At 37.3% G+C, this 144179-nt stretch overlaps 2 protein-coding genes across 4 annotated transcripts; one reads left to right on the forward strand and one right to left on the reverse strand.

Annotated features, from left to right (window-relative positions):
- The first annotated feature begins 21318 nt into the window (after window positions 1-21318).
- On the forward strand, window positions 21319-21946 carry LOC131860420 (UDP-glycosyltransferase 86A1-like). Its single transcript, XM_059214834.1, has 2 exons — window positions 21319-21548; window positions 21709-21946. The coding sequence occupies exons 1-2, from the start codon at window positions 21319-21321 to the stop codon at window positions 21944-21946; spliced, it is 468 nt and encodes a 155-aa protein (XP_059070817.1).
- Window positions 21947-41425: 19479 nt separating this feature from the next.
- Window positions 41426-91861, reverse strand: LOC131061240 (protein MOS2). Of its 3 annotated transcripts, none has more exons than XM_057994785.2 (2): window positions 89523-91861; window positions 41426-42123 (listed from the first exon to the last, which is right to left on the reverse strand). In XM_057994785.2, exon 1 carries the CDS (start codon window positions 91714-91716, stop codon window positions 89602-89604), a length of 2115 nt encoding a protein of 704 aa, XP_057850768.2. In that variant the 5' UTR covers window positions 91717-91861; the 3' UTR covers window positions 41426-42123; window positions 89523-89601. The 3 variants fall into 3 exon arrangements, with proteins under 3 accessions (XP_057850768.2, XP_059070040.1, XP_057850770.2); XM_059214057.1 differs by lacking the exon at window positions 41426-42123 and adding an exon at window positions 47401-47917; XM_057994787.2 differs by lacking the exon at window positions 41426-42123 and adding an exon at window positions 75977-76474.
- Between the last annotated feature and the right edge of the window lie 52318 nt (window positions 91862-144179).

Genomic DNA, 144179 nt, shown 5'->3' on the forward strand with positions numbered 1-144179 from the left:
AGGGATATAGGATGAAGCTGCGGACCTGGAATTAGCAGTAAAATGTCAAGACGGCGCTGTCCTGCAAATTTGAGCGAAAGTTGACGGGACGATGGCGCCCGGCGTGCACACGGTCCTCCGAAAAATCCACGAAACGAAGGGGGATCCGTTCATCTCTACACAAGGATTCCAGATCTTCAATTACAGCCGCGTACCTGCAACCTACACACAGAAAAGCGAAGACGATTGGGGGGTTAGGGATTAGGGGTTTGCCCTTAGGTCAAACCCCGGTTTTGGAATTAACCAAGAAATGAGAAATGTTGTAAATGTAAATGATTGTAATGTAAAACAAGTACTAGTACCTTGTTGTAAGAATGTTTGTATTCTTACATGCAAAGGTGTAGATGTTGTTGTATGTTGTATGTTGTATGTTGTATGTGATCTCCTCTTCAATGGTTGAATCCTTGTCTTGAATGCAACACTTAGCCTTGAATGGAGACTTAGAATGATCAATTGCTTGAAGGAATGCTTGAATGCTTGAACGCTTGAATGTTTGAATATTTGAGTATCGCTTCCCCCTTTTTCCATCTTACCAAAATGGGAGAGGAAATGTAGTTTATATACTTGCCAATTAGGGTTGATAGACTAATTTTTCCAACCTTAGGTCGACCAGGAAACAATATTTTCCAATTTGCAAACTAAAAGACCCGAAGCCCCATAAGAGGCTGGGCCCAAAATAGGGCCAGGGACCAGGGCGCTGGGCGCCATGGTCCCACCTCCAGGGACAGCAGGGTGCAACGAGGATCAGGCCAGGGTGCTGAAAAATGCAATTTTTGATGTCATGACCAAGTTTCAGGGTCTCCATTCAGGTTCGGTGTTGCGTCGTCGTCGTGAAGACCCAAATGCAGTCGAAATTGCAAGTGTCGCAATTTTAGGACGCTACAGCATCATTTTTACAAAGATGGAGGAATCTAGCTAGCAGATGCTCTTGTGAAATTCCACAAAAACAAATGGTAGAGATGTTCACACAAAATGTTAACAAAGACATTGGCTATGATCTAAGGAAATCTTGTTTGTCCACCTTCAAGGACGTTATTGAAAAAGGCTTAGCAACAGAAAAGGTCCTAATTGAGCAAGGAGTCATTAAGATATTTAAGGAGAACAAAGATGACTTTAGAGGAAAAGACAAGCCAAGATTTTGGAATAAAAACAAGAACACGGTCAATGATGGTGTTGTTGATGCCAATACAGTGCGACCCAAATTCATCTTTTCAGGATCAAGTTCTACAAACAATCAAGTGAATACTCAAACAACTTCTAGATCACGAAGGAAGTACACCCCATTGGGAGAACCACTTGAGTCAGTCTTCAAAAAGTTAGTGGCAAACAAGGTAATCATAGTTCCAGATTTTCCTCCATATGAACCAAAGGTTAAACCAAATTGGTGGAATGATGATGAGTATTGTGAATTTCATAAGAGCAAGGGTCACAAGACAGGAAATTGTCACCGACTGAAGAACATCGTACAAGATCTCATTGATAGAGGTGACATTGAGATTGAAGGACACTCATCCAATCAAGAACATGAAATGTTTAAGGAACCATTCCCAAAGCATGACAAGGGAAAAGTTGCAGCCACAGATGACCAAACCAACTATACTAGAGCATCCTACAACTATGATTCAACCATCAATCACATCTCGATGGACAATTACATCTCTACCATTATCATCAAGGACAAAAACCCTGAGAATTCTACCCAGAGACACAAAATTGTCCTAAAAGGTGTTGGATCTTCTTCCGAACCTACTTCTAAATGTCATGTTACAACCCATTGAGGTAAAATTACTTTGCCAGGTGCTTCAACTAAAAACATTGCTTCTTCATCAACCAAACCTGAGTATGACCTTGTAGAATAGTTAGGGAAGACACCTGCGCTCATCTCCATCCTTGAGCTCTTACGCATATCCCCCGCACAGAAAGCTATTCTTGACAAAACTTTGAGAGACACTTCTGTTCCTACTGATCTGAACGTGGACCAGTTTCAAGCCATGGTGGGATACCTGTCCGTTCCACATTCCCTTACATTCACAAAAGCCGATGACGCCTCCGTAAGTCAGCCACATAATACACCACTACATGTTGAAGCCTTCATACACAAACATCAAATAAAGCGAGTCCTGATAGATGGAGGAGTAGGTCTGAACATTTGTACATTGAGCACTATTAAACAATTGGGATATTTTGACAAAGCTGTGAATTCTACAAACAAAATTACTATCAAGGCATATGATGATGAAGAGCGTTCATCCAAAGGCACAATCATTTTACCTCTCAGAGTTGGGCCAGTTACAAAGGATGTGGTTTGTCAAGTCCTGGATCTAGATCTCACTTATAATATATTGCTAGGACGTCCTTGGATTCATGAGATGAGCGCAGTCCCATCTACATATCATCAATGTATCAAGTTTCCACACAATGGAGTTGAAGTGACCATCAAAGCTGACCCAAATCCATTCATATATTGCAACAATCTACGACCTAGATCAGAAATAACAATTCCAGCTAATCGAGAAGCTATTCCATCTTCAGCATATGTGGATCCAAAATCATTGAAAGCTTCTACATCAAAACAAACAGAGCTAAAAGAAAAATATAAGATTAAAGACATGGGATGTGGTGAGTATATCTTTCAAATTGATCAACTCCCATTGTCTCCTGAGGTATTCAGTCGACAAGAAAAATCTACAAACAATTTGAAATGCCAAGAAATTGGGTGTGAACCACCTAGTGTTGTGGCTACTAAGTCTGAATGCAAATCTCCTCTAGTGGTGCAAGCATCTCTTGATATCAATAGTCCTAAGAGTGGTTCCAACAAAGAATCTATTGAGCGTATCGCCAACCCTCTTGAAAACTCACATATCTTTACCATATCATCCGCTCATTCCATTTCCACTCCGCTCTCAGACTTGGATCAACAAGAATTACAAAAGCCCTTACTAATTGGGGATCAAGAATCAAGCTTTGAAAAGAAAAATCTAAAAGTCAATAATAAAGAAAAGTCCTTTAGTCCAAATCAAAATCAAAAGCTACTGGACTCCACAAAAATCAAAGTCAAGGATAAAAATCCTATGAAGCAAAAAGAACAAGAGTTGATCTCCCCTAATACCAAATAACTGGGGGCAAAAGTTCTAAAATTTTAAGTCAAAAATCATACTTGTTGATCCTAAGTCTCCATCATGCTATCCTACTTTCACTTCTTTTCACAATCATAAGCCTTCATCACTCATCGCGTTCGCCGATTCCAGAGGCTAGCAGAGGCAGGAGAGCTGGTAAGTACCACAAAACCTCCTCGTACTTCGATGCATTTATTGTTGTCATTAATGCATGGTAGATAATGTAATAAATGTGCGTTTATGTTAGGAAAACGCGTTTCTGTCCAAAAATGTGAATTTGTGTCTTCTAGGTCAAATCGACAGTTCTGTGATGAACATACGCTATCGATTGGATAAGTTGTTGAGAGGATACACTCAAGCAGGTCCTCTAGGGAAGACTAGGATAGCAAAAAGGGCTATGATTGACAATTCTGTGATAGAACATACGTTGCCAATTAGGAAACTACTCAAGAGGATTCACTCAAGTATAGGCCCTAGGATAAGATAGATCAAGGCACTTTGTGATGAACAGTGAGTACCAAGATATAGTACTTTGTGATGAACAAGGAGTACTAAAATATGAGTAGCACTTTGTGATGAACAGTGAGTGCAAATGTGTGCAGCACTTTGTGATGAACAGGGAGTGCAAAACATGTAGTACTTTGTGATGAACAAGGAGTACAACTAGGACTGAGATGATTGATTTGTGTGACTGCAGGAGTATTTGCCTATGCTGGAGTCATGGGAGAGATTCCCATCGACTCAGAGATTGCGACCTGAGTTGACACTTGAGGACCGAGCATCGATTGAGGCTATGGGATTGAGACATGTTCTGTATGTGCCTAAGTTTCGGGTGAACATGGGTTTGCTGACTGCACTGGCGGAGAGGTGGCACTCTGAGACATGTACGTTTCATTTGTCGATGGGTGAGATGACAGTCACCCTAGAGGATGTATACAAGATTCTGCAGATATCGATCGATGGGGAGCTGATTCCGTATGATTGAGACGGAGACAGGGATGCCCTTAGGTGAGTGTTCTAGGATTCGGGACTGGAGATGAGGGTGGGACATGTGGCATGGGATACCATGACATGGATAGGATTAGCACTACCAACAGTGTTGGCAGGAGTTATCAGTGGGTTCCTCTGTCCGGATAGGGCGACACGAGGGGTGGCTGCAGGGGACACAGGGGCCAGGAGAGATGATCTTGGGGCGAGTCCTTCTAGGGCTCAGACTCCAACGAGGCCAGCCGGCTCTGAGGAAGGGAATTCATCATAGCCGTAGAGGGCTCCCTATGTATCAGTATTGTACCATTTTGTATGATGATGTAGACACCTACGGGTGATTGTAGCCATATGATTTTGATATCATTTTATCATGACGCTTTATATATATATATATATATGAGATGATTCATCTTTGCAGAAGCTATATGCATGCATACCTATGTGATGTATGTTTCTATGTGATGCTTATGATATGGATGCAAATATGTATATGATGCAATGCAATATATGTTTTTGTTTTTTTATGTTTTATATGTGTATGCATGATGCAAATGTGAATGTATGTAATGCAGATGAATATGATAATGCAAATGTAAATTGTGCTAACAGGTGTTGTATGCAGGATGTGATGCAGTTGTGATATCTATATGTATGTATGAAATGCTTATATGTGGTAATGCAGGTGCAAACTACATGAAATGCAAATGTTTTTGGTGTGTCATTATACTTAGTCATGTGATAGCAGGCTACGCAGACTCAAGAAGGACAATGGAAGTCAATCAAGAAAGGGGGATGAAAGATAGAAGATATTAATGTGAAAGAGCTTCTTGTGTGTTATCATCATTGAGCTTTATTATGGCAAGTAGGTTATGACAATTGAGGCATATGTTTGACCCAAAAAGTCATTGTACCTATTTGCATGGAGATAAGACAGTCACAAACAAGGAATGCCCTAGTTCATACTAGACTCACAGTGTCCTCATATCCTTGGACAAGTCATAGCATTACTAAGAGACAATCCACAAACAGCAAATATAAATAGGTGATGATACCCCATCCTCGCCTTTCTAGTCAAAGACATCCTAGAGATAGAATCTCTAGTCAGAGACATCCTGGAAAAGCTAAAAGACATGTCACCAAAAGATAAAATCAAAAGAAAACCAAGACTCGACACCAACATCCACTGCAGTCCTCAAGTTTAGTGTCTCTTGTCACTTGTATAAGTCTTATTTGATTGTGGTCACAATGTTTACTTTCACAAAAAGGATAGATAGCACTAAACCATATGTTGTCTGAGTCTGTTGAAAGATTTGATTTTGTTGAAGCTCATTGTTGCTGCTGTCTCATTTGAAACTGACTGAATCCATGAAACTGATATTTTATTGCGAAGAAGACGAGACCTTATTGCAGACTGGCGATGCAAATGTTGCTTTATTGCGGATTGTGCGCGGATAGACTGAAGGAAGCTGGAAGAAACTGTACTCCTCGAAACATGTGATGTTCTTAGGTCCACACCCATCACTAGACATAGGATTTGTCGTAGCCACAGATAGGATCTTATTTATTATGGATGGAAAGGGAGGTGAAAAGGGAGGTTTATTATGAATGGCTAACCAATCTTGGGTAGATCAATAACAAGCCATGATGGGAATGGGTAAGTTTATAATGGATGAATAGGTTGTGAGTGTGTGCAAAGTGAAAGGATGAAAGTGAATCCTGAAGGAGGGAGGAGCAATGTCTCTACGCATGGTGCTCGTGACCCAGTTTTCACCATGGTACTTGCCCAGGGCGCCACCAAAGTGGTTTTCACCGTTGGACGAAATTATTTCTCTTTACTTTTTTCAATTTTTCAATGTTTTCTGTGTCACAAGGCGCTTGTTTGCCAGGTTTTCACCAAGTAACGATTTTTTATGTTTTATGATTTTTATTTTTTTTTTGAAATTTTTTTTTTTTTTTTGTATTTTTTGAATTAGGATATTCCAAAGAGCTATGTGTAGAGCCTATGAAGGTGCGTGTTGTTGATAGGATCCTCCAAAGGTTTACCTTCTATAGTTGAGAGCTGATATGCCCCAGATCCATATACTGTTGTAATGATGTAAGGACCAAGCCAATTTGGTTCGAACTTGCCCTTCTTCTCTCTATCTTGCTGATTCTTGGGGTTTTCTCTGAGAACCAAGTCACCTACCTCAAATGTACGAGGCTTGACTTTGTGATTGTAGCTGCATTGTTCCTTGATTAAATGTTGTGTAGCTTGAGCGATTGTCTTCCTTGATAAAGGAACTGAGATAGAATTACTAGTGTGTGGACTACACAGGCCCATATGCGTGTCACCTAAAGAAGTTTGGGCATCACTGATAGAAAAGTTCTTCAAGAAAGTTCCATTAAAGGTCCATGATGTATTGCCAGAAGGGAAAGGATGGTGGAACAAGTGGATGAGTTATGAAGGCTTATGATTGTGAAAAGAAGTGAAAGTAGGATAGCATGATGGAGACTTAGGATCAACAAGTATGCTTTTTGACTTGAAATTGTAGAACTTTTGCCCCCAGTTATTTTGATATTAGGGGAGATCAACTCTTGCTCTTTTTCTTTCATAGAATTTTTATCCTTGACTTTGATTTTTGTAGAGTCCAATAGCTTTTGATTTTGATTTGGACTAAAGGACTTTTCTTTATTTTTGACTTTTAGATTTTTCTTTTCAAAGCTTGATTTTTCATCCTCGATGAGTAAGGGCTTTTGTAATTCTTGTTGATCCAAGTCTAGAAGTGGAGTGGAAATGGAATGAGTGGATGATATGGTAAAGCTATGTGAGTTCTCAAGAGGGCTAGCAATATGCTCAATAGATTCTTTGTTGGAACCACTCTTAGGACTATTGATATCAAGAGTTGCTTGCACCACTAGAGGAGATTTGCATTCAGACTTAGTAGCCACAACACTAGGTGGTTCACACCTAATTCCTTGATATTGCAAATTGTTTGTAGATTGTTCATGTTGACTGAATGTGTTAGGAGATAGTGGGAGTTGCTCGACATGAAATATATACTCACCACATCCCATATCTTTAAACTTGAAATTTTCTTTGATCTCTGCTTGTTTTGATGTAAAAGCTTTCAAGGATTCTGGATCCACATATGTTGATGAAGGAATAGCTTCTCGATTGACTGGGATTGTTATTTCTAACTGGGGTTGCAAATTGTTGCAATATATGAATGGATTTGGGTCAGCTTTGATAGTCACTTCAACTCCATTGTGTGGAAACTTGATGCATCGATGATATGTAGATGGGACTGTGCTCATTTCATGAATCCAAGGATGTCCTAGCAATATATTGTATGTGAGATCCAGGTCTAGGACTTCGAAAACCACATCCTTTGTAACTGGCCCAACTCTGAGAGGTAAGTTGACTGTACCCTTGGACGAACGTTCTTCATCATCATATGCCTTGATGGTGATTTTATTTGTAGAATTCACAGCTTTATCAAAATATCCCAATTGTTTAATTGTGCTCAATGTACAAATGTTTAGACATGCTCCTCCATCTATCAGGACTCGCTTTATTCTATGTTTGTGTATGAAGGCTTCAACATGTAGTGGTGCATTATGTGGCTGACTTACGGAGGCGTCATCGGCTTCTGTGAAGGTACGGGAATGTGGAATGGAAAGTTATCCCACCATGGCTTGAAACTGATCCACGTTCAGATCAGTAGGAACGGCGGTGTCTCTCAAGATTTTGTCAAGAATAGCTTTATGAGCGGGGGATATGCGTAAGAGCTCAAGTATGGAGATGAGCGCGGGTGTCTTCCCTAACTGTTCTACAAGGTCATACTCAAGTTTGGTTGATGAAGAAGCAGTGTTTTTAGTTGAAGCACCTGGCAAAGTAATTTTACCTCGACGGGTTGTAACATGACATTCAGAAGTAGGTTCGGAAGAAGATCCAACACCTTTTAGGACAATCTTGGGTCTCTAAGTAGGATTCTCAGGGTTTTTGTCCTTGATGATAATAGTAGAGACATAATTATCCATCGAGATGTGATTGATCGTTGAATCATAGTTATAAGGTGCTCTAGTATAGTTGGTTTGATCATCTGTGGCTTTAGCTTTTCCCTTGTCATGCTTTGGGAATGGTTCCTTAAACATCTCATGTTCTTGATTAGATGAGTGTCCCTCAATCTCAATGTCACCTCTATCAATGAGATCTTGTATGATGTTCTTTAGTCGATGGCAATTTCCTGTCTTATGACCCATGCTCTTATGAAATTCACAATACTCATCATCATTCCACCAATTTGGTTTAACCTTTGGTTCATATGGAGGAAAATTTGGAACTATGATTACCTTGTTTGCCACTAACTTTTTGAAGACTGACTCAAGTGGTTCTCCCAATGGAGTGTACTTCCTTCATGATCTAGAAGTTGTTTGAGTATTCACTTGATTGTTTGTAGAACTTGATCCCGAAAAGATGAATTTGGGTCGCACTGTATTGGCATCAACAACACCATCATTGACTGTGTTCTTGTTTTTATTCCAAAATCTTGGCTTGTCTTTTCCTTTAAAGTCATCTTTGTTCTCCTTAAATATCTTAACGACTCCTTGCTCAATTAGGACCTTTTCTGTTGCTAATCTTTTTTCAATAACGTCCCTGAAGGTGGACAAACAAGCTTTCCTTAGATCATAGCCAATGTCTTTGTTAACATTTTGTGTGAACATCTCTACCATTTGTTTTTGTGGAATTTCACAAGAGCATCTGCTAGCTAGATTCCTCCATCTTTGTAAAAAAGATGCAAAAGACTCTCCCTCTTTTTGCTTGGTATTGCATAAAGTAGAGACTGATATGTCTGTCTCTATATTGTAGGAGAAATGTTGAATAAATGCCTCTGCTAAGTCACCCTATGACTTAATACCAGGTGGTAGTTGGGAGAAGCATTCCATAGCTTGATCACCTAAGCTTTGTGGGAATAATCTCATCAAATATGTCTCTTCTTAAGCTACTTCAATGCAAGCTGTGAAAAATTGTCTTATGTGTGCCTTGGGATCCCCTTTTCCTCTATACTTATCAAATTTAGGTGTCACAAAGTGTGTAGGAAATGGAGGCATTGGAATGCTCTTGTCGAATGGATAAGGATATATGTCTCTCATTGTGTATGTTGGCTTCGGTGTATTTATGTCCTCCATTTTCTTTTGTAAGTCCCTGATTTGTTGCTCCAAATTGCTCTTAGGTGGAGATCGACTTCTTGGACCATACCCCATGCTTGAGGCACCAATTGGAGGAGAAGCATGTTGCATATATGGATGATATTGATCATACACATGTTCATATGGAGGAGGTCTATAGTGATGCTGCATATATGGACCACTTGGTATAGATTCATGTTGAGGAACGAAATATCTATTTTGTCCATGTATACCATACTCTACAGGCATGTCATGTTCTAATGTGTTGCCCCCAAATTTGAAACGGGGTTTCCTTGTGTCCAAATTTTGAGCATGCCTTTGAATATCCAATTGCTTTGGTGGTTGATCCTTAGCATTTGTATGTGATTGTGCATATCTTTCTGCATAAGACTTCCATAATGGTCTACGAAGGTGAGTATCATATGCTTGACCATGTGTATGTGGGACCTCTAGTTTTTGAAACAAAGATGATAGTGATTCAAGCACAAGATGTGGTCCTCTATTTCCTCCACTATTAGGCCTCCTTTGATCCATGTTGAAGTGAGTTTGTTGCAAAGGTCGATTTTCCATTATTTGAGACATGTCAAAATCATGAGGTATCTTGGCTCCACTTTGTGCCATCATTTGTAAGAAGTATTGTCTATCTCTCCTCATTATTTCCTCAATCAGTCGATTGAAGCGAGGGTCCATAATGGATTCTTCCACATCTGCTGAATGTACTGAAAAGTTGTCCATATTGTCATTATGTGTATCATTGTTGTTTGTAGTGTCCATGTTCTCAACATTTGGAATGTTTCTATAGGCATCCATGTCAGGTAATGTGTTATGATCAGTATTGAAAAAGACATCATTGTCATACTCATAAGAACTCATGTTTGCGGACTCTTGAGCCTCTTTAGTTTCTCTCCTAGATTTTTGAAGACGAGTTTCAACCATGAACTAGGTATTGACCAAGATGTGTGAGACTAGATGAAAATGGAAAAAGTATGGAAGACCAAGAGTTGGATGGAGTGTAAATGAATCTGAGGTGTACTTGCAATGTCCAAAGTGTAAGACCAAGTATGTATGTAGTAGAGTAGGTGTGACTTCCAAAGAGGGGATAGTTTCTCTTGATGAGGTAAGTTGACCCTGACTCTAAGTAAGACCAAATGAGACCCAAAGGTGATAGACCTTGATGAGGGACCACTTAGCAAAGTGTTGTTGTATGTAGTGTGTTGACAAAGTATGATGAGGACAAGCAAGTGACCTTTTGACTCAAGTTTAGACAAGTGTGAATGTAAAGCAAAATGTGAAGCAATGATGGACTGTGTGAGACCCAAAGACAAGTTGAATGCTAGATGAAAACCTGGAGAAACAACCTACGAAGCTCAAGAATTCCGAAATTGATTGCTCTTGTTTGCTGGACTGTAAAATTTTTCCAATTTGTGAAGTTGTTTGTTGTGACCAAATCTAAATGTTTGACTGTTTTTCATGACAAGAGGACACAATGTTTGCAAGTGTTTAGACTGACAATGACTCCAAGAAAAGTGTGTTGTTTGATGTAAAATTGTTTTGCATATACTTGAAGACACAAAAGACACAATGTTTTGTTGTTTGGTCTTGAATGTTTGAATGTTTAAAATAAGTCAAGCACAATTCTTATGGCTGGCCAAGACAATAGTTGTTGATCCCACATGGGGTTTTACCCCCGAGGCTACGCTATTTAGAGCGGATACTTAGATGCTTGACCTCACTGGCTCCAACCTCGGCACTCACTTCTCGGGTCAGCCAAGCATTAGTCCCCACGAAAACTCCCTGTGGCAAACTTTGTATCTCTACTAAGAACCGTATGTGTGTGAGCCGCTACCAGAGGTTTGACCTCCTGCCCCAACAACTAGAAGGATTTGGGCTTCTAAAACAAAAAGGTGCTAATAAGGGCATCGGCTCTTGTGGCCATACATGCGGCACTTTTAGCTCTGTAAATATAGAAGGCTCCCAGCTGGTAGGGGTTACGCCCTACAAATGATCAAATAAATTTGATCAAACGGGTTTATGGGGAGACATAGTGTCGGTATGAACTAATCAGCACACGTTATCCATAGTTTTCACCATGAATACATTTGTTTATAGTGGTTCGGAAGAGGTGGGTTTTCCTCGCTACCACTTGGGTCATTCTCTTCTCACTAGTAGTCCTAATGACCACACGGGAAGACAGGCCCTCTAAAGATTAAACAAAAAGAGCCTATTGCTCAAGACACAAAAGACAATGATTCAATTTTAGTGCACCAATGGAAGTGTTTGCTAGTCTATGAAAACAAGGCACACAATAAAAATCCAAAAAACCCTTGCCAAGGACCTGCAACAAATATTTATTAGTAGTTTGGATTGTTTCAAATGATCACCCCTTCCTGTAAGCACACAAGTTAGGTAAATTTTAGATCCAAAAGACTTTGTGAAATAGGGGCCTTCAACAATGCATTTTGTTGACCAATTCAAAGATCTGATTCATCATAAAAAAAGACCTCCTGTAAAATTTTAAGAGATTTCCAGAAATGTAAGAAAATCCAAAAAATTTGATAATTTGCTCCAAAAATTAATTGTTTATGAAAAATCATAAAAAATTCATATAAAATGCAAAATCGATCCAAAAAATCTGAAATTTTTACTCGAGAGTCCTGATGGTCTTCCAAACCTGCATAATAAAATTTCTGCAACAAATCTAAGCAGTTTGTGAGATATGAGTAAAATAATGCAAAACCCTAATTTTCAAATATCTGATTTTTGAGGAATTATTTTGCATCAAATTTAAAATTAAGAAGACCAAATCCTATGTATAATTCTGAGATATTTTCAAAAATGTAATAAAATCCAAAAAATTTGCTAATTTGCTCTCAAAAATAATTTTTTATGAAAAATCATAAACAATTATTATAAATTGAAAAATCAATCCAAAAAATCTAAAATTTGTACTGGATCCTTCTGATACTTTTCCTGACCTGCACAAAAAATTTTATGCCAAAATTCAAATTCTTTTGTGAGATATGATCAAAATAAGGAAAAACCCTAATTTTTAAAGATCCGATTTTTAGGGAAATATTTTGCATCAAAATTAAAATCACAAAGAACAGATCCTGTGTATAATTATGATATATTTCCAAAAATGTAAGAAAATCCAAAAAATTCTCTCATTTGCTCTCAAAATAATTTTTTATGAAAAATCATAAAAAATTCATAGAAAATGAAAATGTGCTCAAAAAAATCTGAATTTTGTCTTGAGAGCTCCTTATACTTTCTTCAATCTACAAAAAACATTTGGTGCAAAATTTCCTAGCCGTTTGTGAGATATGATCAAATCTCTCCAAGATCTTGATTTTTGGTCCAAAACCCTAGCTGCACACGGTTATTCTCCGAAACAACGCGACAAGCCGCATTGTCTCAAAGAGGGGGCAAAATGTAGACACTCAAAATTGTCCAGTCTAATTAAATAAATATTTAATTTATTTAATTATCTAAGCTTAATTCTTCTATTAATTAAATAAATCTTTATTTATTTAATTAATTCATTTATCCTCTTCTAGCCTTATTTCTCATTTGAATAAATACATTTATTTATTTAAATTATTCTTTTCCTAAATTAAATAAATATTTATTTATTTAATTGATCTCATTTCTTCTATTAATTAAATAAATCTTTATTTATTTAATTAATTCATTAGCCTTTTTCTACCCATGACACATGTCATTCATCTCTTAATTCCTACACTACCTACCTCTTTCATTATTTTATTATTTCTTCTACCTACCCTCTAGTCCTAGCCGACCTCCTTTTTACACCTCTCAATCTTATCCCTCCATTTCATATAGTGTCTTTTATTTAAGGAGATGCTTCTTTCATTATCAAACCCTAATGAGCTAATGAACTATTTTTTATCATTTGACTACACTACGATCCTACTTGCAACCACATTCTGTTCTTTGTTGAGCTCTTGTGCATATAAAATCTGAGAGCAAATATATCAAGCAAGATCAATGGAGATAGGAAGAATGGAGATCAAAACCCTATTGGACATGTAATGGTATAATCTTTGTGATTTCATTTGATTTGCATTGTCTTAGGTAATCTTCATATGTTATGGTGGATCTTTGTTGTTGTTAGGCTAGGGTTTTTGTGGTTGAATTCATTTAGCCTTTCAATTTTGTTATTATTGTTATCCATTTTCACCATAAACACATATACATATTGTCATGCCCATATTTTAACGTGGATGTAACACACACTTACACTAATTTATTTTTTTAAAGATATTACTTTTGATAATATAATGCCATAACGAAGAACATAAAATTAGTTTCCTACCGTCAAATCTTTACTATTATTGCAAGGACTTAATAAAAGATAGCTAATTAAATTGGTTTTCTTTAAACAATAACATAATCCATTAATAAATAGTTTAATACTTTTAGTTGCAATAACCCAAGCATTTAGCATAACCTTGCCTTCATTAAAACTAGTATAAATGAAATCCTTAATACTACCCCATATAGGATATTTTACATGCAATGCCCAATTAATATAATGAGATCTAATTTATTTTTTTCTTAAATCTACTACACTTAATAATTAAGTTATGTCAACATTACTCATTTAACATTCCATTATAACTATGGTCTAAGTAATGTGAAAAAATTGAGGTCTTATCCATAACAATAATCATTTAATGACTACTTTATCAAAATAAAAATTATAAGTTGGGCTTAATCGGTAAATCCACTCTCTTTTGGAAGGCCCATAGTAAAGTGGGAAGTGTCGCAACATAGATGGTATAAAGCAAATTTTGATGGTGCCTCAAAGGGAAACTTGGGTGTTTCAGGTGTTGGGTTAGTAATCAGAAATTGAGAGGGGCATATTGTGGTGCTAGGAGCTCAAAGGCTAGAGCATGGAATGAATAATGAGGTAGAGGCTAAAGCGACATTATTGGTAGTTTATGGGGGGATTAAATTGGGTGTGCAAAATTGACATCTTGAGGGGGACTCATTAATTATTACCAGCGCAATCATGAAAAGTGAAACAAATGTATGGTGTTTAAATAGATTTATTTCCAAAATCAAAAATGATTTAAATGTATTCAATAATTATATTATTTTGAATGTGCGAAGAGGTGGCAATGAGGTGGCTGATGTAATGTCCAAATGGGCAACATCATTTGAGGAGGTACACGGCATTCATGTTGAAGATTTTTGTAATCTAAAAAAGGATGATTTGGATGGCGAAATACAAGGATATTACTGATTGATTTTATTACTTGGTGTGGATGGAATGTGGGGGTATGCTAAGACTTTATTTATAGTGACTTGGGCCCATTTTTTGCTCTATTGGGTGCAAGTTGTTGTGAGGTGTTGACAAGTATGGAGGCTACTTTCACTTTGTACAATACAAGGGAGCAACTGGCGTTTGTGGGTGATGTCTCGGCCAAGAGACTTAAATGTATTTTCAAGTTCTGCGATGACGGCTTCATCCAAATATTGGAAATGTTGTTGGGGGAGAGCTTCCTCAAGACAATGCTAAATGCAGAACAAATGTGGACGTGGTGATGATATTTTTGGCTTGGGGTTTGGAACTGGGTGAGCAGAAGGACATTTTGGTCCAAATCATGCGGCAATGTGTGGAGGATGATTGGCTTTGCAGGTTGATGGAGCTTTTGGATATGGCTATGTTGGGGGTTGGTTTTGATGTTGGTGAAGGGCTTGACATAGATGATTTTCATGAGTTGAGAGAATTGGTCCCCTTTCATTTGTTGGCCTTTTGGGTTGAACAAGGATGAACGTAGAGCAAAAGCGACAATTGGATGGGACTCTCTCAAGCTTTACTTGTGGGAGAAAGAGTTGGAATCTCAGGGCCTTACAATTGGTCCTTCGAAAAAAATGAATGGCAGGGGTAAGGGCAAGCGGTTGATGTCGGGTGAGCGATGGGTTAAGTTGGCCAAAAGAGAGAACGCTTTCAATGAAGCTGATGCGAGAGGTGGTGGTTGGAGCAATGTAGGTGAAGGGTTGAGCGGAATTTCTCCAATCATGCCCTAAAACTAGAATGTATGGTGTTATGGAGGACTTGGGTTTCTATTTTTATGAATTTTCATTTACAAAGTGGTGTAACTTTAGTTTTTGTATGCTCTGCACTATGTATATGTCTTTGGTCTTAAAAGGTTCATGTAATGATGCTTGTATCTTCTAGGGTTCTGGTAGTTTGGGTTTATAGTTTTATTGGTGGTTGGGGTTTCAATTTTGATAAATTTTTGTATGAAGCCCGTTTGAATGATGTATTGGTGGCAAATTTTAAAGAATGCCAACCAGTGATGGGTTTACGGTGTAGGCATGGTGGTTGTCAGGGGATGGATTTGTTGTGGGTGTTCGATTAATTCAAGCTTTTTGATCTTTTGAATTGAAACACTGATTTCTAATATTAATAAAAATACAATATTATTACCAACCAAAAAAAATGAAAATTATAAGTTTCACAAAAACTCTAACCTCATTGAATAATAAATAACAATTACGAATAATCAATAGGTGTTATTTATTAATTAAGATCATCTATTAATCTTATTTTTATTAATATTAAAAAAAATGTCTACTAATCATTTATCCCTTTATTATTTAATACACTATCAATCAAATACTTTAAAATCTCCTTCATATCATTACAAATAATAAAAGCCCTCCAATTAAATTGTTTATTCACTTACAAAGAATCCCATTTAAATTTTAAGACAACTTTCTAAATTATTTTAAAAAGGACAATCCAAAAATCAAGTAACTTGCTAAAGCAATCAAAATATTTCCAGTTTATTAACCCAAAACTACCCTTTTAAGCTTTCCCACCTAAATCTTATGGGATGAGAATTAATCTCATCCCCTGGATTTCTTTTATCTCCACTATAGGATTTTAGGACAACTTAGGAAACCCTAATCCTTATGAACACAATAGAAAAGGATTTTCTTTTACTATTTTACTCAGTATGTTGTGCATGTTGAAGAAGAAACCCTAATGCTTATGGACACAATAGAAAAGGGTTTTCTTTTACTATTTTACTCATTACAGAGAAAACTTGCAATAACCAGATATGGATATCCTCTTATTTAGTTTTCTCATTTGGATATTACTTCTTTGTTATGTACTATAGAGTAAACAAAAAGACCACAAATATAAAGCCTTAGCCTCTGCTACTAGCAACAAAGAAGGCAAAAAACCTACCCCCAACTAAAAAACTCATAATTCAAGATGTTAGTGAGGATGAGAAAGAGGAGGGGGAAGACTTGAGTAAATGTGAAAATACCCCTATAAAGTCCTTTAGGTTGGTCATCCGCTCTACTAAAAAGGAAAATCCGAAAAACATTGTGGATTATGAAATAGATGAGGAGGTTGAATTGGGTAGCGAAGAGGGGAAGGAAAGAAAGAGTGTTGAAATTGACAAGGATGGGGATAAAGATGAGGAGAGGGAAATCTCTACGAATGAAGATAGCTCCACCCACATTTCAGAGAGCCCAATTGACCTCATGGAGGATATGATGCCCAATATTATAGAGATAAACAAACCGAAAGTGGAAGGGATCTATAACTCTCAACAAGAAGAGACTTGTTCCGGATGCCAGTCGAATGCCATGGAGCTAGAGAAGGTTAAAGATAAGGTCGCTAATCTTGAAAATAAAGTGGGGAGTGTTTCTTAGTTCAATCTAAGGGTCATGCATACCTCAACCACATCCCTATGTTTAATTTAGAAGAAGATCTTGAGAGTAGACAAAGATGACGAGGGAAACTATAAGGAGCTTTTTAAGTTCCTTACTGAGGATTGGTCCAATGTCCTCCACTAGGCTAGCTACAAGTTTTAAGGATGTTAGTTACGAGTGTTTTAATTTTTGTTGTTAATGCTAGTTTTGGCCGTTGCAGGCCCTCTATTAAGGTTGTTTCATATTTTGTTACTATTTGTGTTTATGGCCATAGGTGGCCTGGTATTAAGACTCTTATTAGGTTGCTAAAGATTTTAGCTTTGATATATGGTGTTGATATTTAGTTTTTTATATTGGTTAGTTGTTAATGTGCCACTAATGCTCTGCTAATCTTACGTCTGTTGGTTGTTGGGATTGGGATAGCACCCTTGTTTTGTTGTTTTTTAATGTCAAAAACATTCCTAGTTTTATTATTGTTATATTATTTTTTAAAACCCTAGATTTTCTTATATTTTGTCATTTTGTTTTTGTTTTGTTTTTAGATTAAATGAGAGATTTTGGCTATCTTCAACCAAATTTACAATAAGTGCACCCAATAAAAATAGAGATTAAATTTGATATAAAGTAATATTATTTTTTTTAATGTTGAATGATATTGCATTTTTAATGTAAACCCTATAATATAATCTGTGCAACTATCTCCACTTATTTTATTTCCAAACTTATGCATTATTTTTAACAGTTTATACTTTTTAACTTTATTTATTTAAATTGGTTTTCTATGCATTTACTATTGGAAGGGCTCCCATTTGGAGATGACACCTCTGTATAGAGGTCACACCCCCCATATGGGAGGCACACCTCTTCACGTGGGGGGTGTGATGCCCATATGGGGTCACACCTTCCCATATGCAAGGGGTTAGCGCCCACTGCAACAAAGTTAGTTTATTTAATATTTTTTTAATATTTTCATTTTATTTAATTTTTCAACAAAATTTATTGTTATTATTATTTTGTGTTCAATATATAAATACTTTTAGAAATAATAGATATAACTTTAAAAAGGTTTAATAATAATATATATTATTTTCATATGTATTTTCAAGAAATACTTAAGAATATACGTTGTGCATTTAAAAGCGTTTTTAACAATAATTTATGTTATTTTTTTATATATTAACTTTTTTTCTTCTTTAAAAGAAATTCTATCATTTTTAATTAACTCGTTGAATAAATAATGAATCCATCATTGTGTCATGAAATGCAAACCCACCAAAAAGTTGTCAAATCCATTGTTTTATATATGAGACCATTGATTTGAATCAAGTCTTTTGAATTAATTATATGAGAAAGTCCATTGTATTGACCTATAATCCCACCTAATCACAAAGAAAAATTGCTAAATTAGTGAAAACCTGAAAGTCAAGTCTTTCTAGCAACTTTGTCGAAATAGAATAAACCCACCATTGAGTAAGACCCACCAATTTATAGATGTAAAACAACTAAAAACAACTAAAATGGTTAGTTTGAACTTGTGACATGGGTCACATCAGATGTACAATGTGATTTTAAAAGGAATTGAATCAACACTAAAAACAACTCAAAATTACAAAACACAAAAAGAATTAAGATTAGGTAAAAGAGGTCAAGCAAGCATATAATTTAACCAAATTAAACTATGTTAAACCTCTTGTTACAATGATTTGCCAAGGATAATTGATTGGATGTGTGGTCACAATTTTGGTAGATAACAACGCTCAAGTGAGAAAAAAAAAAAAAAAGAGATGTAGAAATGGTTAAGGGTTGGATAAATAAGGATTTTGAATGAAAAGATATAGATGGTTGAGATTAAAAGATGAAGATCTATGGTTGAGGGTGAATTGGTCCTCTCACCTCATGGGATGGTGCCAAGTGGCATCATGAGATGATTTGAGAAGGAGATGGAAGATTGAAGGGGAATAAAAGCAATTAAAAATTCTTTTTGGGTGTTTGAGGAGACGAGATCCATTTGCTTGTGTAAGGGGTCACGTGCTTGATGTGATGGGGAGAACCTAGCCACACTTAATTAAGCGTGTGCACGTGCTTAGTGGAGTGGATTAGAAGCAGATTGGAAGAAAAGTAAAAGTGTTGGAGGACGTGACATGTGAGAGGATAAATTAAATAAATAAGTGAGAGGATATAAATTAAATAAATAAAATTATTTATTTAATTGTTTGGAAGAAGCAACTTAGGATGGATAAATAATTAAACATAATTATTTACCTTGGGCTAGGACTAAGGAAGATTAGAGGAAAATGGATAATATTAATTATTAGGATATTATGTAATTAATATAAATGATGGGGAATTAGATGACATGGAGATATTAATATAGTAGATGGAGTTAATACATGTAGATGTGAGAAGAAGTATGGGAAAATATGTAATTGATAGCCCATAAATTTGTAGGGGCTTGTCATTACTCAAGCACCATTAACTATGCATATGTATATGTAAATACAATATTTTCTGAGTTTTGGGCCACTTGCATGTGTTGGTAATCATGAACATAAAAATTTAATTTATTTTTTGTAAAAGTAGGTATTTTGGTGCAACTTGTCTTGTATTAGAAATGAAAATGTATGTGTAGTTATTTGGTATAATAAATTGTGGAGTATAATAAATATCATGAATACTCTTTATACCTTCTTTTGTTTGGACCTCCATAGCTCCTTTGGCAGCAACCTTCAACGATTTATCATCACCAAGTTGGATCTTGGATTTGAAACTTCCATCCTTTGTTGAAAACAACTTCTCATTCCTTGTCATATGGTTAGAGCATCCAGAATCTAGGTACCAAACATCTTTACTAGTATTTTCACCCTTGGCATAAGATAAAAATAAGTGATCAGGAGGATTCTCACTACTTTCTTGAGCATAGTTAGCACTTTTACCTTCTTTCAATTTATATTCTCTTTCAAAGTGGTCATACCTGTTACAATGGTAACATTGAACATTTCTCTTATCAAATCTGCCTCTACCTCTTCCTCAGAAACCACTTCTACCTCTACCTCTTGAAGAATTTTGGCTTTGCCCTTTACCTTGGCCTTGATTGATTTTGGCACTACTGTTGCTTGCATCTTCATTTTTTGTGATTAGCAATTTAGAGGAAAACGCTTTCTCTACACCTTCAAAAGAATCTTTCAATTTTTCTTCATGAGACATCAGGGATCCAACCAGTTGATCAAACTGTAATTTTGTCAAATCCTTGTTTTCTTCTATGATTATGGCAACATGATTCCATCTGGGTGTCAAAGATCTCAACACTTTTTTTATCAAAACTTCATTGCTTACAATTTCCCCAAGTGTAGCCATTTTATTGACCACATCTTTGACTCTAACACAATAATCACTTATACTTCCAGCTTCTTGCATCTTCAAATTCTCAAACTCTCACTTCAATGTTTGAAGCTTGACCACCTTAACTTGATCACTACCCTGGTAAGCTTCTTGTAGAGTCTTCCAGGCATCTTTGGCAGTTGTTTCTCCTGATATTCTTGGAAATAAGCTCTTATCGAGAGCTATTTGAATGTGAAACAAAGCTTGAGCAGTCTTTTTCCTTGCTTCATTTCTTCTTGTTCTTTAATTGGTTGTAATGGCATTCCAATCAACTGGCTCCTCATAACCTGATTCAATAATCTCTCACAAATCGTTTCCAATCAAAAAGGTTGGCATCTTAATGCACCAATAATCATAATCATTCCCATTAAATTTTGGAATGGGCATATGGTTAGAATTCGACATGATTAACTTTGACGAAATTCCAACAATAAAACTTTAACCCAAAACAATTTTACGTGCTCTGATACCACTTGTACAATCTAAAACTGCCCATGTTCTTATAGCCATTTAATCAAGAAAATATAATAACAGAGAAAACAACTAACATCAATAAAAATTGCAGAGATAAAATAAAACACAACTTAGAACGGCACACACATTCTATATTACTGCTTAATAAAAAGAATACAAAGCTTCCCTATAAATAGAGTTTTCCAGCTTCACTAACAAAAAGAATTCAAAGTATATAAAATAGAACATGAATAGCATGCAATATTTGGTGAAAAAGAAACCAAACAGTTCTAAAGAAAGCTCTAATCTAAGAATAGTCTAACTGCATGCATAGCATGATTTATTTGCATGAGAAATAAAAAACTATTAACTAAATTAATCTAGTTGCATGCTAGTGTATGGTGGTGGGGGCTAAAAACAGTTATGAGCTGCATGGAGTTGCATGCTCGAGCAACATCAGTTATCAACAACAAGCATGTGGGCTGAGTCGGATTGCAAGAGCTGGCTCGACAGCAAGCCTAAACACTATGTTTTGTACGTCTCCTTTGGAAGCTACGCCCATGTTTCCAAAGCTCAAATTCATGAAATGGCCATGGGTTTGTTGCACAGCAAGCGGCCCTTCCTCTGGGTTCTCCGTCCTGATATAGTTGCCTCTGACGTGCAAGACATACTGCCGGAAAGGTTTATGGTACAACAAAGAGCAAGGTTTGGTTGTTGAGTGGGTGTCTCAATTAGATGTTTTGTCCCATTCTTCAGTGGGTGGGTTTCTCACACACTGTAGGTGGAATTCCATCATGGAGAGTCTCTGGTTGGGAGTTCCCATGCTCGCATATCCTCTGGTTACAGACTAGTATACCAATTGCAGGCTCATTGTCCATGTATGGGAGGTGGCCATGAGTTTGGGTCAAATTTTTAGGAGTTCTAATAACATGAGATCCACTCTAGTGACCCGCCAGGAGATTGCAGTCATCGTAGCAGAATTTATGGAAATAGATGGACAAAAGGGGAAAAAACTTAGGAGTAATGTTGGGAGTGTTAGAGAAGTTATGAAGAAAGCAGCGATGAATGGAGGTTCGTCTCAAAACAATTTGGAAGGATTATAGATTATCTGAAAGGGAGAGAACAGAGTTGCTCTCCTTCATAGATTGAGTCTCACATATGAAGCCAATGATGGTGGATGGGGAATTAGATGGCATAGAGATATTAATATAGTAGATGGAGTTAATAATGTAGATTTGAGAAGAAGTATGGGAAAATATGTAATTGATAGCCCATAAAGTTGTAGGGGCTTGTCATTACTCAAGCATCATTAACTATGCATATGTATATGTAAATACTATATTTTCTAAGTTTTGGGCCACTTGCATGTGTTGGTAATCATGAACATAAAAATTTATTTTATTTTTTGTAAAAGTAGGTATTTTGGTGCAACTTGTCTTGTATTAGAAATGCAAATGTATGTGTGGTTGTTTATATTCATTAATCAAATACACCTTCACGTATAAAAGGACGCGACTAATCTGGCTCCAAAACCGTGCTATCGTACGACCTATAACTTTCATGTTATGCGGACAGAAAAACTGCAAAATAGGCATAGAATGGCTGTGGAGCTCAAGAGAAGTGATGTGGCCACTATCCCCCACTATAGTATAACATGAAAGTTATAGGTCGTACGATAGCCAGAATAGGTATAGCCATAAATATTGGTGCATAATTTACAAATTTATTTTAATAATGTTTAAAAGATCAAGTGATCTAAGAGATCAAGCCATTGAATGTTAACACAATTTTAAGTTTCTTTTGATGTCAATTTTTTATTATGTGTTTTGATTGAGAAATTTGTCATTTTTTGAAGTCTTATCTCTTCAAAAATATCATTCAAACTATCCACTTGCAAAATGATTGCAAAGTGAATACAAATATCTTCATACATTGCATATTCTAGGATGAAGTGTCATTCAATTTCAACTATCCTTTTACTACAGAAAATGCAGGTTCCTTCTTTCCAAACTTCATTACAAATCATCCATTTGCATGCCTCATATCTAAGATGGAGATCCAGTCCTCAACTATACAATTAAATTTGAGTCTTTCCCTTGATTGCAATCCTTTAATAAGCTTTTTTGAATCATATTTTCACATAAATTGAACTCTTTTAGCATACTTTCTAATATAATACGAAAAATTTGGATTCACTAAAATTGGTCAGAAAGCAGCATTTGCAAACATTATGTTTAATACTTAGAACTAAGATGAATGGAATTGGTTTGAATGAAATACAACCATATTAGACAGGGTTGTGAAAAGTCCCATCACATAATATGTTGTGATCCTTCAAATTCATTCATTTTTTATACTGGAAAGTTCAGTGGAGAGATTTCAGTGAGTGAATTCCCACCAAACAGTTACGATCAAATCTATTAAAATGTGGTTCCACTGACCAAGTTACCTCCATTATTGTTGTTGCTACTCACCACAATATTTGCACATATTTCATAACACTTCTTGTCACATTATTTCCCCATGTCATCCTCAAATATCCAATGAAAGCGACTAGTTATTATTGTCATCCAATGATTAAGAGATAAAGCGTTAAAAGATGGGATCTAACCTAAGACAATCTACAAAGAAAAAATTTAAAGCATTTGGCTTCACATCTATCGGTGGGTCTTATGGGTTGTTTGGTCTCGTGGATATTATTAAAAACATTCATTCATTCTGATGGCTTACGTCGTCAAGTATCTAATTAATTTATATTTATAAAAGTATGATTTTTTAATATATTTCTACTAAAAAGTAGTTTAGAAATAAGGTTATTTTTATCATAATTAATATTAATTAAAATTGTTAATTTCTAAATAATATTTTTTAAATTTTTTTCGTAATTATTATCTAGGTAGGTCAAGCTTGATATGTTTCAATTATTGGTGAAAAGAAATTATTTGTATCTCTACCTTCTATTTTGTAAATCAAAGTTAATATATTTCAATTATTGGTTGAAATATATTATATATATCTCTACCTTCTAATTAAAGTATATTATATGTAATTTTAATGATATTTTCATTTATAGCTCTTCTTTTTTTCTATGCGTGATTTCACATTATCTACAAGCTCAATTTTTTTCCTATATGAGAGCATGAGCCTATGATGATATATTTTCAACTAAGAGACAAGAGAAAGGATTAAAGAGCATCCATTCCACCAAAGTCATTACAAGAATGATCTTAACCTTGTCCCTTATATATCATACATCTAGAGGTTTAACCCTTGGCGGATGGCATAATCAAAGAACATAGAATCACTCTCACCAACCAATTGGTCTGCATCCCTTCAATTTTAAATGTTTCTTTAATTTTTTTTTAATAGATTAATAACTGTAGAGGGGCAGCACCCTTGTATTAATCAAATTTGAAAAATACAAACCTGGTTTAGAAAGAGTCGTAGGGGGAAAGAACCAGGAAGAAAACCCCCTACCATTGCTCCAAACAACGACCAAAAACCAACCGAGTTGGTGAGGATCCTACATTGCTAGACAAAATCAACCGGAGGAGAACAAAAAGTTGGTTGTTACTATGCCTAATTTGGCCAAAGGCCTACAATCTTCTTAACAGTACAAAGAACTTGAGAAATGGAATTCCAAAGAGAACCGACACATAGAGCCAAGGATGTCAAAACATTTCAAGATTCTTCAGAGCTTGAATATGGGTCCTCGTCACCGGGTGCAGGAGCAGCAGCAACATCCAATATTACCAAGCAATCATTCCCGCAAGCAGCATGAGCCATTGATTCCGCTTTTTCCTAGGGGTGGCGGACATCTTATGGAAACCACTCTTCTCCACGACCAAGACCCCAAGAGTTGCCATCATCTATGTCACCGTTGGCCAAAATACCAATGTCTCCTCTGTCTGAAAGCCCTTCATCCTGAATATAGGTTCTTCTCCAGGGAGCCACGAACCCAGGCAGTAATCCAACAACCTTGAAAAGGAACTCAATATTGATGTTAATGTTAGTTCTGGAGGCCTCCAAGGCATTGAAATCAAGAGAGGTTACTATCACCTCTTTCCTCACCTCCACACCATTTCCCAAACATATAATAATTTTGGGGAAAGGGCATTCTGAGATTATCATCGACATTATCCAGTACAGCGTCAATTTCCCCAAGGAAGCGATTGCTCGAACACCATTTGAGTGAGCAGCTTCGCCCTTTGCTTGATAGTCCCCATGTAGAGCAGCATCGCTAGAAAGAAAGTCGGAATGTCTGCATTGGCTCTATATCTATGGTATGCATTTAAGAATTCCTTCCCCAAAATTCTTTTTACACAGTGCAGAATTAAAGGGTGATTTGAGGAAAGAACCGATTGCAAATGCTTATCAGAAATTTTGCCTAGAAACGCCATCTGACAGCATGTTGCCTCCAACAATATCGACGTATCCATTGTATAAATAGCAGAGCAAGAAAAGGGAAGAGTTTGATATGTTTAAATTAAGTAGGCCTTCCTTTATTTATCTCAACAACTCATAAAGCTTAAGGAGCTCGAGGACCTGGCTAAACCGTGTGAAATTACTTCGCACAAACAAAACACATCTTAAGCATGTCACCTTTATTCACAATTGATTGCCTCTTTGATGTCTGTCGTCGTCCGACTTTATCATATCTAATAGTAATTATGGACATTAGATTAACTTTCTGACAGCATCTACACCAAAACTGGAGTTAATGACCTCGGTAAGATCATATTACCGAAACCATAAAAAATATTGGTAGGAGACAAATGCAAGAGACCTATGCAACTGACAGCATAGCCAACCGTTAGACCTCACATCTGGGGGGGATACCCCTACCGGTAAGAGCCAGAAGGAAACCACAATCGAAGAAAAAGCCCACACCTAGTAAAAATTCATCTCTCAGTAAGTACTACAAACCGGTAGAGGCCAAGACCATCGAGGAAACAAATTCGTTTCATTCTTAGACCAAGATAGGTTGCATCACTTAAACCATATTAACCACCATAATCAATTATAGTTGTGCCCTAACCATATGTCTCGGATCAAGGCCTCCATCCGCATAGGGTGACTTGAGGAGAGAACCAATTGCAGCCGCTTATCAAAAATTTTGCTAGATTATCTTTCTGACAGCATCTACTCCGGCACTAGAGTAAATGACCCCAGTAAGACCATATTACTGAAACGTAATAAATATCGATAAGAGACAAGTGCAAGAGACCTATGCAAATGACAGCATCGCCAACCGATAGAGACCGCGCAGTCGAGTGGGATTCCCCTACCGGTAGGAACTAGAAGGATACCACAATCAAAGAAAAACCCACACCCGGTAAGAGTTCATCTCCCGGTAAGTACTACAAACCGGTAGAAACCAAGACCATCAAGGAAACGAAGTCGGTTCATTCTTCTGCCAAGATAGGTTGCAGCACTTTAACCATATTAATTGCTATAATCAAAATTTATCTATGCCCTAGCCGTCTACCCCAGATCAAGGCCTCCATCTGCAATTGTCATCTTAGATAGTATGTCTGCTTCCATATTACCTTCTCTATAGATATGCCTAATCTAAAATTCTTCAACGGTCTCCAGCAAATCCACCATCAGTCGAAGCCATAGGTTAAGACACCAACTAGGGGTTTGATTACTACGAACAACATTGATAACATTTAATGAATCACCCTCCAAATGGATTCTTTTTATCCCCAATTGCAAACCTTTTAATGTCGCTCGGAATTCAGCCTCATTGTCAGTGGCCATATCGATATCTTCAGAGATTTCCTTAATACAGATGCCTTCGGAATCTCTAATAATACATCCAATTCCACTCCACCCTGGATTCCCTGCAGAGGCACCATCGAAGTTAATCTTATGTCACCCCGGATCTGGTATTCACTTCCAAAAAGCGGGGGGATGATCAAATTTGGGAATGCAAGCTTTAACTTCCAATCCCAGTCAGTGTATAGATTCTTTTTCAGTGATTTGGACTTAGTTGATTCATTCAGAAGCTCAACTAGGTGATTCTCAATTTTCCCATAGAGGGCAATCGGGCCCATATCTTTATCCTGGAAAATTCTTTGATTCCTCTCTTTCCTAATTTCCCAAATCAGCAGTGAGGTCAGGATGACAAATAAGTCCCCAAATAATGCCTTGCATTTTGATTTAGGCCATAGTAGAAACCAATCATCCAAACCTTTCGGAAAAGGGCATGCAAGATTTCATTTACCCATAAAATGCCACCAACTGTTGCTGGAGAATTTGCAGTGAAGCAGAAGGTGATCAATAGTCTCCTCTTGATTTCAACATAATACACATCTACTAGGCCCATTAATACCCAATTTAAGGAGTCTTTCACCGGTTAGAATCTTCCTCTGGAAAGCCATCCAAGCAAAGGAACCTGCTTAAAAAAGTAGGTGTTTGTGCCAGAACAGATTAACCGGCCAATCCTTCTTATCTACAACAGCTTCTTTCAATTTATGGCCAAAACATACCTTGTACTTACCATTAGACGAGCCACACCATCTAATGATGTCCTCATCCGGGGATGGATGAATCATTCGATTCCTTAGAATACCGGCAAAAATGTCTTTCTGATTTTGGACTAAGTCCAAGGGGTCCAAAGAATTCCACACCCATCTGTCAATACCATTCTCCTTAACTAAATGACCATAATCACAAACTTTGTGTCCCCAAAGCCGACATGTTTCTCTCATTATAGATTGAAGAGCGGGGTTATGACCCAAGGCTTCTTTGCCACTCCAAGAATCCATCCAGAAGGATGCATTCCTCCCATTTCTGACATCCCAAGTGACCTAATCGCTTATGATTTCTCTGCATTCCATTATAAAATTCCAAATGGTCGAACCCCTAGGTGGGTTGATAACTATGAGAATCCTTTTAGGCTCAAGTGAGTCCAGATATTTGTGTTTTAGGATTCTTACCCACTTCTGATTACCACCTCTACAAATTTCCCATACCAATTTTGCTCCCATAGCCAAATTTATAATAGAAATCTGTCGAATTCCAGCAACCCCAGCATTTTTTTGTTGACTTATTTTATTCCAAGCAATTAGGAGAAATTTCCCTTTGTCATCCGACCCATTCCAAAGGAAATTCCTCATTATAGTAATTAACTCATCTTCTATGGTAGCTGGTAGTCTCAAGCAAGCCATGGAAAAAACCGATATGGCAGAGAGGACTGATTTTATCATAGTAAGCTTACCGACAGATGATAACCACTTCCCTTTCTAATTTTCAAGCCTAGATTACATTTCTCAATAAGATGCGTCCAATAGAAAATCTTATTATTACCAATGAAAAGAGGAGTCCCAAGGAATTTACCTGGAAAGTTTGCAACTCTTAAATTGAGGATCCTTGATAGAACACCTTGCATATTCGGCAAAGTGTTGATAAAGAAAACTTCTGACTTGTTCCAATTGATTTTTTGTCCTGATGCCTTGCAATAGTCATACAGGCAAGTATTTATAGTCCTTGCCTCTCTTCTACTCGAGACTCCAAATAGAATAGTATCATCAACAAATTGCAAGTGGGTTGAATGTTCAACTCCTGTAGCCACATTGACACCCAGTCAGTGACCATTATGGTGAAGAGATTTAATCAACCGACCTAAGGCTTCAGTCATAATTATAAACAAAAATGGTGACATAGGATCCCCTTGGCGAATACCTCTCATTGAAGGGAAGAACCCATGAGATGAACCATTAACCAAAACTAAGAATTTTGGTGTTGATAGACAATTCTTGACCCATGTGATCCATTCATTGCAGAAGGCAAATTTCCTCAATACTTCTACAAGAAATTCCTTGTCCACCATATCATATGCTTTCATAATATCCAACTTTAAAATCATACAAGAATCTTTAGTTTTCCTTGCAGTGTGGAGTGTTCCATGAGCAATGATGATGCCTTCAACAATAGAGCGTCTAGGGGCAAAGCCACTTTACTCATCTGAAATAATATGTTTTAGAAGAGGTTTCATTATGTTGGCAATGATCTTTATTACTATTTTGTAGACTGAATTGCATAATGAAATTGGTCTAAAATCACCCATTTGCTGAGGGTTCTTCTTTTTCGAGACTAAAGCTAGAAAGGTGTGATTGATAGCTCCCAACATAGTCATTCTTTTTCTAGATTCTTGTACTGCTAGGTGTAGGTCCTGGGCAATAATGTCCCAGAAATGTTGAAAGAAGGTCGCAGAAAAACCATCAGGGCCTGGAGTCTTATCAGGATTCAGCTAGAAGGTAACTTTCCTGACTTCATCTAAGTCAATAGATTTGAAGAGCTCTTTATTATGTCTTTGAGTGATTATAGAAGGGATTGAGTCTAGAATTATGTTTCTTTCTTCCTGAACACTCTGGCATTTACCATTCATCAGAGATTCAAAATGTCTTACTGCTTCTCGGGCAATATCATCATAGTCCTTGGCAATACTACCATCCGGTCTCACAATCTCCGATATTTTGTTCCTGTTTCAGTTGGCAATAGCCGATCTGTGGAAGAACTTGGTATTTATATCCCTATCCTTGAGCCAAAGTTCCCTAGATTTCTACCTCCAGTGAATTTCTTCACGCCGAAGAATTTCATTTAGTTCAGTCTTAAGAGAGCTCTCCCTTTTGAAAAGTTCTTCATTCATGCCTGTCTTTATGACAAAATTGGTTATTTCCTCCAGCGCTGTCGTGACCTTGAGATTCTCCTAATGTTTCTTTAAGTTTTAATTACTTTCATAAATGCATATTTTATTTATTATATTGATTTCTTTCATGCTACCTTCTAATCAATTAAAATATTTTGTAATAATATCAATATTTTTCTTTAAGTTTTAATTACTTTCAGAAATGCATATTCTATTTATTATATTGATTTCTTTCATGCTACCTTCTAATCAATTAAAATATTTTGTAATAATATAAATATTTATTTTCCTAATTTCAACATGTAAACTTAATAATCAAATAATTTTTATATGAGTAAGTGCTTATATTACTTATAAAAAATATTACACATACTCACAAAAAAACTAGACCTAGAAGAAGTTAGTTTCCAAGATCCATAGGGACCAAGCTCAAATCATTAAAATACAATACAACAATACAAAGCCACTGAGCAATGAAAGCTACACTATAGAAGAGTGTCATAGTCATCCAGTTTTTCTCATACATCCATAGTGATGGAACTTTTGATTTTTGACTAAAAAAATCCTTCTGAATTCCTGAAATAAGTATGGTTATGTCCAAAATGACCTAAAACCCTAAACCCATAAGCCTTTGTTTTATAAGTCGGCCTTAAAAACCTATTTCTTATATTTTTGAGTTGACTTGCACTTACCAATCATCAAGCTTTTAAGTCATGTCTTTGAGGGTTGAGGATCGTGTTTTACTAACCCCCTTGTCCTAGCATAATATCTCCCAAGTCTGTGAGTTAATTTTTCCTAAGTCTAAGTTTTGTTATATTAATCTAGATTGATGGCTAGTGCTCTCCCACTGCTCTAAAATTTGTCAGGGTTGTCAGGCCCACGGCACGATGCAAACCATTAGATCTTGGATGGGCCCAATGCAAGGTCTAACAGTGAAAATCGCGCACTTCACTTCTTATGTTAGAGATATCAGAGCCTAATCATCCCAACGATGTAACGTGCTAGTGACATGTGGTAGGGCCCACTTTCCACTAAAGCCTTTGTCATTGTCAAATGTGTTAGGACCCTATCAACACCGCAACGCAACGAAAACATGACATGCATCCAAGTGAAATCTTACCTGTAGGACCTTTATTAACCAAAAAAATTCAAGTGTGTCAAAGGTTATTCTCAAATCAAATCTTTTAATCTTAATTGTTAGATTTCTTGCAATCCTCAAGGATCAAGGTGTATATTCAAAACCAAAAAATGGTTAAGTTGTTGATGCAGTTTAAGCACAAACGCAAAAGGTGTTAGTCCACTCCATAGTTTTTGATTGGCATTCAAAGATGTCAATTGAAATTAGCATACACTCAATTTGAATAGAGTTGAGGATATGACAGTTTATCAATATGCTAAGATTACAATTAATATTTTTGAATTAATAATTAAAACTAAATATCAATTTGTTGGTAAATAGAATTGTCACTGTGATATTGTCTCTAAAATTGACTTTGTTTGTCTGAAGAGCAGTGACAAATGTTCTAATAGTTGGAGAGATTGTAGTGAAACCACAATCTTCCTCTACATTTGAGAGGGGCAACTCCTTCGTATGATGGGGGTATTTATAGTTTTTGTATACTTTTAACCTAAAAGTACATAAAGGAGAAAAGATAAAAGTAAAAGAGGGTGTATACCAAAAACCCTAGTAGAACGAAGTACAATAAACCTCAACATACGAAGAGACATGATGTGCTAGCACATGTAAATCAAGATACCAAGAAATGATGTGTTTCATCAATTACATAGATTATTAGACTAGAAACCAATAGATTCCAGCAATACATAAAAGGATTACTAATTCAACATACGATAAATTAGTAACAATAACTCATGAATACATTCAAGACATATGAACTCAATGTATTCTTCATTATTAAAATATACAAGTTCAAAAACCTTTAAGTAAAAAGGTATGAACATCAAAAATTCTCACATAGTTTCTCTACAAAATTTTGTAGAGTTTCCCCTATACAAAAGTCTCCCTTTACAAATGAAATAGCCTTGTATTTATAGACTCCATAGGATAACTACCTAATAACTAACTTTACATTTTTGGGGTTAGAAACTACCTCATTTTTGTACAAAAAGAGCCTAGTTAGAAACTACTTCACTTTTGCGCAAATAAAGTCCATTTTCTAACCTCTAGTAATAATGAGTAACACTAGCAATTGTACCTTGGTGTGCAATGGGTACGCCGAAAACAAAATTATTGACCAAAACAATAAATATTAGAAATAGAAGAATATTTGTAAAACAAAAAATTGATAAAGTGACATTGTAAATCATTTTTTTTAAATAGGTTGAACAAGTTTAATAATTCATCATATAGAGATAATTCATTTATGACCAATAGAATGTCATTGAAATGAAGGATATGAAGATTCATATATTAGAATTTGTACTATATATAAATCTGAAAAAGGATCAATGGTTAAAGGTGCTTCAAACAAGTATGTAGAATACGTACAATATAATCACAAACACTATGGAAATGACCACATGGTATACATTATCTTTGTTTGAATATAAGAATTTGAAATGTTCTTGGAACCTCTCAACCCAATACAAAATCAACATGTATAGACAAGATACTAATTTTTTTTGCATATCTTTCCCATTAGGTTTTGCTTCAATTGATTTTTGATCCTTGTAAGAGGATACATAATTGTATAGTTGATTTCTAACTATATAGAAGAATAGTTGTCAAAACAATAATTAATAAAGTGACATAATGCAAAATAAACCTCTAAATTAGGAATATAATCAAGATCCATTACGAATAGTCTCATATTATATTACGAGAGAGAGAGAGAGAGAGAGATGGGGATATCAAGATCCATTACCAAGAGTCTCATGTTATATTTGCAATAGGTAGAGAGAGAGAGAGGGGGGGGCAAAGAATGAGAGAGAATGAGGGGTAAGGAGATAGAGATGAAGATGGAGAGAGAGAGAGAGAGAGAGAGAGAGGGGGGGGGGGGGGGAGAAGGAGAAAAATGGATGGATAGAGAGATTGGTCTATTAATTGCATACATGAGGTCAATTGGTACATATTTTAGAAAACAATGTTTGTGCACAAAGGTCTCAATAAAGAAGTATAGGTCCAAATCACATATACATTCACTTACAAGGATCAAATCATAACTAGTAAAACCTTAAAAATAGAAAGATCATGCTATATTACAAATAGGATCATGCTATGTTTGTGATAGGGAAAGATGGAGAAAGATAGGGATACAAAGAGCGAGAGATAGATGGTGGATAAGATAGGGATATAGATGGAGATGGGTATAGAGATATAGATAGAAAATAAGATAGGGATGGAGATGGAGAAGGGGTTGTGTGTGTGTGTGTGTGTGTGTGTGTGTGTGTGTGTGTGTGTGTGTGTGTGTGTGTGTGTGTGTGTGTGTGTGTGTGTGTGTGTGTGAGAGAGAGAGAGAGAGAGAGAGAGAGAGAGAGAGAGAGAGAGAGAGACGAATATGAGGGAGAGAGATGGGTGGATATAGAGGGATACATGCCAAGAGAGAGAGAGAGAAGTAGAGTGATAGGTAGATATATAGATTGTGAGGTTGAGTGATATAGATATAAGAAATTATAGAGAGGGAAAGATGGGTAGAGAGATGAAGAGATAGATAGAGTGATTGATAGTAAGACAGAGGGAGAGAAGGGTAAAGCTAAAAGCCTAGTAGTGTCATTAATTCATTAGGGTTTTGCCAATCCGTCTAAAGAATATCTTAAAATTAGAATGAAGGGACCCTATCAACTCACATGCACATTATAAAGTATATCTCAAAATTTTAAAATTATGATAAAAATGATGTTGTTTATATGAAATGTTAATTGTGGGCACCTCTCATAAGTTTAACTATTGATAAAATGGAATCAATCAAAAAATAATTGTAGTTTTTGTTTTACTATTCATATATTTATAATACTAATCTAGTTCATGAAATTTTAAGTAGGGTTTTTTTGAATGAATCGTCATAATTTTATTTTAAGACTAACTAAACATATAATTAACTTTCAAGCAAGTAAACACACTTTTGATTAGTCCTTTAAAACTCTTTCATTTATAGTCATCATCTCCATTACATATATATTTGCAATCACAATCTACTATGTTGAATATTAAATAAAGAAATGTCTTAAATCTAAGAAATCATCAAACCATGTTTTTTATACAACTAAACACACTTTGTTAGGTGCTCTGAAATTTTGAGTGTGAAATCCTATTTGATTGGGATTTTTCTAATATGAGTAGGTCATGGCTATACCTAATTTTATTTTTTGGTTTCCAAACTTGTTGATTAATGTTCAACTAATTTTTGTTCATTTTCTCCACAAATCTTATCAAAGAACAAATTGCCTATATATAATACAATATATAATTATTAATATATAATCTAAATTAAATTATATATGATTATCATTATATACAAAAAATTATTTTAACAATAAAAACTGCTGAATACAAATATAAATTATTATAATTAATAATATAAATTAAATTATATATGATATAATTATATTATTATTAAATATTATATTCTGCAATAAAAACTATTGAATACAAATATAAATTATTATAATTAATAATGAATATTTTTTTATATTGAACAAATTAAGCAAGCATTCAAATATAATACAATATATAATTAATATATAATCTAAGTGTTAAATTATTATTTACCAAGATGTCCATCTCACTGCCATAAAAATTGAAGGATGCTGGAAAATTTGCTCCTAGTCCACTACCAAGAAAATTAACGGCGCACGCAAGGAATTTTTTTTGTGATAATGCTCTGAATGGTGGATGGCGGACGGTGGGTGGTTGAAAAGAGAACTGAATAGGTACGGGTAATAAAGAAAGAAATACCAAAAACTACGTGTGGACTAATTTCCATGTAAGCCACTAACAAATGTGCATCCATACAAGACAAACCAAACCACATTTACTGCGTGAATAAAAAAAAATCGAAAACATGATACGACAGGGAAGGAAAAGGGCCAAAAACGAGGAAGGGTGATGAGTCCTTTCACGCAGTGACACCGTACGCAAACGACAAAATAGGAAAAAAAACAATCAACAATGAAAACCTTTCCAATGGTCTTGCATTCGTTTTGGCTAACTTTCAGCCATAGATTTTAAAGATTGTGTGGTTCATCTCATATAAGGAACACCTTCGGCGTAACAAGTTGCTTTCACAACAAGGCAAATAGCAACTCTTAACTTTGAAGAATAATAAAGTTATTGATATTGCCAAGGTAGTTTTTGTTGAGTTTCGATCAGATTTGAATAGAAGGTAATTTTAAATTTTATTTGAACTTAGTCTCAATCTGATATTAATTTGAACTGTGAAAGTTACAAATTTAATCTCCAAAATATATGTTGAATTCACTATGAGTGAATATCATGAATTGTTGAGTGCCACGGGTTGTAGGTAATCCAACATATATGTAATTCGATCCACAGTGTATGTGTGTAATTCAATCTTACTGATCACCGATTGTTGTAGGTTATTGACTTCCTTCCAGTTGAAGATAATTACGAATTGTTAACTATTTCTATGCCACGAACTATGTGATCATCGATTGATGTATATTGATTTCTTATTTTTATCGCTATGTGTATATGTCACAAGTTGAATGTGATTCAATCTGTCACAGTATATGTAAATGATGATAGGTTGCAGTATCTTATCGACCTCTCCTTATATCACCGTTATCATCCCTCCAAGGAAAACGCAGACTACTAATATACAACCATCGAGAGTACTACATAAAGTCGTGACTCTACTATCACACCCAATGGCTCTCCATCATCGGTTACAAACCGATTCACACGTATGATTGATTTTATAAACAAACCGATTTACAAAAACAATCGGTTATGTAAAACAATAATAAAACAAATTGATTATATGGTATAACCTGATAATAAACCAAACCGATTCAAATACCATTGGTTATGTGCAACCAATAACAAACACAGCATAACCGATATTAACCAACCTGATAACAATAGAATCGGTTATGTAAAATCAATAGTAATCATTAACTAATTGTATATTTATTAAACGTCACATATGAACATTTAATAGTGTTTTCATTAATAGTCGGTCATACGTAATTGTCTAAGGCCGATAGGCCAATTAGACAATTACATTGTCTCTGTCGGCCCTGATGGAGTCTGACCGTAGCTATTCTATCATCAACACTCCCTCTTAGCTAGAGAGGAATCCTTCTTAATTTCTATGAGTCACATCACCTCATCGTGATGATTGACCACAATGGCTACATCCATATGTGGAAAGGAAAGATATCACCTTGCTGTGATATCAACCATCATGGCTCCTTCATAGATATCACTTCACGTGATATCAATCATTATTATGGCTTATCCATAGATATCACCTCACGTTATATCAACCATTATGGCATATCCATAGACATCACCTCACGTGACATCCACCATTATGGTTTATACTTAGATATCACCTCACGTGATATCAACCATTATGGCATATCCATAGACATCACCTCACGTGACATCCACCATTATGGTTTATACATAGTTATCACCTCACATGATATCAACCCTTATTGTGAGATCATCACCTTACAATAATGGTGAGATGTACAAGTGTTAATCATTGTGAGATCGTCACCTCTCAATGATATTCACCCTGGATCATCCAAAGGGTAAACACACAAGTACAATAAAATCATCACGGACTCTCTCACGTGATTTTTGTCATGGTGTCCCACACATGACATCCACCATGAACCATATCAGAGGGTGTAAATAAGGGCTTTCGCCTTAAGTCTCTCTCAAAGAGAAATGCAATAACAAGAGTTTACACTTTAAGCATCTTATAAAGAGAAGAATACATTAGTACAAAAAATATAAACAAATCAATGATGTTGAGACTCAATCTCAGCGAGGGCTTCATTTTCCACCATACCAAGTTTACCTCGAAAGTACAAAAACTTTATTCTAGAGAGAGGCTTGGTGAGAATTTTTGTCTACTCATTAGTACTAATGTATCTTAACTGAATAACATGCATTTCCACCATGTCTCTAACATAGTGACACTTGATCTCCACATGCTTTGACCTTTCATGAAATACAAGGTTGGAGTCTGCATCACTCTTGGTGTATTTCAAGCTCACCAAGTATCCATTTGTTCAGGAATATCATGACTTAGGAGTCAGCATAAAGGCCTTACAGTCTACATACATGGGGCTCCATCCCATGAATCATAGTCATTTACTAGAGAAACCATCTTGACATGGTCCACTCCCTCTGAACCAATATGACCAAGATCCTCGGATATCAATCGAGGCACATCCTCTTAGTTGCTCCCTCTGTCACAGAAGCATCCCCTGCTTGCATGGTCCCAATCATGGAAGATATCTTGCTTCAGGAGACTCTCATCATCTGGTATGATCCTCATGCGGCTTTAAGTGCTAGATCAAAAACCACCATGGATCTACTATCATAAGATCGAGCCCTAGGCAGGGATATGACCATCCTGAGATTTAGAACAAAATCTCCTTGAATATGCTCCCTCTCATTGGAAGAGCCTTCTTGTCTCAACTTGCTTTATAACCCTAGATGCTATCATCACCTACACAAATACCTCCATGGCTTTCACAAGTGAACTGTTACACTTCTATAGGTAAATATTTGTTTTAAAAAAAATGGAAATGCAAAATCTCAAAATCTTCACTAAAGTCCTCTGTATATTCCTCCTGAATTTCAATCTCTTCATCACAAATGTAACTTCAAAAAACTCTATAACCTGAAAAGCAACAGGTTGTGATTTTAAAGATGTCTTGTATGTAAGAGACAAGTTTCTCATAGTAAATTGAAGAAATTTAAACAAGAAGGTATCCAAATGCAACTTGTCGTAAGCGGACATTTGCTGATAATGGTGTTTCACAAATAAGACACATAATGTAATGAATTAATAACTACATATGAAATTCATGAACATTATTCAACCATAAAAAAATATTCAACCATAAAAAAAACTTATCTTTTTCAAATTAGAATAGGAATCCATCTGAATCCTTTTGTGAAAGAGTCTCACCAACATCTGCAATGGAAGCTTGAGGCAGAGTCCTGGTTGGACATTTCATTGCGTAGTGTCCATATTTGTCACATCTAAAGCATTGGATTTCTGAAATATCCTTCCTTACTTACCTTTCTTCTTTGACTTCTAGACTTAAAAGTGTTAAACACTTAGAATTGACTGACATTCTCTAGACTTAATATGTTGCTTAATGTGTGGGGTTTAAGGCTGACCCTTTGATAGAGGTTTATAACCTATTCTAAAACTACTCTTCTACACGTGGGCAGAAACTGGCAAATGTTGTGGAATTTGGTTTTGCTTCTGCAAATTACATTTGCTTCAAAGTTTGTGAAGCTTGTCAACTAATCGACTTTCTGCAAATGTTGCAATCATTGCATTCCATCAAATGACAAATCTTCGAGGCATTCTGGCAAACAGTTCGCATGCTTTGTCTATCTTGTCAAATTTTGCAATGAATGTCAATGAGATTACTTTCGAAAGCTTTCCCAATAAAACCGTTTTGTGAACAAGATGACATCTTTTGATGCATTCAACAAAGGTCCACGTGCATTGTCTTGCTTCCACATTTTTGCTGCACATGTTATGAGAGCATTTTCAATTTATAATATCTGACCAAAACCTCATTTCCAACATGCGTTGATGGATGTCCATAACTGGTTCTAAAGCTCCCATATTGGCGCAGTAGGTCGCTGCAAAAATTGTAGAAGTTGGCTTTATACTCCCAGTTGCATTTGCTTCAAATTTTCTAAAGCCTTTTCAACAAATCCATTGAGTGTGAATCCATGTATAAGCTTACATTTTGCATGTATATGCACACCGTAGTCGCTGCCGGGAAGTGCATTGCTTTGAAGTTTGTAAAGCTCGTTCTACAAATCTCTTCGGTGCAACTCTCGCAATTAATGCATTCCATGAAATAACATATCTTTGAGACATGTTGTCTTTCCCTTTGTATTCTCTGATCATGGTGAACCATGGGACTACGTTTTTGTTTTAAATAAATTTCACCAAGCATTCGCAAGGGTGCATTTTATTCCACGCTTTGCATACATTTACATAAAACTTGCAACCACAACATTTACAAAATTCCTCATTCCCATTTGCTTTGGTGGACGCTATCTGTTGTCTCAAATCTTCCACTTTAACACAAACACCAAAAATATCGGAAAAGTTTTAGAATCTCATCTTTACATCTGCTTATTGTCTTTATTTGAATGTTTGTAATACCTTTTCAACAACTTCTTTTGGCGCATATCTCGGTCACTATTGCATACCATAAGATGACATTTTTTTGAGACATTTTGTCAAACAGTGGGCATGATGTTTCTCTGTGCTTGGTCTATGATTGCACATTTTCTTGAGATATTTTGCAAAGCAATTCAGCTGCGATACCTCGATCTTCACACTTGTATGCGCATCAACCAAAGTATTTCGAACTACAAAATCTAACCTTCGAACTTGCCTTAAGTTTGCATTACCACACTCATTAAATAACGTAATTGTCAAACAGTTTGGGTGCTCCTTGGACAGGTCTACTACAACAACAAAAACTATGTAATCTAGGAAACTCTTTATCCTTCATACTTTGGTGGAAGGTCCAACGAATCTCTTTTGTGCATTGCATGTAATTATCGATGAGACGACATTTCTTTAATGTATTCATTCAAACTGCTTATGTGCCCTGTTTGTCTTTCCACTTTAATATGCATGTTAATCAGAACCCTTGCAATCAAAACATTACCAAAAATACTCACAACTCTCCACTATGCGCTCAGTCAAATGTTTGTATTGCATGTATATTTTTCCAGAAATTTACAACGTCGACCTTAATAAAATTCTTCAATCCATCACGTCTTATTGGGTGCCTATGCACTGTAGTAGAATCACCATTGCTGCTCGCTCTCCAACCCCTTGAAGATCCTTGAAAAACGGTTTTGAGCTTCTTAAAATAACTTTAAAAGCCCTTAACCAATTAGATTGAAAAGTTAGGAAACCCAAGCAATTGGGAGGTTAGGATTGTTCAATTTTTTAACATTTCTAACCTTTTTAAGTTAGAAATTTGAAGTTTTTGAGCAACAAAACACATTGAGTGTATTGCATCTTTGGGCTCAGGATATGAAGAAAGATAACTTGGATACAAATAAACACTTTTTAATTGTTTTTCCTCTCGAAATGATCACAATGGCAAATATATATAGAAATCAATTAAAATTATTAAAATTATTTTTGAAAAATAATTTAAATGTTTCCCATTAAGATTTAGTACCCAGATTTCAGAAAAAATGATCATAACTTTCAATTGGTAATTACTAATTAATTAAGCTCCAGAATTCGAACTGTATGCTAGTAGTGGGAAATGAGCATAACCCAACATCCAGTCCTCATGACGATAATGTTTTCCAAGTGGGGGGCAATGAAAATTAAAGCATTAAAATCTCAGAAATGGTGGGTGAACTGGGTTTGGATGGAAAATTGCCATGTTGCTCAAAATGATATTTGGTACATGTTCATGAAAGGGTTTCTCCATCGACGCTTTGTGGTTCTCAATATTTAATTGTTTTTGTGCTGTGACCAATAGATGAGAAGACTATACATGATAGGACTCAGAGATGATGGCATTGAATTGGAACCATATAATTGCATATCCTGAAGACTTTTCACAAGTACACATTTCAGATAACCCAGACATTAGATTCAGTGCAAAATTTTAAAATGTGGATGTTTAAAAACTGGAGCAACAGTCTTACCATCTAATACATTTACTTTTTCTCTCCTAAGATGACCCAAATTACATCAACGTACACTTTTAAACTTATTTGCATGAGCCCTAGTCTGCAAGAGTGTGATCCAATGAAGTAATTTAAAACTAGTCCAAGGTTTTCTGGGCAAAATATATTCATAATTTCTAACCAAGAAAACTTATTTTTTATATACATTGTTCATTCTCCAATCAAAGGAAATTACTTAGGAACACAGCGTGCACTTGCATCTTGACAAGTCACATGTTCCTACAGAGACTTTTCATATTAATAATGGGCCTCCAAGAGTGGCTTAAAACCAAACCGTCTGCTGTTTTTAAATTGTGTACTCGTGCTACTCTCAATTGCTTGGTTTCTAAAAACAGGCAATCGAGTCCAGTTTCATCTCATAAAAAGCTAATGAAGGTATCAGTATGGTAGAACATCTGTATTGACTTGTGTGGCATTTTTTTAATTCATAAAACCAATGAAGGTATTCACAGAAGTTTTACTATACTGATATCATGGACTCTGTAAATTTCATGCTTTTTAACTAATGAAGGTTCTCACTGTTCAACCATACAATTGAGTTTTTATCAGAGTTATTTCCAAAGGGATCTAATACACTGGTAAATAAAGCTATTCCATCAAATTCAACATAGAAGGATATGATACAGCCATAAAACAGTAGCAATTCATCTTTGATAGACCACTAATTTAAAACCAAGCTCTACATTTGCTTTGAAAATGCAGAAGCTCTAGGTATGGATGAGGGCCACATAATTACTATTTTTTTGGGAGACAACTGACAATAGCATACAGCTATTTTGAATATAAATGAAGGCTCTGGCATATTATCAATATTCTAAGACGATTATCCCCTGAGAAGTAGCATTTTATGTTTTTGACTTGGTGGTTAAAACATAAAACTAAAATAGTGGTAACGACTAAAATATATTTCTCTCAAGGTGGTCCAAATGGCATGAACCTGCTTGGTTAGAGTTACCCACATAAGAACTATTATTCTGCAATACGTGTTTTTGCATCCTATAATGGGAGATCATGAAATACGTTTCAATACATTGATTAAGTCTTCTCCACAATTGCTTAGAAAAAATTGTTCCATAATCTCCTGGACTTTGGAAACTTAATCCTCAGTAAGTATAATTTGATCTCCAGACAAGAAATTACTTGGTAGCAAAGCATTCAACTGCTGCTTGCCATTTATTAATACATTATAATAAGGACTCTTCAAGAGACTGCCATTTAATCCTTCACATGAGTATGCTTGATTACCAAAGAAACGGATTAAACAAGCAGAATCTTTAAACAGGAGTTTTTTATTCAACTGAAACAAAGAAGGAAGGTCTTTCCTATCCCCAACCTAAAATCAGCAATGGTCTCAACCAGCTGATTTATCTCCAGCAAAATATGAATATGATATGTCATTACCATCTAATTTTTATAGTTTTCATCTCCTGAAATTTCATTTTTTCTTTTTTGGATTACCTCATTTCCTATGTTTGCAGTTTCAACAGCACAAAATTTTATACCCTCAATATAAATGGATAATCTTCAAGCTGACATGTTTGCATCAAGCTTCTCCAGAACCGCACATCACCAAGGAGGTTTTGGAGATCTTTAAACATTTGCATTTATACAAAGATAACTCTTCATTCTCTGAACAGGATAGAATCATAGAACCTTTGTTATCTTCACGGATGCTGAAAACATATAAATGCGTGACAGACCTGTCAATTTTTTATACCACACACATCAGTTCACATCTTTTAGAAGAAAATTATATTTTCATCATCCTATCCATAAATACATCCCCACTGAGTCTGCATAATTTTTCAAAAAGACATTGATAACATAACTAAAGGCCATACTAATATAATAATGAGCAGGTCCTAGAAACCTAGAATGACTTTCTTTAGAACTTAAAGTGAAGCTACACACTTCGACTTATTCACTGCAAGTGAAAGAGTAAGAATGAAACTCGCCACTTGATAACAGATTAGTGTAAATCTCGAAGTATTTGAAAACAAAATATTCAAAATTTTAATAAAGCGTTAGGGATATCTGAGCTTACAAGAATCCAACCTCACAGAAACACTCTTATCAACCTAGATACAAAATAGTCAATTGAATATCAGAATGTATAATAGACAAATTTCAAATTGTTTGTACTTTGTACTAACAAAAACCATCATAAACTACAAGTAGAGAGTTCAAACTTAATGGAAATGCAATGAATTCTTGACTACCTCTGGATTTTATAGAACTAATTTATTAGAATTCTGCAGATCATAGCATGTTATTAACATTTCTCATGGTATCCTTTAATTTAATACAATAGTGCCCCCATCCCAATCACTACCCCTACCGGTCCGTCTTGTGAAGATTTTATTAAAACCTCTTAAGCATAGCATGTTATTTTTATGTTATTTGGCATGACTCTTTTGATCCACTGGATTACCTTATATGATCAATGGATTAAGATTACCATTCTCCTTCTGGCAATCTACAAGCATAGGATTTTCCCTCTGTTAAGGATCTTTTGGATCTTAATATGAAGAACAGTTGCTATGACTTTAATTGTCATATTTCAATTTAGAAAGTACCATATGATTTTGATTTCACATATGTTGTGTCTGTTTGCTTATGTCCTCCAAATGGAAGTGAGTTGCCTATGCATATGTAAAAACCACAGGCCATGATGATACATGTTTGGAGTTATATGCACTAAATAGTTTCATGGATGTTAGCTGAGACAACCCTAGCCACAAATTTCAGTATATTTGTTTTTGATAAGTTAGTTAAATGATGAAGGGCAATTAATCACTAGTTGATTGTAATTGATTTCTGGATTGACTGTAAGAATTTTTGCATCAAAGTTTCAGGTCACACTCCGCAAACCATCATCAGGATGAAATAGAATGGATTAAGGAGAAAAATGATAGTTTGCAGACTAAGACTCTGGTTAAAAGAGAGGAGAGGAGTAGTGGTGTAAAGGGTGCACACAGTTTGAAACCCCTCTCTTCTCTTTTTAACCAGTCTTGGTCTGCAAACTATCATTTTTCTCCTTCATCCGATCTCTTTCATCCTGATGATGGTTCACAGAGTGTGACCCAAAATGTTGATGCAAAAATTCTTACACAATTGAATCCAAAAATCAATTACAATAAACAACATAGACTCTGGAAATCTGATAAATTTTATTACAACTAGTTTTCGGCTAATCACCCCATTTTTTATTTTCTTTCTCTGCAACCCTAGCTCTCCTCCTAACCCTTTGCTCTACAGGCATTAAATTAATTTCTAGTTTAAACAAGAATCAGCATTCTCCAAAGGTTGACTACATTTTTGAAGCCATGTATGCAGGATCCGAAACTGCTTGCCCACCCAAATCAGCATTTCTTTGCCCACAAATAGGTGTGTCATTTTGAGGCAACAACAATTTTCTGGCACACTCATGGGACTTCACTCTTGTAACTCTTATGAATTTTTTGTTTGTTGGGTCTTATTTTTTAAACAAAACCATTTGAACAATTTAGTGATAGCTCGAGATTTGTATGGAAATATTGACAAATCTATTTCTCTAAAGAAAAGTTTCACACATGCTACACCCATAGTATGATTTTTGTTTTAGAAATCATAGATATTTGCTCTGCTACGGCACTTATATTAAGCTGTGACTATGTTGTTGAATCCAGAATCTCATAACAGTTTACTTCTTTTTGATGCTTTTGCAGACGTGTGTTGTAGCAATGATTGGTTTTCATATGAATATTCCTTCTTGTATTCACATACAATGTCCATTTGCACAATACCAGTGCCCCTATGTGTGCTTGCCATGTTTGTCAAATGAAGCATCGGGGTATATCTTGCCCAATGCTTTTGTGAGCAGTGTAACAAATGGAATTTTGAAGCAAAATTCGTTAGATGTATGCACTCAGTTCAAACTTGCGGAAGTTCAAAAAATGGGTAATGCCTGGATGAGATGAAAAGAAATCAAGAATATAAAGCTCTACTTGCAAAAGCATATAAGCTGAGAAATGCTTTGGAATAGAAAAATGAGGCTATGCTTGTAGAGAGATGCCTAGGGGCAGAAAAATGAAAATATGAATGTTAAAATAACATAGTTCAACGGAGTTTCCTAATGGGCGACGCAGGGATGGGGAGACCAAGGGCCTAAATTTAGGGATGGTGGGGACACAATGGGGGTGGGGTGGGTGGTGTTGATATACAAATTGAGGTGAATTGAAATCTTCAGGGCAAAATCTGCAATATAACATCTCTGCAAGCACCCCATGAAAGACAAATTAGTTTTCACAAAGTTAAAGATTGCAATCAGTATATAATGGCATGTGCCATATAGCAAACAACTTGGTGGTATCCCCGACGGAGGTGCAATAGGTGGTGGTGCTATGAGGGGATGTTTCCCCAAGTCCCTAAGTTTTGGAAACATCCTCGTAAGGGAATGTCGGGTATTTTGTGGGAGATGTGTCCCCATGGAACAATGAAAAATACTAAGGTTGAGAGATTCCTTGGAGTGGAAATATAGAGCTCTGTTTGCAGAAATATGAAGGCTAAGAGATGCCTCCAGGTAAACAAAAAAGAAGCAAGCATATGAGGCATACTTCTAGCAATAGAGACATGAAGGGATAATGGAGAAAATGCTACTCTATTATTCAAGAGGTCCATTCTCAGTTATGCACATCTTGTAGTACAAGTATATTTTGCTGCTTATTCTATTCTTTTTCAGCTGTAAATGAATAGGAACCTAAAGGAATCTCTAGCGGACCTATAGCTGCACCAACATTAGTTTGTATGGCCTAACACCTTTGAAAAGCCATTTGCGGATGTCGTTTCTACAGAAGAATGCACCATTGCAAAACCACGTTTGCAACAAGTGGTGATGTCCTCAGATTTTGGCAACACCAAAATAAGATACAACCTCCTACTTGGGAGATTTTCAACAGTTTTAGGGATCCAAGTGCACTTCAAGCCATATTGAGCTGTTCCTCATTTCTTTCATGACTAGACACTGACGGAAAATGCATTCAGTGATCTGCTTCCATCTTCTAAGCTTCTGAATTCACACCCACTCAAATGTGATGAGACCAATGCATGGCATGTGAACAGCAAATCAAATCTAGGCAGTTTACACAAGCAGCACATGGAGTCGCAAAGAATTTCAAATGCCTGTTATGTTTCTTCATGCACTGCCTCTTGTTGTTCATCAAAGCCTCCAAGCTCATTTTGTATCATCTGCTGGTTAGAAAAGATAGTTACTTCTTCCTTCCCCTTAATGGTTTGCTTTGCAATGTTAACTAGTAGTTTTTCCCTTTCTCACAAATAAGATGCTTTGTTGGTCCGATGTTAAGAGTGTCCTCTTGTTATTTAATTAGTTTCATGTAGGAAGTGTTGTTGCATGCACATTTTTTCTTTTGTGCTTTGGTCCTCTAGTATTTTTCTTGACAGATCTTTTGCCAGTTGATGGATCCTTGTTTGGTAACCTATGTATGGGCAGATGATTAGAAATTCCTTGGTCTTCCCTCTTTAGTCTTTCATTGTTGGTATACTTACTTTTGGTGTGTGCAAGTTGATCCTCATGCAACTGAACGCATCTTCTTTAATAATGGGATGTTCTTTCTATGTTTCCAAAGTTGCTTCTTTCTTCTAGAAGATCCCTCATTTTAGTAGATGGATGCATATACATTTATGTTGTCCACTGCAGATCCAGTATATTGGTCAGACACATCAAAATTTCAGTGCAAAATTTTTTGAGTGTTGCATGTGGGCCTTGAATGTTTTGTTCTCATGATAGACAATTCTGAGATTCCTACACTACACTTTTGGTTGCAATTTCAAACTTCCCCTTTTGTTAATATGAGTTGTTTTTCATCATGGTGGAGGAAGATGTGTGGTGGTGGATTCCCCATATGTGTGTTGTGCACATCGCAGTTGGTTTTTGCATCCCCACAAATCTTTTGCGCTAAGTGTGTGGATGTTCAAATGCCTGGATTTTAACACAAATCGATCTAATCTTCTATGCTATTCTTTGTTGGCCACAAGCTTTCCATTTGGATGGAAAGTTCTCTTTGTCAAGAAAGTTCATTGCGAGCTATTTTTGTTTGTATGCAAACACAGTTTGCAAACAGGCCTTCTCCAATGGCAGATTCACATTCTTCATCAATGGAAGTTTCTGCAGTTTTCAAGATCTTTCATCAAATTTTTCCTTTTGGCAGAAGTTGTTACTATTTCACAAGCTTTCTTGCCAATGGAAAATTGCTTCTTTTTTGCGAGTTCTTTTGTTGTTAGAAGTTATTCGCTGGAAGAAGTTTCTTTTTCCACAAATCTTTTGGTGCAATTGTATTGTTTTGTGAGATTGTTCTTCACTAGCAAATTGTTGCAAACAAGTTTTTCATGGCAAAAGTTTCTTTGGGCTACAAGGTTCTCCTTAGGCGAGAGTCACAAATTTCCTTTTGCTTGCTGAAATTTTTAGGAGGTCTCTATCTAGTCTGAATTTCATTTTGCTTGCTAGAACTTCTGTGGGCCATGCATCTCAATGCAACATGTTGATGTGTGTTTTGTGACACTCTCCAACACAAAATAATATACCAAGTATTTTATCCTCTCTTCAATAAAGAAACCCCAAATGCTAAACAATATGATCAAATAAGGTAACCCCAAGGCTCCTATTGTCAAGTCTTGATGATGCAATGGATAGACCCAGTGAAATGATGTGATTTGTTGCTCTCCCAAAGGGGCTTAAGTTTTTCACTTCTGCAAAGCAGCTCGAACTTGAACATCCGGTATAGCAATTTAAGTGATGCTTTCTTCCTAAACTAACTTGAACTTCTACCAAACAAAGATCAAAAGGGTAAGGGTTAAAGAATCTAATCTAAGAACCTAAGGACAATGATGGATAATGCTTTAGATAGATGAATCCCATAAATCAAGCTTTGCTTTGCCATGAGGAAATAACTACACAAAACTCATGCGATCTCCAAAGATAATGAAAAAATTTCATATTGCAAACATCCATCCAAATAGCCAATGTTGGCGCAATTCAAAAGATCATCCACAATCAAAAATCTAGAAATGTTGACTTTGAATAATTTGATTGGTTGAGATGAATAGACGCCAACTCAGCTCTTATATGCCTTGTAAAGCTTCTCCTTCATTCATCTAGCTTCTTTATTTCAACTCCACTTCTATGTCATCATTAAGAAGTTCCATCCTTAATATCTCCATCAGATGAGTTTCTAACTTTGATTAACTCTTCTGAAACTTCAAAATGCTCTCCTTGATCTTTCCTTCCACATCTCATCTTCATCTTTGGAATCCTTCGCCATCTTCCTCTTGGATATCTTTGACCTTGATCTTCTTGTTGTAGTTGTATCCTCCATTTTGTGATGTTCTTCCTTTGTTATCTTCTTCCTTGCATGATTTGGACTTTCACCCTTTCATGTTGTTGAGGTATCTTTTCTCCATCGTTCATCATCATCCCATGCATCACTCCTTGCATTAATCCTGAAAAGAGAACATAGCTTAAATCATGATTGTGAATGAATGTCAATCCGGAGGATTTTTAGTGAAATGCTAGGAAATTATGAAACACATATTGAAATAAAAGCTCAAAATCTGTACTTCAGTCATCTCGATCAGCATTCTTCAAGGGGAAATTATGAAACAAATCTTAAAATGATATCAATAATTCACAAAAATTGCTTTACCAACCCTCCCATAATCAGGAAATAACATTTTAATGTTGGCATTCATCTGGAAGTCAATCACCAGATTTGGGGTGGATCATTCACTATGATTCCTTCAAATTGAATGCAGAACTGTTCAAACTGTGGCCTGCCTTTTTGTCTCAGCTACTTATTCTTAGAGGCACAAATATTCATCCACGGCATCATTCCCCCTCCAAACCAGTCAGCACAAGGAAGAGATAAGTAATACTTTGGGAAAACTCTAAGTTCTGAAGTTCATACAGATTAGAATGCTCCATAAAATGACCTTTCCCTCTCTTACTTTTCAAGATTTGAGCATGTTATGATAAGGGATATCATTACATTCGAGGGCAGCTTTTAATGGCGTTGAAAAAAAAAATTAAGAAAAGCAGAGACAAGTCATATTTTGTTCTTACAGACTTCAGTTTTATATTAAAAATTTAAATATTATATCAGACACTTTGAGTTTCCTGGTTAGGAGATCATTTATTATTTTCCTAAAAAAATCATTGTTATCCTTTTATCAGAATCCTGGTTATTAAAAGTAAAATAAAACATGGCATAAGAAAAGCAAATATATTGCTCAGGCACATCTCCATGACCAATGACAATTTGATTTGGTTCCATTCCTTGCACAAGATCTCCATGACCAATGACAAGAACAGAATGAATTTCATCTCAAACTTATCCAATAGACAACAAGCATATTCCAACAACTCATGAATTAGCGATCCAAAGCTTATTTCAAGACATGCTCAAACCTTACAAAGCTGCAACAAAACATGATACATGTGAAAAATCAAGCCCTTGCCTAGAGGCAAACTCATGCCGAACTTCTGGAAGAAGCCATGCACAAAAAATCTTCAAATAGGATATTAAGAAATGCTTCTACCACCTCAGAAACAGTCAGACATTAGGCAAATCCCTCCAGCGCTGACTCTAGCAAGTTGGAGATGCAGAATTTTTTATGAAACCCTTCAAACCAAGTTCATCTAAGGAGAGGATTAGAGCCTTTCTCCATCTGTTCACTCAAACGAGCACTCACTGCATATTGTACTAATGAATGTAATGCCCTCAAATTATAAGACAACGACCCTTATTGCTAATTAGCAGTCAAATTCTGGAGATCCAAATATTCAAGTATCCAGTCCCAACACTACTGATTACCGTCCTATCAACATTTGGGAAGCTATGTTTGCTTACACAATTGTCAAGTAAGAGACAAACTGATTGAGCTTATAGCTTGACAATAGAGTCAGAAGAACTCAATCTTGCAGAGGTTGTATGAATTTCAGTGACAAACTGCAATGAGTCCATGCCCATACCACTTTGAATGAACCAAACAGGGACAATCAACACTTGTGTATTGTGACAAGTGTTCCATAATGTTTTCCTTAGATCCATTCAAGGACACAATGGAAAGTGATGCGACTCCACAATGACTGTGAAATTACCTCCACAAGAGCTAGCCTTTACACAAGGATGGTGAAGTGGAAAAACTCACGTCTTCTGGTAGTACTTCACTCTATCATAGACCATCCAAGTAACACAAACTTACATCAATTCTTCACTTTGTATCACTCAAGAAACTAAGGAAAATAAAGTTGAACACCTCCCACCATCAACAGTGAAATCTCATGCTTCTGCAGCTAAAAACAAATTCTCCTTTAAGGCCCATTCAATATTGAATTACACTTGCATCAAGACCTCAGTTTCCTGATTGGAAGCTTTATTGCACTACACCCACCCAACATTCTCCTTGTGTGTATTCTGCTATACCAACTTTCCAAGATTGACTACAATTTAAACCATCTTCTGGATACCAGATACTTCACTAAGCCCAATTATACTTTTGATTATCACTGAGTTAGCAATGGAGCACTATGATGTCTTCAAGACAACCTTCAAGATAATGTTTGGTGCCCACAAATGGTTCATCATACCTTTTCACCCTACCAATGCATGTGTGTCATGCCTCTGCCTCGAAGGAGATAACAATAACCACATGATTTTCTGTGAAGGGGATATCAAACAGCATGCGATTAAGAAGTCATCAAACAATAATCGATGGAGGATTATAAATTGTCATCACAAGATGTGATTAAGGAGGATAATGTTTGATTATGAAGAAACTCCAAAAAAGGTTAAATAGAAGAGGCACATCTTTGCTGAGAGGGCAGCCACTTTCCAAAGGGGCGCCTCTCTTCACGAAGTTACCAAGGTATATATGGAGGAAGTTCCATGCAGAAATGGGCATCATGGAATATCACACAATTTATCATCATTGTCTAAGGACAGCAATCAGCACTCAATAAGCAGACTCAGCAACTGTGTAATCAGCAGAAATAGAAGTAGGATCAGATTCTCATTAACCTGATTCAGACTTATTATAATCAGCCTCTAACCATCCGAATAATTGTGCATTGTGTGTATAGTTATTGGTTCATTAATTATCAATATTTAATTCTGATATACAAATATGAATGATTGATATAAATTGTATGTCTGACTAATAAAACTATTTGTAAAACCCCCATCATGTATAGAAGGGAGGATGTGTAAGGAAGGGGGAAATCATGAGGATTGCTATCTAGGTAGAATACCCTAAGTGGATGTCCATGTTGCCTGCCACTGGGGTCAAGAGGGCCAAAGCTCCACTCTTGGGCCTAGATAGGACAATCCAGGAACCTCCATTACGATCTCCTCTCCGACTCTATAATGATGGCTATTAATCCTAGAAGATGAAGCATGAATGGAGTAAGCAGGTACAAGAACCCCACTGGGTAGGATACCCTAAGTGGATGTCCATGTTGCCTGCCATCAGGGCCAAGAGAGCCAAAGTTCTGCTCTTGGGCTTAGTGTGGGATGGCTTCACACGGACCTATCATTCTTCTTCTCCCACAGCCTAATGTATTTAAAATCAAGTTATAAATATAATAATATTATATGAATATATGGATTAACCCTAATGGCTAATAATGGATATATATTATATGTGTATATGTTTCTTATGTTACGATTGCAGGATTCGATCCCAGGATCACATTATTAAAAGAGATATTTTACTTGGTAAAGATGTGACCCTAAACCTAATTTGTTGCAATGGTGATTCTAGGGCAAACTTTAGGGCAAATTAGGAAGGGGGTATTACAATGCGCCACGTAAATACACATCATCAAAAATAAATTAGTGTTTTTCAAACAAATATTTAGGGGTCAATATTTTTAGTCACACTTTATAACCCCTTCTTCAAGGTGAATGATAAGATTTCAGAATTAAGAGCTCATGATATAGAATATAGATAACTCTGGGTACATCATGAAGTCAAGAATCTTTAATACTAAATTAATGCATCAAACTTATTTAATATTTGCAACCATCCATTACTTATTGTTTGAATAACGTCAATTATTATATTATTGGCTTTTAAGCTTGAAGATATGAGGTTTTCATGACTCACTAAACAAAACTTCCGTCTTTGCTTAAAAAATTTATTTGCTAATGAATCTCAATTGCTTCCCTTACATTCCTCTTCATCAAGTGGTCTTCTTTAACCAAAATTCTGTTCTTCTCAAAGTATATATTGTGTGAACCATAATGAGACTGATTTGCTAAACCTGAGTTTTTAATGCAGCCCATTGAATACTAGAATAATGTGTAAAGTCATTTTTCTTGATATTCCTGATTTTTACCCTAAAACAATAATTCCAACATATGATGAGGATTGCATTATTCTTATAAATATAACTTTATCAAAAATGATGAAATTTTATTATGATATTCAACTTATAATTGTATGAATAATTCTGAAAATATAACTTATCTTGATTTTCTGCAATAATTCTCCTTCAAACTAGGATAATAATGGCTTCTCAAAGATCAATATACTCAGATCAATAAATCATAACATGTAATGTCCCCTACTAGGAAGCTGCCAATTTCCCAATAATCAACACCCATTACTTAATATTATCATGCCTTAAATTAATTTATTAAACTAGATAACCATATTTATTTATAGTACAATTGATAGTGGCTATTTTCAAGCCCCAATTCTTACTTCCTTTCTAATCCTCAACCCTAGGTGGGGATTTACTTGTCTAGGGCACAATGATACCACCTCCATAATTGGGCCCAGGTTTCAGGAACATCCATCCAGACCACTCTTGGGGCTCGCCTAATTTGGGATGGATTTACTCCACCTCTCCCTAACAATACCACACCTCAAATAGAAATGATTAAGCAGTTGGGCTATGAGTATACTAACTTCTCATGTATTATGAATATATATGAAATTAAGTATGGCTGTCATACTATTGTGGTCTACATTAATATTACTATTAAATTCTGCATAAGAATACTATCAGGCTTCACATATTAAGCACATCCTCGTGCATACCACCAAGAACAAGGATGTTACTGTCTATAACTTAATAACAGTTCTGATCTGATCTGATAGATGGTGATGTCACTGGATGCTTTGACTCCTTTCCTTTATATCTCTCAATGTGAGGGAGAGGTCACACCTCTTCATCATGTATGCCCTTTTGCAAGAGACACACCCTTTCACCATTAGCGCCCTTTGAAAGAGTGAAACTCTTCATTGTTTATGCACTTTGAAAGGGGCACAACCTTTCACAATCAGATCCGCACTTCTGATTCCCAAATTATCCCTCCTTCAAATGAGTTCTCTTCTCCATTTTATACCCTCATATTTGGTGGGGTCACAACTTATCATTTCATGCCTTTTAACCATTCATTAACTTTATTCAAATTTTAATTATATTCCTTCATACTTTAATTTATTTTTTATTTTTTATTCTTTTGTATTTTAAATTTTATTATTATTATTTATTATTAAATCATATTTCAAAGTGGGGACATTACATAACACAATACTCAATTAATCAAATCATGAGTTCTCCAGAAATACTTTGCAAATCTGCTGAATTAGAGGGTTTCACTGTTTCAGCCCTAACTCAACAGTGACAATACCAAAGATTTTGTCCCTAGCTTGCCAACAACCATGAAAGAATTGCAGTCCTTCCAACTCTTAGCCCACCTTGGAGGGTTTTTCGTCCTCCTTGACCAAGATTTGGGTTTCCAACTTTTCATCCAAACTCAATAAGAGCATGAACGGGTTTTCGTACTTCCCATTCTTGTGAGCCCAGAAGGGATTTCATCCTTCTGATTCGCAAATACTACGTAGAATTCAAAACCGATATCTTGATGTATTTGCTAGATTATTGCTGATTTCTTGACTTCTCTTTATTGACATTTATTAAAGGATTGATGAGTGGATGCTTAAATGATGCTTGAATGAAATTGATTCTTAAATTGTTGATGCTTGAATGATGGATATTTGAACGACTGATGTTTGTATGATTGATTGATAGATTGATTGCTTGCTGGTTTGTTCGCTTAATTCCTTTATTCCCAATTAATGATTGATAGATGATTGAATGATTTCCTCTGATGTATTCGTGGGTGATGATGTAATGATTGACGATTTGATATGTCGGTGAGTGATGATTGAATGAATGCTGATTTGATGTATTGGTGAGTGATGATTTTATAGCTTGATTCTTGAATGGATTTCTGATTTTGTATATAGCTGAATGAATTGATATTTGATGACGAATTTCTGAATTGGGAATTCTCCATTCTACAAATTAAAGGTTCCCCAGTTTATATCTTCCAATGTGAGGGAGTCACACCTTTTTATTAATTTTATTGCCTGTGCAAAGGATAAACCCCTTCATAATTAATAGCTGCCTTAGAATGTTTTTTAGTAATCACTGATGATGAAATTCCCTTTAATCTTAATCGGCCCCCTTCATTCAATTCCTAACCTCTTCTAATTTTATGACCCAAGTTTAACTGCTATAAAGGCCACAATCTGACCTTTAAAGACTGCGATCTCATCTATAAAGGCTGAGAGATCTCATAGATTGGTGAGGGTATGACACAATGCTTCTTGATTTGCTATTAAAAAGTCCCACCTAATATAAGGCCACACAAGTACAACAATCTTGTATGCCCTGCTGCCTAATTGTGAGTTACAAGCATTTTTATAGATTTTTTTCTTTTTTCAAAAGCAAGAAAACAGTACTAAATAATGATCCTAGGCTCCTCACTATCTTATTAGATGTCTGTTGACGTGTATTTTGTACACAATCATACACAGAATAAAATACCGACAGGCATCTTATCCTCTCTTGAGAAAATAGTCTCTAACTGCTGAAGATCTGCAAAAAGGATCAGTTAGGTGGACTCCAAGGTTCTTTTAGTGGGGTCTCCACGTGTGGACAAGCTTTTTAGTGGTATGATGTGATTTGCTGTTTCCTTCAAGGCTTCTTACGGATTCAAAAGTTCGAAGGTTTTACTAATCTAAAAGGAACTTTCAAAAAAAAAAATGGGAAAAAGGACAGGGTTTAAGGAAGTCTAATCTAGCCCTATGAACGACTTAGCATGAATGAGATTTGGCAAGACTCAACCAATTTCAATTTTGCCATAAGATAACAACTCAATTGAAATTAGTGCGATCTTCTAAGGTAATAATGGTATTCAATGCATCAAAGACCAAGGACACTACCACGAAGGTACATATCCTAGATGCGAAAATGCTTGAAGGTTAAGGACTCAAAGTGTTTTCCAGTCGACCACGCAAGGCGTTCCTACAATCAGCAAGAAGCTAGTGGTTTGGATTGCGAATCCTACCAAATATCAAATCTCACACTTAGCCTTTCAAATTAACAAACTACTTTGATTGAGCGAGATTCAAGTACATCCAACAACCATGAAGATAACTTAAGACATTTGCAACAAAACACCATGACTTCAATATTTTATTGATTTCCAAGTCATCATATACAACAATTGCTTGAATTTCTCTCTTCAAGACTCAATCTTGCTACAAAATAAAAATTGCTTACAACTCTAATCTCTCAACTCTATTCTCTATTTTCTATTGACTATTCTATTACAAATGAAATGAAAAATGGGGGTATAAATAGCATCCCCAATTACAATGAAAGGTCCAGATTGAAAGTAAATCAATGGACAAGATCATGACACCTAAACCCTAATTAGGGTTTGTTACAAATGACCTCCTTTTTACTGAACAACATTAAATACATAACCAAATATTAAATTTGGCACAAAAATCAAGGAGGTATCAGCCAATGAGAAATAAGATGTTATGTCATCTGTAACAACCTTTCATCTAGAATCTTATTCCCTTTCCAATTCTCTTTCTTAGCATATGCAATGAATTTTGTCACGATTCCTTCGATTTCTGTGCTTGGAATATCGGGAAGATTCTTGATACTCTCTTCTAAGTGGATAACCTGATCAAATGCATCTAGAAGAGCTGTGTCCCAAGTGGGTTCAAGTTCCTTAGTTCTATCAATTAGGAGCATGGTGGCATACATCTGATCATACTGCTCATCTGTAACATCTGCGTCCTTGCGAAAGATGATCTTGATTCTATCTTCAAATTCTTGTAAATCCACATCTGTCTCGACCTCGATCCTTCTGCCAAGAATGGTACGAAGTACCTCAAATACTCTGTCCTGGATCGGATTGATCACCTCCTCAACTTGACCACATCTAATACTGATGTCCTCAAAGAGAACACTCTTTATATGGAGTAAGGTTGACCACTGAAACAAACTGTGAGAATCGCCTTCCAAGATCTTCTCTTGTGCTAAAATTCTTCTGGATGTATGTCTTATAACTTTCAAGACAGGAATGACAACGTCCTTGGTACGGGCAAATGCAGCTACTGTTGCCATCAATCTGTGGATTATCTCAAGAACTTGGATAGCCTGGTGGGTGATCTTCGACATCCTTGTAATAAACTCAATGGCCACCGTGTGAGATCTATCCATCCAATTACATGTACGCTGGACCATATTCCTGAATCTTTCTGCTTCATTGATTGATTGAAGGGGCAATGCCTGCAATGGTGATCTAACTGGATCCTGACGTCCCAAAGGTTCATTGATGTGACTGAAATATGTTCTCCATGCACCGACCTCTTTCTCAAGCTTTCTATTCTTTTCTACTTCTTCTCTAAATTTATCCTTCAATGCCTCAAATGTGTCGGTGGCATCATCTAAAGTCTGCTCTGCTGTGGATGGTCCTAACTCAATAGTCTGTATATGATAGTCTTCTGCTAGGATCTCACCCTCATATTTGTCTGCTGCCGGTGTAGCTATCTGCAGTTTTCTAGATCCAGTCTCATCTCGAATCATCTTGGACATCTTTATAGCCTTCTTCTTCTCTGTTGTCATATGTGAACGTCCAACAAGGCTCTCTAAATCAATTGCACTGTCCTCGTCCTCAATTACGATCACCTTAGTCAATCTTTCCTTCAACCAATCTGGGATATTTGATCTTGTCTCTTGAACTTGAATTTCTTTGTGTACTACTTCTTCTTGTCTGGGAGGAGATGTTACTTCATTATCATTATCTAAATCATAGTCTTGAAGAGATCCATCGGATGAAACATGCTGTGCCTGTTCTTCTTCCTGTCTGTCATTCTGTACCATCGATTCCATGGATTCTTCCACTCGAACTGTTCTATCTTCTGGCCTGGAAGAAGTACCTGGTGTTTGATCTTTGTTAGCACCTTGCTTTTTCTTGGAAGGCTCTTTCTTTTCTGATCTTTCCTTTCTCTTTGAACCTCTCGAATGGAGATTGCCCTCACTGGCACATCGGAGGTTACCTTCTCCTGAATTCCTAGGATTAGGATTGCCTTCACTAACACTGGCTCCACCTTCGGTTGGCTTTTCTTCCAAAGTAAAAGACATGGCTATGCCTTGTTCTCTCAACTTCTGATGTTGAATGTCTACCCATCTGCGAGTACAAGACAAGACTGGTGCCATCAATTCATCTAAATCCACGGCCTCGGGCTCATTCCAATTCAAACTAATTGTTTTGCTCTCTCTATCATATGAAGATTGGATGTGCCTGCCGTTGTCCTGAGCTTGGTCAGCTACTCTGTAAATCTTACATTTCCTGATGAAATCCAAAGGCAATCTAGAATGTATCTTACGTTTCACTTCGAGATCATCTAGGAGATTCATCATAAAATCTTCAATCTGGTACTCATGTCTAAATCTTCTACCGACCGTCTCCTCTAAATGTCCATGTGGATCAAAACTATTCCTCCAAGCAAAAGATGAAAAAGGATACAAGGCTAACTCCCTCTCTGCGTCATCCATGGCTGAGACATTGGGACATACCTCAACTGAATTACCCAAAATAATAGGTACCTGAACTCCATTCTGATGTCTGTGTCTAAATGCCTTCACATATGCTGCCAACTGCCTTGTTACTTCAAGTAACACAATCCTGTCTGTCGGGTACCTCGGCAACATGTATGGAGGTAAAGGACATCCATACACTCTAATGTAAGTGAACTTGGGAAACTGAATGAACCAAGCACCGTACCTCTTGATTAACTCCTGGGCATCCTGAGATAATCTGTTGTGAATCCCTCCTTGCAGCGTCCTGGTGATGTTCATCGTGAAAGTATCATTGATTAACTTGTAGTTCTTCCCTGGTGGATGATGCAAGTGAGTATAGGATTCACATACTCTGCCCTCGCCGGGTCCTCTTCCAATCACTCCTCTGTGAGGTAGTCCTGCGTACTCAACGCTCCTGATTAAGGCATAGATGACATATGAACTCATGTGGAAGGACTTAGTAGCCCTGAGTCTTCTCAACTGTACGTCTAAGCAATGGCTAATTATTCTAGCCCAATGTATTGAACCCTTTCCTTGAACAATCACCTGGATGAAATAAAACATCCATTTCTCAAAATAGAAGGCATGAGGTGCTCCTGTAACTCTGTTGAGCATGGTAATCAAATCTCTGTACTCCTCTTGGAAATCGATCCGGTGTGGTGTGTTCGGTACTTTGCTCAGACGGGGACGACTCTTGAGTAGCCAGTTCTTGTTGATTATGCTTAAGCAAGCATCTGGATCATCATCGTACACTGATCTGGCTCCTTCAATGCTCTTGTATATCATGTCCCTGTGTTCTGGAAGATGGAAGGCTTCACTTATGGCCTCCTCTGAAAGGTACGCCAAAATGTTTCCCTCATTGGACACAATTGTCCTGGACTGTGGATTGTAATGACGGGCACACTCGATCATCAACTCGTGACACTGAATGGCTGGAGGAAAACCGGCCGCCTTAATGATGCCACTTTCTATTATTCTCCGGGCGACAGGTGATGGCTTGCCGATGTAAGGGACCTCTCGGAACTTCTTCGTGCTAAAGTTCCCCAAGTTTGTATCTCCAATGTTGCTCCACTTGGACACGATCTTGGTCTCCACTTCTTCAGTCTTCTGATCTTCTTTCATGAGAGCCGAGCGACTGGTGGATGCTCCCGCCTTTGGGGTTGCCATACCTACACAACATTTCATTATAAGAAATAGATTTTGCAATAAATAACGTAGATAAGAGAGATAGATTTTAGGAAACCTCATGATAAGTCCCTAGAGTTATCATTTCCTAAAATACAACGATTGAGCTAAGAGATTTAAAATTCAAAATTTGAAATATGACGATGAATGAATAAAACAATAATAATTAAATCGCCATACCTCGATAGAGAGCTAACTCTAGAATGCAAAAACAAAATTTGCCTAGGCAAAATTGAGGTATAAAGATAATCTTCAATATGATCCCCTCAAATTTGATTTCGCCACCTCTGGAGAGAATGTGATCTTCAATTTCGCACAAATAAATCACCAAGTCCTTAGCAAATTCGCCTTAGGCGTGGTCTTTGATGGATCTTCAAATTCGCCCTTGGTGTGGTCTTCGAATTCGCACCACCTTTGATCTTCAATGCAATTCGCACCTCTTTAAACACACCTCGCACGCCTCACACCACCTTGGGAATGTCTACGCCACCTTTGGTTTGAAGTCGCACCACCTTTGGAATGTCTAAGCGCGCCACCCTTGGTCTTCAATGCAATTCGCACCACCTTTGGAGTGTCTTCGCCACCTTGGATAAATGAAACTCGCACTATATTCGCCTCTTGTCAACTCGCATAAAGGAAGGTAAAATAATGATGTAGAAATGATAACTTTTACCCCTTTATATAGCGCTTGCATCCTTTACCCCCTTAGGCCGACTTAATAAAAATAAAACCATTTTTTAAATGATTTGCAATGACATAACAAGGCCGACCTCTATATATGAGCGCTCAAATCGATTTTCTTATTAATTAATTAATTAATTACCAATGCCTTGCGTTTTTTAATTGCAAATTTCGATTTTTAAATAAGGCAAAAATAATTAATAAATGTTAACGCCATATTAAATGCCAATAACAAATGGATTTTCAATTTTTTAAATTGATTTAGCATTTAAAGAAAATTTGAATTGTTTTAATTTGGCGCCAAAATAAGAAAATAAAGGGACGTACCTCATCGCTCTGGTCCCTTGGAGAGGGACAGGAGCGATCCATGATTTTAGTCTAGATTCTTGCGTTTTCGACGTTTAACCCCTTCATTTCTAAGTCCCAAATCGATCATCTGGTGGTCCTTCGAACTTGAATTTCTTCCTTGTGCAAGCAAGTGCATCCTATGACCATTATCGCCCTGGTCCCTTGGAGAGGGACAGGAGCGATTTCCATGTTTTTATGTTCATCTTGTATCTTTGACCTTCGAAATATCATTGCTCGTGTCCTTTGCGCTTATTTCCATTGGCTTTCATTACGTGTTTGGATGCATTAAAGGGGCCATCGCCCTTGTCCCTTGGAGAGGGACAGGAGCGGTCCATTATTTCTCCTTGATCTTGGCAACTTTTAAACTTCGATCTCCTTAGCAATGTCCTTCAAACGTTGTCCTTCGCATTTCCTATCCTCATTTCGCCTTGATCTTTGAAGGAACGTGAGTGTTTTGATAGGATCGCCTTGGTCCTTGTCCAAAGGACAGGAGCGATGGGGGACTTTTACCTCGATTAGCAATGTTTGGACGTTAAAAACTCTTGCAAATTGTCTTCAAACGATGTCCTGGAGCATATATAACCTTGTGTATCTTTGTCTTTACGTAAATCTTGCATGGATTAATCTAATATATCAATATCGCTCTAGTCCCTTCCTGAGGGACAGGAGCGAAGTTCATCATAACATGCTTGTTCTTGTTTGTACCAACTTGCAATCATCTTTATTGCGTGGAATGATGTCCTTTCGACCCTCTTGATAACTTGAAACTTGTTTGCCTTTTGAAATTTACGCCATTATGTAGATATCGCTCTGGTCCCTTGGAGAGGGACAGGAGCGATCTAGGTCTTTAGAGTGCAAATCCTTCCATGTGATGACCTTTGCAACGTTGCGCTTGATGGAAATGCCTTGAAATGTCCTCGCCACCCTTCGTCCTGACTTGGATCGGCCTTGAACCTTGGAGGGACGCATCATCACCATTGTATCGCCCTGGTCCCTTGGAGAGGGGCAGGAGCGATCCTTCCCTTGTGGCTTTCATCTCACTTTGCCATGCGCTAAGTTTATATTCAACGGATTCGTCCTTCTTTACTCTATCCGCCCATGCCTTGACATCATTTGTAATTTTGCAAAAAAAGGCAATTATATCAAAAATCGCTCTGGTCCCTTCCTGAGGGACAGGAGAGAACTAGGCATTTAGCATTGGTATGGACGTCCCAAAAATCTTCAATTTATATTCAATGCATTCATCTCATGTTCTCCTTCGTTTTTGAACGTAAACTTGCCTTGACCCTTGTCTGGATTTTGCAAAATGGAGGAAATCGCTCTGGTCCCTAGGAGAGGGACGAGAGCTACAAGGTACCTCGCCCTGGTCCCTTGGAGAGGGACAGGAGCGATTTAGTCAATATAGGTCATTTTCCTTCGTTTTTTGCATCTAAAATTATATTCACTTGGCAAAGTATCTTCCTTCGGACATCCTCAAATCATTAAGTTTTCAAAATCTTGCAAGGACAAGGCGAAATTTGAATTGTAGCTCCGGTCCTTCACTGAGGGACAGGGGCGATTTTGCTCCTGGAGGCATTTCTGTGCTCATGAAAATCTTCAATTTATATTCAAATGAAAGATCTTGTCGTTCTCTATCACTTCAAACGTAAAATTTGTCTGGACTCTGCAAGGACAATAAGATATTTGAGATTGAGCTCCCGTCCTTCACTGAGGGACAGGAGCGATTTTGCTCCTATAGGCCAAAATAACAAGATTTTTCACATTTTAACACTTCACGAGGCGAAAACAAATCAATTCCAATGCCCAGGATCAAACTTCAAAAAAGTCAAAATTTGGTCAAAATATTCAGTCAGACAAAAATTCATATTGACGGTCATCATTTAGACAAGTTTAAGCTCTACATGAACATTCCAATTGAAAATTAGACCATTTTGGCGAATTCATTGCATTCAAAATTTGCATTCTAGACAAGAAGCTCAAAAAGCTCACAAAAGTGACTGGATTTTGGCTTGAAAAGGCAAGATTTAAAACCCTAAGGCTTGGCCCTAAATCCAGACGACTAACGGACTAACAAAACCCTAAAAACGAAAGCGAAAACAAGCGAAAAAACAAGCAAAAAGAGGGGGTCCCCATTTGCGATGGGGCGATGTGTGAAATGGTCACAACAATGTCCTTGCACAATAAGGTAGAAAACTGATTCAACAATAAATAAAAATTCATCACCATGTCTTTAAATGCCTTTTATATCTGCTTTAAATTGCAACCATGTTTTTTATGACCTTCACCAACTGTTGTTTCTCTTCCTGAGCCACAATGCAATTCTATACGCCTAGTGACAATGGTCTTGAGCAACCCACTTTTTTAAGGATGATAAGAAGATACTAGGAGATAGAGAGCTGTATGTGTAGCTTTTCTGTATACCTGCTTTGATAATAACTATTTGTTTTCCTTGAAACATGAATGTCAAAAAAGAGAAAGGAACCTTTGAACTCCACTTCTTTTGTAAATTTGATATTTTTGACAAGGCTGTTTATATGCTTAAGAAATACTCCAGTCCTCCGTGGGGTCAATTAATTTGATTATCATGAACATATATTTTAAACCATCTAGGCTGTGATTAAAAGATTCAAGAGCAGTTCCTTTCTCCTGTAATATATTACCAAACACTGGAGAAAAGGCATTCCCACCAGAAAGTTGATCTGACATATTTCTGCCAATCTTGAAGTGTCCCCATCTGTTTTATTTTTTATGTTATTTACAGCATGAGTTGAGATCATTTTTTTGAAGAGAAAAACAACATCAAAATTCACCAAGATATCACCCTTGTCAAACCTCTTGTCACTCACAAGTATTGTAAAATGCTTGGAGATTTTGATTAAAAAGACTTTATAACACCACATCAGTTTCTGGCTTCTTTATTTTCAATGAATATGAAGAGGCTGTAAAAAGAAGAGCGGTGGGTATTAACAATCACTCTCAGCAGAGCACCTTCTATATGTATTTTTACTTCACCATAGAGCGTTGGTGCTATTATTTTGCTAAGCACCAGAGAATATCTCACCTCTTTACTTAAACCAGTAGCCAACATGGGTGTCCTCAAGTCACCAGGTTCATATTTGTGTTTGCGCTTGGTGTAGATAAAATTCATAATAAGTTCAACTAATAAAATTTAGAAAAATACTGTGATTAAATTCAAATAAATATAAATCTAAAAAATTTATTTTTTACATAAGAAATAAATCAACAAATTGTCAAAATGAGTATTACATTATTAAATATATTTAAAATCTATTTAAAAAAATGCCCACATTTATAGACCATGATAAAGCTTAAAATGGTTAAACTAGAAGAAACATATGAAACCACAATTGTCATGATGTGTGCATTTTGTGAAGAAGTGACAATCAAAAGTCTCGACTCTAAAGCTTCAAAATCTTTATTATTACTTAAATTATTTACAAAAAAAAATATAAAACATGTAAAATATTATCAACTCAAATTATTTTACAAAGAAAATAATGTATAAAAGCCGTAAGATATCATTATTTACATTATTTTACAAAGAAAATAATGCATGAACCCTGTAAAAACGAAAAAAAATGATTGTAGGATCATAGCAGCAAAAGATCATTTGGGCAAAAGTTCAGCAAACCAAAAAATCAGATTTTTAAAAAACAAAAAAAAATTGTAGAAAAAGAGACAAGAACTTTTTTATAGTTTAGGGTTTTTCCATAGCATAGAGATATAGAGAGCAAATTAAATAGAGTTTAACCCATGAATTGTACAAAGTAAATTTTTGTTGTCTATATTAATATTGCTGATTGCATTGCATTGCACAAGGCATACTTCATAGTGCATAAACAATAAATAAATGGTTACAATTGACAAAATTTCAATTATACTATAGTTTGTATAAAGTCAACCTATAAAGTTCCAAAAAATCAAACGTAAACAATGACTCTTGCTATTACAAATAGAGCTATACTAGAGGATTGCAGGTCCTGATGATAAAAACCTAGTTCAAGGTCTCTCCTAAGTTGTTCAACCTCATGACTGTCCAAGTTAGCCTCCACAATCTCAAACTCCTGGCAGAAGAAAGTCATCATCACCAACAATCCACTTACACTAAAGATCAATCTCATGAAGGTCAATTGGCTCATCATCCACAATAGCACTTGATTTTGTTCATGTACAAATTAGTCCTGGCCTTGCAAGGTTTTTAAAACACAATAAATGCAGTTACAACTATGATTGCTAATATATTAAAAGTCTAACCTTGAGCTTTATTTAGCTTCAAGCGAAGGTTGCAGCAAACAAGCACCAAGTCATTCATATGTTGTGTTAGATGATTATGTTTCTTGGAATGTATGTGTTTAAAGACACTACAAGTATTCTCACAAGCGAATGAACTGCATGGCTGGCTCAAAATTTGTCCCACCATCCATGTAAGATAACTGGTTTTATAACCACTATTCCACTGAAAAAAACACATTATTTGGAGATGATATAATGTAAGAATATCTTAAAATCTTAACACATCTAATGTACATGTCCATAAAATAGAGTGGGTCAAAATCTTATAGTCTACCTAGTTTAAAGGTCTTCCTTTCTTCTATGACAGCCTTAGATGAGAGAAAACTAATTGCTTGCTTATACATTGGCAACTTTGACATAGTTGTCTACAATGTTTTTGAGGTAGGAAACATTTTCTCCATGCATATTATCAAGCCCTATGTGGCTACAATATCATCATGTCTAAATGAAGACTTATAGAGCAATATTAGATTGAAATAGTATATTGCAACGAGGAGAGTGCATCTGTCAATCCCATCTTCTATCAATTATATACCATAATGGCATATACCTATCCCTATATTTTCCATCTTACCCCTCATCATGGCCTCATACAAATTTCCCGTAGGGAATTTCTCTCCATCCACTAGTCTCAAGACTTTTACTAGAGGCTCTAAAAATTCTACAACTTTTTCAACCGCATTCCAAAACTAGTAGAATACATGTACTCTACCACTACTATGTCATCCGTTTGATTTGTGAAGCCAAACTCCATCTACTTGTTTGAAACAAGCATTCGTTTCAAATTCATGTTTTGTTTGCAAAGAATTTATAGTGCAACATGTGTTGCAAATCTTGTCACCCTTGGTCAAACCAGCTTCTTGCCCTCTATGAAAAGAGCACATCATACACAAAACTCTCATGTGATTATAGATGAATTTGGTAATTGTACAAACCTTTTGCTTTACCTTCTTAACCCATTCAAGTTTTCCAATGTCCTCTGGGGTTAGATCAAGGCAATGTGTTGCACATGGGGTAAAAAACATGGAGTATTTGTCCATGAATCTCCCAACAGATACAAGCAATAGTATTGTTTGTAATAAATTGAATCACATTTTTTGGCCCTACATCTTGCACCACTAGGTCAAACATCTCAAAAAAAAGCAACTGTAAATTTCATTGTTTCTAATGCATCTACAAAATTTGAAAATATCGTACCATTGTCAGGAAACAAGGAAGTTGATGAGGGTTCAAAAGCCTTCTATCTATCCATCCGTCTGACATAATGGTGCAACCACTATTTGCTCACTCTAGTCGATGCTCAATAACATCTTGTACTATATTATTGAGCATACCAACCCTCAATGTCTTGAACTATAGAGCTTCAAACCCAATACCTACAATTGCAATAGCCTCCACCATACCATGCCAACATGGAAACCTAGCAAAATGAAATGGCAAGCTGGAGCAGTACCTGATAAACTTATAAGGCACTGGGGGGGGGGGGGGGGGGGGTGAATCAATGCTAGCAAAAACAATATAAATCTGATCACCACTTTAATCAACTTCAAAATCAATAAGCATGCAAGAAAGATAACCACATAAGCTAACAATCAATAAAGCATGCAACTCATAACACAGATTTTCCACGTGGAAACCCAAATGGAAAAAACCACGGTGGGAATTGGTACCCACAAAATTTGCACTCTTTCGCAATGCGCCCTGTTAAAGGCCTAGCCCAGTTAGGAGCTTTACAATAATGCTCGGTTAAGAGCAGACCCTGTTAGGAGTCACTCGGCAAAGGGATTTCAACCTCAGTCCTGTTAGGAGTAACCTTGCTAAAGGATTTAAACCCAAGTTAATGAGTCACCCGATGAAGGGATCTACAAGATCATGCCTGTAAGGGCCTACCCGGTTTAGGGATTTTAATATCATTGCAACTGTTAGGAAACAACAGGTAAGTGATCTGCATTATAGCACCTATGTGCTTGATAGATCCGCTTTAGGTCTGCTTCTAGCACCAACTAAACATTAATACAAAGCTTCACCTTTCACCGCACAATCGAATTCTCATTGTAGATCCTTCATCTCATACATCATCACACAATATTCACCTTTTTATAAACAAGTCTGCTAAGTCAGCAAATATCCTTGGAACAATTTCCAAGGTGCAATGTATCTAGACAATCTTGCACATTACGCTTTACTCATGTCGGCCACAAACATCATAACTCAAAAATAAAACATTAAGTCTATCGGTTTACCAATCTAAGTAACTCTGCTCTATCGGTTAACCGTTTTTCCTGACTAACTGCTCAATACATCATAACTTGCTCCAAAATTCGAATCTGCTGATGTGGTTTCAGTTATAGACTCCGGCCAATGTCATGAACATGCATTCCAAACCGCAACACCTAACTCATCACCGATCTACCGTACCGGTTGCTTGAACATAGCATTGTTCCTATTTACCCGTTTGTTGTCTTGTTTACTAGTTCAATGTTTAACTGCTTCCTCTACCGGTTAGACTTTACCAATTGGACTAAATGACTTAGATGACTGACAAAACATGGTTGCCATCTGTTACCCTCCCCATTTTCGTGGGCATTTTGTTCTCACATCATCAAAATAAGGAGTGTTCATTTAGTCTGGGCTTGTGTAAGTCTCGGTTTTTGTCTTGTTGAAGTTTTTCTTGAACTGGAACCTGTCGATTGAACCTCTTTCAAGTTCAAGGTTCAAGTTCAAGCGGAGTATGTTGTATCGTGGCTTGTTCTTTGAAGAGTTAAAGGTCTTTGTAACAATTGTCATTGAACTTGAACTATTGAACCTTTTCAAAAAGTTCAAGGTTCACGGTTCAAAGTTTCAAAAGTAGAGTCTTGTCTGAGTCCTGTTCTTGTAACATGTGAGTCGTGGCATTTTGGTGTATTTGTCTTGGTTTGTCCTTTTCTATTCATTTGAATTTGAACTTTAGAACCACCTTTCGGAGGGTTCAAAGTTCAAAGTTCAAGGTTCAAGGATCGATGGCTTTGGAGATAAAGAAGCATCACATCAGCAGCAATCATATAAGGAATATTCCATATTAAAAAGGTGAACCTCGAGGGAATGAGTTGCGATGAAAGACCGTACTTGAGAATAATCATTTAAAAAAAAGATATGAAGGGAAAAGACTTGTAATTAATGAATTGTCAGAATTAAGTCTTTTAGGAGTAATTTGGCACGGATAAGTATGCGGTTACAAATCGTGTGACTGATTTTTAAGCCTATTCTCAAGATTTGTTTTTAAAAATAATTACTTGGACTTCTTCATTTGCCCAATTTGGTAAGTAGAGGATTGGAGCAGACGATATTTTCTATTCTCAACCCTTTGAATCCAGAGCTCTGCATGAAAGGTGAGTTAAAAAATTTCCTCTCACTCCTGTGATTTCATAAATTGGAAGCTTTATTTGGTAGTTCAATTGGTTCAATCCATTTCCCCTGCTGTGCTTTTTTTGTTTGTAAATCCAAAATGAGACCCACATTGCCTAAGATGGACCAAAGGTCATGGTTAGTTTGTTCACTGCCTGAACTAGGAGATACTTTTCTACCGTCAGTAGATTTAGATGAATTTCATGAAAGGGCACGAAATTCTACTAGTTCTCCCTTAATGCAGAAAATTCTAGATGGTGGGTTAGTAGAAGCGGCAGCTTTCCCTCCAACGGTGTCATGTCCAGAGCTGGTTTTGAAGTGCATGAATAGAAATGACCCTGCTCAGAGATGTATAAAAGGTGTGAATGGTGAGGTTTCGCTCAGGATTAGTCGGGAGGTCATTGCCGCTATAATGAAAATTCATGAGAAAGAACAATATGAGGATTGGACAGTGTGTAAGTCTCAAGGGCTCTTCTCTGAGAAGAAATCATTCTATAGAAGTGTCATTGCTAGAAACTGGTTGCTAAAATTTCAAAGGGGAGGTTCTCAACTGCGAAGTCCATTAACCTGGGAACACTTAATCAGAGAAGTAAAGGATATAGTCATCATGTTACACAGAGTAAGGGGAAACCAAATTGCCTTCTATTAGGAGGATTGGATGTACTTTTTCATTCAAGTCATCCTTGGTGATAAAAGATACATTGATCGGGCAGAATTGATCGCAGACAGGCTACATGCGGGTTTGAGTTGCTTCAGTAATAAGAACTTCTATGTCTTCATATCTCTTGTATTGCTTGGCATGTGTTAGGCCGTGGTCTGGTTTGTATCATGAAGCATGGATTGATGGTATGAAAATATATGAATATCAACCACATGTACAGCAACATAGGTCTTGTGAAAACTATCGCGAGTTGCATGATATGTTTCTAGGCAAAATGGTGTTTGAACTAAGGGGGAATATTCATAAAAGGTTGTCGAATGAAGCTATGCAGTTGATAAGTACTTATGGCAGCTTCTTCATACAATTTCCCAGGTTCACTTACCTAAGGGTAAGAGGTTTTGAAGGAGAACCTTATAAGCTGCCTAGGTATGCATTCGACACGCAGATTCTGATGGAGATATGAAGGCAGCTAGCCTACATTGATACGAAGTACAGAGCCAAACATCAGTCAGGTGTCTCATTCCCTATTGAATTAACATATTTCATTTGTAATAGTGTCTCTGATGCACTAAATTTGGAATTAGAGTTTAAGAAATTGAATCTCCAATTATATGGACCTCGAGCTAATTTTGATGCCAAGGGATTTGTTACTGCCCATCTAACATTGAGAAAGGATTTCATTCATGTGCCAAATATGGAGGACTTTTGGGCTGACTGTTGTGATGAATTTGAAGTCATGAAGAGAACACATCAAAGGTTCAACTTACAGCAAGTCAAGGCTTATGATCTGAAAATGAATGTTGCTAATGTTGAAAATGATGATAGTGAATTGATTGATCCTAAATTTGTGGATAGTAGACAGAAAGGAGTGATTCCAAAAGTGGACTGGGATAAAGATGAGGAGGACCAGATTCAAACAAGAACATTTCCAGTTATCAAAAGGACTGAGAAATGGTTAAGAGAACGAAGAATGGAAAGAATTTCAAAAAAAAAGCTCAACTTCATCCACTGAAGTCCCAGTAGCTAACTCTCTTGTCACACCTTGTGTTGTAGGTTCCTCCAAAACACAAGTTAAGACTGAACAGGCAGCAAGGCCAGTGAGAGTCAAAAAGGAATCAACTCCTACCAGGACCACTCGATCTAAAACTAGAAACAAAGTAAAGCAATCATCTGTGAATACAGTGGTAGTTGATTTGGACGCCCCTCCTGACATGGACAACACTTCAACCCATCCAGACTCAGAGGTGCAGAACGTTGATAATGCAAGCGATAATCAGCAGGTGGGTGATGTGACAAATACTACTACCACATTGGTGGTAAGGAAGGAAAAAAAAGTTGAATCTGGCCCTGATAAAACTCTTGTGCACACTGGACCCCTGTGGTTAGAGAGCACTCTGAGTAGTAAGAAAAAGAACGTAGTCCCTGTTTCAGTTCCGTTGGAAGATATGGTAAGTTAATACCTGGGAAAGACTCCCAAGGCAAAGAAACTATAGACAATCTCCAAAATTGAATTTGATGACAGCACGGGTGATTGGACAGTAGAAATTGCTCGCCCAAATACGGATGAAGTCGTAGCCAGCCCTACTGCAAAGGATTTTATTGTTGAAAAACTAAATCTTGGCGTCGGAACCCGAGCAGCTAATGTTTTCCATCTTGAAACATCGACCAAGAAAATACTCAATAGAACATGGAAGGATGAGAGAGATAAGCATGAGATGAAGGATATTCTAAGGAGAATGGCAGAGTATATTGAAGCGATTAATAATCCAAACCCTCAACCTCTATCCCAAATTCCAACGTCCTTTGACCCTAAATCTCTTGCTAATCAAAAGACCCTGGAGCAAATACAAAAATGCAGGCTGGTTAGAGAAACTGTGATGGAGTGGTTAGAAGGAATTCGGAAATCAAGTGCAGAGTATATTATTAATTTGAGCAGAGTTTACGATGGGGCGATAATGGTGATGAAGGAGTTGGAAGCCAAAATCATGAATTGGAAAAATGAAGAAGCTAAATGGGCAGCGAAAGCAGCGCAAATGCGAGAAGTGCAAATCTATGGGGTAATGAAGTTTCTCTCTGAGAAACCTGTAGTTGGCTTAGATGATAGTGTTCTGTATGTTTGCCAAAGAAATATTGAATGGAGGAATTCCTTAATAAAGCAAGCTTATGAAGAATCTGCAAAACTAGTGGACCAGCTCGCAGAATTAGTTGCATCCATGCGAAATGAACTTGTGTGCATCGGAATCAAGTGCCTGAAAGATGACGGGAAGACCCTCGAAGCTACAGAGGTTATAACAGAATCATTTGAAGGCAAAATTAATTATGTCAAAGAGGCTAAGGACCAGTTCCGGATGATCTGTCCACCATCGCAAAGATTGAATCTCTTCTGTTTTTATGCATTGGACACCTGGACAATCATTTCGATAAAGTTGCACAGGTTCGTAGGGAAAAAGAGGTCTAGAAGCAGAGGATGATACACGTGGGACTCCCTCATGGTGCTTTAATTCGAGACTTCTCCGTTGCTTACGCTGAATGGAGGAATGCAGCAACTGTCAAAACTACTGAGCCCAATCAAAATGCTCCATAAATGCTTTCTTATCATGTGTCATGTTAAGGTCCCCTGTTAGTACCTTATCATTGGTTTTGGCAGATTTAGTTTTTTAGTTTTAAGTGAACTTCTCTTAAACTTCGGGGCGGAAATCTTGAATTCCCGTGTTTCCCTCTTTAAACCGTTAGCCAGGTTGTGGCTATAAAAACTATTTTCTAATACTTTGGAAGGGTCCGAGAAATTTTGTTAGTGTGCTGAAGTAAACTCTAGACGCTTTATCTGTTTTTGAATATATGAGGAAAGTTATTCATCTGTGATTGAATATATGAAATCGATTTTGACAGTTTGAATCTATGTGTTTAAATCTGGAGAATTTATTTCTGTGTGAATGAATTCTTTTTCAAATTGATCTCATTCCTCATATTGAAAATATTTACAAAGTTAAGAGTTGAAAATTCTTCTTTCATTTATGTGCATTAAGTTGGATCAGTTAAGATAGTCAATGAGCTATTTTCTTAAATTGATATATGAGTTTTCTGCATCTTCATAGCATGTTGATGTATGAAGATGAATGCCTTTAATGCTTTCGGGTTAAAAGTGTACATAAACTCATAGATTAAGTTAATTCATTGAAGATCTTTGATGGGAGTTGTACCTTAATTCAGAGAAGAACGAATTAGTTTCGTTTATCCAACTGTGCGGTTGTAAATTTGTCTTTAAAGGGTAACAGAGGTTAAGTAAAGAATATAGATTTTAAAGAAGCCAAATCTATTAACCAACACCATCAATGACAACACAATTCAAATCATCAGTCAACCTATTACAACTCTATCATCATCATCAAGTCAACAGTACCAAATATTTACAATTGTTCTTTGCTTGTTCATGGACATTCTTCCTCCACCATGTAATCTCCAAAGTGGTTTGTGATTTTGGTGTAGTATGAGGTGCGAAAAAAGAATTCATGTTTCATCCACCTGTGTTTGGGCCACATGTTGTAGAAGGTGTTGACCCAAATTTCCTAAAAATATCATGTGCACCATCTTCCTCATCCAAGTGATTTTTCCTAGTATCTATAGAACTAGAACCTATTTCAATAACAATTCTTGCCTTCTTTGCTTTACCCTCAAAAATTGCTAGAAGAGCTTGTTTTCCCTAATTTGTGACATCTATAGGGCATCTTGGACAAGCACTAATGATATTTTCAACCTCCTTTTCCAAATGCCATTTAAAGCAATAATTACCACAAGTGATATCATTTTAAAACCAGTTGCATTAAACCTTTGTTGTACCCAAGACTAATGTGCAATGTGTCCATGTAAAATTCCTCACTAGGAACTGACTGCAAATAATTATATATGTCCAGTTTATACAGAGATGTAGTATTTACTTAGCCGGTTGATCATTGAAATACCTGTGAATTTCATTTAATAGTATAACCCGTGCAGACCCAAATTAACTTTCATGTTTATTGACAAACATACATTTACTGAACAATCATTTACAACATTCAATATCGTAAAATATTTCATGATGCACCTGTTTAAGTTGCAGTGGTTGTTGATGCCAATCACGTGGCTGTCAGCTATCGGAGAGTCTTCATGAATGCACCGTGAAGCCTAATAGAAGGTCCTCCATAAACGAATGAGTTCTGCACTCAATTCCACGGAACATCGATTCACGTGATGAATCTAGATCGCACCTCCTTCACGGCATCTGCTACGCAAAGCTATGTTTCTTCGTGATTGCAGGGGCAAATCAAGGATAGACCCGATATCGGGTTTTCTGGATCACGAGGAGCGGTAAGGAATTTGCGTGTCAAATGCTACACCCGATATCGGGTTTCTAAAACACGAGAGGAATGGAGTTTGTGTGCCTCCCCGCCAAGCTTCCGATAGGTTTCTCCTGTCTTGTGTGTATGACCTGCGTATTTGTAATATCAACCAATACTCATGCCAATAGATTCCCCTTTGGCTTCGTCACCTTACAGTTCCAATAGGCCAGTTAATGGCTGGCGAAAGGAATTATTCATCAAGTTTTGATATCACGCAGATAATCAATCTTCTCTTCCCGGTATATTTTTCATCTCCTGATGCCATCCTTTTATTTGCCCAAAGTTGGTTTTATTTCCCGTAATAGTTAAGGACTAATAACGGTGCTTTATTAAAATACTTTCACCAAAGATCATGTAATATTAATTATTTATATTAATAAATGGAAAGTTAATATAAAATAATTAATATTGTTTAACTTTTGACAATCATTTATTAGGGACATTACAGTCCATGCAAAGTCTTTTAGTTTTGGACATGGCATTTTGATCAAATCTGCAAAAGCATTTAAATTCAGTCTAGTTTGGCATCAAAGACCATAAGAAGTCTGCAAGCATGAATACTTTTAGGAAGAAAATTTCTTTTAATTCCCCTCCACATGGCATTTTGTTGACATGAGACAACCTATGTAGTTCAATTGTAACTAAATTAAAGCATATAGAGAATCGTATTTAATGTACTTGCAGTTTCTTTTCTAAGTATAAGAATCTTTAGAAGCGTTAAACACACATATTAGATAATTGTAAGAGTCAAAGCAGTATGCCTGCCATCACTAGTCTTATAGCCATATGCCTTTCAGAAATAATCCAGTGACACTATAATTAAAAAAACACGAGGAAATGCATAAATAGAAACTAAGGGTGATGAGAAAATATGGAACTTGCTGTGAAAATTAAAGTTGTATCCTGCTCTGAGAGGAACTTGTGAACTTCTGTGAGAGGAAAAGAGAAAGCTTTGATTCTAGTACAGGGCTTCAACATGAGTTTAACAAGAGACAAAACAGTTTGAAGATCAAACTTTTCTATGACAAATAAATTTAGTGATTTCCTCTCAACAAAGTGACTTTGGGATGCTGAACCTAATTACAAAGTATAACCGCAGAACAAGGAACAAAAGGTGAATGTGGACAGCTGGACCATCATCTGCTAGAATATTCTTGGCTAACCCAAGATTATGAAATTCAAGAAAATGTAGCTTAATCAAAGAAATCGGGATGTTTATGACAGGACCAAAATACGATGGAACCTACCAATCCAAGGAAGCTTAAACATGTAGACACTAGTTCAAAAGCTAAAATAAAGCATCCAAAAGAAAAGAAAGAAAATGTGTTTGGAAGCAACTTTTAGATATAAGTGAAAATGGTGCATCACATGACTCTAGTGCAGGACACTATCCATATGGGAAGTTAAGGAGAACTTTTTGGCGAATGAAAAACAGACTCATCCCCAAAACATTTTCTTATTCAGAAATTCCTGCAATCTTCAACAAGGAATCACAGTTCATCAAATAAAAACTATTGCCTTAGTGGAATTGAGTTTAACTTATGTCATGCGCTCCTAAAGGATACTCGATTAACCAGTTATACTGTTAATTTAATGTAGGTGAGTATTCATATAGTCAACAAATTTTGGATAAAATGATTGATTGCTCAAGAATCCTTTTCCTCCATTTGTAAAGGATTTTTATGAATTACAAAACATGCATGCATCCAAATCACTTCCACAGTTCAGTATTAAGTTTTAACGGTAACCAATTCAGAGCACTCAAGGTTTGCTGACAGTTTCCCCAAAAACTATAGAACAACTAATGTGCATTAAAATTCCATTGACTCTCCTTAAAATACAAGAGTTGACAGCTCCAAGTTTACCTGTGCTGTAAAAAGGTAACTTATGCATATTTCCACCCACGTTAGATGAAATAATTTATTTTGAAGATAATTAAAGTCTATCTATTCAATAGTTAGAAAAACATGTAAATAGTCAATGTGAATGTAACATATATTATTTAACCATATATAAGATGTATGTTGGTTTTTATAGTCTTCTCCTTCCACCTTATCAATGCTTCTGCTAGCCACCCTTGTAGATTTAAGGGTCAAAGGAAGTGATACTGAACATAAATTTGATAGTCATGTTTTTCTATATAATCTATTTAAAAATAATATTTGGAATTTATTGGTCTGAAACCAGTGATGCTAAGTTTTCAGGCAGTCACTAAAATATCAATTTATTAAAAAAGAAAAAACATATAAACTGTGGGTTACTCTACCTATGTAGCTTCATTTGGAAGATAATGAAGAAAAATTTGAAGAAAATTAAGGAAAATCACCTAACTGAAGCACCTGACGACTCCCTGCAAGATTTAAGCTTTGCTTCAAGCTTTTTCCACATCCCACCCAAAGAACATATGCAGTCATTGCTGGAAAATGTCATGCAACTAGGACTTTATCATTTTTTTGGCATGTTTTTAGGGTTTCATGAGGATTTGCAGTTCATGGGAAAGTGACACATTTTTTTCCAGTTTAAAACACAATTTCCATCTTTCACACATTTTTTGTATGATTTACATGCCAAAAAATCATTGAGCGGCACTCAACAATTTTCAGCAGGACTAACAATTTTGGGGAAAAAAATGCTGCTAGTCTGATTTTTCAGAAATCGTGACTAATCGCGATCTTTACAGAGTTCTCTGCTTCTATGAGTAGGATAATTCTTAATTACAATATCTGATAGCTCATAATAAGAAGGATTAAACAAATTCAGCTTTGGTATTATAAATAGGCATGCACAATGCAAGGCTTGTTCGTGTTTCAATGCCTTGCCAGCAGTATGTTTCATCTCGCAACAAACTGATAAAAGCTTGTATGCCATTTAACAATTCACTGTCCTGTGATGTACTTCTAGAGTAGGAATTTTCGGGTGAGCGGAATTTCTAAAAGTAATTATATGAACAGATATTTCGTTATTCAAAAATATTAAATACTCTGCATCTTCAACATTTTTATCATTTTTTTGCATTGCATTAAACCCAATGCCTGGTCCTGTTCATAAGAATGATGCAAATAGCATGTACATCCCATTGATTCACCATATAATGAATGCCAATCAGTCAGCCCTCATCACTTTCATCCATGATATAATACCCATTCACACTTGACCCTCCACAATATACACACACTCAACTGCTTTCATCCCCACTCACTCAGCCATACATTTTCTGCTTTCATTTGTGTCATGTATTTAAATAACCAGCACTGAAATTGGCGAGCTAAAACCCAAAGTAGTCACATGTGGAAAAAGCAAACAGAGCAAAAATTCATACAGCCATTTTAAGGACAATTTTTAGGTTTTTTTAAAGATTTGCCTGGTTTCAAAAAAATTCAATAAAATTCAGTGAACCTAGTGACTCAAGTTCTCCTTATCTTGATTGGATAGTCTAATTATCTAGGTTGCCGGTTTGGGTTCGGGCACCGGTTCGGGTTCAAAGAACCAGTATGCCAATACGGCAAAATTTTGAGAAGGGGCTTGGGTTCGTTTGGGTTCATTAGTACAAAAACATGTAAATTTTATATATATATTAATATTTGAGCAGCCTATAAGCATGAATTAAGATTAGCATGTCACATAGCATCATATAAACAACAAAACAAACATAAACTTGTAATCATAGCATCGTGATCATACCATAATAGCATCATATACATCAAGTTTAATATCAAAATGACAAAATATTCAAGTATCATTGTTTCAACTTTCAACAATTTAAAGTTTAATCATCAAATGGATTCTCTAAATTTCTAATTCATCATCCTCCTCCTCATCCTCATCCTCCTCATCATTGACATTGACATTAACATTAGATGAGCCAATGCCACCTGCAGTTGCACTATAACCTTGCTCAGTATCTGAGTCATCAAGTGTTAATGCAAGAAGTTGAGAAGCGGGAGCATCCAAATCAGTATGCTCTTGCTCTATATCCCACATCTTTGTTTCCCCTTGGGTGTAGTCACGTTGTCTGTGTGAAAGAAGACGTAGGTTGGAATGCACATATGCTAATTCTCCGCTCTTTTTGATAGCAACCTATTGCGCTTTACTGAGTGGATGAAAGAGTATGTGCTCCAATTTCTTTCTGAAGCAGATGAACTAGCAACCTATGAAGACAAAGTAAACAATTAAAGTTATACATTTATAAAAGTAAAATTAAAAATTACTAGCAACCTATGAAGACAAAGTAAACTATAAATAAACTTGTGATAAATTTTAATTAATTGAACTTACTTGTGATAAATTTTAATTAATTAAACTTACTTGTGATAAAACTTTGACAGCAAGGGGTTGTAGGTGTTGGAAGCAAGCGCCATGGAAGTACAACCAACTATGAGCATCCTTCTTGGATCTATGGCGAAGAACATCAACACTTAGAACCATTCCCATTTGCAAATTCTATGAACTCATTTGTAATAGTATCTCGCAAATCATCATCGAGATATAGTCTAAGAAATGCTGCCTTGTACCCATCAAATACTTCTAGATCTCTCCATGGTGGAATCCTTCCTGGTTTATCAAGAAATTGATTGCTATAATACTTTGGTGTCAAGGCATAGGCAAGAAGATGCAAAGGAGTGGTCATCTTATTCCACCTTTCAACAACAATTGCTTCCACTTCTTTGAAGAATTTCTCATTGGGGTCTTTCTCTCTTGCATTTATAGTGCACTTCATTTTTTCAAGCATTGAGTCGATGCCATCATAAATCTCACCAATGCAAGGCCTATCCATGTTGGTATAGCAAATCATGCTCATAATGAGCTCAATGATACTAAGGAGATATGTCAGAAGATCCCACTAGTTCTCATTCAATATTCGGTCCCTGATTTTTGCTGCCCTCTCACTGCTACTCTGCTTCCATACAGTCCAATTGGTGTTGATCACCATATTGAATAGTGCCACTCTAACTTTCACAAGTCGTCTTAAGACGATTGTGTTTGATGCAAAACGAATCTCGGCAACAAAAAATAAAGCCAAACTTTAAAAAATAATACACAATGATATTATGAACATTGAAAATTAAAAAAAACCAAAAATGTAAAGCTAAATTACTATTTCACTTACCTTCAATAGCTCCAAATTCGAAAAGAACCTAAAAATCCCTTGAAACATGTCATGGTTTGTGATGAACATTTGGATGTCCTCAGCATCTGCATACACATCTCTGATCCATTTTATTTTAGTCTCCATTCTTTTTAGCGTAAGATTGAGTGAATGTACCACACAAGGTATCCAAAAGATGTGATCATAGCGTTCCTCAACCAACAAACCAATAACTCTATAATTTTTTGCATTGTCCGTTATGACTTGGACAACATTGCGGGGTCCCACTGACTCAATGGCGGAGATGAGAATATCTGCAATAAATTGGCCATCTTTTACTTGGCCCTCACAATCCACAGCTTTCAAAAACATTGCCCCTTTAGGGGACACTGCTATGACATTAATCAAGGGACGATTTTTAGAATCTTTCCGCCCATCTGAAACAATTGATACACCTGTCTCAGCCCATGAATCCCTTATGGGTTTCAATGCATCTTCAAACCCCTTCACCTCTTTCTCCAATAATGTTTCGCGTACCTTCTCATAACCTGGGTCCTTATACCCTCTTGGACCTTCATTAACACTTTTCAACATTTGCTTCCAATATGATGAGTGAACAACATTGAAAGCCAATCCATTTGCATATATGCACCTTGCTACATCTTGGTCAGCAATGTCTCTACTCTCATTTTGAAATGCAGTTTCTAAAGGCCCCTTTGTTCTTTTGCGTGTCAAGAGTGATTCACTTTCAGGTTCATTTGTGGAAAAGAAGAGGCGGTCTTCTACTACAATATCGGGATTAGATGGGGATTGCATTCCCCTTGTTTTCTTTCGTGCGGTTTGACTCAATCTACGGGCTTCTCTCTCTTCTGCCTCCTCATGCTCCCTAATATATTTCATCACCGTCTCATCTGGTATAGGCTTAACATCTTTTCCAGGGCATTTTTTTATGCCTCTTCCTTTTATTCCACACAAATGGCCTACCACCCGATAATATGAACTATTACGTTCAATACCACATCCTTGGCATCTCCAACGGAATCCCCCACCTCCTGGAAGTGGTTTTATAATGTCAACATTCTTCCATAAGGGAAAATTTGGATCATTTCTTTGTTTTGTAATTGTTTGTTCATTGCCAACGAAGGAAGAAGTAGATGCCATTCTAGTTCCAATGGCAAGAAATAACATAAACATATTCAAAAACAAAACCAAAATAATGAAAAACAATTAATGTTTCATGTTTGACAATTTGTGAAACAAAAATAATTGGAAAAAAATGTTAACAAACCTACCTCTTGTAGCCAATGGGAGCTTGCAAATGGATGGAAATGATGCTGCAACACTTGTTGAAGCTTCAAAAATCAGTCTTCAACTCCTCCTATTTGATCTTGGAAGCCAAACTTTGTTCACCCTTTCTTCAACCTGCTGTCAAAAAACTTTTGTTTGCAACACAAATGAGGAGAAATAAGCCAAGATTATGTGTTAGAAGTCACTTATAGGGTATAAAATTCAATTTTAACATGGCGGATTCCAAAAAAAAAAAAATGCTTAATATATTGCTTTTTGGGCCGCCCAAGTTCGACTTGGGTCCACCTGGGTTTGAGCCAAGTCGAACCACCTCTAAGAAATTCGAACCCTGGTCGAACCAAGGCCAGACCGGACTAGTACCAGGGCTGTCTAGGGGCGAACCCGAGCTAGCTAATTATCATCAATGGTTAATAGATTATTAGCTGGAGGCTTTTGCCTGATTGGGTTTATCTAGGGTAAATCACTTTGTGTTATGTCTTTTTCATTTGATGTTGCTTTCTATCTCTAGGGTAAATCACTTGTTTTATGTGTTCTTCATTTAAAAAGATCAAAAACTCTACATTTTTCATGTTTATCGCTTGTTTTTGAGTGACATATTTTGGTATGAATGGAAAATGATTCGTGTTAATGAATCGTACCATTGAACACCCATGTCAATTGCATATCATTGGTGAAACACGTTATGGAACATTAATGTCGATTATAGATGATCTGTGATTTATTTATCAATTTAACTCTTATTAGAATAATATCTTTTATATTTAGTTAATGGTCAATTATGTAATCTATTGTAAATATTTAGCTTGTTTCTATTTTCGCTTGTTTCTTTTTAGAAACATTGTTTTGTAAATTCTTTAAATGATCTCTCGATCATTTCATGTTAATACATTCAATATTTTACCAATTACTTTTCGTAATATGGTATCGAAGCCACAACACAAAAAAAAATTCAAAAAAATTGAAAGAAATTTTTAAAAAAGTTTCTTCTGCATTTTGAATTTCTTTGGCCAAATTTTTTTCTGGTTCATGGGTTTCTCTTTTGCTAGCCAAGACAACATTCTCTTTTTGTGGCTTCGTTTTTGCAGATCGGAGCCCTCGTCGTGCAATTTTTACACCTATTTGTTTGCAATTTGGCTCTCTTTTTCGTCTCCCGCAATCTTCAATATTTTGCATCCATTTCTTCCATTGTATTTGACACGATTTAAAATCATGGGGCTCTCTAGTCGGCATTCCGCAACGGCATGCAAAAGAAAAATATCTCTTTTTCCGTCACGACTTTTTTGTGATTTTGCCGACTATGCGAAGGTTTTTAGAGCCACGATTTCACGCCTTTTGTTCTGAGATTTCCGCGACTTTATTTTATTCTGCATTTTCAGCGTCGGCGTCAATTTTTGGGGGGGTTTCTTGTGTTTGCACAACGATCTAGACTAGCTTTCCTTTCCGATGACTTCTTTCTTTGCCCTCTGCTGTTCGCGATTTCCAGTTCGTGATTTTCACAAATTTTTCAATCCTACGAACAGCACAAGATTTTCGATGGCTAGGGTTTTCAAATCAACCCTTCGATATTCTATTGTCAAGGGCACGTTTTACAAAAAAAATCCATTTGCAATTTGCTCAAAAAATAGGGTTTTGTTTTCTGCCAGCTAAGGTTTTGCAAAAAACCAGTGTTCCATGGGGACGCGTCCCCCCCCTTTTTGGGCACGTCCCCCCGTCAGAAACGTCTCGGGGACGCGACGTCCATCGCCACCGCCGCCAAGACGTGGAGACGTCCCCACGTCTCCCAGGGAGACGCGGAGACGTGGAGACGTCTCCTGGGAGACGTCCAAGCGTCTCCCACGTTCTATGGTGAGTGCACCAGTTAGTACAGGTTGCCCTTCAGAGTTGTTGGCACCATATGCTAGGGGTCATTTTGATCCTAAGTCTCCTCTAAAACAGTTTGCTTCACGAATATCAATACAAGGCACATCACATTCAAGTGGGGGAACAAGGAAGTGGAAGTGCAATATTTGTGACACAGAATGGTTCGGTAGCATTAGTAGGGTGAATGCACACTTTCTGTTTTGGAGAGGAAAAGGCGTGAAACATTGTAAGTTTTTGGAGGAAGCCAAAAATATACAATACACAATTGAGTTTAATAGGCTTTGGGGGGTTCCAGATGACACAGATATTTCAATGCCTACTACTTTGTCTGCTAGGGCAGCACTTCACGGCAACCAGAATGTGCCACATACTTCTCATGCTTCCCAGACGGGAGGAATGATGTTTGGATCTCCATCCACTTCCACTTCTACTGCCGCCATGGCTGGGAAACATAGGTTGCAGACACCACTAAGCAACCCCATTGCTAATATGTTTAATGTGTAGCTGAGAGATGAGATAGATGAATCCATTGGCAAGTTCTTCTTTGCCAATGGCATTCCATTTCATGTTACACTATCTCCTTATTATAGGGAGATGATGGCTATGGTGGCCAAGGGAGGACCATCTTATGTGCCACCAGGGGAGACGAAAATGAGGACCTCGATCTCGGATAAATGCTATTCCAAGATCAATATTTTGATGGAGAAGATGAAGGCATGTTGGGTGGCATCGGGGTGCAGCATAGTTATGGATGGGTGGACGAACATTAGCCATTGTCCACTCATCAACGTCACGGTCACATGTGCAAAGGGCCCATACTTCCTTAGAGCAGTTGATTGTACAAGGCATCATAAAGATGCTGATTTCCAATTTCAGGTCCTCGGGGAGGCTATTGAAGAGGTTGGGCCACAAAATGCGGTCCAAGTAGTGACAGATGCAGCCTATGTGTGTAGAGCAGCAGGGAGACTCGTTGAGGCAGCCTATAGACACATTTGGTGGACCCCATGTTGTGTGCATGCCATGAACAATGCACTCAAGGACATGGGGAAGATTGACTGGATTAGAGGAGTGTTCACCGATGCGAGAGATGTGCAGATGTTTATCTGCAACCACCACACTTCACATGCACTCTTCAGGACCTTCGCGAAGAAGGAGTTCTTGAAACCAGTTGAGACTAGATATGCATCCTATTTCATTCTCTTGGAGAGAATGATTGAGTTGCAAGAGGCATTGCAACTCATGGTTATGACTAATGAGTGGAATAGGTGGGCTGAGGCCAAGACAGAGCAGGGGAGAAGGGTGAAGGATATAGTGAAGAGTGATGTGTTTTGGACTGATGCGAAATACATTGTCTCCATCATTTCTCCAGTATTCCAGGTGATCAGATATGGGGATGGGGATGGGGATGCACCTAACCTTGGAGAGGTGTATGAGTGCATTGACTCTATGCTGGACCAGATGAGGGTTGTTGTGCGAGTGAAGGACCCCTCTCTAGCATTCTACAATGAGCAAATCCGACCTATCATTCAGAGTAGATGGGACAAGTTGAACACTCCTTTGCATATGGCTGCCTTTGCCTTGAATCCTAAGTGGTACAAGGCTAGACCGGGTAGAATGACACCGATTCAAGATGATGAGGTGAAGGCGGGTTTCTTTAGGTGCATAGAGAAGATGTTTGATTCCAGAGATGCCGGCACAATGCACACTGAGTGGGGAAGATTTGCCACTCTTAGAGGTTATTCAGATGCGGCAAAGATGGATATAGACACTATGGCACAGGAGGACCCACTTTTGTGGTGGAATTGTCATGGGCCGAAATCTTTGACCACCACTCTAGCCATCCGTCTGCTATCCCAGGTTTCCAGTTCTTCAACTGCTGAGAGGAACTGGTCTACATATAGCTTCATCCACTCTCTTAAGAGGAACAAACTTACTTCTAAGAGAGCAGAGAAGCTTGTGGTTGTACACAGTGCTTTGCGTCGCATAGACCGCAAGACACTCGTGTACAAGGAGAGTCCAGCGGCACGATGGGATGTAGAGCCAGAGGAGCCTTCACAGATTGATGAGGATGATCCTACCACTTCAGATGCAGGGCTAGTTGGTGTGAGCTTGAGGGACCTTGATCTTCAGGAGTCCAACAGTTCCCGTGAGGAGGAGCTAATAGATGATTAGAGGCCTCCATTAGCTACATTTTGAGTTTTGTCATTTTGTCTTTGACTCTAGTCTCTTTTGCAATGCTATTGCTACACGTATTTGTATTTGGCTACTCATGTAATGATGAATCATGTAATCATCTTTATTATTATAGACTTTGCAATGGCATCAAATATTCGTATTTTCGCTTTCCTTTTTCGATATTCATATGATAGAAATGAGAAATCTCCAATTTGACAATTTCATTTGTCAAATTTTATTTAGCATTTAGCAATTAGTATTACTAATCTAAGTAATCTTGGTATTTCCTAAAATTTCATTTGAAATCTAATTCTTATACTGTTATATTGTTATACATCTTTTCAAAACTAGTTTTTCAAGTACTATATGTATATGTATAAGTATATGAGCACCACCACCCCACCACCCCCCCGCTGCCATCCCCAAATTTAGGCCCTTGGTCCCCCCGTCCCGGAAAAGTCCCCCCATCCCTAACGCCCGTGGAACACTGCAAAAAACCCTCAGATTTTGCCAGAATTAATTTTTGATCACACAAATTCTTTCTGGGTTTTTTGCGAAGTTTTTTGGGTCGTCAAAATTTTTTGGGTCTGCAAACATCTATACCTTGTGTTTCGTGCCAGTCGTACTTCGTATTTTTTGAAGTCTATTCCTGGTGTTGCCTTTGTTTTTGCATTGGGATTCGTGCCTTGGATTCCATTTTCAGCTTTTTGCCTTTATAGAATTTCTCATTTTCCATGACTCGAAAAGCGTGCACAATGGCGTCATTGACCAACTTAATGTCGAAAGGCAGTCAGAGATTCAACGGCAAAAATTATAACACATGGAAGCAGCGGATGATGACCATCTTCAAATATCGCCGCCTTGATGATCTCATTTTGGGAAAAGAGACTCGTCCTACCACAGTTGGACAGGACCAGGACAAGTTTAATGAGCGGAATCAAGAAGCCGTCATGCTCCTCAAGCTCTCTGTCACAGATGACCAGTTGCCTCAGATTCCCTCTAGCAAGTCAACATCAAATATCTAGAAGCACCTCAAGGAATTGCATGAAACTTTCGACAAGAGCCGAGCATTCTTCCTGAAGAACTAGTTGTTCTCCATCATGATGGATGAACGTATGTCCTTACAGGAGCATTTTACGAAGATTAAGGGCATTTGAGATCAACTCAAAGCTATTAGTCGGAAAATGGAGGAAGAAGATATGGTAGTCATCAACTTGAAAAGTCTACCAAAATCCTATGAGCACTTCATAGAAACTCTCAACATTACTTCAACAAATGTTGATTTGAAATTTCCAAAGTTGTGCACCAAACTTGTACAACAGGACCATTGGAAACAACAATTTGGTAGTAGTGCAACTTTGTCCTCCTCAGAACAAGCCATTGCAGCAAAATCCTTTTACAAGGATAAAGGCAAAAATCAATCATCTCAATCATCTCAGCAGAAGGACTCCAATCAGTCTCAGGATGGTTCGAAAAAGAAGAAGGTTCAATGCAACTACTGACATAAATATGGCCACATGATCAAGGATTATCGCAATCATTTGGCTTCCGAACAGCGGAAGCAGGGAGGGTCTCAACCTAAAGCCAATGTCGTTGAGCACACAAAGCAGAAAGAGTCTACCTTTTACGCCTTCATGGCTAAAAGACCTACAGACCATGTGAAGTCTTCTGCCTGGTATATAGATTCTAATGCGTCTCGACATTTCACTCATCAACGTGATTGGTTTACAGAATTCTCTCCCTTTACTAATTCAATCATTTTTGGGGGTGAAGAGCATACCGTTGCCAGCAAGGGCAACATTCAGATACAGTCTAGTGGAAGGAATCTCATTTTCCTCAATGTATACTACGTTCCTGGCATAGAACTCAACCTTCTCTCAGTGAGTCAGATTATGCAACATTCTCCTCAACTTGATGTGATCTTCAGTTCACACAAGTGTTCGATTGTTGATCATGCATCTCGCACAATTGTAGCTATTGGCATCGAGGATCATGGTCTATACAAACTTGTGGATACAGGTGATTCTCTTGAGCATGCTTTTGCAGCTAAATCCTCCTCTATCAGCAGTCTCTAGCATCAACGATATGGTCACCTGAACATTCACTACCTTGCTCAGCTTGTTTGGGAAAATTTCGTACATGGCCTACCTTAAATTCAAACTCAAAATCAACAAGTTTGTGAAGCTTGTCAAGCTGGGAAGTAGCACAAGGCACCGTTCAAGGATGGTAACTCATGGCGAGCCTCTAAGGTACTACAATTGGTCCACGTTGATGTATGTGGTCCAATGAATACACCTTCTGTTACTAGGTGCAAGTATTTCTTGCTTTTTGTTGATGATTTCAGTCGTAAAATGTGGGTGTACTTTCTTAGACAAAAATCAGATGTGTTTACTATATTCCAGAAGTTTTAAGACCTTAGTAGAGAAAGAGTCTAGTTGTACTATTGTCACTCTTAGGTCAGATAATGGGGGGGGAGTTTTGTTCTACTGCTTTCTCCAACTTCTATGATACACATGGCATCAAACACCAATAAACCACACTGTACACTCCTCAGCAGAATAGCGTTGTAGAATGTCGTAACCACACCATCACTGAAATGGCTAGGTCAATATTGGAACACAAGAATGTTCCTTAAAAACATTGGGCAGAAGCAGTGTTTAATGCAGTCTATCTTCTTAATTGATCTCCTACACATGTCGTTAAGGGGAAGACTCTTGAGGAAGCCTGGACTGGTCGCAAACCCAATATCAATCATTTGAAAGTTTTTGGCTCTTTAGCATATGTTTGGATTCTAGATGCCAAGCACTCCAAGTTGGATTCCAAGAGCCAGAAGCTTATGTTTACAGGGTACAGTAACAACCACAAGACTTACCGACCGATTGATATAGACACTAATCATCTTATCTTCAATCATGATGTTGTCTTTGATGAAGAACGAGGGCCTTTTCACCTTTCCTCATCTAAGCAGAATTTTGAGGATCAACCTTTGAAGGCTTCAGATTTAGGTGTCCATCTTCCATTTGGTTCACCTGATTGAGAGGGATGATGCAGATTCTGAAATTGATGATGCACTACTTGAATTTCCTCTGGATGATGCTAAACTTCCACTTGTTTCAGATCCTATTCCACCTCCAATTCCAATCATTTCTCCTGCATCTGATGTTGGCACTTCTACTCTTCATCCTAAGTGGTGGGCTAAGACCATCAGTGATCTTCATCCTGATGGTTTCATTGAGGGTAGATCTTCCAGAAACAAGGGCAAGCAGCAAAATATAGTTAACTATGCTCTCATGGCCAACATTCATAGTGTTTTTGAGCCTCAAACATATTCTGAAACTAAAGGGATTCCTGAGTGGGAAAAGGCTATGGAAGCTGAACACCAGAGTCTTCTAAAGAATAACACTTGGGTCCTTTTTGATCTTCCACCAATGCCCATTAGCTGCAAAAGGGTGTATAAAGCTAAGTACAAAGCTGACGGAACCCTTGACAAGTACAAAGCTCGTCTCGTTGCTCGAGGTTTCTCACTGAAAGAAGGCATTGACTATGAGGAGACTTTTGCTCCTACAGCCAAGATGAGTACCATTCGGCTTGTCCTTGCCTTAGCAACTAAGTTTGGTTGGAAAGTCCATCAAATGGATGTTAAGAGTGCATTCCTCAACGGTGAGTTGCAAGAAGAGGTCTACATGACACAGCCTCCAGGGATTCAGGTTGCTGGAAATGAACATCAGGTGTGCAGACTTGTGAAAGCACTCTATGGCCTCAAACAGGCTCATCGGGCTTGGAACATCAAGATTGACAAGTACCTCATAGATAACGGCTTTCAAAGGAGTCCATTTGATTCTAATCTGTATGTCAAAAACACTGGGGATGACATTCTTATTCTTGTTGTCTATGTTGATGACCTAATTATCACTGGTAGTTCAACAACTTTGATCAATCAGATCAAACAAAGTTTGTGCCAATCCTTTGACATGACAGACTTGGGACTTCTCCACTATTGTTTAGGTGTTGAAGTTTGGCAGATTGAAGGTAGTATCTTCATTTCTCAGTCTAAGTATGCTCGAAGTTTGCTAGACAAGTTTAGGATGCAAGACTGCAAACCTGCATCCACACCTATGGAGAAAGGGTTGAAGCTGACAGCCAAATCGGACTCACCTGTGGTGAACGAATCAGCATTCAGGTAACTGGTGGGCACTCTAATCTATCTTACTACTACTAGGCCTGATCTCAGTTTTGCAGTGAGCTACATTTCACGCTTCATGACAACTCCAAAAGTTAATCATTGAGTAAAAGCGAAGCGTGAGCTGCGTTATGTGAAGGGCACTTCTGATTTTGGCCTCCTATACAACATAAGTCGCGATCCTAGACTCTCTGGTTACACAGACTCGGATTGGGCAACATCTAGGTATGTTTTCAATTTGGGATCTGGTGTAGTCACATGGACTAGCAAGAAGTAGAAGGCAGTGGCTCTTTCATCGACAGAAGTTGAGTATTGAGGAACAATTAAGGCAGCTTGTGAGGCAGTTTGGCTTCAACGAATGCTTTCAGGCATGCAAATGTCTCAAACAGGTCCTACTCCCCTTTACTGTGACAATCAAGGGGTGCTCAAACTGGCCAAGAATCCAGTCTTCCACGAGAGAACCAAGCATATTGAACTTCATTGTCATTTCATTTGGAAGTTGGTTAAAGATGGGTCAGTTCAGTTGTCGTATGTTCCGACGGTAGATCAGACAGCAGATATCCTCACCAAGTCTCTAAGCCCAAACAAGTTTGTGAAATTTAGGGGGCAACTTGGTGTAGTTGATAGATTGACCATTAAGGGAGGGTCTTAGAATAATATCTTTTATATTTAGTTAATGGTCAATTATGTAATCTATTGTAAATATTTAGCTTGTTTCTATTTTCGCTTGTTTCTTTTTAGAAACATTGTTTTCTAGATCCTTTAAATGATCTCTCGATCATTTCATGTTAATACATTCAATATTTTACCAATTACATTTCGTAATAACACCAAGTTCAACTAAGCTGCCACTAAGCTGCCACTATTTGAAGATGATCCTCTACTTTGGAAAAACAATAAGATTTATGCATTATAACCACAATGTTGCCTTTGTTATCCTTAATAATCACCAGTCCTGGATTCTGCTTCAAATACTTTGAAGCTTGCATTTCCACAAGCGGAACTTTCGTATTGGGTGGTTTAGAAGATATAGAGGTTTAGCACATTTTCCAACAACCCCTGGACAAAAATCTCAATAACAATCTCAACACCAACCATCAAGTCACCTTTATTAACATTATCATCAAGAGAACAGCTTGAAAATTTTGTCACCCGATTGTTGTCCAAAGGATTGAAATTGCTCTAGTGCAGAAGAATTAGGAAAATTAAAATTTATAAGAAATGAAACGTTAGTATCCACATAGAGAGTGGAAGACAGCAGCAAAGGAATAGGAGGGAAGACAAGAAGTCTGAGTTAAAAAGAGGATCATATAACTTAGAACTGAGGCACAATCAATCCCACGACAATTTGTCAAGTTTACCTATAAATGTGATATAATTTTACTGGGTGATACAATCTGTTATTTCAGCAAGTAATAAATATTCTGATCTGTGTGGTTTTTTAAGATAGAAATAACCCAAAAATTTACTAGAACCTCTAAAAAACAGCTTACGAACAAGCTTGATTGGTAACAATTTGAAATAAGTATTGTTCAGAATTTAATAATCTAGTGCAAACTAAACCATTGGCATAATCCCTGACCCACAACACCAACTCCACTACTCACAACCAAAAAGCAATCAAAGCCATATGCATACAGAAGGATTCAGAACATTTCTTAAATGATCTCAATGATTCATTGCACTTCGCTTTTTACATGCTTCTTCAATTCAAGACCTGTACCACAACACCACCTTGCAATTTTCTTACTGTTGAGAAAAATTCCTACCTCGTTGCTCTTAGTAATACATTCAAAACCAATAAAGTACCTAGGTTAAAATGCCTCTCGCCAGATTCGATTTTGACACTTCCTCAACTTGATGGAATTTATGCATTATCGTCAAAGTACAATAAGGAATTTCACTGCCCCCAGAATAGACTTTATAGAAAACAGAAAAAAACACTTTTATTGCATCATGGTGAATATTTTGGAATCTTCCTTGTTGAGGCAAACGAGCAAGAGCAACTGCATGTACATCACTCATTATAGGTAAGATTAAGTACGTGATCTCTTTGAATGATTAAAAAGATTTAGCATGGTTTTTGTTTATGGTTCCACACAGATTGAAAAAAATCATGACATTCATGAGTGCTTTCGAACATTGGCTAAAATTTGTATTGTACACCACATAACAAATAGCAAAAAATTAAAAACAAAATACTTCAAAGTAGATCAAGAAGAAGAAAGGAACAAGAAATTGTGTCAATCTTCCTAAATCATAGGGTAACTTCTATTATATGGATACAAATCAAAACCACTGATCCAAAAGCAATGTTAAAGAACGCAGTGGTATTGCTGGCATTTGAAAAGCTTCAAGTAGTGTGCATATTTTGGCAAGAATTCCATATTGATAATAAAGGACGTTAGTTCAAATGTCCTCCAAAAATGACAATCTAATAAACTTTAAAATGCATTTGTCAGACATATTTAATATTTCACAAAATAGAGAGACTAGCAACAAGGCATGTTCCCAATCAACAAATATTTGTTCAAGCAGAATTACATTATAGTCTGCAGAAAAATGATGTTCAAGATCGAGCACCAACCTTTGAATGAAGTTAAGCAACATCAGAAAATAAGGTCATAAAAATGCAGCGTCATCTTACATAGCGCTAACACGTTTCATCAATAACCAAGTTCTTCTGGCTCCCCTAGAAATTCAGCAATATGATCAAGAGACAAAGTCAGTGTCTCGTAGGTGTCCTCTTTCCGGACCAACCCAACTCCCTTATCTGAATCCCTTTCCAATAGTTTTCCAACAACACCCCTTTGCTTTCCCTCAACAACCATAACTAGACCACCTCTCTTTGGTAGAGCAGTCTCCAAATCATCCTGTTTTACTCCTTGAACAACCACTCCATTCTCGTCCATCAACAGATCACATGTAGTCGGATCCACCACATCAATGACTCTGCCCTTTTTTAAGTAGAGCTTTCCTCCCTGAAAATCTTTGCTAATTACTCTAACCCTTATTTGACTTGTGAGCCAAGAGATTGGTAAAACACTTTCCTGAATTCCATTCTCAGACCTGCTTTTTTCATTTGCCTTACTCTCAAATTCAGTCTTCCTCCTATCTTCATTGGTTTGCTTCTCCTTCATGTTTGCAGTTCCGTCATTTCTATTTCTCATATCTCTTGATTCGCTCCGTTCCTCCTCGCCCTTTCTGTTTTTTACCTCCTCCCTGTCATTGTAATTTTGCCGCCTAGAATTTTCCTTCCTATTATGGTATTTGTCTTGCATAGGATCCTCCTTCCTATCACGATAATCTTCTCGCCTAGCATCCTCCTTCCTGTCACGGTATTCATCCCGTCTGCCATCTCCCTTCCAATTGCCCTTTTCACCCTGATGTCCTCTATCCCTGTACACGTCCGACTGTCTACTCGGCCTGTCCCAGTCCTCTCTCCTGTTGTCATGCCTCTTCTCATCCCTGCTGTCATCGTTGACAGATTTTCCCTGCTCTCGGCTCCTAGATTCCCTTCTCTCGTCCCTGAATCTGTTATCCCTTTCGCACTCTCCCCTTCCCATCTCATCCATTTTTTTCTCATCCCTGCTCCCATAGTCTTCTTCTCTCCTATCATGTTTCTCATCCCTACTGCCAGAGTCCCTGACACCGTCTCTGTCTCTGCTCCGAACTGATCCGTTCTCTTCATCCTTATAACCCTTTTGAGCCCTCCCATCCCTAGAAGTCCCCCTTCCATCGACCCTCACCTCCTTAAGCCTCCTCAGACAATCTACCTCCTCCACGGAACCCACATCGGCCACATCCCCCACACCCACAACCACCTTCTCCTCGCTTTTGCAGAGCCTCATAACCACACGTTTATCACCAGAACCCTCCCCCAAAACTTCAGTAACCTCACCCCTCAACCCAACATGTCTGCCCTCTGCAATAAACATAATCTTCCCCACAGCAACACCCTTCCGATGCCTCTCAACAAGCTTCTCCCCTACATTAACAACATTCCTAATCCTCCCATCAGGCCCAGGTGCAGCAACAAGGTCTCTCCTCCTGCCCTCCCTGCTCTCACCAGGCTTCACAAACTTCTTGGACTTCTCCAAAGAAGGCGCAGGAGTAGCCCCAAGCCCCTCTCTCCCCACCCTCCTCACATACTCAATAGGCATGACAGGCTCCTTCGCACGCCCAATCCCTTTCTCTTCAGACCAACCCATGCCCCTCAAAAGAGCAGCTCCAAAATCTTCCACAGGCAAGCTCGAATATGCCTCAAGCGAGGCCTCCTCAGGTAACTCATCAATAGATTCCCGCAATCTCTTTCTTTCCTCCTCGCCAGAATTCATAAACCCTAAAACACCCGAATTATTGATTTTCTCGTTTTCATCAATCCCTTTAAACCCCTCCTCTCCATTCTTATCAACTTCCATGGGAACAGCAACATGGGTTCTGAGGTTCAAGCCAAACTCTACATTGGAATCGTGAGAATCTTTCAGATCTGCTTCGGGCTCGAATTGCAGCTCGGAATCCTTCATCTGAATGTTCTTCATCCTTTTCTCCGGACGCCATGAATTTTCTAGCTTGGGAACGACCTTCACTTTCTTTATTGGCTTGGCGGGGTCGAATTCGTTCACAAATTCGGGCCTGTCTTCCTCCTCGTGAAATTCTTTATCTTCCGATGGCTTCACCTTGGGCTTACCAGAAGATTTTGTAGGCAGGGAGAAGGAGAATTTTGATGATCCCTTCGAATCGGAGACCATCTTTTCTGATTTTTCGCCATTTAATTCCATCGATGCAAAAACCCAATGAGAAAACTTTGAAGCTCGGGAGTGCCCTACAAAAATGTTGAATCCTCCAGATTTGAGCCTACCATTGAGATGCGATTAAAGTACTGTACGGTATCGCAGGCTTAGCAATTTCTTTCTTTAACTTTTTGGCTTTTATATGTGATGCGTAAATATAGTAACTTCTGTTCTTTTAATTTCGAACTTTTGACTTGGACTTTTGACTTTGACTTTTGGAAATCTAAATAGATGGGCGGTTTTTTTTTACTAGCAATTGCATCTTGGTGTGCAATGGGTAGATCGAAAAGATTTGAAAGATCTCTTCTTCTTTTTTGGCCTATTAGTTGCATAGATGGTGGAAGCTTTTATATGTCTGATGATGCTGATGAAGTTAAGAATCTTTGAGAGCTCAAATTCTCAAGCCCCTAAGGGAACCTCTGAAGAGGTGGTAGTTGGTAAAAGGTCACAGTTTTGATAATTCTATCTTAGATAAAGAATTCCTCTAACTCACATAGCTTTTTGTAAACATTTTTTTCATGTAGAATATCTGTGTATTTTTTCGGACCATTTTAATTCAATAATTTTGTATGTGGCATAGATTTTCATGTATTTTGTTCGTTTAAGTTCTTCAACAATCTTACAACAATTTGAGAGAACAGTGTTTAACTCAACCCTAAAAAAATATAAATGAAATACCAACAAACACTAAAGTTTATTTTGATTTAATTATGTGGTATTTATATATTCTATCATATTATTATATTCACTTTGATTTAATTCTATGTTACTTATAGATTTAATCATATTATTATATTCAACTAAATTTTTATTAACGATTACACCCATTATTATTATTATTATTATTATTATTATTATTATTATTATTATATAACCAAATCTGAATAGAAATGTCTGGCATTTATATTGATATATATAATTATATAATGCAAGACTTATTATCTCATAAAATAATATATTAAACAAATATTTTGACATTATATTTCCTCATTGTTAATTGGAAATAAAATAAAAAATATTTTGACATTATTTTGAAGATAAAAAAAAATCTATATTCTCTATTTTTTTGTGATATGGCTTTAAGCATGTGAGACACGTGTCAGTTTCTTCCTCCATAATTTTGATGTATTCAAAACTTCCACGTACCTAACCTATGCTTCAACCATCTTGCATAAATTTTCCAAAAAATATTTTATGTGCCTTATCTAGTTTGGAGGATGTGATTGCAAGGAAGAGCAAGGATTTACAGAGGAGAGGTAGAGAGAGACATGGTTAAGGAAGTTGGAAGGAATTTTAATTTGTAATTTATATATGTTTTTAACAATTTATCTTCTTTTCTTTTTTTTCCTTTTTATTGAGCTTTGTAGACATGCTTGTTAATTGTCTTTATGTGGCTTACTTCTAGATTGTAAGTTTAGTAACTTCTGTATAGGTGAGTAGCTAACTTCTGTATAAGTGAGTAGCTTCAGAGACAAATGTACATGTTCCATCATTTTATTTTCTGAAAACCTCAAAAATAATGTCATGTAGTTTGTGTAGAGCATTTGGGTGTTTTCACTTTGTTGGGAGAATGGTAAGGAATCAAAGATCGAGCTTAGAAATATTAAGGCAAGCATTGGGTGGAATTTACATTTATGGACTGTTAGTTTTCTTTCATGTCGTAACAACAATTTCTCTTCATTTTTCTATTCGAGATCTGCTTTGTATATTTTCTTAGAGTTATGGACATTTTGGAAGGGACACGAGTTTGTTGTTTAGATATATTTTTATTAGAGTTTTTTTCACCCGTGTACAGATTATTTCTGTGAGGCCTTCTATACATCGTTCAAAATATGATTAGATTATTTTTGTGAAGATTGAACATATTTTTAAGATGTGATTTAGATTATTTATGTGAGATTGTGTATATCTTGCCTAATGAAACCTTGGTGTCTTATGTCGATTCCTCCCAATATAGGGAATCGTACGAGTTTTGAGATTCTGTAAGCATTCTATATGTGTTCCATAAATTTTAGAAAGCATTAATTATTAAGCTTTTGTATTTTCTTTAAAAATGTATAGATTGCTTAAAATTCGGTTGTCTACATGGACTCTTCTAAGCTCTTGCACTATTTCAGGTCCATACTGCTATGAACTTTATATTACTCTAGTAATTATAAGAAGTAGAAACTTCCTATTAAATAATGAGAAATAAAAACAAATTTGGGTTTGAAGTGTTGGTGACCATTAAGATTGCATCTATGATTAATAGACTCATTAATAGTTTTACTAATCTGCTTTTTCCTGTTAATAAGTATGTGTCATTATGTGTCTGCAGACATTTGCAAGGCGTGATGGGAAAATCTAGATATTGGCTGGAGATGGTGAATTTATTCTATAGCTGAAGGTAGTACTCTCTGTGGGGCATGATAATCTGTTTTGATTATGCATTAAGGTAAAGAAATGAAACAGAAAGAAACCAAAGAACCCAAAAATCCTCATGTTGCCCTGTAATATGGATTTTAAGCAAATTGTCATATGTAGTCAAGATAACACTGCCAGTGGATTTGAATCGAAAAAAGAGCAAGATAAATTGAAGAAACTAAAGACATATGCTAGAATAAAAACTTTTGATGGAAGAATCACATGAAAGAAAACTATAAAACAAATATTCATAGAGCAAGGAGTTTAATACCTGAAAGACCCAAACATCATTTCTCCGTTCATCTGTCCTGTGGGCATTTCTCCTCATTGTGGTCCTCATTGTGGTGGATGAAGAAGCAAGACTAGTTCATGGTTAATCTGATATTTGCCAAGAAAAATAGTCACACCAACCTCAAATGTGGCAACTAAATTCCCAAACCCACTCTGTTTTCAACTCTTATGACTGTCGGAAAGAAGCAGGAAGGCAAGGAAGCAGGATGACAACTTCCCGGTAGCAAAATGAACTTCCCAACCTTAAAATATCTAGTTGGGATGACACATCTCACAAAATCAAATCTAAGGTAGCATATTTCGAGGCATATATCATAGGGGCCCACAAATTAATCCGTGCAGGAAGTCTCGGACACATCATAGCTCGGTAATTTTTTGCAGAGACATTGAAAAGTGCGGCAATTAAAATTATGAATAGTGCATGACGGGAAAAAAATCAATGGATCAAAAGATCTCAATCGTCTTACATGATCACATAGGCATTTGTAACCGTTGATTGCTCAATGAAGGTCATTCCATTTCATGGTAGGAGATGCCTTTGGCGTAATTATTTTAGTGCTTTTGAATTTAATTTGGGAAAAGTTTTTTTTTTTTTTTTCAAGTGTCTTTAAATTTAATGTATAATGTGTGCTCCTATGGACGATGACTCGGAAGATTCTGGTTGTGTCACCTTTCTCTGGTTTCTTTGTTTTATGGTTATTGTTTTTTGTTTAAAGGCCTCTGCTCGGTTTTGTTATCTTCTTCCAGCGGTTGTCAACTGGTGTTTTGTACTTGTCCAGCCTCCATTGTTGGTTTCTTTTTGTATAAGGAATAGAGCTAGGGTAGGGGGTTTTCTTCCTAGTTCTTCCCCCCTATCGCTCTCACTGAACCAAGCCTTGTATTCTCCTATTTTGATTAATACAAGGGTGTTGCCCCTCTGCAACTATTTACTTAAAAAAAAAATTAATAATAATAATTTAATGTATAATGTTTTTTTTAATAAATAATAATTAAATTTAAATGTAACAAAACTAGTATAAATATATCTTAAGTTGAAAATTTGCTTACTCTAGTGTCATATTTTTTATTTTTTAATTTGATGATTACAATGTCTATTGAGTGTATGAATTATGACCTTCTTCACTATAAAGTTGACTTTCAAGAGGTATCTTTTCCAAGTTCATTAGGGTCGTGATCTCTCTAAACTCATAAGAGTTTTAAGTTTTTATAGTCAATGAGACTTAATTCCTAGTGGATTATTTATGAGTCATTCAACTTCATTGATAGACAGAGGGCCACTTACCACACATTTTTATTTTTTGATCTATTTAACATGTTTGTTTTTTTCTTGTACGTTTATTATGTTGTATGGTTTGTCTCTACCTTCTAGTAATGCATTTTTTTATTTCTAGTGGTTACCTTGACCATGCATTAATTAACAATGTTGTTGAAATATTTGTTGATGATGACTAACACTCCTCAAGGAGATCATGAAATTATCTTGAAGGTATTTGATAAGATAACCCTTCCAAATAACATTTAATTGATATTATTTTAAAAATGTTTAAATTTAATAATGATTATGCATGGTTTAAATGGTGTGTCCCCATTACTTATTTTGTTGAGCATACTCTAAATTTGAAAATATGCTTAAGAGCTAGGCATAAGTTGCTTGGCAAACTCATGGCATGAAGTTGGGGGGCAATTTGAAATATTAACAAAGGTTTTTCTATTTAGATTTTCCAATCCAAATCATTACTCTATTATTGTTACCTATGGTCCCTAGTTCATCCATAACATTGTAGTCTTTTTCTTCCTTTTTACTATGATTTTGTAGTTTCTAACAAAACCAAACTCAAAATTCTAGTGTCAGTTGATTCTCTCACTTTCCCAAAGAACAATAATGTCATTGACACTAAATGGGTTTTCATAAACAAATTGAATGAGGATGGCAAAGTTGTAAGGAACAAAGAAAGGCTTGTATGCAAAGGATATGCTCACGTTGAAGGAATTGATTTTGAAGAATAATTTGCTCATATTGCTCGAATGGAAGTTATATGAATTGTAAGAAGTTGCCAACAATAACCAAGATCTAGAACCCAATGGATAGCACAACGTGCACGCACGCGCGCGCGCGCGCGAGAGAGAGAGAGAGAGAGAGAGAGAGAGAGAGAGAGAGAGAGAGAGAGAGAGAGAGAGAGAGAGAGAGAGAGAGAGAGAGAGAGAGAGAGAGAGAGAGAGAGAGAGAGAGAGGAACAAATCGTATTCTCACGAAGATGCAAAAAAGGATCAACTGGATAAACTATACAATGAAGATGAGACTGCTTATAAAGGCAAGGCCATATGGAGATGAGAGCACGTGATCATGACATGTGGCCTACTAAGATACAAGGGTAAGTGAGGGTAGGTAGGAGAAATAATAAAACATTCCACAAGAGATGGATCACCCATCGAAGGTGGAATGTGACAACAAGATAAGACCACAAAAGGTGGAATTTCACCTACAACCAACTCCCTAAGTGTCTCATACGCAAACTACTATGAATGCATTATCCTAAGTCAACTTAAGTAAAGTGTAATTATGAGACATAATTTACTCTGACACCCCCCTTAAGTGCAACTTAGGGGAATGTAGACTCAAGCTAACAATGCAAGATGGGTCTCGACTACTAGGCCATGTTAGGTACCCATGAACAAATGCAAACGATGCCATGTAATCTCTCACAAATGGAGAAAATGAGAAAACCTGGTAGGAAAAAACTACCCCCCCCCCCCCCTCAAAAAAAAAAAAAAGAGAGAGAGATGAAAATGCAAAAGAATTCTCAAGAAGAAGGACAAAACCTCAAGAGAGGAAAAAGTCGCCCCCATAAGAGAGGAAGGAGAAGTCAACTGAACCCCCCTAATGAAATATCCTACACCCCCAAGAGAGCTCGCAATTGATGAAACTTACTCTTGGTGAAGGGTTCGATGAAGATGTTTGCAACCTGCTCTGTTGTAGGACAATATTGCAAATCAATGACCTGCTCCTAAATCAACCCCCTAATGTAATGCATGTGGATTCCATCTCGGTGTGTTTGGTTCGCTAATGGTGAACCAAGTTCTTCGAGATCTGAATGACACTCTGATTATCACAATGAAGGACTATAGGTCATGGAGTGGTGAAGCCAAATAGTCTCAATAGCTACATTAACAGCCCCTCGATGCACAACCTCGGTTGAAGAAAGAGCAATAGCATGTTGTTTCTTACTCTGCCAACAAATGGGCCCAAACCAAGATGAAAATTGTAACCTAAAGTGGAATTATGATCGTCAAGATCACTAGTCCAATCCAATTCTGTGTAACCAACCAAGGCAAGTCTTGTGCATGTTGCATAGTGAATCACATAAGGATGTGTACCCTGTAGGTAGTGCAAGATGTGTTTGGTAGCTTTTTAATGAAGCTCATGTGGTTCCTACATAAAGTGTGAAACCATGCCAACCGTGAATGAAATATCAGGGCATGTGGAGTCAAGTAGATGAAACTCCCAACAAGTTGATGATACAATGTGGCATCAACAATTGGAGTGGAACACTTAGCCTCGAGCTTGACACTTGAGAGAAAAGGAGTCGACGCAGGCTTACAATCAGCCCTATGGAATCATGCAAGAAGATCAAGAGCATACTTGGGATACACAAGAGTGATCCCTGAAGGTGAATGTGAATCTCTATCCTGTGAAAGCAGTACAAAAGGCCCAAGTCAGTCATAGAAAATCTCTCATGCAAAGCAAATTTGACATTGCTAACGATGGATGAGGCGCTTCCCGTAATGATTAAGTCATCAACATTGAGCACAAGTATCAAATGAGAGTCATCCTGTCACAAAATGTAGACATTTGGATCAAAATGACACCTTATGAATCCTGTGAAGAGAAGAAAGGAGTCCATCTTAGCATATCAAGCCTTAAGGGCCTGCTTGAGGCCATAGATATACTTCCTCAATCGACAAACCAATGAAGAATTCTGAATGAATCCTTGTGGCTACTCCATGTAAATCTCCTCTTCAAGATCCCCATGAAGAAAGACACTCTTCACATCCATCTGATGTACATCCCAACCATGAGTTACAACAATAGCAAGTGTCAAGCGAATGGAGTTCATCTTAGCTACGAGTGCAAAGTTCTTTGTATAATCAAAACTGGGAACCTATGAGAAACCTTTTTGCAACAAACTGAGCCTTAAACTTACCCACACTACCATCCGCTACAAACTTGGTTCGATAATTCCACTTACATTGAACCATCCTTCTCCCCTTAGGGAGAGGGAATAACTCCCAAGTGTTGTTCCTCGTCAAGGAACTATACTCTTCATCCATAGCTAAGTCCCACTTAGGAACTCCTAATGCTTCCTGAAAGGTCTATGGATCAAAAGTGATAGCAATGTAAACATGTGGAAGCACCAGATGTTGTGACTGAGTCCTTTGAGTGTATGAAGGATCCCCAATAAGAGAACCCACTAAGTCAAAAGTCTATCGATCCCAACATGGTCTAGGAGGAGATGAAGGATGAGCTTCCTCAACTACAAGTGGACCCTGTGAGTCAAAGTTGAGGGAGTATCATCATCTGAGTCACTATCATCACTATCCACAATGGAGGAAGGAGGAGGAGGAAGCGAGGCTAAGATAGGAGAGTTTTCCTCAAAGTGAACACTCCTCTCAATGAATACCTCATGTGTCTCTAGATTTGTAAGTCGATATGCCTTAGCACCCTCGGGATCCAACAATATGCAAGGCCTAATATGAGGTTCCAATGCTTTGTGTTTATGTGGAGGAATGTGAGCCCATCTTAGACACCCAAGGACCCTGAAATGTCTCACAACTGGTTTTCTACCACACCAAGCCTCAAAAGGAGTGATGCCCTTCAAAGCTTTGTGGGGCATCTGATTTTGGATGTTTGTGGCATAATTGATAGCTTCTGCCCAAAAAGTTGGACCAAGAGAATAAGCATGAATCATGCAACTAGCCATCTCCTTAAGGTTTCTATTCTTTTGTTTTGCAACACCATTTTGTTGTGGAGTGTAGGCAACTGAGTGCTAAAGATCAATCCCCTCGAGAGTACAAAATTCCTCAATTCTATTATTCACAAATTCCCTTTCATTGTTTGTGTGAAGGATCTTGACTAACTTCCTTGATCGCTTCTCAACACGAGCCTTGAAGGCTAGAAATATGCCAAACACTTCACTCTTGTGAACAAGAAATTAGACCCAAGTGAAGTGGGAGTAGTCGTCAATGAAGGTGAGGACATAGTGAGCCTTGCTAAATGAAGGTGTTGGAAATGGGCTTGCTACATCACTGTGAACCAATTGAATAAATTCCAAAGCTCTTCAAGATTTCTCATTATCAAAATTCTCTTTGGGATGCTTGCCCATGGAACACCTTGAACATACACCCTCTGAAAAATTGATTTGAGGTAGACCTATGACCATGTCCTTAGAGATAAAATATTGAAGATAGCGGTAGTTGAGGTGTCCAAACCACTCATGTCATAGCTTACTTCCTATATTTGAATGAGTGAGCAAGGCCATAGAAGGAGATCAAGGCACAAAATGGGAGAATGAATAAAGTCATGAATTATGATTGGCTTGTCCCACTACCACCGAGGCATCATTCTCAAGTTCTTTTACCACAACTGAATTAGGTGTAATCTCAACTTTCTTTCCATTTCCATATTGGGTGATTTGGTAGATAGAAAGGATGTTGGTGGTCAATTTAGGAACATAGAGAACATTCTCAAAAGTTCCATCATCCATGGCAACTAAACCTTTTCCTTCAACTTCCACTTGTGTATCATCGCTAATAAAAATTTGAGGCACCTTAGATGGCTCCAATGAGAAAAAGTGTTCCTTTGTAGAACCCATGTGATGCGAGGCACGCAAGTCAATTATCCACTACTATGAAGAACCTATTTTAGCCATAAATACTTTCTCTTATCCTTTTTGACTGCGAGGAAGTGGAAGGAGATGATTCCTTCTTCTTGTAGGCGAATGGCAAATTGATGTTTTTCTTCTTAATGATGCTTGTCAACTCATTAATCTTCTTTCAGTGGCAATGATGCTCGTCGTGACCAAATTTCTTTTAATATGAATAAGCAGGTCTCTCCTTCTTAGGTGTATTCTCCTTCTTAGAAGAGGATAAAGAATTGCCTTGTCGTGGAGAGGATGATTGTGCTCTATCTTGTTGTGGATTTGGCTTAGACTAATTTTGGTTCTTGCATTTTCCTTGATTCCTTTGATTTCCTTGATTTGCCACCAAAGCCTTGGACTTTGAATACTTGAGAATCCCCATCTTGATCAACTTTGATTGCTCAAGTATCAACATCTTTGTAAATGCATCAAAGGATGGTGGAGTGAATGAGGCACTTGAAGTCAACCGATGGGTGTGAAAGCTAGAAACAAAGGCTCCATACTCTAATGGAAGCTTGTCCAACAAATTGTAAACCAATTGAGCATCCTTCTTGTCAATACCACAATCCTTAAGCTTTGCTCTTAGCTCAGTTGCTTTCATGACATAATCTTGGATTGTATAAAAATCTTTGGGATCCAACATTGTGAGTTCATTATCAAGCTTGTAGGCCCTAATCTTATCAACTTGACCGTACAATTTGGTATAGATATCCCAAGCCTCTTTGACTATATTACACTTCTCAACGTGAAAAATGAGGTCACCTAATACATACTTTCTTAAAGTTCCAAGAGCCATAGAATTTTTAGTGAGCCATTCCAATTGAGCATTAGGATCAACTTTAGGATTTTTTGGTGTTGTCATTGTTCCATTTATGTAATGAATGAGTCCTTTTTCCATTAGCTTACTCCATGCTTTAGTTTTGCACGATGCCTAATTATTTGGAGTTAAAAGTGGAAATTTAGGAGAACCCATAACGACAAAATGAAAGAGCACAAGATAGAGAGAGGCACAATCACACAAGACACCCCCCCCCAAAAAAAAAAAAAAAAATTCACTCAATCAAAGAACCCTCCCGCCACCCCCAAATTGATGATTTGGCACTTTATACTCAGTGTGTGTACAATGGGCCACTTGCAAATACTGGGCAAAGTGAGATTTTGATTTCAAGATTACAACAACCTCAAATAGGCTATACAAGACAAACCAATAATCTACAAGATCTAAACTAAGATCCAAGCAAATTATAAGTACCAAATGGGCAAAAAAAGAACTAATTTTGAAAGTACAATTTCTACTCAAAATGGTGAAAAAATGATAGCACCACGTGAAAATAGACAAAACATTATGCACTTAAAAAAATGACACCTGAAAAGGAGGTCGTTTAAGCCTGAACGGATCCCTAGAAGTTGCAGTATCGAGGATCAAATAGGTACAGTTGTGAAAAACTAAAAATTATGAAAAATATGTCCACCAAAATCAAAAGCCAACCACACCACTACGGAGAGCCTGAAAAATTATCCCAAATAATTTTAAAAAATTACTAAAAAGGCCTCAAAATGACCAAGTTATGAGCCTTCGAGGTTGGACTATAAAATAAATAAGCTCAATGGTGAGGGCTCAAATTTTTCTTCAAAAAGTGTTGATGTTAGCAAAACACTAGGTTAAATTTGATGGTCATATGGTCATCACGCCCAAAATACTCCATTGCGTGGCAATACCGATGATGATGTGGCGTCATACGACTAACTAGTTGTGCATTGATGTATCCGTACAGACATGGTGATGTGAACTCGTATGGTTGGTTGATTGTGTGATGATGTGTTTGTACAAACAAGGTGATGTGGCATTGTACTGCAAACTGACTATGCATTGACGTGTTCATATGGACATGGTGACATGGCGTTGATGTGTCGCTGGTGATTAGGAATCTATGCGCCTACATGGTAGGTTGACTGAGTGTTATACAAACTAATGAAAATCTACCGTGTGTCTCATGTGTGGGCACTGAGTTGGTAGCTTTAAGCGAATAAAGTGACGTCGTGTGGGCGTATCAAGCTCTGCACGTGTCATTGAACTGTTAGGGAAACACTATTGTGTGGATCAGTAAACCAGTGCCACATGGTGTACTTTATACGTGAGATATGAGCGGGTGGAGGTGCTGGCATCGATGGCCCAAAAGAGACAGATGAAGTGTCACGAAGAAGCAAGCGACTTACACAAGGTGAAGGTGGCATTAAGAAGAAAATGGGTCGTTGATGGGACAAGGCAGCAACGATCAAGGGAGAGCTGATAGTGGTAGGGAATACCCGAGGCATAGGAATCAACAAAACACAACAATTGAAATGACGAGGCAAACTGAAGGTGGCAAGTCAAGAAGGATCAGAGAAAAAATAACACGAGCACCGGAGATGAATGGGGCAACAAGACGCAAAAGCAATATGAGCTCTACAAAAATGCAGAGCTACAGTATTGGGGCAGGGGTCATGGATCCCCCCCCCAAAAAAAATACATATAATATTATTTTTTAAATTTTTATTTAAAAAAAAACTCTTATAATAAATTCCATATATATATATATATATATATATATTTATTTTTTTATTTTTTTATTTTTTTAAATTTCATATCGTACTGCCTAATAGGTGAATTGTTTTTCTTGATGCCCCAAAGATGATTTTTGCCCAACATAGGCAAATTTATAGTCAAGATTTATGGAAATGACCTCTCAGACTCAATGGTGATATCATATTTGGTGTAGAACATTCCCAAATTATGCTTCTCCTTAGATCTGAAAATCAAACGCACCAAGATCTCTCCAAAAAACTACCCAATGGAGCCCCAATGGCTCTGATACCATGTAAGAATTTGCCAACAATGACCAAGATCTAGAACCCAATGGATAACACAACACAAGAGAGACAAAGATTTAAAAGAACAAACTATATTCTCATCAAGATGTAAAAAAGGATCAGCTGGATAAGTTATATAATGAAGATGAGCCTACTTATAAAGGTAAGGCCATATGGAGATGAGAGCACATGATCATGACATGTGGCCCAATGAGATACAAGGGTAGGTGAGGGTAGGTAGGAGAAGTGATAAGATATTCCACAAGAGGTGGATCACCCACTGAAGGTGGAATGTGACAACAAGATAAGACCACAAAAGGTGGAATTTCTCCTACAACAATGTTCCTTAGATGCACACTTCCCTAAGTGCCTCGTATGCAAACTACTTGGATGCATTATCCTAAGTCAACTTAAGTAAAGTGTAATTATGAGACATAATTTACACCAACGAGAATGTTTTTAGCCCTTACTAGTTTTAAGAACTTCAAGGTCTATTAGATGGATGTGAAATCATCCTTCTTAAATGGAAACTCAGAGGAAGAGGTAGACATTGAACAACCAAAAGAATTTATTATATCAAAGAATAGGGACTATGTTTGTTGGCTAAAGAAGGCACTTTATGGACTAAAACAAGCCCTAAGGGCTTCGTACTCAAGGCTAGACAACTATCTTCAAGGTTTCAAAAGGGGAAATATGTATATCAATCTTTATATCAAGAATGAAGAAGATAATTTGTTGATTGTTGTGGTCTATGTGGATGACATCATTTTTGGAGGTAGCGGTGATAAGACATGTCAAGAATTTGCCACAAATATGCAAAATGAGTTTGAAATGTCAATGCTTGGTGAGTTATCTTTCTTCCTTGGGATACAAATTCCTAATCAAATAAGGGAATATTTATTTCATAAAACAATTATATCAAAGATATGTTGATAAAAATCAAGATGGAAGACTACAATGTTGCGAGCATTCTCATGGTTACAGACTTTGCAAATTAAGTAAGGATGATAAATCTCTTGAGGCTAACCAAACTCAATATATGACCATGATTGAAAGTTTATTATATGTGATGGCTAAAAGAGCTAACATTATGTAAGCATTAGGACTTCTAGCACACTTTCAGGCAGCTCCAAAGGAAACTCATTTACACATCATTTGAAAATAATTTTCAAATGTCTAAAGGGCACTATTGGTTTTGGATTGTGGTATCCAACAGGTGAATATTTCACCCTTACAACATATACAAATGCAGATTGGGCCAATAGTATTGATGACAAAAAAAAGCATAAATGGAGGAGCATTTTTCCTTAGTAATAGTCTAGTATATTAGTTGAGTAAGAAACGAGCTTCAAATAGTAGAGGCAGATTACATTACAATAGTAGCTTGTTATGCATAGGTTCTTTGAATGAAATAAACATTGAAGGATATTAAGGTTGAGTATGAGCATCCCATATCCATATTCTATGACAATACGAGTGCAATAAATATTATAAAGAATCTCGTTATGCACTCTAAGACTAAGCATATTCCAATCAAATATCACCTATTAAGAGAGTAGGTGATTGATCAACAAATGAAGTTGGAATACATTTCTACAAAAGGAACTGTGGACATATTCATGAAGCCTCTTCCAAAAAAAAATTTGAGTATCTAAGAGAGAAATCAAGAGTGATATCACTCTCATATATTCACTAAGTTCTTCAAGGGAAGCTTGTGTTTAGAGGAAGTTATTTTCTAAATGGGTAGATTGCACCCCATGTAATTTGACATCACATAGGCCTCCAATTTAGTTCAATCAAAGACAATGCTCAAATTCTATTTCGTCAACCTTCCTCGCCACCCACCATGTCTACTTTCACAATTGTTAGGTTAGGATTGTGCATGAATGTGTGCATGTCGTGGATAGGTCTATGCATCATGCTAGTATCCCACAAATATTCACGACTGACTTAGTTGTTGGAGTATTAAACTCCTTGATTATTGGTAGTGTAACGTCCCTCTAGGCTTCCACTAATGTTGAGATAATTTTCAGTCCCTTATACCTTCTAAGAAAGGCCTCATTTCATCCTCCTAACTCATTTTATTTGCCCTATCTCACATTCTCAAACTTGTGTGCTCTCTACAGTATTTTAACAGATATCAAATCACCATTATCACCTATCAAAGCTTTGTAAACTTGGGAAATGCCATCATTCTTCATTCCAGCAAACTACGTGCAGTTTTCAGTGTTGGTGGTGTTGGTTATTCCAACTGATTATCTAGAAATTCCTAAGAATTAGCCATATTTTATTAATTCAACTAAATATGAAGTCCTCTACACTTTTGGCTTTACAAAACCAAGGTGCATTTCCCTTTACAATGTGTAAAGAATTATTTCAAATTATGCAATGACATTGCAATTTATAGCAAAAATTTCCCAATGAAAATATACCTAGGAAAGTCTATCAAACTTTGAATATGGCTATATTCTTAGTATTTTCAACATTCGCTAAACGATTGGGAACAAATTCTAAGCTAAACCTACTCCTACAAATACAAAATTAAAATATAATTTGTTTTTGAATGATTCTAAACATGAAATTAAATTTTAAACATGACCGATGCATAAATCCTTGGGAAATGGAGTCTAGATACAAATTAGAAGCATACCCACATAATAGCATTAACTCAAATCACTTGACCCTTTTATTTTATTCATTAAATAAATGTGTCTACAGTTTTGACCACAAAATTCTAATTAATTGATCCTAATTGCTCTCATAAAACCACAACAATGTGTTAATATAATATTAGTATTTTATTAAATAAACCCATGAACACATTAAATAATAACAAATAAATTGGTACGAAAAACCAAGATATGCTTGATACATTGATTCATATGAGAAATATGAGTACAATTCAGAGACAATTTTGCAATACATCCATTTCTATTCAAAATGACTAAAGCTATTACATGAACACACTAATTTATGCAACTATTCTCTAAGACTCAAAGCTAAACACCAACTATGTCTACCCACTCATATTAACATTTTAAAACCCATGCAAATGATCTGAATTCCCTTTTATAAAAACAAGGGATAAAAACAAGCCTCAGATCAATGCACACATGTCATAATTTTATTTGACAACTTTTACAACCGAAGAATATGCCCAAAGGCATCTTTGATACCCATATGAGACAAAAAGGGAGAATCGCTTGAAGGAAACAAAAGAAGTTTGAAACCATATGGTAATCACAAACTTCAAGGCTGATGCTACAAATCATTAACCAAAATGGTTAGAGAAGAATCATCTCGAAGCTTTGGAGCATGAACATTGATGATGACTCACCCCCCTTCAATTGTTTGGATGATGTGGAAAATCTTTAAACTAAACTTTTCAATAGAATAAAATAGAGAAACAAATTGACAAGTGGCGATGAATGGCTAGAACCCAAGGCACTAAATTATGATGACTGATTAATCTATACATCAACATACATTCAACTCCATTTGATAATTGTAAGGCACCCGTGATCATATCCTAGATCTAATAAAGGTCCTTGTGTAGATGACTGAAATTTAATTGAAATTATACTCATTCCTCTCCTACCATGAAGTGCCTACTCTAATCATCAATAACACAATATTGCTCCTACCACTGTGCTATGGAAAGTTTTAATGGCCACTTATACATATGTAATTGTTGCACACAAGCTGGAATTTCTTTGCATTTGCTATCTAGTGTAGCCCTAGTATCAATTATAAATTGACCATATCTAATATTAGTTGCAATAATCTTGTCTAGGACAATATGGTATGTTGCCATCTACAATTTCTTACCATCATCTATTAAACTATCTGAATTATAGGCACACCCAAATCAAACTCCTCTTTCCATTCCTCTAAGATTTTCATTTCATTCTACTTCTTAAATAAGTTAAAAATTGACCAATGTTGTAGTGTGTGGAAAGAATCATTCCTTCCTTTGATTGTCGACTCCTTCCCTTCTACAAATTAAACTCCATCAATCAACATCTTCATCATTTTCCCTATAGGTTTGATTGAAGGGGGAGTATCTTTCAAGCATTGTGTAGCGATAAGTAATGTTTGGAAAGTATGAGCCCGTGGTTACAGCCTATCACATATAGTTTTCAGAATAGACAATATGTCCTTGCATTGTTGAGCAACTTGCAACAAAGATTGATATAAATTATAAACATCATCTATCTTATTCATGTTAGCTTCTTTAGCATAAGGTTAAGAGTACTTTGCATGACCTTTAAAGCTTTATTCTTGGCTATTTCTCTATCCTTGAGCATTAATTTCTCTGAAGATTCCAGTCTTCCTACATAGTCTTCAACTTTTTCCTTAAGCTTTGTTATCTCATATGTAGGGGAAGAATCTCTTGTCACAATAGGAGGTTGACAAACGACCACTATACCTGAAGGAATTGGGGGAGGATCTAATGTAATCCCTTAGCATTTTGTAATCGCACATAATCTATTTATATTTTGTTATGTGATTCATTCAATACAACTTGATCCTTCATTATTATATGCAACTCCTTTTGTTGGCTCTCTGTTGTAACTTTGGCAAACATTACTAAATGCAAAGTGGTGGTATTAGCCTCCAAAGTTGTTGTATCTTTCAATTATCCTTTGTCTCTTCTACACCATGAAACAACTTACGCTTATCTATCCTTGGAGCCTTGGCCCATTGTGCTACTGATTTAAGCCTAGGCCAATACCTCGTCCCTCTAACACCCTGTTCATTATCAAATTCTACAACAAACATAGGGTCATGTTGTTTTTTAATCTGATCAAGTAAGAAAGTTTTCTCAAAAGCCCAATTTGCGACTAGTAGCGTGCCACTCTCTTGAACCATCCTCCTTGCCTCATCTGGGCTTATGTCAATATTATCAAGGTTCACTCCATTAAGAGTAGAGGCAACCATCTTTTCCTACTAAAATTCTTTCATCTTCACTTTTAGCCAAAAGCCCTTAAACTTTGGATTTTTTATAAAATCATCATCCTCCATGAAATAGCAGGTTGTTATCACTCTTTCATCATCTACATGATCAATAGGGGTATTTTTATGCATATCTACTCGATCTTGTGGCACTTGTGTCATAACATCCTCTCTATGAGGTGATGGTAGAGGTTGATCAACTTCTTCTTCAAAACCCATCTCACACATTATATGTTCAACTTATTGAGTGTCTCCCATCTACTCTTCAATTTACTCATATGGCACTAAGGGAGGCTAGTTGTCAACCCATTGCCTTTTTTGTGGTGGGTCTTATGCTAGTTGGACTGTTGGTTCAATGATTTTGATTCATTTTTCTTTGGGAGATTACAAACTTGAAGGCCGAAACATTGTAGTTGAAGCTTTTCCATACATCTTTTCAAAGTTATCAAAAGTGAGATTCATCCTTTTCATCTTATCCTTCTCCTGATAAAAGTAGCCCAGGAAATGTGGTTCTAACTTCTTCCTTTCTTCCTCAAGCCTTAAAAGTATTGCACACTTTTTTCTCCTTTGCAATACTTCTAATGTGTTGGGGCAATTTCTAATCACATCTTTTTACTAATACATTTTGTAGTCACACAAATCTGTCCAGCTTAATTAAATAAATATTCGTTATTTATTTGATTAAAAATCCACTAGCCATCAGTTAATTAAATTAATATTTAATTAATTCATCTCCAAACATTCTCCTATTAATTAAATAAATTATTCAATTTATTTTAATTAATTCATTAAATCAAATTCCAATCAATTAAATAAATAAAATCTATTTATTTAATTAAATCCCCCTATTCCTCTTTTAAATAAATTAAATAAAATATTTATTTAAATCATTATCCCCTCCTCTTGCATTTTCCTACAAATGCAACTTGTACACATTTATTGAAATAAATGAATTTTTATTTTAATAAAATCCTATTTTCCCTCACCCACCAAATCCACTTGCAAAATCTAATCCCCTTCTAGATTCTTCTAACCCCTTCCTAATTAACCTAATCCATCCCCTAATTATTGTCACATTCCTAAGCAAAATGGAGTCACTTCTCAAAGACTCCAAAGTCTTTGAAAAGCATTTAATGCTTTGTGTGTTCAACAAATTAACCCCCAAAGTCTTCCAAGACCACTAATGGCTCTTACATGATCATTTATGGCTCTTACATAACCATTTATGGTTATTTCAAACTTGTCTCTCCAAACATTTATTGTTTTGACCATATTCGTCCATTTCACATTTGCACAAGAGTTTATCCATTGGATAAAAGCTTTATTCTTTGAATAAAGAGTTTATTCATTCAACCAACCTTGACTTTAACTCCCAAGGTCATGTCAAGCATTAAATGCTTATTCCCTCTCCTCTCAACCTATCTCACATTGACACTTGTCATCCTGGGATTGGGTTGAAAGCCCTCACATGGATTTGAAATCATTCAATCCTGACCTTTGTTGAGATTGATCAATCTCAACCATCCATTGCTCCATTTTTTTCCTATAAATAGAGCCCATTTCTTCATAACCCAAATCCTGAAAACTTGTATGCATTTAACCTATAGGCATTTAAAGAGAGCATTTAGCATAAGCAAACTCATGTATTATCATTTTGGTTAAAATAAATCATTTTAGCATCAATAGCTTAATATCAGCTTTTCATTTTGCATTTAGAGCAATATTACAATCTCAATCCTTCATAAGCATCCATAGTGCAAAAAGCTACTGAGAGCTACACTATTTTGGAACTTGGAGAGGAGAGGAACAAGGGAGAAGGAGCTAAGAGCATGTTAGGAGGTATTTGGATATGCCTCATCATATTTGCTTCTTTAGTTAAATATACTTTCATGTTTTTAGTGTCTCTCTTGATATGCCTGTTTAAATTAGTTTTTGATTAACTAACACTAACGTTTTTCTGGTTTATTGTGTTGTTTATCATTGACTAACCTTGTCCATCTTGCAAGGCATCATTTGGTGAACTTGATGTGAATTGAAACACCAAAAAAATCATTATTTTTCATAACTAACATGTCTGAATGTTGAAAGTGTCACACAGGTTGCGCTTTGGCGCTATTGAACTCGTTCTAGCGCTATCGACACTTATGTTTTTAGCGCTATTGTTCTTACAATAGCGCTATTGTCTCAAGTTCAGTGCTTCTGGAACTGTTTTGGTGCTTTTGATGTTGTTTTGGCGCTATTAACCCTTTTTCAGCGCTTTTGCCTTTCTGTCTTTCCCCTTCTTTCAGCGCGTTCGTGTTAAATAGCGCCTTTGTTCAAACGCAGACTAGCACTATTGTAACAGAACGTTGTACAAAACACCTTGTAACAGAAAAAGTGAAAATTTTAGGCTTGTGGAAGCCCCCCCTTGGACATAAATTTTACTAACAATTCGTTGTTTGTGCAGGTTTAAAACTCACCATAAAAAAATCACAAACTTGTCTTTTGGTGCTTTTAAAACTTGAACAAAAACAAAATTTCATTGCTTTCTAGTTAGGGTCACTCGTCTTTTGGTGCATTAAAACCAAACAAAACAACTTTATTTTTTTGCAAGTTAGGAAACAAACTTCGTTTTGGTGCTTAAAATCAACAAAACAAAATTTATTTTCTTGCATCAACTTAAAGAAATTTACAATCAACACTTTGTTTTGGGCAATCTAAAAAGAACAAGCCATTTTTCCTTCAAACTCAAAAACAATTTTACTTCAAGCAAGATGTGTTTTCATTAAGTTGACCAGGATTTCCAATTTCTAGATTACAAAACACATTGCCTTTGAAAGTTAAAAAGAACACCATGGTTGTTGGAGCAACATCTCCAAATAGTTAGATCACATTGCAATGGTGGATTAAAAAGAACAAGTGTCTTTCGTGCTTGGCACACTTGTGCAAAAAGTCAGTCGAGTGGTCCTACCTCTAACACACACTATCCTCTCCCTTGGCTTTCCTGGTCCTAGGTGCAAGAGAAAAGTGTTAGTAACACTCAAAATTTTTATCTTTTTAAGAGAGGCCTGCCAAGAGACACATCACTCTTGGGAACGACCTCGCGCAGTAAAACCTTCGAGCCGCTATAGAAATCAGGTGAGAGCGAAAGTTGTAGCCTTGGGTATAGCTGTTCCTATAGTGTAACTGGCCGAAAGGACAAATGGGCCCCACCACTGGTTACAAGGCTCTTAAGTGAGTCATTGCAGAATGAACTTATGTCCAAAAACATCAAACATGACTAAACACCTTTAAGTAGTAGCCCACCCATTCTATTGATTGAGGATATTTGCGATATAATTTAGTGCAAGAGCATAGATGGTTTTGCTCCCAAGATACTCACCATACATATTTCCTTGAGTAGAAACATAGCTTTTTGAAAAGTCACTTGTGGCTTGATAAAAGTGGTGACTCCCCCATCATAGGGATCATCTATTTGTTATGCTCGTGCAAGGCTTAGTATATCACATCCTTACCTGCCACAGCGGGATTCATAAGGTATGTAGTACCAAAGTCGAAGAAATATCAAAATGTGGGCTAAATTTATCACAATTGGCCATTTGACCTTAGGGATAAAAAGTGTTTGAAGTGTGTTCATTTTAAAGACCAAGTGCAAATTGAGTCGACTTCAGGCTTTGGAAATACACCTTAAAATATATCTAAAGGAAGGGTCATATACAAGTCCAAGGATTGGGTTGATCTAGACCCATACTCATTTGTGCCTTTGAGGCAACATTCTTGTGTTTGTGTGCTTGCTTTGTTTTCTTGTCAAAGAAAAATCAGAAAAACACTTTCCAAAACAAAGTATTCATCCAAACCAAACATTTCTCAAAATAACCAAACACATCAAAAACAAAGTGCAAAATAACAAAGAGTCAAATTTTATGACCATTCTTCACATCTTGTGAAAGAAGAAGTGTCATCAGAATATCAACTTGAAAAGAAGACCATTAAGCTCAAAGGCTTTGATCAAAAGGAGAAAATTCTTCTATATAAATAGACAAATCTTTGTCTCCCATAGAGTTTTTCTGCATCACATGCACCTCTACCTTCAAGGCAAAACAAACGAATTTGATTCAGAATCATTGAACCGCAGAGCTTTTATGCAATATAGAGCTCTGAGTTATCACAAAAACCAGGGAGATAAGATTAGTCCCAACTTTTTCCCAAACGTCTGTATCACATACAACACAACTCGAGAAATACCACCAACACCCGAAAGGGAAGAGGTAGAGTTTGTCCCATTTGTAACACAAAGTTTTTATTGAAGTTGAAAACATTTTTTTCATCCATCATCTTATTCATCCATCATCACTTCATCATCTAATCCGTTCCAACTCTCAAAACATTAAGAGGTTCTTGTCCCAAGTTTTCTTTTGGATATTGCTTGAAATCAAACACATCACATCACTTTTTAGATTGTTTCTACATCTAGGATAAGCTCATCCTAAGAGACACATCTACGCAGGTTAAAACTAGTTCATGAGTGAATCCTCTCATTACTAGGTAGTTCAATCTATAACACATCTCAGATTGCTCTACACCTTATCACGTCAAAACTTATCAAACAAACAAGCAATTCAAAGAAGGAAATTTCAGTTACATCCACCATAAAAGTGCTAGAGATCCACGTACAACACAATTCACCAACCATCAATCTTTCATTTCATCAAAAACTCATCATCATTTTCACTCAATTTCAACAAAGACTCATAAAGCAAAATGGCTCAAACCCGATCACAGTCGAGGCAACGAGAAATAGAAATGGAAGAGGAAGAAGAGGAAAATCTCAATGAATTTCAAGAAGCACTTGGAGGAAATACGAATGACGAAAACCCAAGTACTCCTACTCCTGCAACAATAGAAAGGGCCCAGCATAACCCTCTCTTTAACAGACTATTTGACGAAATACTCAGGAGCAATGCGGATGCTCACTTCTTAAGACTCACTCAAGAAGGAGCAAAACTCCCCTCTGACTTTGATCTTGCCCAGTTAAGACAAGCATTGGAAAGACAAAGTTGCCATGAAGAGGAACGAGGTAGAGATCCCATCAGATATAACATTCCTCGAGGTAACCCACCACCTCCTCCTCCAAATGAAATGGAGATGTTGCGGCAACAAGTCGAGAATCTCGTCCAACAGCTTCATAGTGGTGTCAAGACTAACCAATTCTCACTCAATGACATCTGTCCCTATCTTTTTGATAGGAATCTTTACATGCCACCATTTCCACGAGGATTAAAAACACCCAAATTTGAAAAATATAGAGGAAAGGGGGATCCCCGTGATCATGTCAGAGAATTTCATTCCGCTTGTCTTGAAGTGGCATATGAAGACACCTACCTAATGCGCCTTTTTCCCCAAAGCTTGGGCGGAGCAACCACATCATGGTTTTCCCACTTACCAGGTGGCATTAGAACATTTGAGGAACTCATCCAAAAGTTCCTAGCGCATTACTCTCATAACATTGAACGTGACATCACCATGGCTGATTTGTGCAACACCAAACAAAAACCAAGCGAACTATTCTTAGTATTCCTGCAACGATGGCGCCAAATGTCTAGCAGACGTTCTCTTCAGTTACCTAAACGAGAACTAGTGGAAATATTCATTTCCAACTTAAACGAAGAAATGGAATTTCACTTGGATGCCAAAGACACAGACTCTTTTAATGATATGATCACTAAGGGTTTGAAATGTGAAAGGGCACTTATCAAGAAAGGACTCATCAAAATCTTTAATGAACCAAAAGATGGTCCTCGCCCACGCTTCAATAGTGATAAACCAAGCTTCTGGAATAAAAACAAGAATATCGTCAATGATGGGGTTGTGGATGCCTGGACTGTCCAAAATGCACAACCTGTGGTTCGGTTTGCAGGACAAAATCCTCCACCTCAGAATAACACAAATGTTCCTTCCAATCAAGGTTGCATCACGTCTCATGATGAACCAAGACCTCGTCAGCAAAAACAGAAACGAACATACACTCCCTTAGGAGAACCCATTGAAATAGTATTGCGACAACTCATTTCTCAAAATTTGGTCACTTTACCTAAACTATCAAACTATGAGCCTCAGGTCGAACTGGCATGGTGGAGAGATATTGAACACTATGAATTCCATCAAGGAAGAGGGCACAAGACAAGTAATTGTCACGGATTGAAAGATCTCATTCAAGATCTTATTGATCGAGGAGAAATTGAAATTGAAGGACATGACCCAAAAACAACCAATAATGATCCTCTGATGTTCAAAAATCCACTTCCATCACAAGATCAAAGGGGTCCTTCCACTTCCAGGTGAGGCATTGATACCACGGATTATACACAGGCTGCGTATAATTACACTGTAAATCATCTGTATGATGCCAATGAACAAGTTGCAACTATAACCTTCAAAAATCCCAACTCAAATTGCAATGTTGTTACATGTCGTGGCAAGGTCACCATAAAGGTAGCTCCACAAGGTACCACCTCCATCCCAAAGCAGTACAATCTTGTGGAACAATTAGACAAAACACCTGCGCTTATATCCATTTTAGAGCTATTGCGCCTATCGCCATCTCATAAAACTATCTTGGATCAAACACTCCAAGAGGCGCCAATCCCTGCAAATCTGAATACAGACCAATTTCAAGCCATGGTTGGAAGTCTAAAGTCATCACCTTGTCTCACTTTTTCCGAAAGTGATAACTCTTCTTTCCAACAACCTCATAATGCTTCACTACACATTGAAGGCTTTATCAACCAACATAGGATCAAGCGAGTCTTGATCGATAATGGAGCAGGCCTGAATATTTGTACACTACAGTTGGTCACCGCATTGGGATATGCGGTAGAATCAGTGGATCCTCGTAAGAAGATCACAATCAAAGCCTATGATGATGCAGAGCATTCATCCAAAGGAGCTGTGGTACTACCAATTCGAGTGGGCCTTGTGATAAAGCACATCATCTGTCAGGTTCTGGACCTTCCTCTGCCATATAATCTATTATTAGGAAGACGTTGGATACATGCCATGCAAGCCATTCTGTCTACCTACCATCAATGTATCAAGTTCCCACATAACGGTGTAGAGATCACAATCCTGGGCTATCGTTCCTAATAACAGAGAAGCCATTTCCTCCACATCATATATAAGTTGAGCCTCTCTTACCAGTTCAAACACCACTATACCTAAGCAAGAAAAGCTTAAGATGAAAATAGCAGAGGAAGGTCCTGGGGAATACAACTTGAGTCAACTCTTTTGTGTGGGACAAATGCCCACTTCTCCTAGAACACATGGTAAACCACAACAGTTACTCCAGCAACCATGGATCATGCCAGCATGTGCCTTGACGCCTTTCATCCTTGGAAAGAGTCAAGAGGAAGAAACCCAAGATGAGGACCTAGCGGAATGGATCTACAAAGATCCCATCACCACTGATATACTGCAAGTTAAACTTCCTACGGATCAGTATGGCAAAGGTCTCCTCATTATGCAAAGAATGGGGTATGATGGTCAGAGTGCTTTGGGATATTGCAAACAAGGATGACATGAACCTTTGCTGCCATAATTAAAGCCCAAAGGTAATACAGGCCTAGGCTTTGAAAAAGAAATCTTTCCTAAACTCAGATTCAAAGGAAAACCCAGCAAACCATTATGTCAGCCTACTGCAAAAAGGACGCCTTTCATCATTAAAGCAGCCTCAAGCACCATCCCAACTGCCCCATCAAGGCTCACAACCCCAACGCAACCATCACCAATGCCATTCATTCCACCAAATGAACCTGTAATCCCATCAGCAGCAGCAACTGTATCAGAACTTGCAGCAGTATTTATGGCACCAACAGTTCCAACAGAAGCCACTGAGTCAACACTGTTGATACTTCTTGTACCAGATTCTTTTATCCCCATCAGACTTCCTATGGCACCGATCACTACAAAGGTACATCAACCAATCACACCTACAGTGTTTAACTCAAAGGACATCCCAGTATGGTATAGTAATCGGATGCTGGAAAGTGATTCAGAGACTGACTCACATGAATGGGAATTTGATTCTGTACAGCTCAATACTTCAGATGAGGAAGACACATCACCACCTCCGCCATGCAAAGACATCCCTGTTTATGGAGAAGCACAGATAAAGACCACTTGGGTTCCTGAACTAGAAACATCTTCCACAGACCCTACGTCTCATCCTACGCCTAATTCTGACAAGGAGAGTACTATTAATGACCTTCGCTATAATGTCTTAACCCTCACTGATACATCTAACACACTTAACCTAATCAACGAAGTAATGCCCATTATCCACCCTGAACTCATCGAATGGAACCAACCAAATCCCCCATGTCTTGACTTCTTCCAAAACGATGAGGCTATCATTGACTTTTTGGAAATAAGGGATAACCTACCAAGTGGGGATCACAAAGCTGGATTCGCCATTAAACTTAATAAAGCAACATACTTCAGGGCGGATGCCAAACCTTTCAGCTGCAAAAAAATAACAATAAAACATGGTTCTTCCAGTGAAAACCACATTGTGGCACTATTTGATCCAACAAAAGTAAAAAGAAAGAGTGTATCCAATGGTGAAAACCTCTCTGAGGCACCTGGGGATGAAGGGTTTGACATTCTCCCTGCTAATGCATAACAGGAACAATCAACAATTCTCATCGAGGAAACCAAAGAATACAATGTGGGGACTCCTGAAAATCCTCATATCATACATCTGGCATCTCTTCTCACTCCAAAGGAACAACCTAAGTTTTTAGAGTTCTTCCAGAAGCGTCAAATCAACTTTGCATGGTCGTATACAGACATGCCTGGGCTTGATCCTAATTTAGTCATGCATCACCTCACCGTAGCAGAAGGAGCCAAACCTGTCAAGCAGAAGCTTCGTAAGATGCATCCTCAAATTGTAGTGCTAGTCAAAACAGAACTCAAGAAACTCCTAGATGTTGGTTTCATTAGGCCAATTGATTATGCAGAATGGATCTCCAACATTGTGCCTGTCGGCAAGCCAAAAGGGGGCATTCGCATTTGTACTGACTTCAGAGATCTGAACAAGGCATGTCCTAAGGATGACTTCCCCCTTCCAAATATTGACACCATAGTAGATCTGACAGCAGGACATGCCATGCTTTCACTCATGGATGGCTTTTTTAGGATACAATCAGATAAATATCACACCAGAGGATCAACATAAGACAGCCTTCACATGTCCATGGGGCACATATTGCTGGAATGTAATGCCTTTTGGTCTAAAGAATGCAGGAGGGACCTATCAACGAGTAATGACCACCATCTTCCATGACATGATGCATACTATGATGGAAGATTATGTTGATGACTTACTAGCAACATCACTCACCAGAGAAGGGCATCTCCACATTTTAGATAAAATATTTGATAGACTGGAACAATACCATGTTCGGCTCAATCCAAAGAAATATGTTTTTGGAGTGACCTCCGGGAAGCTTCTAGGATACATTGTCTCAAGAAAAGGTAAAAGCAATCATGGATATGCCACCACCAAAGAATATCAGTCAGCTAAGGACATTACAAGGGCGGTTTCAATCCATCCGAAGATTCATTGCACAGTTGGCCGATAAGTGTCACCCATTCACACACCTGCTACACAAGAACATCCGCTTTCAGTGGGATACCAGATGCCAGCAAGCATTTCATATGCTTAAAGACTATCTCATGAATCCACCAGATCCAAGTAGACCGTTGTTACTATATATCTCAGCAACAAGTACAACATTGGGTGTACTACTGGCACAACATAATGTAGAAGGAAAAGAGTGTGTTGTTTACCACATCTCTCACACACTGGTGGGCTATGAACTCAATTACACACCTATTGAGCGAGCTTGCCTAGCAGTAATCCTGGCAGCCACTAAACTAAGGCACTATCTGTTAACACATAAAGTACAACTCATTGCAAAGATTGATACACTCAAGTATTTACTTAGCAAAGCAGCATTGACAGGCCGCTTGGCCAAATGGGTGATGATTCTAAGTGAATTTGACATCGAGTATGTGGATCGTAAAGCTATCAAAGGTCAAGTTATTGCAGATCAGTTGGCCAATGCACCCCTCATAGGCGATCATCCTCTCATCTCCAATTTTCTTGATGAAGAGCTATTCATGATCACAACGACACAACCATGGAAACTATACTTTAATGGTTCATACACTAGGCATGGCTCAGGGGCAGGCATTCTGTTTATCACACCTCAAGGTGACAGCATCCCGAAGTCTTACAGGCTCACATTTCCATGCACAAACAACATAGCAGAGTATGAGGCCTTGATCACAGGACTCAGGCTAGCAGTACAATGGAAATTACAAGAACTGCAAGTATATGGCGACTCACAACTGGTCATTCGACAATCAACCGATGAGTATCAGACCAAGGATGATAAACTCATGCCCTATAAGAAAATGGTGGACAATCTAAAAACATCATTTACTAGTATCACTTTTGAGCAGATACCAAGAGATCAGAATCGAGCTGCTGATGCTATGGCTACCATCGCATCTCTCCTAGATCTTCCACAAAATTCAACACGCTACGAGTTCTTGGTAGAACAACTTTGGATTCCCGCTTATGATATCCCCGAATCCGAAATGATATGTCACCTTGTCGGTTCTAAATCCCCATGGTACGGTGAGTTCTACACCTATCTTCGAGATCACACCCTTCCTCCCAACTAATCGAATAACCAACGTAAAACCTTCATTCGCCAAACTGCTCGATATACCATTATTGTTGAAACCCTATACCGATGTAGTCTTGATGGTACTCTCCTTCGATGTCTGGAACAAGGTGAGATAACAAAGGCCTTGGAAGAGGTACATGAAGGAATTTGTGGAACCCATGAAAGTGGTCCGTCACTAGCCAAGAAACTCCTACGCAATGGATACTATTGGCCATCTATGGAAAAAGACTCCTACTACTTTGTCAGGAAGTGCAAAAAGTGTCAAGTTCATGGTGACCTGATACATGCACCAGCCCAAGAACTGCAACCAATCACAACACCATGGCCTTTCTGTCAATGGGGCCTTGACCTTGTGGGTAAGATTCATCCATCTTCATCCAATGACCATAAATTTATTATTACCGCCACTGAGTATTTCACAAAGTGGATCGAAGTTGTTCCACTTACCCAAGTCACCGGCAAGAAGATCGCCTCATTCATCCTCAACTACATCATTTGCCGGTATGGTGTGGCCATGTCCATCATCACAGATAACGGTTTTCCTTTCAAAAATCAAGATGTCTGTGAACTTTGTGAGAAATTTCATATCCAACACCGCTTTTCCACTCCCTATTACCCACAAGGCAATGGTCAGGCCGAAGCATCCAATAAAAACATATTGAGGATCCTAAAGAAGACAATCAATGATGTCGGCTGTGATTGGCATGTTCAACTAAATTCGGCACTATGGGCATATCGAACTAGCATTTGAACCCCTACAGGTGCAACTCCTTATTCATTGGTCTATGGTGCAGAAGCTATCTTGCCTATTGAGGTCGAGATACCATCATTACAGGTTTCCTTGCACAATCTCATCGATGATGAAGCATATAGAGTTTCACGTCTTCAGGACTTAGAGTTACTTGATGAGAAACGACAAGTTGCATACAATCACCTCGAAGCCTATCAACAGTGCATGAGTAGAAGCTACAATCACCGAGTTAGATCTCGTACATTTGAGGTAGGTGATCTTGTTCTATGAGAGAATCCTCGCAACCAACCAAACAAAGAACATCAGGGAAAGTTTGAATCAAACTAGCTGGGCCCATATGTTTTCACTATTGTATTCGGGTCTGGAGCATATTAGTTGGCTACATCAGAAGGAGAACCGCTTGCAGATCCAATCAACAACATGCACCTCAAACGGTTTTATACCTAAGCTGTATAGAGCGTCAGGCTCCCCTACATAATAGAAAATACCAAAAACATTCAGAAAAATGTCCTGAAGAAATACAAAAAAAAAAAAAAATTCAAAAAAGTAAAGAAAAATCATGCATCCAAATGGTGAACAACCACTCCGGTGGCACCTTGGGTAAGTGCGATGGTGAAAACCTGGCAAACAGGCGCCACTCGTAAAGACAATGGCTCCAGTATCTTTCAAGCTCGTTGCGATCACATTCATACATACACTCATCCATCCATCCAAACCATGGCTTGTTATTTGATCTGTAATCAGAGATAGTACTTCATGCGTCTTGCATCCCACTTTTTCATAGTCATGTCTACACTTGGGGGCAATACCCTCCCAATCTAGTTGATGGAAGTGGATTCTACATTACTTATGATCCATAAATCCCAAAAACATTGAAAAATGTCTCGCAAAAATCCAAAAACATTCAAAAATGTCTCACAAAATCCAAAAACATTCAAAAATGTTTCACAAAATCCAAAACATTGAAAGAACCATCGAAAATCACACAAAAACATGGCAACACCTTGTACATACTCCTCCATGCAGATACCAAACAAATATTGTGATATACTCCACATGATGACCATTTATCAATCAAACCACATAATCAACATCAACAATCAAACTGTCTTCAACAAGGATGCATCCTTCCTTATCAAAACAAAGACAAAAGTGACGTTTTCTTTGACAAGAAAGTTATGTTAAGCTATCAAATACTTGGTTGATTTATGAGTACAATCATATGTTTGTCTGTATCGGGATCTTGCAACATTGTTTGTGTATCTTCGGCACATTAATTCCGATGACGTTCTGGGGCATGTACTAATGGTGTCTACGTGGGAAGTTCACCAAGCTACATGATCTTATGCCAAATGTAGTCATAGATCATTATGGCTTGTTGACTACAACGTATACCTCAACCATATGAGCATGAACCATTACCAAGGATCCATATTCTTTATTCTTTATGTATATATTGATTGTTCAGAGGTACATTGCTCATTCTTTGGTTCCTACTAATCCAAATTGGATAAAGGTTTTATTTCTTAGTACGGTATGCACTTGTCTCAGGATATTATCAGCCTAAGATCAAGGAGGACGATCCAAGTCATGCATGAAAGGAGACAATCCTTGTCTGTTCCGCAAGCAATACTCTGGTCGACTTGACCCTTATATCAAGTCGTTTGTATTAACTTGCTATATAAAATCCATGTAAGGAATACTCAGGCCATCTTGAATCATTATGTCAAGATGCTTGTATTCTCTTCCAACATTTTAAAAGCTCAATGATGAAAATAGAGCACTATGGATCGTTTTCCATCTCATCTATTTATATCTTACATTCCGTTGCATATCACCCATCCATTCATTCATTCGTATGTAGGATTTATATGCAAATGTGACCATTAAAGGCTGGTCTTGGATACAATCATGACCGAGTACTCTGATACATCATCAATGCATCATGCAAAATCTTAAAAACCTTGCATTCCTGATAGTCATATCATCACCGCATTTTGGTGCATCTTGCATTTAAGTCCATTCATGTCATTTTTAACTTAAACATTGCATATAGTTCATTTTTGATATTAGTTTTCATTAATCATTTGCATCATTGTATCAATCATAAATAATTAGATTCATTCGTGGGATCAAATTGTCTTTGATTGTTTTAAATCATTTACTATTGCATCCATTCATTAGTGAAAAAGTGCATTCATTTGTCCATTTATTAAAGTATCTTATTAGGCTCATTTTAGAATTCATTTCACGTTGCATTCATTATCCTCTATTTAAATGCATTAAGGTGCAATTATTAAAACCATAAGTTATAGTATCATCACATTATCATTTTTCTCAAAATCATATTTAAGCATTTAAAATCATAAATCCATTTGCTTCCAAAAAATTGGTTCATACCATTATATATATATCCATTATACATATGCATTCATTTAAACATTATCATATAAACATTTGTACTTTACATTTTGTTTATCCATATTACATTCATCTAAACACATCTAGATGCATATCCATACATAAAATCATTCCTTTCAAACATTGCATTAACATCATCGCATATATTATCATTGCATAGGAAACACCAAAATCCTGTTCATACATCATCATAAGAATACATCATCATCATGGCATTACATGCATCAAGCATTACACCAAAAATCAAACAAATCATACATATATAAACTTACATTCATATGTCAGTATCCACATCATAAATCATCATAAAAACATGCATATAAGAAACATCTCATCAAATGCATCCATGTACACATATCCATCTAAGCAATCACTCATCATCCTGCATAAACATCCATACATATCAATTGCATATCATCACAATATGGGATCTCCTCATATATATCATCTCATATATCAAAGTACAATGAAGTCTACACAAAATCGGCTACCAAGAGCCATCCAAGATACAGTCCAACAAATAAACCATGATACAATACATATATGTAAAAATGCTCTCTCAAATGCCACTTTGGCCAGATGTTGTATCACCACCACCATCGCCACCTGCTCCACCACTGGTGCCTACACCACCTGATCCATCTCTCCATGGAGGCCTCATCGAACCCCCACTCACTCCTGCATCCCCTAATCTCTCCCTCCGTAGAGGACCCATCACACCCCCACTGCTCTGCACCCTCTACGATCGCTCTGATCTGGCCTGCCGCATCTGAGAATAGCTGAGAGCTCGCTGACTAACTGACACCACCTGCTCATATAAACCCTGCCAGTAGTCTATCTTTGCCTGTGCTCGTCGCATCTCCCTCATCACCTCCCCTGTAGGCCCCTGTGCTCCTACTCCGACCCAGACTCTCTCATGCAGCTCGACCAATCTCTCCACTGCACTATCCCTCTCCTGTAGCACCACCGCCAGCTCTGACTCCCATGCAAATAGCTGCACATCCCTAGCTGCCACCTCCGCCTCCAAATCCTCTATCCGAGTCTGCAAGCATACTATCATATGATCCCGCAGATCTCCTGTGGCTCCCTCCCCAGTGTCCATCGCCGCCTCACCTGTACCACCCTCTCTAGTAGTCCCCTCCCCTCTGTCCATCGGGATCTCCCTCTCCATCCCCCTCCCACTCAGCTGAACTCCTCCCGGTATCAATGGTCCCTATGATATCTGTAGAGGCAGTCCACCTCTCCCTCTCCATTGACTCCGCATCCCCAACCCACCACCTCCTCCTCCTCCACCTCCTCCCCCTCCTCCATCTCCTCCACCTACCCTAGGTCCTCGACCTCCTGCTCTCCTCCGTCTTCGTCCCCTCTCATCCTCAAAATCTAGGATCGGCTCTGCTGGATCCGATATCCGTAGGATCGGGTGTGCTACCCGGTACTACGTATACTCATCTGTAACACCTGCATCCACGATCCTCGGTCGTATGTCCCACAGTCTCGCTTGCAGTGTCCGGAACTCTGCTAGTGCCTGATCATACGGTAACACTGGACCCCATGCATACCTCTCCCGAATAACCCGAGCATACTGTCCTGATCCACTGGGCAGGCCCTACTGCCGTCCAAACTGTCTTAGCACTCTCCCGGGCACCCGTCTCTCCACATGGTATGAGGTCCTCCCAATGAGGAATCGTGGCATAAACACATAAGGCAGTGCCTCTGCGTCATCATCCCATGACTCACACTCCAAGTATGGCCGCCATATAACTGCATCCAGATTGTTTAATGCTCGCCGCCACCACTCTAACTTCCCCAATGGGGCTGACTCATCATGCCGCTATACATAAACATGTACGGCTGATCTACCACACGAAATCTCAGACTCACTGGTAGAGTCACTGGTAGGTGCTCCCAAGCCCAAATATGCAGCAACGTCATGCCCACTACTAAGGAACCCCTCTCCTGGTAAACCACCTCATGGAGCTCCTGGTACAGGTGTGCTAGCACGCACGACCGCCACGCAAATCGGGTCCCCTCGGTCACCATCATCTTGATCACCTGTCTCCACCCCATGGCCAAACCATGTGATCACCTGTCCGGACAAAGAAGTCCTCCAACAATACCTGATAAAACTGCTGGTAGAGGCTCATATAAAGCAGCTATCTCCTCCCAGGCAATGGAGCCATCATCAATAAAAGTGTCATCATCAAAAATCCCCTGAACTGCAAGGGTCCCCCAGGATCTGTCATATGTGACCAGCTCCCCCCGAATTGAAATCTGAAGGATGCGCAACACATCCTCTAGGGTCACTGTCATCTCCCCCTGTGCTAGATGCAAGGTGCACGTCTCGCTATGCCACTACTTGGCTAATGCTGTGATCAATCCGTGATTCATATGAATCACGAGCATGTGCATCACCTCATATAGTCCCGTCGCAGCAATGCAATCAATCTCCACCTCTGTCAAACGATCTCGCAACCCCTGTGTCACAGGATGTTGCTCGCATAACTGCAACACGCTTAGCTCCTCCTACACATGGACATTCATCAATCACCATCAGTTGTTTTGTTTTCAAACTTTCTTAAGTTTAAACCTAGACTATCATCAGATACTTTGATCAAGTATCTTCGGGTCTCAACAGGTAAGCAATCATGGCCACCTAGACTTCAAACAAACATTTATCCTACAAATGACCTAAGTCTGATCAGGCTGCTATGGTTCAAAACAACTCCCACTTCACATCGCCATCCATCCATCATTGACATCGGTAGATTTTCTTCATCCAAACTGGGGCATCTCTTTATCTTCAAAGCAAAAGCACTATTTTCCCAACAAAAGCGCTAGTTTCTACACAATAGCGCTACAACCCTAACACAAGCGCTCAATCAGCTATCCCATAGCGCTCAAACTGTAAAAGCTAATAAAGATCAATAGCACTCAAATAAGCCCTCAATAGCGCTTATTAATCAATAGCGCCTAAACTTGCATACAATAGCGCTACAACCAAACAAAAGTGCTCAAACAATGGGGCAATAGCACCATTGCGACACCGTAGTGCTAGTTCATGGAGCAAAAGTGCCAAAACCGTAGTTCCAGCGCTCTTGCTCCGACCTGACTTGGATTCAGCTAAAAATGTATAAAAAATGCCTAAAAATTAAAAATTCAAATTTGCGTACCGCTGGTCCGTAGTCGTCTGGGCGTTGGAACCGTCGTACTCGCTCAAATCTGTACTCTACAATCGGTATTGGCATCCTGACTGCTGCTCCCTCCTCCAAATGTCACTATCAGAGCTCTCGTTTCACACTGGTCGCAGTCACAAATGATCTTATTTTCACTCCTTTCACCCCATTTATACCCTTTGTCGTCATCGTAACTTCCCCCCGCTCACCGCCGTGGTCCCCGTGGACTTCCCGAGCCCCCCATTTCTCCATTTTTCCTCCGTTTTCTTCTATTTTTCACTCATATGGCTAACTTCTTTTCTTCTAACACCCTGCCAATTTTCATTCTTTTTTGAGAGATCACCCGATTTTTCGAAATTTTTCGGCCCATCTTTCGAGGGGGCATACCACCCATTAAATTCACATTTTATGGGGCATTTTCTTCACACCAGTTTTTCTTTTTTTAAAACGACGCGATAAACTGCACCATCTCAAAGAGGGGCAAATGTAGTCACACAAATCTGTCCAGCTTAATTAAATAAATATTCGCTATTTATTTGATTAAAAATCCACTAGCCATCAGTTAATTAAATAAATATTTAATTAATTCATCTCCAAACATTCTCCTATTAATTAAATAAATTATTCAATTTATTTTAATTAATTCATTAAATCAAATTCCAATCAATTAAATAAATAAAATCTATTTATTTAATTAAATCCCCTTATTCCTCTTTTAAATAAATTAAATAAAATATTTATTTAAATCATTATCCCCCCACTTGCATTTTCCTACAAATGCAACTTGTACACATTTATTGAAATAAATGAATTTTTATTTTAATAAAATCCTATTTTCCCTCACCCACCAAATCCACTTGCAAAATCTAATCCCCTTCTAGATTCTTCTAACCCCTTCCTAATTAACCTAATCCATCCCCTAATTATTGTCACATTCCTAAGCAAAATGGAGTCACTTCTCAAAGACTCCAACGTCTTTGAAAAGCATTTAATGCTTTGTGTGTTCAACAAATTAACCCCCAAAGTCTTCCAAGACCACTAATGGCTCTTACATGATCATTTATGGCTCTTACATAACCATTTATGGTTATTTCAAACTTGTCTCTCCAAACATTTATTGTTTTGACCATATTCGTCCATTTCACATTTGCACAAGAGTTTATCCATTGGATAAAAGCTTTATTCTTTGAATAAAGAGTTTATTCATTCAACCAACCTTGACTTTAACTCCCAAGGTCATGTCAAACATTAAATGCTTATTCCCTCTCCTCTCAACCTATCTCACATTGACACTTGTCACCTTGGGATTGGGTTGAAAGCCCTCACATGGATTTGAAATCATTCAATCCCGACCTTTGTTGAGATTGATCAATCTCAACCATCCATTGCTCCATTTTTTTCCTATAAATAGAGCCCATTTCTTCATAACCCAGATCTTGAAAACTTGTATGCATTTAACCTATAGGCATTTAAAGAGAGCATTTAACATAAGCAAACTCATGTATTGTCATTTTGGTTAAAATAAATCATTTAGCATCAATAGCTTAATATTAGCTTTTCATTTTGCATTTAGAGCAATATTACAATCTCAATCCTCCATAAGCATCCATAGTGCAAAAAGCTGCTGAGAGCTACACTATTTTGGAACTTAGAGAGGAGAGGAACAAGGGAGAAGGAGCTAAGAGCATGTTAGGAGGTATTTGGAGATGCCTCATCATATTTGCTTCTTTAGTTAAATATACTTTCATGTTTTTAGTGTCTCTCTTGATATGCCTGTTTAGATTAGTTTTTGATTGACCAACACTAACGATTTTTTGGTTTATTGTGTTGTTTATCATTGACTAACCTTGTCCATCTTGCAGGGCATCACATTTAATGGTAATTATGTCCTCTTTTCAACTCTTCATTCTTTAATATTTCAATATATTTTTCAAGGTCAAAGGGCCTGAATTTCTTATATCTCAAATTTTACATGGTCTCTATATGTTGCTTGACCCATTCAAGTGTATCACACCCAATTGTAAAATCAATAAATCTAGTGCATTGTGGCATGTGGGTGTCTTTTGTCTCCTTTTCCATAAGCTCTTTTTCCATCCACATAAGCTGCCACATAAACTTTAGAAAAGCTAATCTTGGAGATACAACCCTGGGTAGGAAATGTAGTGCCTAAGAGCACACATATACTTTGATAATAGTGTAATATGAGAAGAAAAAGCAATCACCAAAATTGCGATTATGACCATCATTAGGCCCCTTGTCTTTTGGCCTTTCATCTTTGGCTCTCAAAAAATGTATGATCTTTGGTGGCAACCTACTAAGAGATAGTCTGAACCATCCCATCATTCTCATCACAAATTGCTCATGAAACGCTAGATAGTCTAAGTTAACACATCTTTTGTCCCACACATAAGTCCAACATTGTACAGGTTGTGGCTTTCCAAACTCATCAGCCGTTTATGATATCATCCTCTTGTCCCAACTAGATATGTTCTAAAATAAGATTAAATAGCACAAGAGAGAATAATATTTGAAATTTATTACCCTTTCATTCTCTCTAACCCTAATCAATCCTTCATAGATTGTAGTGTATATATACGAGGAAAAATTACATTGAACATTCACATAAGGGTTCTGAATATGCATGGCAATCATCATATATTAATTGCGATTTTCATATCAACATCTTTTCCCAATATTTGACATGGGGTATAATATGTTTTTACAAAATAACCTTCAAAAAAAGTGAGCTTTAAGGGTTCCTACTCAAAGGTTGAAATCCTAGTTATTCTATTTTTGAAAATCTTCTTTCTGTATCTAGGGACTTCATTGCACTTCAGGGTTTGCCTTTGCACCTTGTATTCTTCTTCCTGTTATGTTTTTGTTGGACTTATGTTTGACTCTTTTTGTTATGTGTGGATATACGTATTTGTTCTATTGATGGTTGTTTATGCATGATGATTCTATGTTTTAGGACATGATGTTGTTTATGATGATTCACAAGTATATGAGGATATATTGATGGTATTAGGGTTTATTGCTTACATTTTCCTAATGGTTTTAATACGATGATGAGTATTATTATTATGGTGAACTATGATTTACTAACTTATGTTCTAGGTGACCCCAATTGGGGATTGATTATGACTACTGATATTTCTGTATACCATGTTGTGTGTGTGTGTGTTGCACAAGTGTTTTGTGTCTTGGTTGATGCAAGTATAAGGCATCAAATCCACCTAGCTTCACAATTTTGCACATGCCTATATTCCCTGATGGTGGTTCACATGGAAATAGCACTAAGGCCCAATTGTACCTAACCCTAGCCTCCGTCCCAAACTAGGGCAATTACCTTTGGCTCTTCAGTCTATATTCTCAGGTTACCATGGAGGCGATGTCTCAATACTGATGTTAGTGATTCTTGGTTATGTGATTTTAGTGGATTAATCATGATTATTATTATTAATTGATATATTTTATTACTAATATCTATGTCATTAATGTTAATAGTAATGACATAAAAGATCCTTATTATTGTTGTTGTTGTCATCATCTTATTTAGTGATATGATTATTATTGTTATTTTATCTATCTTATGGTGCATTTATGTTTGGTGGAGGAATATAAATAAATGAATAAAAATAAAAATATATATTGTGGGAGTTAATTTTAGTGTATTTAATAAATAAAGTATTTATTAAATAAACTACCCTTGTTTATGTGTTTTGGTTTTTTTGGTCGGGTGAATTGGTTTCTCCCATACATGTTTTGGGAGCCTTTTAGTATGGGAGTTTTTAGGAGAGGTGGTGTGTGTGGAGATTGTTGCAACTCTTGGATTGGATTTTTGAATATTTTTGGTTGGGATTGGATTGGTTTTGTGGTTGGAAGTGTTGTTGTTCTTGGAGATTGTGTTGGTTTCCTGGAGTGTAGGTTTCATTTCTTCTATTGTTCTTGAAATTTTGAGGTAAGTGCCTCTTATTTCTTTGTTTTCTTTTGAATTTATTTTTATAATGGTGTTGGCATTGCACACTCCAATGAGAATCATAGATGATTGAAGGTATTGTCGTTGATAGCAACCTTGCAATCCTATGGCACCGACACCAACATATAGTTCACCGACAACGACAAGATGTTTATCAACACCCCAGCCGATAGGATTTTGATTATTATATTTTGTATTTAATTGTAATATCCTTTTGTAAGCTGACAAGGCGTAATGTAATAAGACTCATATATAAGTTTGAGATCTTGTAGATCATTTTAGATGCGAACATGGGAAGATTATTGCTGAAGTAATGTGCAAATATTAAGGTAGATCTTGGAGTAAGGTTTTGATGAATACTAAGAGGGGGGGGTGAATTAGTATGCCAAAAATCTTTGCACTTAAACACTTTGCTAGACTAACAGTAAACTGGTAAAACAGTTTAGCAGACAAACCGGTTAGCACACATGCAAACCAAATAACAAATAATGCATTCACCCATAGAAGCACAAACACCATAACATAAGAGATTTTGACATGGAAACCCAAATGGGAAAAACCACGGTGAGATGGAACTCACAAGTAACTATCTGCAAAATAGGAACCAGACTGGTTAAGGTCATACAATGTTCTTTACCAGAATAGATCCTGTTAGGAATCTCAATCTCTGTTAGGAGATAAGTCCGATTAAAGACTACCTTGCTAGAGGATTTTAGATCCACAGATGTGAACAACCTTGTTAGAGGATTTACAAAAAGGCTTTTGGGCCTACCCGGTTAAGGGCTACAGACTTGTCAAAGATGTGAGTAATCAACAAGTGAGTGATCTAGCAAATAGCATAGATTGCTTGGTTAGATCCTTGATAGCTCGTTCCTAATGCATTCCAGCATTACTTCAGTCTTCTACACATTCATACTCTCTCTAACTCATCAACCATCTTAAATCCTCGCAACAACATCAACAACATAAAACCCTAGACATGATGTCCTTATAAAGGAATATAATTTCATGTCGGTCCAATAGGATTACAATACAATTTCCTATGTTCAATGCATCTAGACAAATTCAGTAACATGACACAAAAAGCACCGTTAAAGTGTTGGCACCGTCAAACAATCGGTGGATGGTAACTCATCACAAAATGTCGGTTGGTAAGTCATCATAGAGTATTACTGGTTCATACAAAATACCGGTTCAAGCAAAATACTGGTTGCCGGTTTCACAAAATGAAGACTGAGAAATATGTGTTCTGTCGCTTTGATCCTTCGTACCGCTTGAGATCCTTGAGCCACTTGGGGTCAACATACCGCTTCAGATCGGTAATCACTTTCTGCAAAACATCAATAGTCTAAGGACTATAATGCATCATACCGGCTGGAACATGTATCGGTTGAGCTTTAACTTATACATACAAAAATGATCTCAATGCAAGTGTGTGTCCATTAATGACAATCACAACATAATCATCAAAAATGCCAACAATCACCCCCTTTGGCATTAATGGCAACACTTAGGAAATTTTGACACCTAAGTGTTTTACAACAAAAATATGCCAGAATCAAAATTACTCCCCCTAAGCATATACACTATCCCTTTTGCAGAAAATACAATGTATACTACTTCTTAATAGAAATAACATGAAAGTATACATCAAAAAATTCAAAATTTATACTTCTCCCCCTTTGCCAACAATGACAACAAAATAGTACAGACTAACACCTCTGTCATTAGTATTAAAAGATTAAGAGTTTATGACAATAAGGAATAAAACTTGTCAAAAACAGATTTGAAGTCCTGCAAAAATTGTTTCATTGATAAGGACCAGGACTCAAGTAGGGAGCTTGCCACTTCTTTCTCTATCTGCATCTGGGATACCTGTTCTTCCATGGCATCTAGTGTGCTCATCTCCTAAGTCATTGTTCAAGCATCCATATTTAAATAACATTTCTGAAGTATCTGCAGGCGTGAGAGTAGAACCAGTTGGAGTTCCTGCAAATCTCGAGTCCGGGTGCTTATTTCCAACTCTATTTTGGCAGACTGAATGTGAAACCGGTGAACGGTTTGCCCATATGTTGTAAAAGAGTCATATGGCAACTTGAAGGTACTCATATACAACTGCAAGTCAGTTTGAATCTTTTTCTTCTGTACAAGCACATCATCATAGAAGAGATGGGGTTGGAAAATCTTACTTAGTAGTAGATTCCTCTCATCCAGAGCATTCCTTATGTCTTTTTGTGCTTTTTGCAGTTCAGACTAGAGCTCATTAAGCTTCTTCACCAGGGCAATGTTGAGAGTCTTTTGATGCTCTTTCTTGGCATTTGCCTCTGCTACCTCCTCTAAGCTCTGCACTTGATCATCCACTACTATGCATAGGAGTTTCAATTGGGCCAATGATGAGTCAGTACTGGGGAGGTTTGTGTCGGGTAACAAAACGGTAAGAGTGTCCACTGTAGCTTGGATCACATCTCCCTCCTTAACACCTCAAGGCATTCTTGAGCAACCTTAATGCTTTGTAGCAGCTCCATTTCACTTGCAGACTGGAGGTCAATAGGACTGGTGAGGTCAGCCGGTTTGGCTTGACTACCGGTTTCTTTTGGAGTCTCCATCTGCGTGCTCTTTGCCACTTCTGCTTCCTTGTCTTCCTCTGCCTTCTTCTTCTTCGCTTCTTTTCTCTTTTCCTCTTCGTTATCCTCCTCTGCCTTCTTCTCTGCTTCCTTCCTCTTCTCCTCTACCTTATCTTCCTCTTCCTTCTTCTTTTCTGCTTCCTTTCGCTTCTCCTCTTCCTTTCTCTTCTCCTCTTCCTTTCTTTTCTTCTCTTCTTCTTTTCTCTTTTCTTCCTGTTTCCGTTTCTCCTCATCTTCTTCTTCCTTCTTCTTGTCCTCTTCCTTTTTCTTCTTCTCCTCTTCATCCTTCTTCTTCTTCTCCTCTTCATCCTTCTTCTTCTTCTCCTGTTCTTCTTTCTTCTTCTCTGCTTGCCTCTTTGCTTCCTCCTTTTTGTCCTCAGTTTTCTTTTGCTTTACTTCCTATTTTGCCCGCTTCTCCTATCCTATTACTTCTGATGGTGTACCCTGAGCAACATCCTCTCCATCTAGAGCATCGACATCAATAATGTCTATGGGTTCAGTAACCAGGTTTCCTTCATTGTCAAACACTTCATCCGGTTTAGTTATTGTCGGTTCTTGTTCAACCTTCCTATTGGCTTCAGCCACTTGATGCATCTTAAGAGCTTTTAGAGCAAGAGTGTGTGTATTCTTGAGCACTTCTTCACCCTTTCCTTCCAGTAATAGGAGTCTTCTTCTCCTCATGAAGAAGAGGCCTTTGTATTTATTCATTACTTCGAACAGTTATGAATTTGATACATCAGGAAAATGTTCAGCAAAAACTTTCTCTCTCATTTCCTGTTCCTTCTCTATGGCAATGCGCCATTTATTGTCTAAGGAATTATACAAAGAATTCGGTGTCTTAGATCTAATTTCTGAAGGTGATTGGTCATTAACACATAAATACTTAATGATTTATTTTTCAACTGCATCTTTTTCATCATTATTGAAATCATCAAAATAATCAATCAAATCATTCGACACTTTTCTCCTAATATTTTTTATGGTTCTTTGACAATGTGTCAAAGGTTTGTAGGAAGAAATGTCAATATTTACTGGTGTCGATGATGCCGGTTCATTCTTTGTCTTTTTCTTTACTTGTCTTGTCTTCTTGGGTTTTTCCTCAGACACAGTTTCTTCTGAGTCCGGTGAGGCATTCCTTGTCTTCCTTTTTCTCTCGAACACTTTGGCAGGTGCCGCTACCAGTTTCTTCTTTGCAGGTGACCACTTGGTCACTTTAGGACTGGTTGCAGTAACCGGTGCCGATGCTGAAGGCACTGCCTTTCCTTTCTTTTCAGGGTATTCTTCAACCGGTGCAACCCTTTCCAGATAGGTGCTGATTCTCTTTGCCTTGGGATCTAGGGGTGAGGCAATTAGGGTAGAGGCATACCCATCCAACATATCATACATCACCTCATAGCCTATAGGCTCCACTTATTCTTGTCTGGGCTCAACAGCCTCCATTATGCATTGATCCACATTGATGATAAAGAAGATATCATCTTCATACTTCTTGACAATGTCACTGGATATCCTCATCCTCAGGCTCATCTTGCTCTTGAATTCATCAAAGTACTTGTTCAGAACATCAAGGTAGCCGGTTCCAACTGCTTGCAGGCTTTCTTTGATCTGCTTGGTAACCAGTTGGTCCGCAGACCACTGAATATCTCCCACTCCAGGAAAGCAACCTGGGAAGTAGAAAAATAGTCCTACTAGAAGTTGTCCAAACTTGAACTTTAATGCATTATCCTATTTGATTGACTTAAGATTCAATAGGAGTTGCCTTTGCATACCATTGCAGAGGTCAAATGATGCATCTTCCTTGATCATCCGGTAAGCGGCATTTACCACTACAACAGATATAGAGTTAATTATGCTGGCAGAGAACGTCCGGTATCCAATCACCATGCATGCATATTTCACGAGGTCATCCTTGATGGAATTAACAGTCATTTCTCGTGAGTCGCTCACTGAACCGGTGAGCTTGGACATTTCTATCTTGCTGACCTTCCTAAGGGTTGGCACTTCCCCTATATTGCAAAAACTGGTGACGACATGAATAGCTTGTGGAGTGATATCATGCGTTCTCTCCAGGTACATCTTGTCACCATGAAATTTGTTCAGAATGATTCTAATATGATCATCTGCGAAATCCTCAAGGAAGTAAACCGCATTGTAAAGTTTCTTCTTCTCCAAAATGCTATACTCTGATTTGATCTTTTTATCCTTCCCACATAATAGACCTAGCTGCGAATGGATCACAAGAGATCCTAGGTCTTCGATTTTGTAGTCTATATAATTTGAAATCCCTTCCTCTACTATAACCCCAGTCGGTACTTGTGACAAAGCATTATATTTCAATTTTCTTTGAATGAAATCCATAGAATCGACAGTTGCACTAGAACTATCACGAGATGTGAAAGCCATGACAAAACAGGAAAACTCGAGAAATACCTTTCAAAAATTGAAAATTTAGGGCTTGCAAATTCCACTTTGCCTTCCACTTCATCGGTTGTTGAATCATCGCTTTGCGTTCTTCTCTTGACCGTTTGTAATTTGCTTTTGAATCTTCTTCAAGGTTTCTAAATTTCTTTGAATCGTAGCACAAATCACTTTTACGTTGCTCTACATGGAAAACCTTCTTCACTCAAGAAATGATAGTGAGAAATGATTTGAAAATTCCTTTTAAACATATTCCTCACCTACTGTAATTAATGCTCCACCATTAGGGCATAAACCCTAATTTACCTTTTACCATTTCTGGTCTTCCGCCAAATGACAGGTATCACATATTGGTTAAGGTCTTTTACCGGTGTAAACCGGGGGTTCAAAACATTTCGCTGTTTGCTCCCCCTAAGCTTTTCTGATGCTTAGTTTGCCAATTCTGATATTTCCACACTAGGTGCAGAAACCGGTTCTTCTTGTAACACCATTGGTTTCTTCTTCTAGGTTTTGTTTATATCCACTTGAACAATGTCAATATCAATCTTTCCTTCCGAAGTGACCGGTATATCATCCAATATGTTCTTTCTTGATCTGCAGAATCCGGCAATGTGACCCAATTTATTGCAATGATAGCAGACCATTCCAGGTGCTCTCCAAGGTCCATTATTCATGTTGTCATTCTTCCTCCTACATGTTGCAGCAGTGTGACCATGACCATGATAGACCATACAGTTTGCTCTCCATCCGGTTGTCGCTTGATAGCCACCGCTTCTTGATTGATGATTGAAGGCATTAAACCGGTTGTATTTCTGGTTCACAAAAGGTTCAGGACCAACTCCTTGAGTCCTCTAAGGATATCTTCCAGTGTTGATCATAATAGACCTGCATTCAGATGCTCTATGCCCAAAATTGTTGCATGCATAACAGTTACCATTGAATCTATAGGATCTAGGCTTATCATTTAGAAAATAAGGAAAATTATTGTAAGCCTTACTCCTCCACACAATTGCAGTATGTCCTTTTGTAAGACAATTAAAGCAAATAGGTTTAAAATTTTGCTTACCTTTATCCTTTGATGCCGGTTGTTTCTTTGATGGTCCAGCATTTGTACCAGAGGTCTCACCTTCCTCGTGATCAGAATAACCAAGTCCATCAGTATTCTTGACAGGTTTGGCAGATTCAAGCTTTTGCTCTAGCTTGACAGTACTCTTGTTGAACTTAGCAAGTATTTCCTTTGACTCAGAGAGTTCTTTGGAAATAGCAGCATTTATTTCCATCAGGTTTTCATTTTTAGAGATGGCAATGTTCAATTCTCCTTGCATGTCTTCCTTTTCCACTTTGCTCGCATGGAGTTGAGCAGTTAGGGTACTGATCTCTTGCTTCAGCTTGGAGATTTCATGATCTTTATCTTTTATTAGATCTTCAGCTTTCCTCTGGTTCTCAAGTTCTTGGCACATTTGGATAGTCAGTCCTTCCAACTCCTTTCTCATATTGGAATTGGATTCATTCATCTTTTCTACTTTTTGGAATAGGGCTTCCATGTCCGCTTCATCAGAAGAACTATTTTTAGATAGCTCCATCAACTTTTTAGCATGTTATCTCCTCTTTGCTTGAGATGCCTTATATTTGACCATAAGATCATCATAAGATTGCTCAGACTGAGTGAGTCGATGAGTAAGTTCCCTCAATGTGTATTCCCCCATATCTCTTTCCAAGTGGTTAAACATATAGAAAGGTTGGCTCTGATACCAATTGATGAATACTAAGAGGGGGGGTGAATTAGTATGCCAAAAATCTTTGCACTTAAACACTTTGCTAGACTAACAGTAAACCAGTAAAAAAGTTTAGCAGACAAACCGGTTAGCACACATGCAAACCAAATAGCAAATAATGCATTCACCCGCATAAGCACAAACATCATAACACAAGAGATTTTGACGTGGAAACTCAAATGGGAAAAACCACTGTGAGATGGAACTCAAAAGTAACTATATGCAGAATAGGAACTAGATCGATTAAAGTCAGATCGGTTAAGGTCATACAATGTTCTTTTACCAGAACAGATCCTGTTAGGAATCTCAATCTCTGTTAGGAGATAAGTCCAATTAAAGACTACCTTGCTAGAGGATTTTAGATCCACAGATGTGAACCACCTTGTTAGAGGATTTACAAAAAGGCTTTTGGGCCTACCCGGTTAAGGGCTACAGACTTGTCAAAGATGTGAGTAGTCAACAAGTGAGTGATCTAGCAAATAGCACAAATTGCTTGGTTAGATCCTTGATAGCTCGTTCCAAATGCATTCTAGCATTACTTCAGTCTTCTACACATTCATACTCTCTCTAACTCATCAACCATCTTAAATCCTCACAACAACATCAACAACATAAAGCCCTAGACATGATGTCCTTATAAAGGAATCTGATTTCATGTCGGTCCAATAGGATTACAATACAATTTCCTATGTTCAATGCATCTAGACAAATTTAGTAACATGACACAAAAAGCACTGTTAAAGTGTCGACACCATCAAACAATCGATGGATGGTAACTCATCACAAAATGCCGGTTGGTAACTCATCACAGAGTATTACCGGTTCATACAAAATACCGGTTCAAGAAAAATACCAGTTGCCAGTTTGACAAAATGAAGACTGGGAAATATGTGTTTAGCCGCTTTGATCCTTCGTACCGCTTGAGATCCTCAAGCCGCTTGGGGTCAACATACCGCTTCAGATTGGTAATCACTTTCTGTAAAACATCAATAGTCTAAGGACTATAATGCATCATACTGGTTGGAACATGTATCGGTTGAGCTTTAACTTATACATACAAAAATGATCTCAATGTAAGTGTGTGTCCATTAATGACAATCACAACATAATCATAAAAAATGCCAACAGGTTTATGGTTGTTGTATGAGCTTAAACTGGTACTGAACCTAGCATAGCAGATGCTTTTTGTAGCAGTACATCACATTGGATTTCCATAATCCATTTTGTAAGTCAGTGAGACTTCCTTTTGTAATTGAGTAGTGAGATTTAGGAAGTTGGCCTTCCTACATGTGCAGGCACCACTATTGTAAGTAATATCCATTCATTGGCCAGTGAGTGAATATTGTGGGACACAAATCTCACCGAGGTTTTTCCCACATCGAGTTTCCTCGCCAAAAATCTTGTGTTGTGGTGTGCTTTCTATGTTGTGTTTATTGTTAATATTTACTGCATTAATTCTTGTTTACCAGTACACTATATTGGAATGCAATTTATTTAATAAGGTTAGAAAATCTATTCACCAGTTAGATACTGATTCACCCCCCTCCCTCTCAGTATCTTTGTGAATCCTAACAATTGGTATCAGAGCTTGGTCCTCTATTTTCAGAAGCCTAACAACTAGAGGGAGATTTTGACACCGACACAGATGGAAAGTTTGAGAAAGCAATTGGAAACAACTCTTTTAGATTATGATGCAGAAAAGTTGAAGAATATCAAACTTGAAGATGACCTGATGATTGGACATGAATTCATTCAAGGACTTCAAGAGAATATCACTATTGCTAGAAACAAAAAAAGAGAACTTCATGAGAAGATACAAAGTGATGATGATGAAAAGGAAACTCTTAATGATGTTGTAAGCAAGATGAGGCAAGAAAACATGACCTTTTGGAATGAAAAGCAAGATATGACTATGAGATTTTGTAAAGACATTGAAGACAAAAAGAAGAATGAAGATGACTTGACTAGAAGACTCAATGATGCTGGAACTGAAAATCTAAGACTTAGTCATGAAAATGATATGTTGAAGACATATCTGATCCACATGGAAAATGATAAAACTGAACTGATGAGATAGAAGGATTTCTTGGAAAATGAGTTGGCTACTGCAAATCAACACAAAGAGAAATTCAAGAAAAGTTCAGAGGAATTTGATAACATACTGAAAAATTAGAAACCTAATGGAGACACTAATGGACTTGGCTTTGAAGTTGGTGAAAGATCTGGTACTGCAAACAATCATGATCACAATAAACCAATAAGACAACCTAATGCCTACAAATTTAATGGGAAATGCTTTAACTGTAACAAGTATGGTCATAGAGAAAATCAGTGTAGATCTAGAAACTATCAGAACACTAATACACCCACCGGTCAATGTTCCAAATGCAACAAAATTGGTCATAATTCAAAAAATTGCAGAATGAATGTAAGATGTTATGTTTGTGGAAGATTTGGACACCTATCTAATCAATGCAGAACACATACCAACATAGGTTATGGAAAGGCTATTAAAAAAAACAATGTGACTTGTTATGCTTGTAACAAGATTGGACATATTGCAAAATTTTGTAGAAGTAAGGCATCACCGACAAATAATAAAGGACCCAGTTTGAAAGGTAAAGAGAAGGTTGATGAGGTAAAGCAAGAATTTTCAAAACAATGGATTAGAAAGAGAGATCAAAATGTTGATGAGACTATTCCTTCATCGGTAGAACAAAGTATCACTCCACCGATAGGAGATTGTCCATCCAACTAAAAAGAAACCTTTTGGGGGTATGGAAACTAACTGAAAATCATGCTAGTTTACCCTCGGTTGATGGTAAGAAGATGAATCGCTTCTTTACCAGCGGATGTGTTAAGTTTCACTTAACCGACAGGCATTTATTGTGGTAGTTGAAGGAAAAGACATTATAAAGAAAGTGTTTTTCACTCTTTCTCACTCACCGAGCATTCAATTTTCCTAAGAGTGTGAAAAACCCAAGCGAAGGCATCCACAGTGAGAAGTGAAGCAAAAACTTTCAAGCATACAAACCTAAAGGCAGATTAAGGTATTTATCAACGGATTCCTCCTCTGCTCCTGAATTCATTGCAAACCCTATTGTTATTGAAGTGGTTAAACGCCATAGGCCCGTATTTAAGATCATACCCGAAGTAGTGAAGCAAGATGATACCCTAGGTGCATTCTCTAAAATCCCTAAAGGAGTTACATATGCAGAAGACCCTAGGATATACATACATTGTCATATTGAGAACTAGGTGCTGATGAAATCATGAATATGTATAAGACTGTCATTTGTGATGAGAATGGTGTTGTGAAGTCGGAACATAAGATCATAGAAACCCTAGGTTTTTTGGAAATACTTGATATTCTAGATTTCCCTAAGGAAGTTGTGAGGATTATACTTAGCAGAGTTCATGGAGAATTCTTTTGGCTTGATTCTATCCATAAGATCACTAGAGAAGCAGTAAAGGCAGTGATTGGCTTACCTTCCACCGGTAGCAGGCCTGACAAAACTAAGAAAGTTCCAAATAACATTATGATGACATTAACTGGTGCAACTCATGATAGCAGATCCTTGATAGTCAATGATGTGAAAGACATAAATGTCAGATTCATTAGCATGATACTAGGATACAAAACTACACATGCTAACATATTAAACTCTGTTTCTAGTCTATGTATCAAGAGTGCTTATGACATGGTGAACAATAATGCTAAGATAGGCATATGTGAATGGTTGAAGGATGAATTGATTAACAACTTGAAGAAAATTAAAGGTGATAAGAAATGTACTTTCAGATTTGGTAATCTACTTGTGTGCCTAATGCTATATATTACAAAAGAAGTTCCCGGTATAGGCAGGAAAGAATTTGGTTTTGACATACCGGTAGGTAAACAACTATTGGATATCTTTACCGACATGGGAATAGACAGGGAAAACAATATAATTGAATATTTCCAAGCATTTAAGGCTAGAATGAAAACAAGGGAAAGGCTACCTCAGAACATTACTGACAAATATCAGAAAGAAATTTGTTTTGTTATTAAGAAAGATGAAATCTAGATGGAGGCAGTGGTTCCTAGAACTGTTTGGGTGACATAAATGGGTTATGAGGCTGATATAAACATAATTGAGACATATGCCAAAGCCCTACTTGAAGCCCCTAGAGAACTTGAAGAGAAAATATTTGGTAGTGCTGAAACCATTGAAAGCAAAGTATAAACACTTAAACGAAGGAAGAAAAGAGAGAAATATATTAGGAAAGCAACTAAATAGGTGGAAGAGATTAGGGAAAATGTATTGAATACCACAGATACTAAGGAAAGTGACTTGGAAGGGTTACAACCAGAATCTCACCTCTCACCGGTTGGAACTTCATCTGGCAGTGAAATACCATCTATGTTTAAGAGAGTAGAAAGGAAAAGAAAACCTTCACTAGCACCCTCTCCCGGACCTAGAAAACAAGAATGAAACAATAGGTAGTACGGCCAACGGCAAAGAAAATGACATCAAGGAAGAAGAAGGAAAAATAGGTTATCCCTCCTTTAGACAATCTTCTAAATGAAATAACGGATGATGGAAACTTGTCTAATGTTAGTAAATTGTATAATACTTTTACAAATGAGGAAAAGGAAAGCATAGAAAATAGTATCATTCTACACCTAGATATCTATAAGAAATTTTTGATAGAGGTTGTAGATGATCTGCCCAGTGACTTGTATAGACGACTTGATGCCAAGAGACTGGCTATTATGGAATTGGATAAGAAAATAAAAGTTGAAAAGCTACTTGTTGTACACCCTGTTAAATCAACAGAAGAAATTGATGAGTTAATAAGTGAAGCTAACAGGACAATATTTTTCAGTGGTCACCAACATGTATCTTTAATGGCAGGTAGAGTTAATGAAATCACTGAAGAGACAACGGATAAATGGGATATCTTCTTTGTGGAGAAAGAGAAGCAAGAAGAACTCAATAGACCCAAAACTTTCAAGGTTTATCAAAAGGATAAGGACAAAGGTAAAGGCAAGGTAGGTGGACTACCCAACATAAAAGTAACAGACAATTTGCCACCACCTCCTTCTATTGAAACTGTTGACACACCGACAATTGAGGATATGGAGACTACACATGAGGATACAAATCCTGATTCTGAAGTTTTATACACAATGAATATTGATACACAAGAGGTCAATATTGTGGTTGATAAGGAAACCACAAGTGAGAAGAAAGATGTGGCTACTAAGCCACCGGTTGACAATATTGCAGTTGAAACACCAACTAATAATGTTGAGATTGGGGTTGAGACACAACTTGAGCAAACTGAACAATCAGTTGACCCCCTGGTTACTGGAATGGATACTGACAATACCGTTAATGCCAATATTGAAAAACCTATAGAGTTAGAGCAACTGACTAATAACACAGAGAAACCAGTTGAGATATTGGCAGTGGACAGTATAGAGGTGCATACTGAGAAACCGATAGTGAATACCACTGAGACATCATCAGAGAAACCGATAGTAGAGAGCACAATGAAACCCATTGAGGTACAGGTTGAGAAACAGGAAGAGAAAAAGTTTGAGTCGTAGGTTCATACAGAGATAGTGCCACCGACAACAACTGAGAATCCTAAGCCTTTTTGATAGAAATGCAAACACAAACTGACCTACCAAAGGTCAATACAAGAAAAGAGGTTACTCACATTGACGGAATGCAGATTGTTAAGGTAGTTGGACAATCATTTGGTTCTTCCATGACATAATTCAGACCAACTAATGTGACAGAGGTATTATTGGATTCAATTAAGAAAATCACAAAGTGTAATGCACTAGAATATAAAGCTGTTGATGATAACATTCCTATTTTAAAATTGATTTCACTCAAGTGCAATGTGGACAATAAATATTCTTTAAGTCAATTAGACACATTGTCTAAGTATATCACTAGTAACATATTGACAGTGGAACAAATAAATGAGGAGACATTTAGAGAGAAAATGAATAAGGAAAAAGATAAATTCTTTGATGAGACAATAAAGAAGTGCATGGGACACATTGACACCCTCCTATCGGCACTAAGCAAAACAATAATGGAGTTTAAGGAGTTGTACAAAGATACATGCAAGACTAATATTTTGACAGTGGATATAGACAAGAAGATTAGTAAAGTGCAAAAAGAAATAAATGATATAGCTGACAACATCATTGGTTCCTCTAAACCAATATCAGTTATTGAACAAGAGATAGCAGGTTTTGAGGAGAAACTTGAAAAATTGGAGAAAGAAAAGGAAAGATTAAAATACAAGGAAAAAGAACTTAAATGTAGACTTGGTCCCAAATTGGATTACCTCATCTCTTTAAGGAAAGAGATATCAGAGGCACTTGTTCAAGGACTAAAGACACCGAAAGAGAAAATGCATCACCTTACCGGTACCATTCAAAGAACAGAGGCAACATTGAAGGATAGTGACAGGTTCATTGAGAGCCTGAATTTTTTATTAGTATACCTTTTTCAGATTGTAACCAACTGTTTACAGGGTTCTAGCTGATAACTACACTCAGTTGACATTTTGACAACCTTTTTCATTGATGCCAAAGGGGGAGTAGTAGAGAAGAGAAAAATCCAATGACTTAGAGATCATCTGCTCAGGGGGAGCACACAGTTTTGGTAAGATTTTTGGACTTCAATTTTTGGATACAATTTTGAATTTTTCTCATGGGTGTTGCCATCAATGCCAAAGGGGGAGATTGTTGGCATTACACACTCCAACAAGAAGTGTAGATGATTGAAGGTATTGTCATTGATGGCAACCTTACAATCTTATGGCACCGACAACGACAAGATGTTTACCAGCACCCCAGCTGACAAGATTTTGATTTTTGTATTTTGTATTTAATTGTAATATATTTTTGTAAGCCGACAAGGTGTATTGTATTAAGACTCATATATATGTATGATATCTTGTAGATCATTTCAGATGCAGACATGGGAAGATTATTACAGAAGTAATGTGCAAATATTAAGGCAGATTTTGGAGTAAGGTTTATGGTTGTTGTATGAGCTTAAACTGGTATTGAACTTGGCATAGCAGATGCTTTTTGTAGAAGTACATCACATTGGATTTCCATAATCCATTTTGTAAGTCAGTGAGACTTCCTTTTGTAATTGAGTAGTGAGCTCTAGGCAGTTGGCCCTCCTGCATGTGCAGGCACCACTATTGTAAGTAATATCCATTCATTGGCTAGTGAGTGGATATTGTGGGTCACAAATCCCACCAAGGTTTTTCCCACTCTAGGTTTCCTCGCCAAAAATCTTGTGTTATGGTGTGCTTTCTATGTTGTGTTTATTGTTCATATTTACTGCATTAATTCTTGTTTACCGGTACACTGTTTTGGAATGCAATTTATTTAATAAGGTCAGAAAATATGTTAACCAGTTAGATACTGATTCAACCCCCCCCCCCTCTCAGTATCTTTGGGAATCCTAACAAATGGTACTCCATGGTTTCTATGATTATTGAATCATTTTGGAAACTATGTCTTCATTATTGGGTTAGTTTGGGTTTGATATGCATTGTAGAATCGTTATGTAAAAGGGACTATTTTTGGAATTTGTATCCTATATTTCTATAGGAATCTCTTGTGGATGATCAAATGCCAAATTTATAATTTTATCAACCACTTCTCAAATGGGTTGTGCTTTGATTTTTTTTTATGGTTCCCGTTTGTGTCAATTTAGATGCCTTGGTTCCTCAATTCAGATTTTTGCATTAATTAATCTGTTTCACATTTGTTTATTTTGTTTCACAATTGTTAAGTTTATCTTGTATTTTTCATTTTGTTTCGAATTTTTAAAATCTATTCCGTATTTGTCAAATTGATTTCGCATTTGTCAAATTGGTTTCACATTTGTTCAATCAGTTTTGCATTTGTGGAATTCGGTATTGCAATTGTTGTTTGTGTTAGATTTTTGTGCCTAGGTTATTCTAGATGCTATACTAGGTACTATAATTTGTTTCACATGATATTTTGGGTCTGATTGGTCTATTAAGAAAGGTTAATGATGTTTATTTGCATGTTCCTATGCTATGTAATAAATAATTCAATTTGGGTTGTAGGTTGAATTTGATTCAGGGCCAAATCATTGTTGTTAAGG

This window comes from Cryptomeria japonica, chromosome 11 (assembly GCF_030272615.1).
Source record: "Cryptomeria japonica chromosome 11, Sugi_1.0, whole genome shotgun sequence".
NCBI lineage: Eukaryota > Viridiplantae > Streptophyta > Pinopsida > Cupressales > Cupressaceae > Cryptomeria > Cryptomeria japonica.

Bases quoted from the DNA above. Each gene is read 5' to 3' on its own strand.
- LOC131061240 (XM_057994785.2), bottom strand. From the start codon at position 91,716: ATGGAATTAAATGGCGAAAAATCAGAAAAGATGGTCTCCGATTCGAAG.
- LOC131860420 (XM_059214834.1), top strand. From the start codon at position 21,319: ATGTGGGCTGAGTCGGATTGCAAGAGCTGGCTCGACAGCAAGCCTAAA. The intron at 21,549-21,708 runs GTTTGGTTGTTG...TACCAATTGCAG, and splicing joins ATGGTACAACAAAGAGCAAG to GCTCATTGTCCATGTATGGG.